The following is a 144,179-nucleotide window of genomic DNA, read 5'->3' as shown; positions in this document are numbered from 1 at the left end:
GAGCGGATATTATTTCGTTTAGCCTCAACAACTACTTGAAGGGCTTTTTCATACAGTCTGCAGCCATTTAAGCATGCCAGAAAGCGAATAAACTAAGTACAACCAAGTTTCACTCTGGCTTGTAATTGAAGACACATGGAAGGTGGCGAGGGTTGCCAGCTTTTGTACTACCCAGACATGTCGGACACGAGGAGGTGTTGCATTCGCCCAAGTTCCACCGCAGGAGCCCTGTCCCCAGTAGCTGTAGAACACCTGACCACGGCGGCGTTCAGGCAAGTGATACATTGGAGGGTGCTAACAATCCCTGGATCCGGACAGGCCGCCTATGGTACTTGAACTTTGCAACGTTCAACGCACGAACCATCCCTACTGAGGGTAGCTTAGCTGCACTACTAGAGGAACTCAAAGACGTTAATTGGGATATTTGTGGGCCCCGGTCGCTCGAATGGAACAAGGTCCGGTCAGCCGAATGCGCATTTCCATTGGCGGTGGCACTAGTTTCCTTTTCCGTCCTATCGTCGTCCCTGGCACTGGTCATCGGGGTAAGAACCACGGCGGCGGCCGGCCGCGGACCAATGTAGACGAATTACCGTCTTACAAGCATAGAACGTTGTGGGGCAACATAGGAGGAGGCAGAAGCGGAGGAGCGAGAGGAGTAAAAACCTCGCCTAACTGAAGAGTTGGTTGAAAGGCGTTTTGGTTACATCACCAATCAGTTTGAAGCAGTGACCTTAGTAGCTTTCTTAAGAACACCTTACATATTGTAACGCTACAAAACTTGTAGAATATTCTGTGGGGTGATGGAATTGACTATGCCACAGTCAAATCCCGCCAGCGGAAACACCGGGGCTAAGAAGAGAGACCGAGGTGCTGCTTTGGGTATCCAGGGCTCCAGCACCACGCTCAGTGAAAGTCCTCACCCAGGCTTTCTAAATAAACCCTCAGCTCACCCCAGAACACCTGAACGTCATCGTAACAGTTTTTCATGAGACGTGCTGGGTAAGACGCCGCGGAAAGCAGAGTCCCTGGATCTCAGCCGAAGCCGTCGCATTGCTGGCCTCCCGCTCGACCAAGAAACGATAGCTCCGCCTGAAGGAGGAGCCATCAGGGGGAGCCATTGGGCAGCTGACGGGCCGCTGGCGGGCCGCTGGCAGCCCAATCGGGAACCACAGTCATTTACAAGGAAGTCCGGAGAAGACGTGGATGAATGGCTCGCTCATTATAAAAAGTTAGTATATATAACCGCTGGGACGGTGTGTCCCGACGCGCGAACGAAGAAACCTACTTGGAAGAGACAGCACAGACGTGGTTTGAAAACCGCGAGGGAGCGTTGATTGATTGATTGATTGATTGATTGATTGATTGATTGATTGATTGATTGATTGATTGGTTGATTGATTGATTGAATGTTTATTAGCATTTGTCACATGAAGTTTACAAACACTGATTGGACCCATAGCCAGAGGCTAGTGCAGGGTCCAATAAGAAAAGTAATGGACAGAAGCGGGAACTATCAATTACACATAATACAGATGTAGCTATACAGACACTGTAAATATATACTTCCACGTAATTATGAGCATACTCATTTACAGAGTAAAGAAGTCTCTCTCTTTAAACAATCGGGTCACAAAAAACAAAACTACACGTGTGCATACAATCAAAAAGTTATGACAGATCACTTTGTGGACACACCAGCAACATCAGTTAAAATACAAAAACACTAACTATCACGGGTTTTAGGAAGAGGGAAAAAAAGGCTAGGTTTACAAGATTCACCAGTGTATAATTATACAAATATAAGCGTTTACCACAAGTAAAGAAGCAGTTACAGCCTGGTCAAGAATTCATTTTTTAGTTTTACCGCAGCATTGTGTGATGTCTTCAATTCAGTGGGCAAATTATTCCATATCTTTATCCCTGTGAATTGCAACAATCTCTCCCCGTAAACGTTATTTCTTGGTTGACCACATGTTAACGGTTTCTTGATGGAATTATGAAGGGATTTGGTGACCCGACAGCGAAGAAGAAGATGGCCGAGCAGACGCTTCTCCAGAGAGCGCAAGTGCCCGGGGAAATATGTACAACTTCCATTGAGGAAATCCTCAAGCGGTGCCGGAATGTTGATGCCATTATGCCAGAAGATGACAGAGTTGGGCATCTCCTTAAGGGGATCACCGAAGACGTATACAATTTCGTTATCGGTTAGGACAACTTGAATACGGTCACCGATGTGATTCGCTACTGCCGCACCTTTGAAACTAAGAAGGCGCGTCGGATTACGCCTAAATTTGGCCGACTGGCTAACGTCACAACGCTCGCCTGCATGGACGTCACCTCTTCTGCCTACCTCTCTGCCACTATCCGACAAATAGTTCACGATGAGCTCCTTCGGGATGGCCACGTCACTCGTTGCGGGAAACCCTCTCGCGACGGAAGCTTTCTCGGCGATGAGTCACCTACGTGTTGCCATCCCACGCCCCATTTTGGCTCCTCATGGCCGTCGGACGACGTTGCTGACGTGGACGACGACCAGCGAAGGGGCGTGTACACTATGGCACCTTACTACTAGCTACGGGATGATTTTCATCGTGATTTTCATCGTGCACTGGGCGCCTACTACCCGGAAGAGCACCATCGCTCGAGCTTTCCCAGTAGGGAATTTTCGCCTGCACAGGAGTAATCTCATCGCGAACCACCCACCTGCCATCGAACTGGAGTAGTCGGCCATATTTCGCGGTTTTGTCGCTGTCGGCCCAAGGGACCGAACGACGATCCCACATTCATATTTCCTGAGCTCAATGACCACAATCATGGCACTCGATGGGATCCACCACTGTCATCAACTTGTAACAACCAGCCGACCGGTCCACGCAATGTCTCCCCCGCTTCGGACAGAAGTCTAACTTCAAAGCCTCTATGCCAGCGCCAGTCTCCATCACCTCAGCGCCGCCCAATGTCGCCACTGCCGGGAAACTAGACGGCGCGGGCGATGGAGGTGAGGTCGCCGAACAGCCTTTACGAAATATACCTTCGCCTGTTTACTTGGTCAAAAATAGGATTGAAGTTTTAATCGATTGTGTACCAACGATGGCTTTGGTTGACACTGGAGCAACAATTTCTGTGATCTGCAAGACCTTTAAACACAGCCTTAGAACTGAAGTAAAGTTCAGCTGGGATCGGAGCGCCACATTTTGACGTGTTGGTGGTGAAGCATTGCGGCCCATTGGTACTTGTACAGTGGATCTATCTTTAGGGGGCAAAAGCTTCAAGGTACAGTTTGCGGTGCTTCAGAAGTCTACACACGACTTCATTCTCAGCATTGACTTCCTGCAAGAATGTGGTGCTAAATTGGATTGTGCGACTGGCGTGCTCTCTGTAAGCAGTGTTCTTTACCCTGCATTTGCCAAAGAATCTTCACGTCCTAGCGAACGCGCTTTGGTTGTTTTGAAGACTTGGTTCCACCTCTCCAATGAGCGTCCTTTTTACCTGTGATGGTCAAGGGTGCCATGGAGCCTTCCTTTTGTGCAATTGTTGAGACCATTACGGCGAATCGTGTCAAAAATGATGTTTTGTTGCTGCATTGTTGGATCTCCATACACGGTGGGCGGAGTTTCATATGCGCAGGTAACTTCTCAGCAGCTAGTACCGAACAAAGGTCTTCGGACGAGAGGGAGGCGTAAGCCCATGTACTTTGAAGGCATGCAACAGTGTTTGACTTTTCCACCATCCCCGGCACCAAGACAGAAACCCCGCTTTCTTACACGCGCCACAGCATAGATACCGGAACCGCGCGCCCTCTCCGGCAAAAGCCATATCCGGTTTCTCCTGGCGAGAGGAAGGTCATCGCAGACCAGGTCAACGAGATCCTACAGAAGGGAGTGGTACAGGAATCAGCTAGCCCGTGGGTAGCACAGTAATCCTGGTGAAGAAGAAGGATGGTTCCTGGCGATTCTGTGTAGACTATAGACGCCTGAACTCAATTACAAAGAAGGACATGTACCCTCTTCCTTGTATACACTATGTCATTCACTGTCCTCCCTCCGCCTCCTACTTTTCGTCACTTCACTTAAGATTTGGTTAATGGCAAATTCCGATGGATTCAGCCCACAAAGAGAAGACGGCTTTTGTTACTCCTGACTGGTTTTTTTAGTTTAACGTCATGCTGTTTGGACTTTGTAACGCCCCAGCTACAATATAACGGTTCATGGACACAATTTTGCGTGGTTCCCAGTGGGAGATTTGTCTGTGCTACCTTGACGACGTAGTAATTTTTGGAAGCACTTTCGGACACCCGCCTTAACACGGCCCTGAACTGTTTGGAAAAAGCCGGCCTTGTCTTATTTAAAAAAAAGCCGCTTCTGTGAGAGCCAGACCTTAGTGTTGGGGCATCTAGTCGACAAAGATGGTGTTATACCTGATCCACAAAAGATTGTAGCCGTCAGTCAGTTTAGGCAGCGAAAGTTGTGCGCGACCTACGAAGATTTCTGGGGCTATGGTCCTGCTTTCGTGGGTTTGTACCAAACTTTGCAGAGCTGGCTTCTCCTCTGTCCTCACTGTTACGCAAAAATGCACCTTTTCACTGCGCATCTGAGTGCGAGGCCTCCTTTTCTCAACTGAATTTTTTTGTCACGTATGGGCCAATACTACGTCATTTCGACCCGGCTGCTCCTACTGATGTGTATACGGACGCCAGCGGCTTCGGAATCGGAGCCGTCCTTGTGCAGAGACTTCACGGCACTGAGCTGGTAATTGCCTAAGCCAGTCGCACGCTAAGCAAACCCGAGAGAAATTATACAGTGACCGAGCAAGAATGTTTGGCTGTCATCTTTGCTGTGCATAAGTTTCGCCCTTATATCTATGCACGGCCTTTTGCAATTGTTGCGGACCACCACTCCTTATGTTGGTTCGTTGGGCTTCGTGATCCATCTGGACGGCTCGCCCACGGGGCCCTCCGGCTCCAAGAATACGATTTCGTTGTTTCTTAAAAAAGCGGCCGCCGACAAACTGACGCTGACTGCCTTTCCCGGCTCCCAGTTTCATCTACCGCTTGCGACGCTGACAATTTCGACGACTATCTTTCACCAGTCGTTGACACATTCCCTGACATAGAAGTCTTCCGTCGAGAACAGCAAGGAGACCCCAAGCTGGCATCCTTGTTCGCCACTACTCGTGAGTCAACGCCTACCAACCGCTTTTCTCTTCGGAATGGTCTGCGGTACAAAGCTAACCACAGTACGACTAAAGCGCGGTTCCTACTCGCTGCAGCCGAGTGGCGGCGCCCGTGCGTGCTTCGTGCTATGCATGAGGACTTGACGTCTGGGCAGCTTGGCTCCGTTCGCACATTCCACCACGCGCAAGAACGCTTTTACTGGCCCAACATGCGCCGCACGACTGAAAAATACGTCGCCAGTGGTGTGTAGTGGCAGCGCTACAAGCGTCCTGCAACCACACCATCCGGCCTCTTCCATCCGGTGAATCCACCCACTGCTCCATTTTAGAAAGTGTGGATTAATTTCGTTGGCCTACCTCCACGGACGTCTGATGGAAACCGCTGGGTTATCGTCTGAGTGGATCAACTCACGCGTTACGCAGAAACTCTTGCGGTACCAACAGCTTGAGCAGCCTCGCTTTCTATGTTCCGGCTGAATTTTATATTTCTTAGGCATGATGCTCCACGCGTGCTTATTAGCGATCGTGGCCGCCAGTTTATTGCTGATGTTGTAGAGAAGCTACTTCGCCTTCGCACCTCACAGTTTCAGTATGCTACACGATAACATCCGCAGACAAACGGACTTGTTAAAGGCACAAATCGATGACTTCTCGACATTATTTTAATGTACGTGGGCTCAGACCACAAAAACTAGGATGAAGTATTGCCTTTCATAACTTACGCGTACTACATGGCGAAGCACGAAACAACCGGCTACAGTCGCTTCTACCTTGTCTATGCGCGGTATCCTCGCACTCGCCTGGACACCATCCTGCCGTTCTCGTTGCACGAAGAGGAGTCAGTTGCCAAGACTCTGTGCCTGGCCGAAGAGTCCCGCCAATTAGTTTGCCTGCGCGCCCTTCCATCACAGTCCCGGTCTAAACTGAGACATTACGTTCGGCACCGCAGCGGATCATTCTGTAAATGTATTTGTCGTCGTGATGGGCTCCGTTTAGGAAACGCGCATTGTGTAGCATGTTTTTGTAGCGTCACACTGGCCAATTCGCTATTCTCGACCATGTGAGCGACGTGACCTACGTCATTTCGTGCCTGACAACACATGGTCGCCGGTCACGCAAGACCCAACTTGTGCACGTCGCCCGGTTAAAGACTTATCATCCTTGTGCTGCCGAGTAACTCACCCGGAGGGTTTCGTCTGCGGAGGGGGAAATGTAACGGTACAGAATTTGTTAAATGTTGTGCACAGTAGTTCGAATGGACTACACAGGCGAATCTCGCCAGCAGAAACACCGGGGCGACGAAGAGGTGAACGAGGTGCGTTTATGGGTATCCAGAGCTAGGACACCCCGCTTAGCGTCGGTACTCACCCAGTGTTTCTAAATAAACCCTCAGCTAACCCCACAACGTCTGAACGACATCGTAACAATATCCTAAGGCAGGGTTGTGTGGGTTCCTGCTTGTGGCACATTAATCTTCATGAATCTTCGTTAGTCTTCAAGGCGTAAAATTTGGCATCACAAAAAAGCTTGCTAATTTTCCGTCGCTGCGGTCTATGGGTGGATTTTAGAGATTTCTCCACAAATGTGCGGACTAGTTTGCGCAGCTCGAGAGCTAGGGCATGTGGCTAGCTAAGCCTGCCTTTGTGAAATACACAAAAACTGACACTCCCAGTCATGATATAAATATATATATGTATATATATATATATCGCCAATCAGAAAATGGGAAATAAGGGGCTCCGTGAAATAAGACAGAAAATAAGGGTTGGCATTCAAGAAAACCTCGGAAAGCAAAGGGGAGGTTGTGGTGGGTCATAGAAAGAGATGAAGAATTATTTGAGTCGAAAAGAAAGTGGTGAAAAAATGCCCGCCGGGTGGGATCCGCACCCACGACCGCCAGAATACCGGTCTGGTGCGATATATATATATATAAAATATATATATATATATATATATATATATATATATATATATATATATATATATATATATATATATATATATATATATATATATATATATATAGAGAGAGAGAGAGAGAGAGAGAGAGAGAGACTTAGACAGAGCGCGAAAAAATAAGGTTAGTACATCCAGAAACAAACGAGAAAGACGTAGAAAATAAAAATAAGTTTACTGACGTTTCAGGGAGAGGACTCCCTTTCTTCAGAGTACAAAATAAGTTCGTTTCGTTTCAGAGCTCTTTATATACAGAAAATGTAGCAAGGGCGAGGGCAAGGTAAGAGGAGGGAGAGTTTGTACAAATGGATCATGGTTGGTGGGTAGCAAAAGAATGAAGAGAGAGCGGGAAAATAAATTATAAAAAGGATATTAAGAACACACAGTCACGCGGTACGAACTTGGAAAAAGAGAGAGAGAGAGAACAACCAAACACAGAGAAAATAATTTTAAAAAATTAAATAACAAGGTAATTTTCCTCGCCCGTGGCAACGGGGGTGAAAGAGGGGTCAAAACAAGATATGCCCATGCCCGTGGGCAAAAAGATTAGTCAAAAAGATTAGTCAAACATTAGACACGCGGAACGTGTGTTAAAAGATTAGACATGGGCAAAAAGATTAGTCACGCGGAACGAAGACGTTCCAATGAAGAGATGCACACAAAGGGCGAACATCTGCCCATTCACACCCGTTCTACGAATCCAAGTAAGGACATTGAAACAAGAGACACGTGGCTTCTGTTGGTAAGAGGCAGGGTTCGCGCCCAAAAGCAGTAGGACAGGCAGTTTCGACAGAAAGAGTTTCGACATTGGTATACAAAGAGCGAAAAAAATAATAAAATAACCAGGTAATTTTCCCTCCCTCGGGGCAACTGGGGTGAAAGAGGGGTCAAAACAAGATATGCCCATGCACGTGTTTGACATGGGCAAAAAGATTAGTCACGCGGAACAAGGAAACCAAGATATGCAAATGCACACAAAGAATGAACATCTGCCCATGCACACCCGTTCTAAGAATCCTGGTAAGGTCATTGAAACGTGAGACACGTGGCTTCTGTTGGGGGGAGGCAAGGGCCACGCCAAAAAGCAGTAGGACAGGTAGTTACGACTCGAGATGAGTGTACATTGATGAAAAAAAAAGACGAGGTCAAACAAGTCATGACAACAAAGAAAATAGGCAGGTGCACGCGTATGACGCGGCAGCAAGTGGTATTCATCTGTCCGGCGCATGGCGCCAGTTCAGGGAATGCCGAGGCGGTAAGCAACGAATATTAGCAAACAACAATACAAAAAAGAAAGAGGACACGAAAACAATCACACACGCTCGCGTTCACAAATTAATTACAAGGTGAGAATATCAAAGCTAAAAATGGTACTGCAGCCTTCTACCCAGAACACAATGTCCAGACTTGTTCATAAAATTTGGTTCAGTGAAGCCATTGTGCTAAAAAACGTCGTGCTAGCACGAAACTATACCCAACTACGGGAGCTCGCCAACTAATGGGAGAATAATATTGAGGGAAAGAAATGAACAGGCGTACCACTAGCCTGAGAAATGCAGCCGAAATTTTAATCGGAGGAAAGACAGGTTAATTTCCCATAACTTTCATTTATGCCAAACGACGCTGATTTAAACTTATAGATAAGGTAAGACTCACGAACCTCGCGATCGTGATGCGTTTTAAAACTAGATTCAAGAATTGTGGCCTTCAGTTGTTCAAAAGAATGACCAGGAGTGTTAACATGCTTTGATAGAGGCAAAGAAGGGCAGGTTTTTGCATGGGAGAGGTGATTGTTAAACCTCAAACGAAAGGCTGTTTCAGTCTGGCCAATGTATTGTTTGGCGCAGAGGGTGCATTCCAGCAGGTATACGACGTTGGCGGAATCACAGTTAAAGTTCCCTTTTACATTAACATAATAGTTTGAAGCTGTGCTGGCGGCGCGCTGTGTGGTGGCCATTTGTGGGCATACCTTACACCTTCGTTTGTTACAGGGCATGCAACCAGTAGTCTGTGGTCGGCGGATGCTGGATTTAGTGAGAACGTCGCCCAAATTTTTGCTGCGTCTCTAAACAACACGTGGTGGCTCAGGAAATATTCTCTTTAGGCATTCACTTTGAGCGAGGATATTGTGATGTTTCCTTGGTATGGAAGCAACTTTCGGAGAAGAGGCCGAATGGGTCAAAACGAGGTTTTTTGTTGATTGGGTTTTGGAGCTTTTTTTCGGAGAATTTCGGTGCGGTTCAACTGGTTAGCTCGTGTAATCGCGTCATCGATCACCTGCTCTGGGTATTTTTGATTTAGGAGTGCGGTTTTAAGTTCTCTGCAGTTAGAATCGAAATCCGCCTGGCTTGTGCAGATTCGCCTAAAACGGTGAGATTGGCTGTAAGGTATTGCAGTCTTGCAGTGCCTGACAGGGCTGGTGTGGAAGTGCAAATACTGGCGCGTGTCCGTAGGTTTCCTGTGGAGATTAGTCTGCAGTCTTCCCTGAGAAACTGTGACCGTAACATCCAAGAAATTTATGCTGTGCGTAGAGTAGGAATGAGAGAGGAAAATGGTAGGATGCGCAAGGTTACAAGCCTCAATAAACGCAAGAAGTTCCATTTCACCGTGCTGCCAAATCATGAATATATCATCTATATACCTTTTGTAGTACAATGGCTTCAAACTTTGGGTTGCGAGGAAGTTTGTCTCTAGACATCCCATAAAGATGTTCGTGTAGTTGGGCCCGATTTTGGTTCCCATTGACGTTCTGCTGACTTGCACGTAATTGACACCATCAAACTCAAAATTGTTAAGTTCAAGGATAAGGTGAAGGAAAGTTTCAAGAGTGAGAGAATCGATAGGTTTGTCACCCGCGACCCCTCATACGCACATGATACAGCGGTGATCCCATGGGCATGCGGAATGTTAGTGTACAGCGACACGACATCTAGGGTAACAAGTAAACAGTTGTTGGGAATTTCCATCTTCATGATATCTGAGAGAAAATGAATTGTATCCTTAATGAAGAAAGGAAAGCTGGGGGAATGTCGCGAATGAGAGAGTCGACATACCGCGAGAGGTTCTCGGTGACAGTACCAAGGCCAGAGACAATGGGGCGACCTGGGTTTGTTATTTTTATAAATCTTAGGAAGAAGGTAGAATCTACCGGCTACTGGGCTTAAGGGAATAAGAGAACGAGCAGTTGTTTCAGTTATTTCCTGATTTTGAACAAGTTCAGTGAGTTTTTCTTTTACAATAAGCTTATAATCATTAGTGGGATCGATAGGGAGTACTTTGTAGAACGCAGATTCTGATAGTTGTCTATGAGCCTCGTTGACATAGTCAGCTTTGTCGAGGATCACGATGGCGCCTCCTTTATCGGCCGGTTTGATTACTATTTCGGGGCCACCTGCGAGTTCCTCCAGGGCTTTCTTTTCCTTGTTTGTGATGTTACAGCGGAAAGGGATTTGCTTTTGGTATGCTGCTCGTACATCGCGATGAACTGCTTCAATATACATATCGAGGCATGTATCCCGCTGCGTGGGAGGGGTCCAGTGCTTATGGCTAGGTAATGCGGTTCGGGCTTCGTTGGTTGGAGGACGGTCATGGAAGTACTCTCGCAGTCTCATATTTCTGGCGAAGTTGTCTAAGTCCTTAAAAAGTTGAAATTCGTTGAAACCGCCAGTTGCCGGGCAAAAATTTAGACCTTTTGACAAGGCGCTCATCTGATCTGGTGACAGGGTCATACTAGAGAGGTTCATCACACTTCCGGTGAGATTTTTGTTAGTTTCAGTAGCCTGGGCAGAGGTTACAGAAGGGGAATAAAAATTTGGGTTTGCGTTGGTAGACTCGCTAGTACTGGCACTAATGAGAGCTTGTGAATGGTTAGTATATGGCGCGTTTAAAGGGCGATTTTCATGTGCATTCCCATATAATGGACAGCCATTAGTAATGGGGCTAACTTTATTCTTGCGGATGTTGTCATTGCTAGGGATATTATCTCGGGAAAATTTACGGACTTTTGTTTTGGATATAGCGGTGGCCTTTTTGAATTCGTAGCTGCGTAGAAGGCCTGATTCTCTTTCGCTTAGATCCTTACTAAGAATTTCCTATTCCTGGCGGAGGGAATGGGATATAGTCTCGTAGTGATCTAGAATTATCTGCGTTAATTGCAACGATGCGTTGTCTAGTACTTGTTGGCACTTTTTTTGTTTTAACAAGTGTTTTGATACTGATACTACCCAGTATCAAAACAGTTCTTAAAATTAAGAAAGATTACTGAAAAACGCATACGCTCCCAAATGCATGTTTCCGCACTTTCACAGTATTTGTCTGCCGAGGTAGCTCCCATGGGTTTGAGGGTTAGACTGAGACCTGCAACTGTCGAACTGTCCCCTTCCAACAAAAAAAAGTGGCAACAAGTACTAGACAACGCATCGTTGCAATTAACGCAGATAATTCTAGATAACTACGAGACTACGTCCCATTCCCTCCACCAGGAAGAGGAAATGAATAGTGAGGATCTAAGCGAAAGAGAATCAGGCCTTCTACGCAGCTACGAATCCAAAAAGGCCACCGCTATATCCGAAACAAAAGTTCGTAAATTTTCCCGAGATAATATCCCTAGCAATGACAACATCCACAAGAATAAAGTTAGCCCCATTACTAATGGCTGTCCATTATCTGGGAATGCACCTGAAAATCGCCCTTTAAACGCGCAAAATACTAACCATTCACAAGCTCTCATTAGTGCCAGTACTAGCCAGGCTGCCAACGCAAACCCAAATTTTTATTCCCCTTCTGTAACCTCTCCCCAGGCTACTGAAACTAACAAAAATCTCACCGGAAATGTGATGAACCTCTCTAGTATTACCCTGTCACCAGATCAGATGAGCGCCTTGTCAAAAGGTCTGAATTTTTGCCCGGCAACTGGCGGTTTCAACGAATTTCAACTTTTTAAGGACTTAGACAACTTCGCCAGAAATATGAGACTGCGAGAGTACTTCCATGACCGTCCTCCAACCGACGAAGCCCGAACCGCATTACCTAGCCATAAGCACTGGACCCCTCCCACGCAGCGCCATACATGACTCGACATGTATATAAAAGCCGTTCATCGCGATGTACGAGCAGCATAGCAAAAGCAAATCCCTTTTCGCTGTAACATCACAAACAAGGAAAAGAAAGCCCTGGAGGAACTCGCAGGTTGCCCCGAAATAGTAATCAAACCGGCCGATAAAGGAGGCGCCATCGTGATCCTCGACAAAGCAGACTATGTCAACGAGGCTCATAGACAACTATCAGAATCTGCGTTCTACAAAGTACTCCCTAGCGATCCCACTAATGATTATAAGTAATTGTAAAAGAAAAACTCACTGAACTTGTTCAAAATCAGGAAATAACTGAAACAACTGCTCGTTCTCTTATCCCCTTAAGCACAGTAGCCGGTAGATTCTACCTTCTTCCTAAGATTCATAAAAATAAGTACGCAGGGCGCCCCATTGTCTCTGGCATTGGTACTGTCACCGAGAACCTCTCGCGGTATGTCGACTCTCTCATTCGCGACCTTCCCCCGAGCTTTCCATCCTTCATTAAGGATACAAATGATTTTCTCTCAGATATCACGAAGATGGAAATTCCCAACAACTGTTTACGTGTTACCCTAGATGTCGTGTTGCTGTACACTAACATTCCGCATGCCGATGGGATCACCACTGTATCATGTGCGTACGAGGGGTGGGTGGGTGACAAACCTATCGATTCTCTCAGCCTTGAAACTTTCCTTCACCTTATCCTTGAACAAAACAATTTTGAGTTCGATGGTGTCAATTACGTGCAAGTCAGCGGAACGTCAATGTGAACCAAAATGGGGCCCAACTACGCGAACATCTTTATAGGATGTCTAGAGACAAACTTCCTCGCAACCCAAAGTTTGAAGCCATTGTACTACAAAAGGTATATAGATGATATATTCATGATTTGGCAGCGCGGTGAAGAGGAACTTTTTGCGTTTATTGAGGCTTTTAACCTTGCGCATCCTACCATCTCCCTCTCTCATTCCTACTGTACGCACAGCATAAATATCCTGGATGTTACGGTCACAGTTTCTCAGGGCAGACTTCAGACTAATCTCTACAGGAAACCTACGGACACGCGCCAGTATTTGCACTACCACAGCAGCCATGTCAGGCACTGCAAGACTGCAATACCTTACAGCAAATCTCCCCGTTTTAGGCGAATCTGCACAAGCCAGGCGGATTTTGTTTCTAACTGCAAAAAACTTAAAACCGCACTCTTAAATCAAAAATACCCAGAGCAGGTGATCGATGACGCGATTACACGAGCTAACCAGTTGAACCGCACCGAAATTCTCCGAAAAAAAGCTCAAAAACCCAATCAACAAACAAACCTCGTTTTGACCCATTCGGCCTCTTCTCCGAAAGTTGCTTCCATACCAAGGAAACATCACAATATCCTCGCTCAATGTGAACGCCTAAAGAGAAAATTCCCCGAGCCACCACGTGTTGTTTGTAGACGTAGCAAAAATTTGGGCGACTTTCTCAATAAATCCAGCATCTGCCGACCACAGACTACTGGTTGCATGCCCTGTAACAAACCAAGGTGTAAGGTATGCCCACAAATGACCACCACACAGCGCGCCGCCAGCACAGCTTCAAACTATTTTGTTAATGTAAAACGGAACTTTAACTGTGATTCCGCCCACGTCGTATACCTGCTGGAATGCACCCTCTGCGGCAAACAATACATTGGCCAGACTGAAACAGCCTTTCGTTTGAGGTTTAACAATCACCGCTCCCATGCAAAAACCTGCCCTTCTTTGCCTCTATCAAAGCATGTTAACACTCCTGGTCATTCTTTTGAACAACTGAAGGCCACAATTCTTGAATCTACTTTTAAAACGCATCACGATCGCGAGGTTCGTGAGTCTTACCTTATCTATAAGTTTAAAGCAGCGTCATTTGGCATAAATGAAAGTTCTGGGAAATTAACCTGTCTTTCCTCCGATTGAAATTTCCGCTGCATTTCTCAGGCTAGTGGTATGCCTGTTCATTTCTTTCCCTCAATATTATTCTCCCATTAGTTGGCGAGCTCCCGTAGTTGGGTATAGTTTCGTGCTAGCACGACGTTTTTTAGCACAATGGCTTCACTGAACCAAATTTGATCAACAAGTCTGGACGTTGTGTTCTGGGTAGAAGGCTGCAGTACCATTTTTAGCTTTGATATTCTCACCTTGTAATTAATGTGTGAACGCGTGCGTGTGTGATTGTTTTCGTGTCCTCTTTCTTTTTTGTATTGTTGTTTTCTAATATACGTTGCTTACCGCCTCGGCATTCCCTGAACTGGCACCATGCGCCGGGCACATGAATACCACTTGCTGCCGCGTCATGCGCGTGCACCTGCCTGTTTTCCTTCTTGTCATGACTTGTTTGACCTCGTCTTCTTTTTTTTCATCAATGTACACTCATCTCGAGTCGAAACTACCTGTCCTACTGCTTTTTGGCGTGACCCTTGCCTCCCCCCAACAGAAGCCACGTGTCTCACGTTTCAATGACCTTACCAGGATTCTGAGAACGGGTGTGTATGGGCAGATGTTCATCCTTTGTGTGCATTTGCATATCTTCGTTTCCTTGTTCCGCGTCACAAATCTTTTTGCCCATGTCAAACACATGCATGGGCATATCTTGTTTTGACCCCTCTTTCACCCCCGTTGCCGCGAGGGAGGGAAAATTACCTGGTTATTTTTTTATTTTTTTTCGCTCTTTGTATACCAATGTCGAAACTCTTTCTGTCGAAACTGCCTGTCCTACTGCTTTTGGGCGCGACCCCTGCCTCCCACCAACAGAAGCCACGTGTCTCTTGTTTCAATGACCTAACTTGGATTCCTAGAACGGGTGTGAATGGGCAGATGTTCGCCTTTTGTGTGCATATCTTCATTGGAACGTCTTCGTTCCGCGTGACTAATCTTTTTGCCCATGTCAAACAGGGGCATGGGCATATTTTGTTTTGACCCCTCTTTCCACCCTGTTGCCACGGGGGGGAGAAAAATTACCTTGTGCTTTAATTTTTTAAAATTATTTTCTCTGTGTTTGGTTCTTCTCTCTCTCTTTGTTTTTCCAAGTTCGTACCGCGTGACTGTGTGTTCTTATTATCCTATTTATAATTTATTTTCCCGCTCTCTCTTCATTCTTTTGCTACCCACCAACCATGATACATTTGTACAAACTCTCCCTCCTGTTACCTTGCCCTCGCCCTTGCTACATTTTCTGTATATATATAGCTCTGAAACGAAACGAGCTTATTTTGTACTCTGAAGAAAGGGAGTCCCCTCCCTGAAACGTCAGTAAACTTTTTTTTTCTACGTCTTTCTCGTTTGTCTCTGTCTCTACTAACCTTATATAAATATATATATATATATATATATCTATATCTATATATATATATATATATATATATATATATATATATATATATATATGGTTAGTAGAGACAGAGCCACACGAGAAGGACATTAAAAAAAAGTTTACTGACGTTTCAGGGAGAGTACTCCCTTTCTTCAGGGTACTCTGAAGAAATGGACTCCTCTCCCTGACACGTCAGTAAACTTTTTTCTTATGTTTAATGTCCTTCTTGTGTGTCTCTGTCTCTACTAACCTTATTTTTTCGCGCTCTGTGGGAGTTTTTGATTCCAGACTATATATATATATATATATAAATATATATATATATATATATATATATATGTAGCGAATCAGAAAATGGCAAATGAGGGGCTCCGTGAAATAAGACAGAAATAAGGGTTGGCAGTCAAGAAAACCTCGGAAAGCAAAGGGGAGGTTGTGGTGGGTCATAGAAAGAGATGAAGAATTTTTTGAGTCGAAAAGAAAGTGGTGAAAAAATGCCCGCCGGGTGGGATTTCTTTTCGACTCAAAAAATTCTTCATCTCTTTCTATGACCCACCACAACCTCCCCTTTGCTTTCCGAGGTTTTCTTGACTGCCAACCCTTATTTCTGTCTATATATATATATATATATATATATATATATATATATAGATATATATATATATATATATATATATATAGCGAATCAGAATAGGAAATGAGGGGCTCGTTGAAAATAACACAGAAATACGGGTTGGCAGTCGAGAAAACCTCGGAAAGCAAAGGGGAGGATGTGGTAGATCATTGAAACAGATTAAGAATTTGGAAAGAAAGAAAGAAAGTGAAGAAAAAATGCCCGCCAGGTGGGATCCGAACCCACGACCTCCAGAATACCGGTCTGGTGCGATAACCACTACGCAACCGGCGGGGCGATTTTCCCATTCACTTTCTGGGGTATTTATGTTAGGTATGTTTGTTTCCTGTGCTTGGGGGTGGTAGCCAGCGCCATTCGGACTAATCGGGTGAAGGGGACCTTCTTTTTAACCCCCGGGTCGTGACTCGAGTGTCTACGACATGTCCAGAGTGGTCGACCAGCTTTGAACCCTCTTAAGCTCCCTTTGGCAACAAGACTGCCAGAACAGAGGCCCTCGCTATGCATGTAGCGAATCAGAATAGGAAATGAGGGGCTCGTTGAAAATAACACAGAAATACGGGTTGGCAGTCGAGAAAACCTCGGAAAGCAAAGGGGAGGATGTGGTAGATCATTGAAACAGATTAAGAATTTGGAAAGAAAGAAAGAAAATGAAGAAAAAATGCCCGCCAGGTGGGATCCGAACCCACGACCTCCAGAATACCGGTCTGGTGCGATAACCACTACGCACCAGACCGGTATTCTGGAGGTCGTGGGTTCGGATCCCACCTGGCGGGCATTTTTTCTTCACTTTCTTTCTTTCTTTCCAAATTCTTAATCTGTTTCAATGATCTACCACATCCTCCCCTTTGCTTTCCGAGGTTTTCTCGACTGCCAACCCGTATTTCTGTGTTATATATATATATATATATATATATATATATATATATATATATATATATATATATATATATATATATATATACATATTTACGCTTTAGACTTCCGCTGGCAATCAGCGCAAATAACCGCGAATTTTGGATAGAAAAGTACGTTTATTACCTCAATATCTTTCCTGCTAGTGATCATCACCTATTAGAGTAATTGGTTCAACTATTACACTGGCTAATCGGAGTCGACAAAAAGCGAAGCAGTCGCGAGTGGGGCGAAAAATAATACCCGCATTTAGTGACGTTCAACGATAGCTCAATACACCTGGAGAACACGTGGTATATTAGACCACCAGGTTTCAAGACGGAGTTCAGGCATACCTTAAGTGTTTTTACGAACCCTGAGCAATTTGGCGCCTTTGAATACTGCTGCTCTGTGGACAACACGCTCATTTCGGGCATTGAATACCGAAAACCGCTGAAGGCTAACTGCGTCGCATCTGCGTTGAGTCGTATAAATGTTCTTAAAACTCATAAATAAATGTCTATGAGGAACAGCAACTTCCGTTTTTGGATTAATTGTGACGTTTGAAGCACCGAAACTACACAGGCGATGAGGCACGCCGTATTGGAGGGCTCCGGTTTAATTTTTGCAGCGCGGTGATCTTGGAAGTGCGCCGAAATCTCAAACAGAGGCGTTTTCGCTTTTCGCCTCCACCAGAAAGGCGGCAGCCGTGGCCGCCGGGAATTCAACCCGCTTCCTTAGGTTCGGGAGCACAACGCCACCGTGACTAATCCACCGCGGAGGGTTAACCTGTGTAACTTCTATATTTCATTTGTGTGTGGTTGTGTGTGGGGGTGTAGCTGTGTAGGGGAGCAAATGAAATACGTTGTGGGAATAATATACTAGACTGACATTGCGGAGAATGTAAAATACAATAGTGACCATCGTCTTTATTGTCATGACGATGCTTTTTTGGTCGTTTTCCAGCTCAAAGAGTTGCTATCTTTCGTAAAGCGTGTGAGTGGCTCGGCAATGTGTGCGAAGTTTTGCTAAAAAGCGCTGTTAGTATGCGCACAGTACGAGAATTCTTCGCACGCCCTTGCTGTCTTTCGGCCCTGGGAAGTTCGCAATAGCTGAAGTTTTTGACGGGTCAGGTAGAACTCCCGCGGCTTTGACGACATGGCCCAAAATCTTCAGCTCCTCGTAAGCGAAACAGCACTTCTCAGGCTTCAGCGTTAACCCCGAAGTACGAATGAGCTCCAGTACAGGCTCCAACCTATCAAGGTGTTCGTCGAAGGTCCGGGCGAATACCACAACGTCATCGAGGTATACGAGGCAGGTGTACCACTTCAGACCAGTTAGCACAGTGTCTATGACTCTTTGAAACGGTGCTGGCGCCATGAACAGCCCAAAGGGCATCACCTTGAACTCGTATATTTCATTGGGGGTTATAAATTCGGTCTTCTTTTGGTTGCTCTCGTCCACTGCAATTTACCAGTAGCCGGTCTTCAGATCGATCGATGAGAAGTACTTCGCATGGCAGAGTTGGTCAAGGCGTCGTCGATTCGTGGCAGGGGTAGATTTCCTTTTTCGTGATTTTTTTCAGTCATTGGGAGTCAGCGCAAAACAATATTGTGCGCTCTTTTTTCTTGATGAGTACGACCGGCGCAGCCCAGGGGCTTTTCGATACCAGTATAATGTTGTCGCTGAGCATGTCGTCAACTTGAGTCCGGATGGCTTCCGGCTCGTGTGAAGAGACGCGGTGCGTTGACTGTCTGGGAGGTCGCTGCATCTTCAGTTATTATTCGGTGCTTCGCTGCAGGTGTCTGACGTAGGTTTGAGTTCCAAGGAAAACACTCGCTGTATCGACGCAGCAAAGCCAATATTTTTTTTTATTCTGCTTGCATTAACGCCGGAATCAAATTCGAAGGGATTCGGAAGCTTGGAGGTATCTTGCGCGCGTCCAATTGCGGCAACCGCGATCACGTCACTTGCTTCGTGCGTTTCTTCAAGAAACGCAATTGCAGCGCTCTTCTTTAAATGCTTGTACTCGGCAGTGAAATGTGTGACCAAACCGTGAGATTGGCGTTGCTTAAATCGCGCAACGCCTCTTGCGAGAAAGGCACCGCGGCCGAGAAGCAGCCTTTGGTCACTCTCTACGACAGCGTCGACGTCAGGAACCGCATCTTCACAGTAGAGGCTGATATCAGGCTTGCGCGGAATGGTAGGGTGACATGATCGTTGTCGATCCTTATAGCAGCACGGTGTTCGGGGTTTCGCCCGGTATCATCCAGTGGTCGGAGGAAAATGTTATAAACTTGGCCTGTAGGTCAATTATTTCACAATTGTCAGTCAAAAGTCCATTTCGAGAATTACGTCGCAGGAGGAGTTAGGCAAAACGCCGAACTCTGCAGGGTACGTTGTGCCGTCTATGGTGACGCGCGATGTGTACGTTCTACTTGGCGTCACGAGGTGGCCTCCTGCTGTGCGGTATGGAAGCAACGTTCTTCACCTTAGACAAGAATTATCCGCTCAATACTAAGTAGTCGGCTCCAGTGTCTATGAGGGTGGCGACATCAAAGCCATCGATAGACTTCTGAACGTCGGACGCCGCCTTTCTCGAGTTCCGTGTGCGTCATGGCGTGGTATCTCTGCTATGCGTCGTCGTCTTCGTCGTCGTCTTCGTGCGTCGTCGTCTTCGTCGTATTCCCAGTAGCAGGTGCGGTCCTATCGGTTACGCGTCGCGCCGTTTTGCCGTCATCGGGTAGTCGGGCTGTCGGGCTGATGCCATGCTCTTCCCCGAGTCGCTGCGTCGTTTGAGGGTTTTAATTTTTTCGCGGACTTGAATATACGCCTTTAAAAGTTGCTGCTTCTTGTTTCCCGCGCGTGGGCTGCGGGACCTTCCACGTTTGAAGTCAGCAGTGCTACGGTGCTTCGGCGACCTGTGGGGGTAGGTGGACGGAGAATGGCTTAAGCGGACTGGTTCTCGATTGGTGTTGGATGTATTCGTCGATCTCAATAGGGCGCTGGCCATGTCGGGGCGTGGTGCGTCGAGGGAGAATGCTCGCAAACCAAGCCTCATGTAAGGGCAGCGACGGTAGATGTGCTCGGCCTCTCCGCAGAGGTAGCACAGCGGGTGATTATCAGGCATTCGCCACACGTCGGTCTTCCTCGGCGTCTAGTTTTGGGCTGAAGGGGGTCGTGGAGGCGACAGTGGACGGCGGTACGGCGGGGTTTCTTGACGACGGGTTGGAGCAGGTCGGGGTCGACGAACAGCGGCGTAGTAGGTCATCGGTTGTGGTTCGCGGGGTGCTTCTGGTGGCGTAGAAGTCCCAAGTGCGAGTTGGACTTCTTTTCGGGTCACGCCCGTCATGGAGGCGATCTGGGATGCGGCGTGGTCTGGGAAAGCCCCCTCAGTGCTTCGCCAACAACTGCGCGGATCGTTTCCCGCAACTCTTCCTCCGTGAATCCAGGGGCTTTGACGGGGTTGGCCAAAAACGCGTTCAGTGGTCGATCGTATTGCCTCGAAGGCATGTCCAGGGTCCTGTCGATTATCCAAGCCTCTGCCACGAACTCAGCGACCGTTTTGGGATTGTTGCGAATGAGTCCAACGAAGAGCTCTTGTCTCCCCGCCTCAGAAACCGCATCTTCTTCTCTTCTGTCATTATTGGGGTCAGCTCGTTGGAACAGCATCTTTATCTCCTCAACGAACACCACAACACCTTCCTTAGTTTGTTGGTTTCGCGCCTGCAACAACACCTAAGCTCGTTCCTTTCATACTACAGTTGTGAATGTTTTCAAGAATTCCGCTTTGAACATGCTCCATGATGTTAGCGAGCTCTCGTGATTTTCAAACAAGACTTGAGCCGAGTCTCCGAGGTAGAAAAACACTTGCCTCAGAGTTTCTTCATCATCCCATTGGTTGACACTTCGGACGCGCTGCAGCTTCTCTAGCCACTCTTCAGGGTCTTCGCCAGGGGATCATCGGAATGATGGGGCCTCCCGAGATTGCTGCAGAACGACAGGAGGATTGAGTTGGTTGACCATGGTGCTGGTTGCGGCGTCTTTCTTCTTCGCCTTCTGCGGTAGTAGACCGAGCTCGGGTGGTAAACCTTGCAGGCGAAGGATGGCTCTTGTTGGACTGGCTTTGTGGCTTCCAGAGGTTGTAAGGAGCATGAAGGGTGCGTACCCCACACCTCAACCAGATGTCATGATGTCAAAGACGACGCAGTTGTCTTCAAAGAAAACAAGTTTATTAGAGTGAACTTGTGCTTACCTAACAACTCAAAGAATACACAGCGGCGAGACAGCAGTAAAAAAAAGTGACGTGCGTAGGCCAGCGTCGAGAGTCGAATGCCGCGGCGTCTGCTCTGTAGGCTTTTATCTTTCTGCGCCAGTGTCAACATCGAGAACATTGTAGATCAAAGAAGAATATTCTGGGCAAGAAATGTTGGGGCGAAACAGTCTGCGTTTATTAATGAGATAGCCCATGCGGCATAAAAATGAACAATGGAAGACGTGGTTCGCTTGGGACACTGATAACCAAACGGTGTGTGTCCGAGCAGTAAAAACAAACAATAAATATACAACCCATACATGGTTCGGGGCAATATCATAGTTGAGGCTAAGAAAAAGAAACGGACTTGGGCTGGCCATGTGGTACGACGGACGAAGAACTGGTGGACCACAAGGACAACAGAATGGAAACCGCAAGACGGGACTAGAAGAAGAGGAAGGCAATTAACTCGACGGAGAAATGAAATAAGAAAATTCAGAGGCAAGCAATTGACGCGCGCAGCATAGGACTGAGACGGGTGGAGGTCGATGGGGGAGGACGTTGTCCTGCAGTAGACCCAAATAGGCTCTTTATGATGACCATGAATCACCAATTAGCCCAGAAAAAAAGTTTTCAGCAAAAATCTTGTCTTACCAGGCTTTCAATCCGATGCTGCACGCACGGCAGAAACTAAAATTGTTCGCAAGCGCAACATGAGCCCCTATCACTCAACCTATCATAAATAATTCTTTGGAGCTGTGCAAGTGGCCACAGCCACTGCAAGGTAGCCACTCTAAACCTAGCCGTCGAGGTAAGAGTGCAGAATAGTGCTGCCACTACTCGTGCCACCATGCTTCTTACCTGCGAATAAATTAGGTTAGCAAAAACACCGGCTAGGATACCAACACTTCACGAAACAAACGGAATAAAATAGTGCAAGAACAGGTGGTGTTTGCATAGGGGTTGAACATCTGCCGTTAATATCTATACAACGGCCTAAATGAGTCACGGAAACGTGAGGGCTAACTGTTTACTGAAGTAATTGAAAAACTCTTCTTCGTGTAATGCATAAGACCAGCTGACGAGTTTAACCGCTTCCGTGCCGTTACTTCCCGGCAGCATTTCTTCGACCACGAGATAAATCCAGGGTCGTCACAGCAGCGAAGGATGCGAAGTTTAAGGTTCGAATGACACCTATGCGCTCCGGCTGCGCCGGCCAGTTGCGCGCACATCCCTACACGGTGCATGTAGGGCGTGTTACGGCGTTCGCGCGGTTTTGGCTCTCGTCTTCGTACGAAAGAAAAACTAGTTCATGCCTACCCGCACCCTCGTACGCGTACAGAGTTCAGGTACGCAAACCAGAAAAGTAAACGTACCCATGTACATGTAGTTTAGAGCCCTTTAGGTTGCACGTACACAAAGCCCTCCGCGTGCACGGCATTTGGATGCACGCGCTCTACGCCAACAGCCTCGCGTTCCTCCTAGCGCCACCCACCAGTAGACACAGATACTGCTCGTGATCTCGGGAGCCGGTTGATATGATGACGATGAACGCTAGTTCGTCAGGCTCAACATCAGAAAAATCGCTCTTGTATCTGCGAAACAAAAGGCGTTTGACGCTTTAAAATTTATGTGTAAGAACGGGCAATACGGAGGCAAAATCAGCAGCTAAGAACATGATATCGCACCCAGAGCTTCGCGAGGAAGCTGTTTTCGCTCCGAAGTGGGAGGGCATGGCACTGCCATGTTCGCCAACTGAACGTATAGAAGCAACGTTAGCACTGCAAAGTCAAATTTGGAATATTGCGTACGTCCTTGCCCCTATCCCCTCTTGTAATGCAGGAGATGAGGGTGTAATCATTAGTCAGAGTACTCACTCGTGAGTACACTCATTTGTACTCAAACCCAAGAGTGAGTACGACGATGGGTGAGTTCACTCCCAGAATAAAGTGAGTACGATGACGAGGGAGTACAGATGAAAGTGCAGTACTCGTGAGTACAGTACGTATGGGTACACTACTTAAGAGCTTGAGTACTAGAGAGTACAGTACTCATGAGTATGAGTATGCATGAGTACAATACTCGTGAGTACACGTGACTCATGAGTAGAGACTGGAACTTTAGGCACGAAAAATTCTGGTTTTAGGCGCCTATAATTGGCACTGAGAAGTGCCATTTAGGTATATACAGGCATCAAATACGTTCGATTAGGCATATATAGGCTGAAGTCCTATTTAATTGCGACGCATATTTTGGCAGAACTTTTTTACTTGCAGTGAAACCGCGGACAAATATTGCGCAGAGGGAAAGTATTTTTATTTTTCTCTAGTAAATAGGCAGCACAAGAGTTCATATTTCAAAATTTACGCACACTTTACGCTGATTCAACGCCAAAAGAAAACATTGAAAGCCATTAAAACCACACAAATTTCAATGATTTGCTGCTTGAAGTTGTATCCCCTTTCAGTCAGTATTTGTGTGCGAAAAAAAAACAACACTAAATGTCCATTGAAGTTGGCGGAGCATTCTTGTACTTCGGGACGCTCCATGATATAATTCGATCTGGAATATCACAATTCTGGCTTCTCAGAACATTGTGAAGTTATTTAGGCACTTGGAAGGCAAAACGTTTATGTGAGGTAGATTTATTCGACCGATCCTTCGGGGATGGTGACAGATCTGTCCTGGACCTGTCAAATGAACTCAGCATTCTTAGAGTGGCGCCATTTCTCTCTGCTACTGAAATGCTTTCCGCTAAGAGTGGGAAATAAGCACACAAATGTGCCATGTCACGTTCAAGTGTAGTGAGGGGCAAATACTTTGGGCGGCGACGCTTTTGCCGTTGAAAAGCTATTGATATAGACCGGAGTGTTTTTGGTGTAGTTTTGTGCCCTCAGCAAAGTTCCTGGAGGTGTAACAACGAGCTCTGGTGGAAGATTCACAATCGGTAACTGCCTCTTGAAGAGATAACTGTGCACGAAGAAAGATATTTACTGCAACGTGTTATTCATTAACGGAGCAGAACGACCTCCTAAGCTCTTCACAACACCGATTAATCCCATGGATAGTACAGGGAAGTGCAATAATTCTGTACACACTACTGAGCTATTCTGTTCTGAAGAAGCGGTTGACTAGCGAAGCTGCCGGCATAACACCATTCAATAACTATGCACTATACACCGATTATGAATATTAGACAGCGCGCAAGATACTTCAGAAATAATTCCCGTAATACTAAGTTTCCAAATGCCCTTAAAGATTACCCGGGCGCGGCAGATTACGGGTGTTAGGACTAGACTACTTGTACAATGCTGAGATCCCCCTTCCTAATATCCGTTTCTCATTCCTTCTTCGTCGTACGCGTACTGCATCTTCCCAGCCGACGGTTCATCCATTATCGACTGCTCACAGTGCACGGGTTCGTGGCATCACCATAAATCTTTGGTGTCTAAGATTTGCACGTGCTTTCTTCCAGCACGCGTCTTCGAGCTTGAGCAGCATGTACGGGGCTGTGTCGCGTTCATTTCATGTTTGCTGTCTTTTTATTCTGTTAAGTATAGATAGGGCACGTGGGCAGAAGTTTTCCCTGTTGGTCCGTGGACACAGCACGTCGGAAGGACATAAAACAAAAGAGTTTGTGCGGACCGTTGGGTAGTCGGTGAGCTTGGCTCCGGTGCCGCTGCGCACGGGTTTCTGGCGGCTCAGCCGAAGTGGCAAGTTCCAGGTGGTGGTGGCCAGGGCGCAGTTTGAGCTTTTTGCGTGTTTGACACGGCTCATGGATTTTTCTCGCAAATAGAGAGAATAAAACTACCCCTTTCAGGTTGCTACAGCGAGAACAGTCTCTGCCGAAGATCGAACAAAAAATCTAAGAAAGAGGTATATATAACACAAAAACTGGCACTTTTAGGCTCCAAAAAACCGATGTAGTCAAAATAGGCACTACAACGCCCATGTATCAAAATAGGCACTATAGGCATAATAAACAATTGCTTAAAATGCTCCCCTTCCTTTAGTTTGTTCCTATATGTTAAATAGGCTTGATACAGACTGAAGGAAAAAATGGGCATTTTGCCGAAAGTTACAGTCTCTACTAATGAGTACACAGTCCTCATGAATACAGTGCTCAAGAGTTCGTGTGAACACCATTCTCCAAACCCCGTTTCGTGTCGGGAAAAGCGCTGCCCATGCGGTTGCACTCTGCTGCATGGGCAGCGCGTTTCCAGACACGAAACGTGGTTTGGAGCATGGTGTTGGCAATAACGTTCGTCTGGACAGTGTTTTTTTCTGCTAATCCGTGGTCTTGCAAATGCCTTCTCGTAAGTGTAGCCAGCATTGTTCACACTTAAAAATTCCGGCCTGCGCTGTTCACGCCTTCAACAACAGCAGGCTCTAAGCAGGCCGCACAACAAAAACAAACAAGCCGTTTCTTTTCTCTTTTTTTTCTGTTTTGAAGTTAATGCTAGGGGGGTGCTTGAAGATAGTCTGATTTAATTTGACAAATTCTCAAAGAAGTTATTCAGCCCCAAATCTGTTCCACCCGTTTCATTTCAACTGATCCCCAGGATGATGGGCGTCTAAGCTTTCACCTCGCGCCTCGTCACGTGTTTGATTACATAGTGCTAAAATATTTATAAATTAAGGTAGCCGGTGTACTTCATGGGTGAGACGAACCCGAATGGACACGCAGCCTTAACATAGGCTACTTCAAGTGTTTTGAGGTGAACGCGCCTACATGCGTGCAATGCCACTTCTCAGGTAATTGTGGGCAATCTAACCCTTTTGTCGCATTTGCCTCTTTTCTAATGACCAAGGGTGTTTAGAGGTAACACACTACAGCTTGACGCTGGATGCACAGCTTGAATACTTCAAAAACAGCGCAGAAACGAAGATGTATGAAGTTATAAACTAGAGCGCTCTCCATTTTTTACTTGTCTCTGTGCTGTTTTTGAAGTCAAAGCGTGTCCCATGATCTTGTTCAGCTTATAACTTCCGCTTCATCTACACCGAAAAGAAAACACTTAAAATTCATTCATCAAACCTGTCGTCACTGCTGCAATTAATTTTATCACGTAGTTACCTCGCAATTGTGCACACCCAGACCCTATGCATAAAAATGCCCAGCTTTATTGGAAGCTCAGGAGAGGACATTCATGCGTGTGACGCACCAGAGCACTGTCGCCACAGCACCTCACCATCTTCCCTATTCAATATGCGTTCAGTATGCCTCGGTGGCTCATCTTACACGCCATCATCACATAAAATATCGTTGCAGCCATGGACAGAGAAATTTTCCTTACTCGAGCTACGGTTTGAAGCAAGGCAAGAAATAAGGAAAGCAGCACACGGTAATGATACCGAGATAGCACGAAACAGGTGCGCTCTCCGCGCCGCTGTGTCTGTCCAACCATTTGACGGTTGCATTCGCTGCGCAAAGTTATCAACCACCGCCCTAACATTCAGGTAGAAAACAGGAAGAAAAAAAATGGCACGCTTGTTTTTGTGGTGGGGCCTGCTTAGCATCTGCAGTTGTAGGAGGCGTGAACAATGCAGTCCGAAATTTCTAAGCGAAAACAATGCTGGCTACTCCTTACGACAAAGACTTCGTTAACCCACATCATGCAGAAAACACCATCCACACAAACGAACGTTCTTGCCAACACCCCGCCAGAAACAACGTTTCGCATTGTGCAATGTGCTGCCCGTGCGGCAGAGTGCAACCGCACTCATGGCGTTGGAGCCGCCATGCAGGTAGGGCCATTTTATGGTAAAAGCCCAGTGTATACACCGTTCAGCAGTGCAGGCAACAAGAGCTTGTATATTTGTGGAGAGATGTATTGCACACTGAAGGTATGCGATTTGGAAAAGGGCTTCTCATTCAAATGAGGCTACATATACATAGAAAACGATTTATGTGAGAGGTCTGTTCACATTATTCACTAAATGTGCATGTCATTGTAAGTGAGGAGCTGGTTTCTCACGACGAGCACATGGCATACAGCTGCATGTGGTACATTAACACCTACAGTGACATTTTTGAAGTAAGCATCCCATTAGCACTCCAATATTGGAACACCACGAGTCCTTAAAGAAGTCTCGTCCAATCTGCATTCGTGACCTCACAAAATGCAGCCCTCCTTTTAAACAACCATGTTCACTAAGCACAAAAAGACACAGAAAAAAAGACGGAGGTAAGCACAAACAGGGTGCCACTCACAACTACAATTTATTTTGAAAAGAAGAAACATATATACACACTCTTGGTGCATGTCACACATTGATACCATGAATTGCATCACATGTCCTCACCTAAATACATTAAGTCTTGCTGTGAGAGTGCTATGGACGGCGCATTTGTTGCCTTGTTTTCTGATTGTGCATATCGAGTATTTCCCCGGTTCTTTGATCTTTATGTTTGCAAGCAAGTGGTAGCGCCAAACTTTGCGGTGCATTTACACTCATCAAAATAGTTTGCCAACTGTAAGACGTTGCCTTTGTTTGTTATTGTCTTGTAGGAAGCAGGCGTGAAGCGGATGCGGCTTCCCACATTTATTTAGGTCGCGTAGGCCCGGCCAGCACATGGGGCCGCCCAGCTGCTCAGTCGACGTTCGACGTGTTCTGTGGCGCGTAGGACTGCCTACGCAGCCCGGGCAAGCGCCGCTGATGATGATGGTGGGATGATGGAGATGATGAAAGTGGCGCTGCTAGAAAATGAGGTGCACGCCACTACAGTCTGTTCGTATTTCTTTGGTCTTACATGGATGCATCTTCCCATTGGTTTTAGATAGCTCACTGAACCGATAAACCAATATCATAAACCACCCCTGTGGCCTATCTGATATGGTGGGACTGAGGTTTTATGCCACCGCCTTCGCTTCGTGTTGCGCCCATTGTTTGAGCTTTCTTTTTTATGGCTGCAATATGCCTCCCAACTTCTTTGGTGTCTTAAACACCACCCTTACCCATATCTTGACGCGACATTATTCAGCTCGTGTGAAAGCTTGTGTGCATTCGGAATCAACACGTATTCCCATTTCTTTTCTTTTTCCCGATGCAAGCTGGATGTTCATGCACCTGCTTTCACCTATCTGGCCATTTTTTTCGCAGGCTAGCATGAGTGCGCTTTTTGGATAACCATCACCCCTCAAACGCGCCATCAGTCCCAGCCAAGGGTGGTTTTTGATATTGGATTGCTGGTCGAGTGAGCTATGTAGGACAAATGGGAAGATGTGTGAATGTAAGACAAAAGGAACACGAGTGTGCCATCAATAACAAAGACAGCCTTTCACACCTGGCCGCCCATTGTGATGACAATATATACACGGCAAAGTTTGGCACTTCCACTTGCTTGCACAAACATAGAGATCAAAGAGCCAAGGAAATACTTGGAGGTCACACGATCAGAAAACGAGCTGACAAATGCATCATCCAGCCATCCGTAAGACTATCACAGCGAGATGTAGCACATTTAGATAAGAATATGTGGTGCAATTCGTGGCATCAATGTGTGACATGCGCCAGTGGCAGATCCAAGGGCGGGGAGGGGGGGCAATCGCCCACCCCAAAGCCACTAGCTACTCTACCCCACAACCTTTCACTCCCCTCGGAAGTGATCTTTCGGCACGTGTAATTTTTTAGGCCACGGTGTGGACCATTACCATCCACGGCGAGCAAAGCACCCCTTATCTGTTGTAACTAATGCAACCACTCCATGCTACTCACTTTCTCCCCACAAACAATTTTTCCCTTCAATTAGGTAGTTGAGTGCAGCAGCGAGGAGGGAACCTTTTTTAAACTCCTCACATGGTTGTCTGAAATATGTTGATCAACAAGCACCTCCTGAGCAAGTGAAAACGAATCACGGCTTTTGGTTGTGCCTCCCCCCCCCTCCAAAGTCCCCTGGATACGCCCCTGACATGCGCCAAGAATGTTTACATGTGTTTGTTCTTTTTAAAGTCAATCCCAGTCGTGAGTGGCGGCCTGTTTGTGTTTACCTCCGTCTTCTCATCTGTCTTTTTGTGCCAGTGAACGTGAATTTAAACCAACTCACCCAGTTATCTGTTTTGATGCATTTTAACACGCATTCAACGGTCCTCAATTGTACGCACCTGGTTACAAGCCCAACATGGTGTGTTTTGATGTGGCACATTGCAGCAGTCGAGGTTATTTCGCAGGGTGATCACTAAAACCGAGGAAAAAGACAGGCATGGCTTTACAAAAGGCATACGCCATCTCAGAAAATGCAGCATGAGAGACTTGTCAGCGTTCATGTGACGTAATATTCTGCAGTCAAGTCAAAGTGCTGTGGTTTTGAAGCCAAATTTGGGGCTATTGCACAGAAGCTGTAAACATGGGCAGTAAGATGCACTGCAGAGTGCTATGGATTTATTGATACCATGAGGTGTTCTTTAACATGGGCTAAAAGATGCGGTTTTGTATACTAATGATTGAGCTAGCACAAGTGGTAAGTAATAGAAAAAACTCTATTCACATGCTGGCAATAACTAGCAACAGACACCCAACTAACCCTTTCACTGCCACTCCCAAGATAATTAGGGCAAACACACGCCTAACTCCCTGCCACTTCTAGACAACTCGTTTAAAAATATTCAGGGTGTCCCGTCCCATCCGTTGATATGCCACAGAAATGCATAAACCGTGTCAGGTAAATTTCAGACAACAACTGCATCGGATGTTTCTTCTATCGGGTTATACCTGTGCTACATGAGCGTTTGGAAGGACATTTCAGTCGAATTACCTTCGAAATTTCAAATGTCATTCGAACTGGAAAGAGTTGTGTCAATCTACATGACCATTCTCAAAGGCAGTTGAAAGTTTCCGCGTTTGCCCGCCATGTTTTGGTGCCGCCACTGCTGCCATGTCTCGTTGGCGGAAATTTAATTGTAGAGTTAAAATGGAAAAAAAGCAATTATTCCTGATCAAATTGATAGCAATCTACAAGCACGCACAAAGCGTGCACAATGCAGCCAGTTTTTGTCTTTTTTCGCACTTCTGGTATTGAGAGTACTACGTTACCTCGTAATCGTAGAGCGAGTGACAATGAACGAAAACAAGTGAAAGATTGTGAAGATCTTGCACTTCAAACACCAAGTTTTACTCGTAAATAATTGGTTTTGTTATTACGGCTTGCAGATACTGAGCCCGAGGGTACGACCATTCGTGTTTCAAAGGCCTTTGAGGCTATCAAAGGTCAGTTGTTGTGCTCCTTTGACTCAAATGCCATTTTAACCAAATGACTAAAAAAACGTCGTGTAGCAGCTCAAGGGTGGCGTTTGTGACAAATGACATTCGACTCAAAGGCCTTCGAAACGCTCGTGTAGCACGGGTATTACTTTGTCTTTTCTCAGTGGCATGGCCGCGCTGGCCATGGCGACTCAGATACGACCAAAACACCAAAGGAAGCTATCTGTATGTTAGCTGGTAGCTCCTGCTTAGTGTGGTGCATCATTTTAAACATTACACTAAAAAGGTTTCCAAATATCTTGACATCCTAATTAACGGGATATTATTCGGTAACTAGTTGAGTGCAACCTTGAATAGATTGTTCACGTTTTGCAAAGAATCATACTGCATTACTGTAAAATTTCTCATTACTGACCAGCTATAAGAAAACCATGGCAGTGAAAGGGTTAAGTGTCTTTTCGAATATGCGGAACTGTTGACAAAATTTTGCATTCCACGAAATCCTGTGGTGAGCAACGTCGATGCAGCACTCGCCGATTGCTTGACACATAAGAGGTGCCTTCGTTATCAGATATCTGCCAAACCGTTGGCTTCAGCTACGCACACTGCCGCATTGATGGATCCGTGCTGGGTAGCGCTTTATGGACGACACACCAAGAAGCACACTGCAATTGGAGAGAAACAGCTGCGCTGAACTCGTGCACAGTTGAGTGAAGCGAGCGTGTCACAGCAGGAAGTGCTTGAGCATCACTTAGTATTTTTTCTTTACACAGCCAAAATTTGAGCACTTCATAGCTGACAGCCTTGACTAGGTGGGCCTTTTTCACCCAATAGTGCACGAGCCCACCTGACACATGCAGTCCATCGGTATCACTAGCCTTCGTGCTGGTAGAGGCTCCTTTATTGCATTCCTTGTCTTCTTAAGTCCGATTATTAACAATAAATTTAAAGTTGAGTAAGCGCCTACAGTATTCCTTGTTAGTTTCTGTGTGGCCTGCGGTTTTAGGATAATGGTACCTTGCAAACTCGCTTAACTTTCTGCAGTAGTTTACAACAATACAGGTGCCTCTAAAAACAAACCCCACACTCCCCGCAAGCTACTTCAGACGGAATCAAGAGTAGCTTTTTCGCAAATATTTGTGGGGTACCTCCTGTCTAAGTTATGTTTTTAATCTACCGCGGCTGTCCACCCGGGTATAGTGACCACGGCGTTGCGCAGCCCACGCTAAATTTAGACTTCGATCCGCAGCCGTGGTCAATCCTAGATAGACAGGCTTTACACACATGCCCCGGTATTAAAAAGCATCGCGTGATGTCAAATAAAGTGAAGACCTGTACTACAGCGCCATTTTCGTAACCAAGGGCCAGCTTCAGCATGATTGGATGCTGCCTGTCGCGGTAACTGAACCGGTAAATCCAGCAGGCTCAGCAGGGTCACCTAAGCCTTCGGAGCAAATGAGGTGGGGGGTCTAGTGAACTGTGATGGTAGGGTTTAACGCGCCGACGCAACGCAGGCGATGAGGCCCGCTGTAGTGGAGAGCTCCGGATTAATTTTGACCACCTGGGGATCTTTAACGTGCGCCGAAATCTCGTACACACGGGCGTTTTTTGCTTGTCGCCTCCATCAGAAAAGCGCCCGCCGCGGCCAGAATAGAACCCGCGACCTCGTGCTCAGCAGCGCAACGCCTTAGCCAGTGAGCCACCGCGGCGGGTCAGGGTCTAGTAAACTCTGATCCACAAATAACCAACGGAACTTCCAAACAAGTACTCATTGCAAAAAAAAACGCGTAGTACTTACCCTACTACAAACAGCGTTTCCAACGGAAAATCCTTCTTTACTGCAGTCTTCAGCTTGCGAACAGCACACTTGGTTCGGATGCAACGTTATCCATCACTTATGACGCGTGAAGCAAGCGGCGATGATCGTAATACCTGCGTTCTATCCGTCCCCGTGTGTCCAACACGCGCGTGTGTCGGAAGAGCAGACATAACCTTGTGAAAAGTCTACAAAGATGACTTCACATAAAAATCGAGAAATAAAAATATAAAACTGAACAAAACGAGCTAGCACCAGGCAGCGCACATACATACTATATACATACAAACAAACATAGACAAAGTGAGAGGTAGTTGCCAGACTGCAGTAATAACAGCTCTCTTTTTAACGAACGTCATGTTCGTACGCTAATATTGCTAATAATCGTTCTGTTTTTAACATATATAATAAGTTTAAATCTCACAGTTAAGATTTTTAGATGCAAAAGTAAATACGCATGAAATTACCCTGAGAAATTTTCGCTGATGGAAATAAAAACGTTGACTTTCTTTGTTTAATTAGTTCACGGTAGTTTCTTGAGGGAGAGAACTTTTCCACTGTGGGATTAGCCATGGGGATTAGGTAGGGGGGTGGCAAGCGCTTGCTGTGGTAAAAGATGGGGGGAGAAATAATAAAACTCAGTGCAAAAAAAAAGCGCTTCGCGGTGATTCGAACTGCAGACTCTCTGGGCGAAATGGGGAAGGTCGAGCGTTTACCCACTGAGCTACCGCGCAGATTACGCTTCAAGGCGAGAAGTTTGTACAGTTACTTTCGTCCTCAGTGATTGTTGTCGCTTGTGTTTAGTTTCGCCCGCATTTGAGAAATTATGGCAATTATCGCGCTTGTTTGTCACGCACCGATCTTGCACCCGAGGCCAAATATACTTGTGCTTCAAGTGATTTCACGAAAACTACCGTATGTACTCAAGAAATGCTTTCGCAGATCATCTCCGACTTCTCTTCAAGCCACGGTAGCCACGTTTTAAATGGAATATGCGTCGCTGGCTTTGATAACGCTTGTTTGTCACGCACCCATCTTACAGACAAGCCGCATCATGCTAATTATTACTACAAGCGATGTCACTCCTGGCACGTCAAGCGCAGCAAACCCGTTGTGCAAGACGACCGCTGACAGCAGTGCAGACCTGTGATATCGTGCGAGATGTGTGATGATGTTGCAAAGGCCACCAAAGCCGCCTTCCGCTTTTACGGAGATGAAATTCTCGTTGGTTCAACTCCAACAAGGGTAGCCGCAAGTGCCACAATTCTTGCTTTTGTTTCTGGCTTCTGCCAATTTGTTGCCGTGGGACTTGACTTCTGCACCTGATTCACACGCCGCCTAACAAATTACTAGCTGTACAGCCTCCAAACAAGCAGCTACTTTTAACAATACCGTTGTTGCATTTGGCAGCTATGTGAAGAAGTGTGATCTGAACAACGTGCAGACCGAAAAAATTGAAAGTGCCTTCTACTGCCGTGACTGAAGCAATTACTGCTTAGTTATAATGACGAAATCGAAATGGAAAATACACGAGGTGACCGACTGATGTTACCAGGAACCATTTGACCACATGGAAAAAAATAAATATACAAGTATATTGTCACGGAGCATAGTGGACAGTGCTCCGTGACAGTGCTCCACCACTATGCTCCGTGACATTATTGACTATGTGACCATGACTATGCTCCCCGTAACAATATTGACCACCATCACAGCAGGAGCCCTGTACGAAAAACATAGACATGCTAGCAACATAAAAAAAACAAAAACAAATGGCCTCGTTGAAAAAAGTCCTGTCCGCTTAAAGCTTGCCCTCTAAGACATCTGTATCGTCAAATCAGTTTGTCATCAACAAAGAGCATCAACGGCTACAGCAATGAACAACCGTGCTTGCTGTGGTATGAGCCAAAACATATCTTGAAATGGCGGTGTGAATACTCAGAACCCAAGCGTCTACGTCCAGCCTCTTGTTATACGTTGTTGGATATGCCACCGTATGCTGTGGTATGCAGTCAAATATTTCACAGGGAACATCTAGGGCGCGCTGCAAGCTGTTGTCGATGTGATAGAACACCAGCTGGAAGGTATCGTACTGAGATGTTCGCCGAGCAATTCGGAGCTCCTAATACTCCCACCCACCAATAGCAGAGGCAAGGCCGGGCAATGCAAATATGAAAGATCCGAATTGTGACCAAATCCGGCAACGTAATCCCAGAGGTCAACAAAATCAGGATCCTAGGCATGGTCATGAAGAAGCACAGAAGAAACGGCGTAACCATTGCCCGTCTCACAGCAAAAGCGGCCAACGCGATGTGACTTCTGAAACGAGTCTCGTCCCCAAGGCAGGCATGAAAGAGGAGAGCCTAGCAGGCTCGTAAAATCCTTCATCATCAGCCACATCACGTACATTGCAGCCTACCACAGATGGCTGCGACACGAACGCCTTCGCGGCAGTCATTATCGAGGTGTCGACTGGTGCTTTGACGATGGCAACGAGCGTGATAAGCACCGGAGCAGAACAAGTGGGGAGGTGGCCATCGCCAACACAGACAGCCACACGGTGCTGAGTGACTGGAGACAGGCAGTGCGAAACTTCACTAAAGGCCGAATCTGCAGGGACGCCGAGCGCATATTGACAGCGTCCAAACTGCAAGACAGAAAAGTGCGTATAAAGTGATTCCCGGCGCACGCGGCGAATGTGTCAAATTGCAACGCACAACGAGATGGCACACGCAACGGCATGAGCGCTAAAAAACCGCGCCCCGGCGACCGACCGTCCGACGCGGTTTGAAGCCAAGGACCACATAACGATCTACAATGACATCACGAAGGCCTACCGCATGGCTTGCAGGACTCTCCCATCCCCCCACCCAAGGCTCAGTCGAGCGGAGGCGGTACTACTGAGACAGCTCCAGACCAGATCGCTATCGAGCCCAGGACTGATGCATCGCGTGTACCTCGAGGCATACCTGACCGACCAGTGCGAGGTCTGTCAGAGGGAGCCAGCAGACCACAGGCACATCTTGTGGGACTGCATCACATACCCAGAGGAAGCAAGATCAAGAACGATCTGCCGCGGCTTCAGGCAGCTGCGAAGAGCCACGACCAAGACCAACAACTTTGAGCCATCCAGCAGGTCAACGAACGCTCGAAAAGCAGGGGCCCGTGCCGAGCGGCGGTAACCCTGAAAATGACGTAGGCCCTCATCGGGGCGCCGAGGGCTATATGTGTACGTCTCCAAGTGTGTTTAAGGTTTCAGAATGGTTGACTGAATAGTCGACGAGATTGTCCAAGTGACAGCACGCGTAATTTGTCATGCCCTAGGGTGGGGACTGGTGTGCTTCCAAGTGTGGTAAGGTGAGGAGAGGGGGAAACTGACTGAGGAAGTAGAGGACTCAAAACACAAATGTTGACTAGTAGCATCCTTGATAAACATGCATCGGAGTTGCCCCTAGAACCGGCGTGCTGAACAGTACCACATGATGGTGTGCACTGGCACGGAGCATTGATCGAAAACAAACTGACTGGTACTACCCTAGCTACAGCTCTAGGGCTGTTAGAGCAACTCATAAAAGCATTAGTAAAACAATGTAAAATGACGCCAGATGACAACAGCCAACAATGATATATACATACAACTTATATTCCTCACTCATATGCAACAAGGTAATTCCACTCTTCTACTGAACAGCTGCCTACAAGCTGCTTCTCGTCTTCTTTCTGCGAGCCAGAACGTGAGTGGCTGTTATTACACGTTCCCCCTTCCGCTACAGAAAAGCATGTAGCATGTGGGCCATTCATGGTCAAGGCACTACAGTTACTGTTCGTGATAATTCAATCGAACAAAACAGATGTAAAGCTGCAAAATTACTTTTGCTGGCTGGTCATGCAGGCTTCTTTGCCGTACAAAAAGTTCCTACATGGCACAGTATGTTGGCGTGCTCATTTGCAATCTCTGGCTGTTATTAGCATCTCGTACTGAGTACATTGCATCATTGTCTGATGAATTCATAGGCAACTCATCCGTGTCAGCAATATACAGCTGATTCCGCCTTCACACAATTGTGCTGATGTACTGTCGGTGCAGCAGACGGTGGACGAGGCCACTTTGCCAATGTCGTTTGTGATGCCTGTTGGGATTGCACCCTGACACTCCGTCGCCCCTCTCGGTGCACGACGGGACAACCAAAAATTGCCCCAAAGCGGTGCACCCCGGTTTATAGTGGACAGATGATGCACATTGGTGCGGTTTGTCGAGGGTAAAAAGATGCACCAGTGCACCCAGGTGAGCACCGGTGTGGTTTATCGAGGATGCTATAAAAAACAAAAAGATGTCTTAAACTCAGCAATTTCCAAGCAATAGTTGCATGCAGAGTGCATTAAGCACAGTAACACTAATGTAAGATGATGTACACAGAAGTACACAGAAGATACATTCTAGAGATACGACTGGAAGAAATTCAGGGGAACACACGCACACATGCAGCTTTTTACAAGCCGTTCGCTTGCAGCTGTCAGCTGACAATTACAGCAACACCCCAAAAGAAGACGTACCCAATAACCATATTAAAAAAGATGTAGGGGACTTGCACATTGCAGTTTAATACCAAGCACTTGCTGCGAATAGCCGATGAGGCTACTGTTGAAGGTAACTAACAAATGCAGCTCCTCAGTTTCCTTAACGTTTGCTCATGGAAAAAAAATGCTCTACTTGTCGATTCTGCCTTGCACGTACAGTCTACTCACATTATTTACAACTTGAGGGAACCTGGAGAGTATGCTTGAATGACAAGAAGTTCTGATTTATATGACTCCAGGCAAGAAGACAATGCACGTTATGGTTGTGCATGGATGTGAATCACATTTTTAAACACTTTTACACTTCAACTACACAAAATAGACGGAGCAGAGGTGAAAAGTCCACAACTAGTTTATTGGTATAGTCTACTGCTGATCCAAAACCAGCAAGCAAGTGCCGGTATGACATGACTGGTCATTTTCAACCTATGAAGTGACGTCAAAAATGAATTTTTTAAAAATGGCCAAACTCTGAATACGGTCTCCTCTGAATACTAATTATGGTTCAGACAGTTGATTTACACTGAGCTTTTTCTTGATTTGTAATGTGTGTTTACCACCCGCAAATCATTTCTTTTTTGAATACTAAGTTTTGCTACTCTCATAATGATAAATGGACCGAAATTTTTATCTGGTGGTGCGAAAGCAGCAGATATTTTCCAATTTGGACGAGTGAAAAGTATGAATCATCTGAATGACTGAGTTCAAATTATGTAGCCTTTCAATACATTGAATGAGTAGAAGCAGGCTAAAAATGAAAATTTTGAATTTTTTGAATAAATAAGACTACACATTATAAGTTTTTACTGTATGGCATCTTGAAAAAGTTGCCAGTCAAGACTTGTTCTCCTGTAGTAACCACTTCCTTCTAACATTTAAAAACTTTTCTAGGAACTTCTGCGCTACAGGTGTCCACAACCTAGAGGCATCAAAAGCTTGTCCCCACCTTTGAAGAAGCAGCAGACAGGTGTTTGCAAGGCACGTTTCCAGTTTTGTGAAGCAAATGGAGTGCCTGCACTACATCCACATACCTGTGTTGCACACTGCAATTAAGAGCAACACGTATGGTAGCCCGTACCTTTAATGTTTTGTCCCAAAAACAAAAGAAATGCTTCACATTTTTACTGTGTCTTGCACGATCTTGAATGTGTTGACATGGATGATTTCAAGAATGCCATAATAAAGTTCATTACCCGGAAAGTTTGTATGATATAAATCCAGTACGATCAATCACGTGGAGTAGGCAGGTATTAATAGCAAGTAATATGTTCAAGGCTTACTTGTTGCATGCCTAAATAATTCAGACTGCTGTTTCGATCGTTCAAAAAATCTGCCGTGCTCTATGTTGCGTTTTCTTTTTCCTGACATCATGTATTCTACAATATCTATATATTTCTTGTGGTATGCATTGCATGGTGCGTGCTACATGGTACAGTGGCTTCATCGGTATGTTGTGTGATGCTATACAATACACATTACATAACTTTTCAACTATGTAGGACATTGTTACGTTTGTCGTGACATATATTCAGCAGGTGGGTTCTCCAAACAAGGACATAATTCTTGTTCAAACCTTCAGAACATTCCGTTAAGCAATAAAATTGTAAGTTTTCATCATTCTGATCCATTTTTTCTCTCTGGCTCTCTGGCTTCTCGTGTTCGCCGTGCACTCACAGGCCAGTAGTCCCCACTGGCGCTTGACTGGCAACCAGACTTCGTGTGATGTGGATACGATGGAGTAAATGCTGAATCTGAGTGATTGTGATATGCAACAACTTTGTTTAAAACACGTAGCACGAACAAGACAGGAGGGGAAACGCCGCTTCCTAGCGCGGCCAGACAACGTGACAAGTGCTTGGCGAATAATTGTGCGGCCGCCGCGTTCGGCACTTCACTGCGCAGCCCAGTAATGAATTGTGGCAGCTATCAGTTCGTCCATCAGGGTGCCGCTACCCCCTGGGGACCTTAAGCTTCGCCGTCGCAGCTACGGCTTCAGTTTTGAAGTCCGCTTTTCATTGTGGCAATATCTGGTCGCTCGCCTACGCTTGCCCAGTTCCCCTCTTCCTAGTAATTAGGTTTAATCGTGGCTATCGTAAACAACGGTTTTGGCTGTTGCACGAAAAATTACAAGTGACGACAGCGGTCACTGGTTGTGAGCGTAACAAAAATAAATTGACCAACTTTTAATCTCACGATGAAAAACAACAAAGAAGCAGTGTAGACAAAAGAAAATATCGTTAAGACAGTTGTTTCAGACCCAAACGCGACACACTCGCGCGCGGCGAGGAGAGGGGCCTCCCCAACAGCTCGCTACCGGCTTGGTTTGCTCGGGTCTGATCGGTGCACACTTTAGGCTTAGCATCGTTGTGGATATTTGATCGCCGCTATCTCTGCAACTGTGAATTACAATCCATAGCACAATTTTTCACCCCACTAACATCCACTTTCTCGCATGTGGAAGTTCTTTTCCCCGATCAGATTGATATCGAAGAGCGGCGACAAGCTGTTACTGCCGTGGTATCGGCCGGTTCGAACCGCTTGAAGTGCCGTGCGGGCAGGCGGGCCGGCGTATTTGCAGGCACGGCCGACGTGCGCGCCGACCGTTTCCGAGTGCTGAAAACGCTTTACGATTGCCTGCTTCATCCATTGTTTTGGCGGACGACGCGCCGAATTTACAAATTTAGCACGGCTTTTGTCGTAGTTAATCGGGTGGATGATGGATCGGAAAACGAGCCGCTGCTGACGGGCAGTCGCGCTGATTGCGAGAGCGAGGCAAAGAACGCAAGCACCTCTTGGGGGCAGCTGTGGGGCGCCGGTTATTTGAAGGCCTTCGTCTCCTAGGCTCCGAACGCCAGATGATTTTTTTTTCGCCTCCTCTGATGCGTGCCGCCACTTGCGTCCGAACTGACTTGTGCGATTTCGAACACTGCGGCTGCGGAAACTGCGGTTAGTGTGACCAAACTGAATTGGACAAGCTCAGTTTGCGCTAACCATGGTTAGCGGGGTAACCGCAGTTTCGTCTGTCGTGTAACGTAGCAAACTGCGGTTTTGTGTAACCGCGGTTTGCTTAACTGTGGTTAAACAGTGCCCGTGTAACTAGGGTCATCGCTCGTATGGCGGCGGACGCGCTCTCATTTGATTGCAGCGAATAATTTTAGTTCTAGCAATATCAAATGTATGGATAGGGGTACAACCATACGAAGTGCCTCAAACCCCGGTGTCTCGATCGTAATCACGCACCTACGCACGCGTTAATATGGTAAGTGGTTGCTGCTTCTGCGACAGCAAAAAGGGCAGAGTTGAAAATTTTGGTCAGTTAGGCGCCTTGATTTTGTAATAACGCATTTTTTCAAAGTTTGCGCAGCTAGGCCAGGGTATCCCGGCCTAGATAAAACCCCCCACCAGGCGGGTGCCCAGACATCAGCACCTAAGGCTCGCATAAATAAAGTTTATTCCTCTTCCTCTGTACGCAAAGATTTTCTTTGCTTCACCGCACAGCACGCGCGCGCACACTGCAGTGGCAGCACCGCTTGGGTCCAGCGTACCGCCCGCCAGCGACACGTCAATTGCAGCACGAAAGCGCTGTTCACAAGTGAGGTTCGAGCGCCTGCAGCACATTTCAGCACATTTACGCCACTCCGGCGCGCGTGACGCATCTTGACAGCGGGGCTGAAACGCTGCTAAGCAGCACAAGCGGCTTTCAGCGGGGCCAGCAGCGCAAACCATCGCTTTCAGCGGATTTCAGCACAAAAATGGCGCTGAAATACACTGCCTTTTCGGATAGGGATGTCTTTTTACATGCTGCTGTTTGTGGTGTAGAAGCAAAGGAAGTCCCGCACGCGGTTTCTTTCCTTCGGACCTCCTGTTTTATACTTGTTATACTTCGGACCTCCTGTTTTATAAACTTTGAAACATTGATAGAGTAGAACTGGGATTGGACTACGCTCACACGAGAATACGCAGTAAGTTTTACTCCGCATCCTCATGTGGAGCATACTTCACACGGTATTCCCAGAAGAGTTTGAAGAGAGTGTGCCTGGGCCCACAAGAGTAAAATAACTGTTGAACTCTTCAACTACTACCCCGACTTCTTAGAGTGTAGGGTCACGACAAAACCATCCGCTCGAGTCGAGAGCTCCTTCTGCTGCTGACGGTCCGAGCGGCATAAAGCTGAGTAATTTTTAGATAGCATGGGTCCTCTGCACAAGCCCACATTTAGTGTTGGGACATCTCCCTTTCACCGGAGCGGGGACAGAGTGAGGATGGGAAGTTGGAGGGGTGGCAACCATAGAGGAAGGCTCTGTAGGTAGACATTCAGTTTCGAGTTGACAACAGATGCGTTACTTTTCTAGAGTGGGGAAGAGCGCGCATAGGGAACCTTGTGCCCGTAGAGGCGGTGATGATGTGTGACATATCTGCACATGAAGAATGTGTCCCTGGTCAATGTGGCCTCGTGTAGGGCAGAACCCACACCGTTCCCCTGGGCGAGAGGGTCTCGGGATCAGGTGTGGGCTGTCCCTATCTTTCCAATGCCTTTGTGATCCTGGAACCATTTTAATTCGTCCGTGTGGGCAGTCTCATTAAGACAGAGAACTTTGCATGCGTGTGGGGGGGGGGGGGCAGAAATGAGCCCTTTGGCAAAGCACTGTACGGCCATGTCCAAATCCGAAAATGCAATTTCAGAGGTGGGCCTTTCGGGTAATGCCGGTGTGAGTGCCGCCTCTTCCACGACGTGCGGACCCGGTTATTACGGTTGAAGGAGGCAAGAGGAGAATATGATGTGAATTGAATTACAGCAAACGCGAATTCCGCTTTAAAAAATCCGCTGAAGCATCCACATAGAGGTTCGCTCGGGGAGAGAAGTTATTAAAATATCCTGCCTCGATGATTCCGCCTTTCATAATAAGATGTTCGGTTTTGGCAATCGGTCGGGCGATGATGTAATTTCTGATTGACGAAAAGACGCTGCCTGCGGAGTATGCCCGCGGAGCAGCGCGCTATGAGCTTGACATGGCCAGTACAGTAGCCTTTGATTACTTCTGCTTGATTATTGTATGTCACTGTTGTCCGTTGTCTGGCAGTGTACGTGTTCAGTGTTAACGGCAAGGCGGTTGCGTATGCTTTGCGTATGAGACCATCTACTTTCCTCATTTTTTTGCGTTGCGGTGAAGATAAGGAAGAGCATATGTTAGTCGGCAGGTAACAAATGCTCAGTAGCCGAGACTTGTACAGCTGAGCTTTATACCTTCACCTCCCTCCTAATGGTTTCATCTCAGTGGGAAAAAATGCTAAATCCCCAAGAGTCCACATATACACTACATGCTTCGACCATCGCCACGTTTCACGTTATTTGATTTTTTCATAGCTAAAAACCACAAACGTTTTTTTATCCCACGACACAAAAAATAAACTCGTCTAAACATAACCGTGTCGCCGTCTCGCTAAAACTGAGCACCACCCCACCGCCACAAGCCAGCACTTCCACAGTTTAACCGCACAACTATGGATAAGGTGTGTTATTTCTTGTGGCGCATCCAATAAACTCTGCTGCCCATGGTCTTGCTCTCCAAGTTATGCATTAGTGCTTGAAAAGGACGAGTTGTAACTGCAAAACATTAAGACGCTCTCTAAAAAAGTTGTGACGTCAGGACGTTTTGGCAGAATTACTATAGAACTCGGTTTCAAAAAATTATTTGTATATACGTTGTAGGCGGCTGATGACGCGGCGGCCTCGTCCCCACCCCTGCAGCAGTCGGTCTACCACCGCAGCTGCGCTGCCTCCACTCCCTGCTGAACATCTAGGGGGGCGTTTGCGTCAACCGCATTTACCACCTTTTGTGCAAGCGGCTCCTGTTGACCCAAGTGCAATTTCGGCAACCACTGCTGCATTTTCGCCCAAATAGCTGGAGGCATCAGTCGAAGACGCCTTTTCACGACGCATGTAGACCATTTGTGAGGTGGCGGACGCGTCTGCTCCAGCCCCACTACAGTCGCTGCATATTAAGCTCGAGAAGCACCCTGTGGTACTCGTTACCGACGACGATCAAAGCCCATCCCCCGGCGAACTGCTGCCCCAGTCCCGTGTGACCTGCTGTTACAACAAAGCCGACATCAATGTCTGTGTCACCGACAACCCTCTGGCCCACACTACACACCCCGGCCACACGACTTTGAGGATTAGTTCTAACGGGTCCAGCATGGCTGAGCGGACGCAAAGTTCACGAGACACAACCCCTATACCTCCAACGGTCCAATCACATAGCCAACCTGACAACAACGAACACTCTCCGCCGTTGAAGGGTCGTCAACCAGCAGTCACGAGCGCCGTCAAGCTTAAACGTCGCCGCCGACGTTGCAAGCACCGACCACTACGACAGCCTCCTCCGAGGGCGAAATGCCAAGTTAACCGTTTGCTCCAGCTACGCCGACGCCCATGGTGCCTGCGATGGAGCCGTCATCAGCCGTGCTCGAGTCGTCGCCTACTTCGGGTGACATCCCCACCACGCGCATGCAGAGGAAATCCTCGGCGTCACCTCCAGATTCCGCGTCATGCACACGCATCGTTCCTGCGGCCAGCTCTATCCCCTGAACGTCCACTTGAACAGCTCAGGCGTGCTGCTAATAGACGGGCACACTCACGACGTGGAACGCTACACTCACTGCGCCCGCACTTCCAGACCTGTCCCATTATCTGCATTAATGCGGACATTCGCTGCAGCCTGACAGCGGACCAGCCGATCTGTGCTGAAGTTCGTCCGCTGCTCCACTCCCAGCCCACGCCACCGGAGGTTTGAAAGCGCACCGGAAGCCATTATGACAACAACTTGGACCACAACCAGACGTCATTACGAAACTGACCTGCACCAACCTTAGCATCTGGATACGTTTTGTCTTGGACTCCTTAAGGTCCTCTAACCGCGGACACACTTTGTACATATAGTTATGTAGCCTTCATCACGTCCGGGTCACCAAATTGTAGGCGGCCAATGAGGCGGTGCGGCCGAGCCCACGTTTATTCAAGTTGCGCTGGCCATTCCATGGTCGGAACGAGGCAAGTAAACAGGGGCGCCACTCCAGACCGGGTGCCGAGTGCTGCTTGTCCTGTGTGCCAGCTGGTCAATATTCTGATGATGATGGTGGCGCTGAAGAAGATGATAGTGGCGCTACCAAAACGTTAGGAAGCAGAAAGCTACGCAATGGCAAAGCGCACCACATAAAGTCTTTATTCCAAACATTTTAAATGCGTGACTTTTTACAAATTCTTGGCTGCCAATTCAGTTTGCTGAAAATTTTTGTCAGGTTTATTAAGATAATTCTAATCTTTGTTTACTATTACAATTCAACTCGATCTTTTTTATATTTGCAGTTGCTAAAACCTTTTTCTACGCCACGCGTTCATTAAAATATAGGCTGTATTTTCGTCGTCGTCGTTGTGATTGCACCTAATATCACTGGAAAGAAACTCTACCGGGGTAATATACGGGTGCAATTTCAGCTGCAAACAAAAGCAGAAAAATGCCTGTTGAGTTGTTTTGTAAATAAGCCCTTTTACTAAACATGCATACCAACTACCACTTTTTGCAGTGCTCAGCAATCAAAGTCAATAACACTTCCAACGAATGGATTGGTACAACAGAAAATGCATAGAACAAAATCTTTAAAACGTAATACCGAATTTGGACTTTAAGACTAGGCACATTATCCCTGGTCGTTCTAAAGCTTGCACGCCCATGTGTGTTACAACTGCAAGTGTTATGGGTTGCGCCTGGTACATCAAAGTTGGGGGCTTACGCGTTGATTCTAACGAGCTTTGGATGATTATTATCGGCTTTCAGCGTGACTACACCTCATTTGTCAGAACGAAGAAGTTCACGCCTGACTCGCGTACAACAGTGATTTTTAATAGTCGGAAGGAAATGCTGTTCTAAAGCAACGATGGCAGTTGGAAGCCGCTTCCAAAGGCCAATTGCTCTTCCCCCTAAAGTAATAGATTTTGTTTACTTATTTTTACCCTAAGGGCATAGAACAAGCGTTATATGGGCTAGGGGTGGCTCAGAGAACACAAGCTGCTAAAAGAAAACAGAGAAAACCGAAACCAAAAGCAGAGGTCATCGAACTCACGTGAAGGTAAAATGAAAACTATAGAGGGAACATTGGAGCAGTGGGCATGCAGGCAGTTAAGCATAAATGCAAAATGTTTACGGTGCGCGAATTTTACATCAGTAGAATGAAAGAAAACATTCAGTGCGTACTGCGCGTTTGTGTCTGTATGATATGATTCTTGAAAGTGCATCGTGAGAATGTCGAGGGTCTTAGATAGTGGCCATTCATTCAATAGTTTATTCCAATTCAAGCAAATCTTGTTACCATATCAGTTGCTGTGTGCTGTTGTAATAAATGCCAGCCTTTTGATGGTGGTTTATTCTTGCAGGCGCATAAGAGGGGGATGTGGTGAAAAATAAACACAGCACATGCTTCAATATAAAATCATTAAAAAAACGCCTAATCGCGAAAGCTTCGCGCATAAGGTAAAAACGGGTATGTTGAAAAATGCTAATGAAATTAGTCGATTGCAAACAGAAAGTTTTTATTTAAAGTAAGATTACACGTTAGAGTCGCGGGTTTTTTTAGTCAGTGTGGTGCAATATGTATTTTACGTTCCAGGTATGCAGGCATCGTGCTTTGACTTTAAATGTAAATTCTTTATAATCTGTTTTTACGATGTAAGATGAGATATATGTACTCCAATGTAACTACTTAGGGCTTCTAATTGAGGTGAAATATTGCAATGAAATATTCAGGACAGGACCACTGGCTGCGCTAAATTCCGGGTGATTGTACATTTAAAAACTTTCGATTCAATGCGTAAAGTGTTCAGCAAGCAGCAATATTATTGAGATCACGCTGAAGGGCTGCAACATCTGAGTTATTGTTGTGGCACGCAGTAGAATCATCGGCAAGTAGACTGGTAGAATAGGATACATTACTGTGCAGGTCGTTCGATACAGTAGGCAGAGAAAAGGAACTGTTAGAGAAGCTTGGTGAACAACCCTCCAAATAATCAAGCACCCTCAAATAGGCTGATCGTAAGCAACTGTTATTTCTGTCACAAATCGGAGGAGACAGCGAATAACTTTGAATATGGCATACATGAAAGATCCGCAACGGCAACATTCGCTGTGTGCGCGTGTCAGATAAGGCACACTCAGCGATGATTACTGATAATTACTCCCCTTCATTTCATTCTGGATAACTACGAGGCAGCTTGCTCGAGGGAACTTTTTTATGATACGAAATAAAGGTTTGTCACGTGGTACTGTTATATTTCGCGAGTTTTTTTTTTAGTCAGCATGATCGGGTACGCATTAGTTCATCGCTGAAAACACCACCCTTAGATGCCTTTTGTGGGTACCTACAAGTGCCTCGCTGGCACTTTAATTATTAGTACAGTACTTCTTAACTTGGATAATTGATCACAAATATTTATCCATAGCCAAATAATTAAAAAATATATGGCCGCTACTCCACTTACTCGAAACATTCTGCACTCCGTTTTCTTCTAGTAACCCATTTTCTAGTAATCCCACTGCTTTTTTTTTTAATCTTGGGGCATGAAGGCTTGAGCACCCTGTATGTACGTAACGTATACATGACTCCCCAGTAAATGCGGGTTTTTCTTTGCACACGGCAGGTTGTCCCGTACTTCGTGGAGCCTCGTTTCGGCGATTTGTAGAGACACACCATTGGAACCTCTTGTTTTGCCGTTTTTGATGACTTCTTGTGAAGATATAGCTTTTAAGCAATTGGGCTAAACGGATAGCAATATATACCTGCCGGCTCAGTAGGAGGGGCTTAGGTTATTTTAGGTTGAAGATAGTAATGTGGTTATTCGTACACTTAGCGTGTTTGTATGCATTTCCTGGGGTTGATCGAAGCGCACCCACTTTATTTTGGTCTCGTAACACCACGGCAAACAAGAAAACTCCACAGCATCCCCGAAGGTGAAGAAGGTGATTTTTATTTGTCACCTTTTCTGGAACCTCCAGATATACCTCTATTGAAGCTGAATTCGTAGAAGTGCAATACACCAACGGGTGCCATAAATTCTTGACTTCTAAAATATACGCTTGTTGGGAACGGAAATTTTGTTGTGCTACTTTTCATGCTTCATAATTTTTTTGAAGGGGTCATTCAATCAATCTTTTTTATGATGATGAGTCGTCTGCACTTTCAATTCTTTTACGTTTATGATAACCTTTTATTTTTCAGGAGTTTTTTATGATGTCATTAATATGTTGCATTTAAACCGCGGGAAACAATCGGCGCATTCTAAATTTGGTGAACAAGACACCAGGCTTGGATTGATTTTCGTTGACGAATTGCTTCAAAAAGGCAAACAGGTCTCCCGAAAAAGCTCATATCCTTCCCTTAGCGCAGTACGCAATACATATAAGAAAAGCTGACCGAGAGCTGATATATATGATTTTTGCCAATGCCCGAGGCTGATTCAAAATGACACCACCGCACTGATTGAAGACAACGAATGAGAGATGAATGCCGAGTTCCTATTAATAGGTAAACAAATTTCATCCAGAATAAGTTTACTAAAATACATGTAATACTGGGGAAGCTCGAAAGCAAAATTGAAGAGATGTTGACCTCGATATGTTAAGCAAAGATTTTCAGAATACAAATGACGGAAAAAAAGTTGAAATCAAGGGCACTACCAGTCGAGAACAAAATGGCTTCAATCCACTCTTTGAAAGTGGTTGTAAAACAAAGCTTTAAGCGACATCCACAACCACACCGGGCACAGCCGGGCTACAGCGGCGGACACTGCCGCTGTAGCTTGGCCGTGAGTCCGCGGAAAGAAAGTGGAGAGAAGGGTATTTCGCAGGGTGATAGAGCGGAATCTAGCCATCCTGATGTGCTAGCTCGGGGCTCCACAAGCGCGGAACGCGAGCGCCGACGCCGAAACAGTTTGGAATACGATTTTAGTGAATTTCCTTTATGCCGATTTAAATCAGTTAGTTTAGTCGTTTCGAGCATTGCGAGAAAGCTCGGGGAACCTAAGCATTCGCTATTCATCAGATGCATTTTCTACTTTTGCATTTTGTAATACCTGTAAAACACAAGCGAAAAACACAAACTACGAGACTTTCGTCACAGTAGCCAAACACAGGTAGCAGTCTTCAGCGAAAAGCATATCGGCCGGAAGTGGAGCTGCCGGCAGGATACAGCTGCTGTAGACTGTTAGAAGCCGAACTCAGGTTATTCCACGTCCATGCCGCCATTCGCAAATTCAAGCCTCCGCTTCTTAAACAAGAATAGGTATATTGGCTCTTGTAAAAGCTTGACGTTTCATGAGTAGATATATCTGGAGGAGGGTATGTCTGCACCGCGACCCTTAGATAAGCAGTAACCCTTGCTGTTGGTGCATTGACGGATGCAGGTTTGATGCCATTCATCTGCTCCATTTCATCTAGATGAAATGAGACGCGTCCTAATACCGAAACGAAACCCAGAAACACGAGACCCCTCTCTTGTCTTAGCGAGATGCTCACTTCATGCTCCAGCGCTTCTTATTGCGGCATCCTCCTAGAAGAGGCGCATGTTTGCAGAAGCTATACATTTATAAAAGCCGACCTCAGCTTTTCGCTCGTCGAGGCAGAAGCTGCAGATATAATGGGCTGAAAAGCAAAATCTCTTTTATGGCAGACTAGGAGGCGTTCTGATTAGCCAAAAATTTACGAGGGTTTTAGGCTAAGTCTGGCCACTACGTGTCCCAATTCGAGGGTGTGATATTGTGTGGTATCATGTATTTCAGCTATTATGTTAACTTGCTTTCAAGAATACCCAAACACTCGCTCACTATTCTTATGCGTGAAAGCTGTCAATACCCTCTTGCCCCAGTAGCGTTAGCTGCGGCCCAAATCCCAGTCCTTGTACCTTGAATATAAATATATACTTTTCTTGGTGATTAGTATTGGCTGCTGTCCAGTTATTTTATGATGATTCCAACGTATAACCGTGAAATTTCTAAGACTGCTGATATCCCCCGTTGCAGGCTTATATTGAATATATCACTGAATTTACATCACTTGCAAGATGAACCTTTATGTGAACAAATATGAAGCGATTTGCTTATCCTATACAAATTCTGCCGCCGCTTATTGCCTTCTTATATTACCGGTGGCACTAAACTAACAATCATAATTATCTGGGTCTACACATCATGCCACCAAAATGGCTATGTCCCATAATATAGATATGTAACAACGGTAATAGCTCTCTCAGGGGATCCTATGGAAAAACGTTTCTAAAGCCCTTCTCGCTACCAAATAAATCTCGAGAAGTCTTTGCTTCACTCTAAGTTGGAATATACATCGTCGGACTTGGATTTAGGACTTTGGATTTAGGAAAAACGTTCAGGCACCGTTTCATCAGGCACCACTTCCACGTTTCGTATGCAGCAATCATTCCTGCAAAGTCAGTCATCTTTCGAAATGATAATTCTTTTTTAACACGAAATTCTTTTATGCCCGAGTACACCAAGATTTCACCGCATCATTTCCATCGCGGGAGTGACGTCGCCAGAAAAATTTCATTTATGCGGATCCACCCGGATTCGAGCCACGAAGTTCTACCAGCAATGGGAGAAACACAGCACTTAGCCTATTGGGCAATAAGAATGCGCCTGATATCGTTCCCACTAGTTTATTCATTCTAATGGTACTGCTGTCTAGGAGACGCGAAGCGAAGTTCGTCATGACGCTAATAACCCCAGAAATTTGGCCCTTCAATTACAGCGTGTACGCGGGACGCGGTTTAATTGGGCACTCTCGACCACCTACTGCTTTCGGCTTCGGTTTCGGTACGGTTTCGTTCGCATGGTTATGAAGGGGACGTTGTTTCAGTCGGATTTGCGGAACATTCCGTCATGTGCCATCCATCGTGTCACGTTGATGCGCCTAACGGTGTCATACCGACGTCCTGTAAATACCGATGTAAAGTTCATATGGATGCACAAAAACATGGAAATGCTCCTGTGAAAGCCCATTTCACTTTTTTGTTTTACCGATTCTTATGACGGAGGCATCAACCACAATTTTTCATCAATTTATAACGCGCGCTACTTGTAGTGGAACTTCCTTTTCACAAACATAATAAAAAATAAGTTAAAATGAACTATTTTGAATGTAGTCTTTTATCTAGGTGCGTGTACTGTTCGTAGGCTCCTTTTTCTCTGTTTTATTTGTTTTTCACCAAGATTTGATGAATGAAAATTGACGCAGCTTGTTTTTTTGTGTGTGTTTTAAATGACTTTATTATTTTCAGCACTGTCTATTATTGTTTTGCGCTAACCTGTGGCGGGAGTAAGAAACCATTGGTTTTATGTTTTAGTATCCTGTTCTTCATTTTTGCATTTAGTCATTTGCGCTCATCTTTTTAAGACGGCATCACCGGGTGGTGGAAGAAACCAAATGAGTACATTGTGGTGGTGCCTTTGAACAGCCGCGCAATAGGCAGTTAAACTACGAGCACAACACGAAATGTTTCTTGACAGTATTGTGCGTATATATGCTAACAGGAAAATACTAGCAATCGTGTAATTGTTCCGCATTAAGGCCGGCAATCTGTTTTTTTGGTACAAGAATGGCTAAACGAGAAAACATACAATAACATAAATACCTTATGTACAATAAATCGTAATCGGAAAGAAATGACGCCCAGTCAACTTTGCAGGAGCGCGTCAACAAAAAACTGATCGTTTTGTACATTTGTCACCGGATCGTGTGCCGATCAGTCAAGTTTGTTGAGTACGCTCTGCAATGATGGGCGGTCGCAGTTGAGGGTTCCAAGCTTTTCCCAATATTTCGGGACAATTTGAAAAATTGTTACTTGAACGAAAGGAGAGATTTGAACAAAGATGGGGATTTCGTAAAAATAGACACACGAAAATGTTTTTTAACTAGCACAAAAATTACGCACAAATCACAAAATGTATGTTTTTCAAACGCTTTTCGCAAAGGAGGCTGTGCTTTTTGGCAGATTTATACTCATTAAAGCCAAAAGAATCGTCCAATATTAAGAACTTGAACTTACGCATGCAGTAGTCTCGACATTCACTCTCGTTGTTGAATAGGTTGTCGTTATGTTTCACCATAAATCCTAGTCGTTTTTTCCAAGTAGCTTTGCACGTGTTGTCTTTACTGTGGTAGAAGTAGTATTTATTGAATTGGAGGATGCCCCTTGTTGCTTCCGTTTTCTTCAAACACCTTGATTTTTCTACGAGAAGGTCTTCAATTAGGAACCGAAAATGCGGCTGAATAAAAATATTTGCAGCCTTGTGTAAGGGTACAAAATGTCTTTTCCCATGTTGCGCAAAATGGCTATTCATAATATGCACATGGAGTTTTTACTATCATGCGTTTCCTGACATGCAACCCATTTAATAACAAAAATACTGTCTCACGCGAGTTTTAAACACAGCAGAAAAGCATTATTGAGACAAAAAGTGCACAATCTAAAACTCTATACAGCTTTTATGTCGATATGGCATTTGGTTTTTGATAGTAGCAGAAAACGTATAAGGTTATATAAAATTACAAACCCCTTTAGCCCCCGCACGCAGACACGCACTCATTAACACACAGAAAATTGCTCCTCCACGCGAAGCCGTATGAAATGTAGTTATTGACTAGGACGCTATGTACAGTTTTGAATTATTCAGGAATCCTTCAATGTTTTTGTGTAGGCTCAGAGCTCATAGTGGCTCTTCCGCTCCCCCGATTTGTGTGCGCAATGACTTGTTTTCGTGCAAGATAGTTCGTTTTCGTGTTTGTCGAAGCTGTGGCGACTTTAAACCTGAGTCATTCAGGAAATGCCTCTCTTGGTTTTTTTACTTAACATCTACAAAGTGGTATAATTGGTGCGGCGCAACGCCATTACCTTCGGCTTTCTTGGCTTTTCTCATGCTAAACTTGTCGCCTTACTCGTGGTTACGCCAAATTGCTGTTTTTGTACATCAGCGGCCGCTGAGCTGTTTTGTGTGACATTGTCGCAGGCTTTCAATCCTGCATACAAAATGCTTGTGAAATTTAACAATGTATTTCATGTCAGTGTATTAGCACTTGCATGCTTAAGTGGCTGCCCTTTATTTTGGTTCACACCTATTTTTCTTAGTCTTTTCTGCTGTTGCCTACACTAACTCGTCTTGTATTGATTTACAATTATTTATTTGCTGATGCTCGCAGTATATAATAAAATGCAATGTATGGAACGCTCGGCTAGATAATTTTCCCCGTTACAGATTAAGGCACAATTTTTTGCACATCTCAAGCAGGTTCCTAAATATTTTGGAGAGTTCCAATTTTTGTGTCATTATCTTGTAGATTTTGTGGATTCACTGACAATGTAGGTGAAATGCTCATTGATGACGCAATGTTTTAATCTTCTTTGATCAAGAAGGCAAGTTTCTAAACAAAAGCAGCTCTCCAAGTTCTTCAGGCAACAGGAAAGGCTCGAATCAACATCGTGATTCGCCAAGCTTACAAAACTGCGCTTCGTCTGCCCACTGCTGCTGCGACCCAAGAACTACTTTCTTTGGGAGTTCAAAACGCGTGGGAAGAGCTGCAAGAAGACCATCAGCAAGAATCCCACAGGTCTACAAGTTCTTACAGCATTAGGACACCTCCCGATACCTCTGAGGAAAAAAACGCATCCGTCTAGCCCTGTTAGATTGGAGCCGGGTGGCCCCAATTCCTCGACATATACAGGTCGACTACCGCATCGGCAGCCGGGCTTCTCGCGCCCCTGCTCTTACTGCGTGATACGGGCTTGACAGCAGCGCCGTGTACAGTGTACAAACATGCTACGGCCTACCCTGGGCGCCTGGGCCATGTATCCCGTCTAGAGACACATACTGGTCAACACATCAATATCGCCACTACTACCACAACCTCAATCGATATCGCTGAAGAAATAGCCATTTCCCAGGCTGCCACTTCCTGCCCAGAACCAGTTACTATCCTCACTGATTCGCGACAGCCTGCCGAAACTACCAGATTGGCCGTATTTCCATACCAGCCCTCCACTTCCTCCAAAACAGCTCGACACCCCTGATTTCGGCATTCTCTGGGCTCCTGGACACGCCACCCCACGGGCAATGAAGCGACTCATGCCGTCGCTCGCGATGTGATACACCCAGCCATAGCCGACAGTGCCCAATGTCTACCCCCTAAAATCAACCCTACCCACTTAGCTGTTACCCTGAGACTCTTTGCCATAACAAGCAAACTCGCTACAGCCTCCCACCACCTTATGGCGCCACTCCAAAGGGTAATCTACAACTTGCGGCGTCTCCAGACGAATACCTACGCACATCGCACGCGCTTCCATCTCATCCTCCCAACTCAACTACGTTCTCTCTGCGCTTAAGGTCCGAGCCTGGCACCCTCTACCACATCTTAAGGGAGTGCTAACGAACTTCAGAACTGCTCCACCCTTACCAACCCCACCTTCCAGAGTGGAGGTATTCCCTGGCCAGCACAGACCCGGATATACAGCCCGAACTGGTTTCCCGAGCACGGGCAGCCAGATGAATTCACGACATCCAGGGCAAGGGACGCCTTTCATGGGGTGGGGCCCTCACATCAGCCTCTGCTCGATAAATAACAAAAATATTTATTCTCTCTATGCCAGCCTTGTTCAGTTGAGCGCGATCAATTTACTCCGCGCCAACTGAGCCACAGGATAAAGAGGTCCAAAATTATAGAGATGGTGAAAGTTACATTGTGGTGCTTTAGCATACATTAGACAAACGCAAGGGAACTGTAGTGTTTCTTTGGAGACTTCGATGTTTCTGATAAAGAATGGTTCAGGATCATAAATGTAATCTTTCCGAATTGTTATTTACCAGTGACAAAGGAGTAAACAGACTGGTAATTCGCAGAAATGTTTGTACTTGTGAAATACTGAGAGTAAGTGAACCCCTAGATTTTCCAGAAAACAGTGCTATGCTCTGTCAGAACAGCAGAAATTTTTATGGAAATGTTTCGACCATTTTAGTTGGAAACGTTTGTTTTATAATGAAAACAGACCGCCTATTTATAACGTTACATTTATAACCCTGTGAATTAGCTAGACTTCATAGTACCTAAAATATCAGATAAGCAATTTAATACTTCGGCAAAAACACTGCGCTAAATTGAAATTACGAATAAGAAGGACGGCGGAACACACGATGCACACTTACGAGTGTTCCGCCGTCGTTCATCTTCGTAATTTCAATTTACGCAGTGTTTTTGCAAGAAATAATGTACCAACTAGCCCAGAAGCGAGCTCTCATTGACTATATTAATACTTCTGATTTGACCCAGGAGATTCCACCAAATCTAAGTCATGCAAACGGATGTATAAAACCCGCAAATGCACAGTTACTACGACATTCCTGGAGAGTTTTGATGTCAATGGCTACAAGCTACCATTATAAGCAAAAAAGGCACCCATGAAACCAATCTGCCGTTCAAGAATTTACGTACTACTCGGGGTCCCATTAAAGCGAGGAAATTAGTAATGCAAGATATGTAAAGACGTTTTGTGTGAGGTCGTTAATAAAGATAAAAAAACATGTTATACAATAATGAAGAAAGTGATCTGGAACATATTGCCGCGAATTTATTATTGCCGGCGAAATTCTCCGATCGGCCTACGGGGATGTTTTTCGGCCTATGGGTATCGGCCTACGGGGATAGGTGTGTGCCAATTAGTAATCAGACGAAGTTTTAGGATGGGCCTTGGAGTCGGAAGAGAAAAAGTGTGACACAAGAGACTCAAGTTCGCTTGTTCTAGCCGTGGTATGGTCAGTGATTGCGGGAACAAGTCCATCCTGCAATAAACTTTTTCTTTCCTTAGTTGAGTTCCTAGGTATTGGAGTCATGGCGGACAGGATGCCGTTTTCGTCAAAGATGCGCTGTTCAATTTGGCCAGTCGCACTCGGGGTGTCGCCCATTCACGAGCGAAAAAGCCGTCATCCACTCGCACCACCAACGGTCTGCGGAAGCCCATCTAATCCCGCAATCAGGGTGACTGAATGGGGCGCTGCCACTGAGAACAAGACTTTGCTGGGCAGCCCTTTCCTGTGCGGGGTTAAGGAACAGCGCTCATCAAAAGTTTTCCCGGAAAATCATATAAAGATGTGGAAGGTTATCGCCACCATTTCGAACGTTTCTTCACAATATCGGCTGGGACCAGGAACGTAGGCTGCGAAATATGTACTTTGCACTAGAAAAAAATGTGGGTAGTTGGTTTTAAAGTTTGAAATCGGCGAAGCCTTCTCGGGAGCAGTTTGGGCCGCTGTTACTTCCGGCATACACAAAGAGCTGTCCCAAAGAACAGGCTGGGACTGCCCTTCTTAGCCCAAACCACCGTCCGTATGAGAGTGTCGATATGTACGCCGAAGACATCGGTCCTATTTTTACGCCCTCTGAAGCCCCCATGACCCACGACACGAGAGGTGGACATCTTGTGCGCGGCGTTGAGCAAGCCATTTTCGCAGGAATAATACGGAGTCTCCTGGGAACGCTTTGCGAGTTCGTCTAGAAGGATACAACGATTGAAAGGGCACTTTACCAAAGGGTTCGGTAGTACAGTCGTAATGCACCCCTCGTACCCAGCGTATCTCAGATAGAGAGCCTTGGTGTTGGGGAGCTTGTGAAAGATATTGTCTGGGAAGAGCTCCAAAGGATGCAGGATGGAGAGCTGCCACCGGCTGCGGTGTCAATTGCAAAATTAACTAGGGAGGAAGTAAGGGCCAATGGGCTGGTGCCAGATCAAGTCGATTTGTTCCGACAGGGTGAACGGCGCTCCTCATATGCAGCAGCTTTGCGGCAGCCCGTCAATGGTGCTTCTCCCAATGTTGCCTCGGTTGCACCGCAACCTGACACTACGCACACCCTACTCTTCGGAAACGGGCCGATGGAAGAGCGATCTGTGGCGCACCTCTGACAACACACCTCTCTGCGTCTAGTGCGGTGAAGCATGAACTATTTACTAGACCTGCACCTATCGCCGAGCTGTTCTGCGTGAATTCCCGGATAATTCACGGGGACGTAAAGCGGACAGCGACTGCCAGAGTACCTCGCTGGACGCCGTAGGTTTTGTCTCCGCTCCTTACGCGACACAGGTTCTATCTCTCACGGTTCGCCTCAAGCACTGCCAATTCTCCCTCCAGTAGCACTGAAGGACAGGAAAGCTGAGGCCAGCAAATGCAGTCGTGACGCTGCTGATGTCACAAACTGCCGAGGTCCTCCACCGTTACGACTACTATGAAGAGAGGGTGAGCAGCCATAACTTGAAACTTCTTTCACCCAACCGATTACTTGCCACGTTCTAGTAAATACCATTTGCTGTATAATGACTGCCGATATTGGTACTGACCGTTAGGTCATCAGCGACACTCTGACTCCTAGGGTAAAAAAAGTGATCACACCCTGGACGGGCCTGCACGATCGCAGTGCTGCAAACGATTTAATTACCGTGGTGGGTAGGTGCACTTTGCAGATAAAAATACATTTTCGCCTAAGTAATGACATCATTGTGTTCCCTGATTGCTCGAAAGAGTCTCTTCTTGGCATGAACTTCCTGCAGTCAAGCGTGACAGTCATAGATGTACAAAAATCGACAATTAACTTCTCGACACCAGAAGTGTTAGAAACTAACATCGGAGGCAAGGGCGACAATGCGCTACGAATTGGGGACGACAAAGTCACGCTGCCTGGACGTTCTAGCCCATTGCTATTGTTAGAAACGGCCCATACGAGGATTGTGAAGGCATCACGGAATGCAACATTCAGTTATTACTGGAGAAGTGTATTCTAGTAGCTAGGGAATTTCTCAACTTGAACAATCGATACAATTCAATCTTGATCACCAATTTTAACAACGAACGTCAGCATCGTGCAAAAGGGACTACAATCGCTCTGATTGAGGGAGTCGCCACCGTACGTACGTGGGTACACCAGACCTTCGGCAGCAACCCCACCATGTCTCCCCCATAGATAGGGAGGACATCAAAAGAAAGGTGAAAAAGATGCTCGAGGACGACGTCATCCAACTACCAAACATTCTGTGGCCCTCACGTACTTTACTGGTATAAAAATCTACAGTGTCACCATAGCGCTGTTTATCCGCCTCTTCGAAAAAAGGACACGCCGAAATGTGTGTGTAACGCTTAAGTTTTCTCGTTCCAGGACCTATAATCTGGTTATTGGAAAACCAAAATATATTAAAGAGACGGCACAAAAACAACATTCGTAACACGCGATGTCCCTTAAAAGTTAAAGCTCTCCCACCTTGACTTTTTTGTGCCCCTGCTAGGCTCTAGGGTGTAATGGACACCGTGCTCACTGGATCGAAGATGCAGACTTCCCTTGTTTATTTGTACCATGTATTAGGGTTTTCTAGGCCTTTTCAAGAACATCGAACACGACTGTTGAGCGTTCTGGAAGCGATCCGCTCGATAGAGCTGAATATTAAGACTGAAAAATACCACCCTGTGTTCAAGAAGCTAAAATGTCTTGAACACATTGTTAGTGTTCAACGCGTCTGTGAAGACCCAGGCAAAACGGCAGCGGCTACTTCTTTTCCAATACCGGCCCCATAGGCGGTATAAGACGCTTCTTAAGCTCAGCCCCTTAGAGACGCTTTATTGAAGGTTTCTGCCGAATTTCGCAGCAACTCACGTGCCTTACAAGAGAGTGCGTGCCCTTCGTTTGGAGAGCGGACCCAAAAGTGGCATTTCAGTAATTGCGCAGCCGGCTACAAAAGGCCCCAATCTTGACACACTTAGATTACGGTAGTGACACAAAAATTAGAAATATTTCCAAGTACCGTCGGCATAGGTGCAATATTGGTTCTTTGGCACGAGGTTCCTATAAAATTACAGCCTACTTAAGTTCCGCAGTGTATATAGTGAAAAAAAAAAATATTTGCGCCATATTTGACTGGAAAACCCATCCGAGCCCTAAGCGACCGTCATTTATTGTGCTGCCTTGACAATTTCAAGGACCCCTCCTGTTGACTTCCTCTATGGAGCCTATGGCTGCGGGAGTACGGCGTAATGGTTGCGTATCAATCTGAAAAAGAAGCTCAGTGATGGTGACTGTATGTCGTTGGCGCCACATTTGAATGGCGCACATTAAATGGTAGATGATTCCCCGCACCTCAGGGTCGTGTCTAATATGCGGACATCGCCCTTTATCAGCGACAGGACGCGGAACTACAGCCATTGATCGAAAACCGAAACAACGGCCAATATTAGAACACTATGACACCACTGCGAAGTCACTTATATATTTGTTCACTCCCCTTAGGATCTTGCCATTCCAGGTTTTTTTCTGTCCGAACAACACAACATTTACTCGTGCGATCCGAGTGAGATCATAAAGTCCATCTTACACGAGCCACAACTAAGGCTGCCTCAAACCTTCCTGATCGTGGGTTTGCGCTGGAGCATAATGTTGGTAGAAACAAGGTCAAATACCTATAGCAAAATACCTATAACAACCCGTTAACCCAGCAACTGTATTTACTTAAAATGTGTTGAAAAACTTTGCGCACATATTTCAGCAAGAAATTATGGGTAAGCAGAGAAGAAATGGCTCAGGATTACTATACTCCCCAATGTCAACTAAAAAGGTACGCAGTGTCAAGAGATTGGAATGTAAGACAAGGTAGCGGAGCCGTTACAGTTACAAAGGTTCTTTATAACCCCTGCGTCTCACGTGTAGGTATTGCAATACAGGGGAAGATCACGCACTCTCCTTCCCTTCCAGGCGTCATGGCGGAGGTTGACAGCCGAGACAGCACAGAAAGTGTGCCCCAAGACTGGCACGTCTGCGGCCACTTTCTTGCATGTCCGCCCACCATCGAAGTTCTGCAGCCACTGATCGCCCGTTGTACAGCCAATACACAGCCTCCAGCACTTCGGTATTTCACCGGCCGCCCGCGTTCAGACGCACGACGGTGGGTAACCGTCTGCGAAATATTTAGTTTACTGTCGGTGGCTGATGTTCAGAAAAAGAATAATTGACATACGGCTTTAGGGCAACGGTTGTTTTTTCGGGAAGCGGTGTTCAGCCGAAGCACGACAAGCGACCGGCTGCAGAATATTCGTATTCTTTTGGCAGTTGGTGGTCGGAACGGAGACCGGCCGCAGAGCGACTGCCGGACCTTCGCTCTTTCTACGGTGAACCCAGGAAGCACAGAAAGTGTGTCCGAAGACGTGACAGTCTACAGCCGCTTTCTGGCATGCCCAGCCAGCATACAGGTTTTTGCAGCCACTGATCGTATGTTGAACAGCCAATATTCGGCCTCCAGCACTTCAGCACTTCGATATTTCTCTGGTGGCCCATGTTCAGACACACAACGGCATGTACCCGCTGCCAAACGTTTAGTCTACTGTCGGTGGCCGATGATCAGAAAAAAAAAACAGCCGAAACACAGCTTTAGTGCCTCCGTTTTTGCTTCGGGAAGCGGTGTTCAGCCACACCACGGCAAGCAACCGGCCACAGAATGTTCGTATTCTTATGGCAGTCGGTGTTCCGAAGGAGACCGGACGGAGTGCAGTTCCCGTTACTTTGCACTTTCTACGGTTAACCGCGCGTCCGGTGGCAGATTATTCCTTTTTTTCTAGACAACCGATGTTAATAAGGAGACTAAACAGAATATACGTTTTGCTTTTTGTTGGCGATGTTCCACCGAATTAGAGCAAGCAAGCGGCCACAGAATATTTGGCAACCGGTGTTCCAGAGGAGCGCAGCGGAAGTAAAGGCTCAGGTTATCCTCTCTTTTTGGTAAGCGGTGTATACAGCCGAACAACGGCACGCCTGCGGGCGCCAAGAACCCATGCACAACTGTTGTTTAGAAGCGGACCGGCCGGCGTATGTCGGGGTTTTTGATACAGCGATAGAAAAGCCGTTAGGTAGCCGAAAGAGGAAGACGTATTTTTGATCCGCTGGGTGTTTACGACTTTAAATCAATGAATTTTGTTTGTCAGGTAGTAGTAAGTAGTGCTATTAGGCGAACCGAGAAGAAGCAAAGACCCATTAGACTTCCCAGATACCCTTTCAGGCCACCGGAATGCCATTTACTGCAACAACAAGACTGTGCCGCACCGACGGGGGAGCTAAGCCTCTTCAGTCATAGCGCTACCGCCCTTGCCCGCCCGCCTCATTGACGCATCAGCTCCAGGCTATCGGCCCCCTTGAGAATTGGATAGTATTGGACACGTGGAACCGGCAGAGATGAATATTAGAGTTTGGGTTTGGGCTAGTTGGTAGCGGTAATCCGTGACTTCGTGTAGCCCCAAAAACGATAGAGTACACAGGGAGGCGATGCGAGGGGCACAAGCGCCTGTTCCCGCCGCCTCCCTGTGTCCTCTGTCGCAACACAAAGTCACGGCATAGATGTCCGATCCGAAATGGCCGTTGTTGACTAACTGGCCTACAAGGGCATCGAGGAAGCGGCTACCACGCAGATCTGAACCAGCGCAATGTCATAAACTCAACACCAAAAAAGTAAACTGTGGGAAAAAGCGCAAGTGTCCGGCCATTATTTGAACAATAATACGGACAAAAACAATGTGGCAATATTTTTTCGTGCTAAGCATAGAGGAGTCTATGCTCATGCATTTGTAGCCTTAACTTGGTGCTCTGCATTATGTTTCTTGACATGATTATTTGACCGCCTGTGTAAAACCAAGTGTTATTTTCAGTCTGTGATAACAAGAGAACTAGGTCAATGAGGAACCTAGATTTTAATTTAGTTGCGGTGTTTGAAGGTGCGCTAACCTAACTTTGTATATGGCACATTTGGTTAAACTTGATCTCAGGGATTCTATCCAACAGAGATTTCGTCTGGCTTTTCTTGGTCAAGTTGTTGGGTTCACGAATAAGTTGGCTCTAGCAATAGATAAGCCTAAACTAGTACACTGTATTTTCGTGGGCTGCAAAAAAGCATCGGACCACGTTCAATTTTACATTATTAGTACATTGCGGGGCTATAAATTGCATGAATCGGTTACTTCATAGATAACCCAGTATCTCCCTCTAATACGGCATTTGGTCATTCTCAACGGCTTTTCTTCAAGATTTCTTGCCATGACCTCAGGAATTCCTCAGGGCTCAGTTGTGGGCCTTCTTTTGTTGCTTTTATATATATGTGTTATAGGTAATGGCTGCAAATCTTCATTCAAATTATTTGCGAATGACTGGGTAGTTAACAGGACTGGAGCAAAAACACATGATTTTGAATAACTGCAGCTTGATTTGAATCCTATAGAATCATGGTTTGCCGATTAGGAAATATCGTAAACATTAGAAAGTACGTTAATGTCACCATTAAAAGGAAACATTCATACAAAATGAATGCCTACAGTGTAAAAGCCCCCTCTTTAAAAACGGCCAGCATATATAAATAACTAGCAGTTTATTTAACAGATGTTTGCGGTGGACGTGTGTCACATACTCGAGCTTACAGCGTCTAAAAGTACCGTATATTTCTTTCATTTCTATGCAGCGCTTAATTCGTGTTAAATGTAGTCCGATGGATTCGGTTCGGTTGTATTCGCCCGGACAAAATGCTGAAACTCTCTCGAACAAAGAGGTGGTAACGCCATCCCTCGGAGGCTCGCCGCAAGAAAATACTAAAATAAAAGCTCCGCCACTCAGCTTTCACGGAAGCTTCGTGTTCTTCGGAGGGGACCCGCGTATCCTTTCTAGTGCTAAAGCGCGCCGATGAATCCAGAAGGGAGAAAGAAGGAAGTTGTTTGGTCAATGGCGGCGGGCGCGTTGTGTGTTGTGTCCTCTCTTTCCGCGCCGCCGCAGTTTTAAAAAGAGAAGCCGCGCCTAAGCAAAACAGCTACGTTTGGACGTCGTGATTCGACAGCGGCTTATGCCAGTTTATGCACTACACCATCGGCGGCCCGCGCCTTGGAGGACTCCAACGTACTCCCGGGCCTCGAATCACCGTGATCGTCTCGGACAGCCTGGCCTACGACGACGCCACGCTGCACAGGCAGCCGTGTCACCTCCGACAGCGGTTCATCCTCCAGCCCAGTCGGTGAATATTGGACTCTGTCTCTCATATGCATTGAACTCTTCGTTTTCTTTTTAGTTGCCTGCTCTATTTCATAATATCTGTTTGTTAACGCTTCGGATTGTATAACTTTGCCTAATTTTGAACTATTTCTCGCATTTGTATTTCTTTTAAGTTACCTCTCGGTTACGTTATATGTCCTCGTGCTTGTATAGAGTTTTGCCGGTCTAAATATAAGTCTTTGTGCTCATTTCGTTCAAGTCTCTGACTCATTCTTGCCGCTCTGGACGGCGAAAGCCGCACATCAGACGGCCACTCCTTTCGTCACCTGTGCCCTGTAGATTCAGTGGGGTTGTTGGCTCGCTTGAGTCGACTCCAACCTTCTAGCAGCACACCCATTTAAGAAAACGGTGAAAGCTCACAGCATAAAATTTAATGCTGCACGTGTGCTGGTCTTTCTGAGACAAAATTTCAGCGAAACTTCATTTAACACAAAAGAACAACCATATTTCTAATTCATGTACAATGGTGGATACGCATGTGTTTGCTGCGATCCGTAAACCAAATAGCTAGTCGATACGCTCGAAAACATACAGTATAGGGCATTAGGATACGATTTATGTAATTGGGGTCGTAAACTGAGCATGAGAAAAACGAAAAGGAAACCTAAATGGTAAGACGTGAAAGTTGGCAGACGAAATCTCAGATTGAAATAATAGGGGCAAAGCCATTAGGGGTTGGGGCTCTTCGCTTCTCCGGTCGACATACTCATAATCGGCGTTTGTCACACATGGCCGTGGTACTCACACTCGGAGAAATTCGTTTATACGTCGCGCTCGAACGTAACGCGTACTGAAAAACACCGAGAAACTTGTTTACGTCTCGCGCTAGCGCGATTCATGACGCGTACTACAAAAACACCAGCACACTCGTTTGTGACTCCCGCTATAGAGCTTCGTGCTTGAAAGGCACGAAACTTTTGCAGTAAATCTGTACACCTGTACCCCAGAACAGTTACAATTTTGTTGCCAAAACGCCAAGGCGCCAAGGATACACTTATGCACTGCATTCTTCGCCCCTCACCAGTTTAGTTCAGTTTAGTGGAAATGGCCTGGAATTTTCTCATGATATCCATAATTAAAACGTGGAACTGATGAGGAGAAGTATTTCCAAACGCCATTCCACATATTCAAAAGTTCGTAAGGTGATTTATCTTTCTTTAACTGGTGGCGCCTCGAAAAATTCATTTTTTAGATCAATACAAGAGTGGAATATCTTCCACCTAGGATTGTATCCATTGTTTATAATATCAATCTTTCCCACGCTTGGTAGAATTATTTTATATTTTGGTTTCAAATTGATCCTTACTTTTATGTATCCCCCTCATATAATGCCTGCAAAAAGGAACCTGGTATGAAATAAATAAATAAACAGGGACCCAGTACAAAGTGACTATTTGGGGGGCATCGTTTCGAAAATGCGAACAGCAGGGTGCAAAAATTTTCTTCATTTTGCACAAATTGCCGTAAGAAAAGATAGGTACTAACCCGCAGCCATTCACGCTGCTGAAAGTGCGAAAACAACAGGGCCAATGATAGAGATAGAGCGCATGGCATGGCTGCCGCTCTTTTCCAGGGGCATGCGAGAAACGCCATGTTAGACTCTAAGTCTGGAGGGAGGTGTGTATACGTAGGGCCGAGCTGCAAGTATGCCTCCAAGGAGTTGAGAACCTTACGGATTCGCGCTCGACGAATGAAATATTGATTTTGTTTTATTCGTTGAAGTGCGGAAGGTTTGCGGTATGTGTCCTACCATTGCTATTTTACTGGTTTTAAACCAATTATTAAGCTCCGGTCTTACGCGTTTCGTTGTGTAAACTCAAAGGTGGACATAACTGCAGCCAGCAGAAAAGCAGGGAATCATTCGCAACAGGTCTATATTTTTCTTTCACGAAGTACGATATTCGAGGAAAATTGAGTTATTTTGAACGGTGAACTAGAATTCACGTAACCATGAAAAAATATAAAAAATAGACTGAAAATGAAGATACTTGTTTGGCCTCTTCTTGAATCAGCGATGTGAAAGCTCATCAGAAAAGGTGATGGACTATAAAATTTCTAAGAAAACTGGTCAAAAACTGGACACACTTTCTGTGTGAAGGAAATTATTTGGATGTTCCTGAGCGGTTTGTGGAGTACCAAAACGCTTCGTAATAGGCAATCATGCCTGTTTTATATACGAATAAACTGTTCCTCTAAATGTTGTACAAATATTTGGTTTAGTAAGAGCATCTAAGGGTTCAGAAAGATTGTCCTACAAGAAATTGTCTTAAACCGGCAATTTCATCTTTGTGAAATTCAACCGACTAAATAATGATGCCTCGGCCACCTTCTCCTGTTTATTAGAGCTGGGCCACCGCACAGAAGATATCAGGGCCTGGACATTACAACTATACCAGGTATAGAAAAAAATATTTTCGGCTTCTGACAGTAAAATACGCACAGTGATTATAGCAGCGACAAGATTCGAGCAGGGGTTATATAATGAATTTTGCTGACAACTGAAGCTAATTAATAAGCAAGGGTGCACTGAAAGCTGGACGGCCTGAAGGTGCTGCGCGGGCACAATTTGATTTCGATGCACAGTTCCGAATATTGCGGGGATGTGCTGCTGCACAATACGACAGAGTCATGTGACTGCGCTTCATGCAGTGGTCGTCCACCGGCGTCAGTATAGGTAATGTACTGCGGCTGAACTCCCAGTCCTGTAGCGTGGCCGAACTTCCGGCAGCTTTAGTTCGCCCGCAGTCCGATGACCGCGTCTTGGCTGACCTGCGGTGCCGCCGTACTGCGCCGTACTTCGGCACTGACGGGTGGCTTTCGAATGGCCCGAGCACTCCGGCGTGAATCTGGCCGTATAAGAGCAAGCCGGTTGACTAGCCGACGGAGACTCGCCGTTGATTAGCCAAAGGAGTACGGCTGTGTACGAGCAAAAAGCCCACAGTTGGTCACGAGTCATGCACGTCTGCCGGGAAAAGGCTGGATAGAAAATCACTGTGCAAAGTACAACGGCTTGAGTTAGTCGGAACGGTACTGCGCTGCCTGAGAGTATCTCCTTTAAAATTGAATCTTTGAAGAGACCAAACGTGTGGTCACATAAAAGGAAGCTTGACATTTGAACCGTGCTCTGTGTGTGTCAGGATTTCCTGCCCTCATGACCATCCAAAAATTGTTTGGGTGTTCTCTGAACTTGATGCATCTTTGATGCATCGGTCTGACAGGCCATGTAAGAATGACCACAGTACACAAGCACCTTGAAGACGACGGCTGTGCACAATTAACAATATTACGCATTTTGCTCGCCTTGCAGGTACGCTTGGATTTCCGTTTTCTACAGCTTTACATAGACGACTGAACTTTAGGTTCTTCGAAAACAAAAACTGTCGTGATGATTCTAGCTCACTTTTGCTATTTTCTGTTATGCGCAGCAAATGTATTGCAAAGCGCTGGTTAGCCCCATTTTTTGGACCGCCGGGGTGGCTCAGTGGTTATGGCGTTGCACTCCTGAGCACGAGGTCGCGAGGTTCGATTTCTGGCCACGGCGGCCGCTTTTCTGATGGAGGCGAAAACCAAAAACTTCCGTGTGTACGAGATTTCGGTTCACGTAAAGAATCGCCAAGTGGTCAAAATTATTCCGGAACCCTCCGCTACGGCGCGCCTCATCGCCTGCGCTGCGTCGGCGCATTAAACCCTACAATCAATCGGCCCCATTGAAGACATAAGGATGACCAAAGCAACATGCCCCCTTTAGTCTTTGCCGCTGTAGCCTACTGGATCACTGCGGCGTTGAGGTCATTGAGAGAGCATAGCACTGTAAGAATCTCTGGGTCGGTAAAGATACCTTAGTATCTTTGTAACATCATTCAACAGAGACTCTTTCCTTACTTCAACCTCTTCTCGTTCGACGCGTGAGACCTCTCTAATGAGAGGAGCTAAACTGTAGGAATAAAGAAGCTATCCTAGATAAGGTGAGATAATATAGCGATTATCAATTTTAGAAGAACAGGAGAAAGCTTTACGGCGCTTACAAGCATGCATATTCGGTGGTACTGGACAACCCAAACAAAAACAGCGAATGAGGAAATTCTCGATTACAGTAAAATAGCAAGGGACGCGGACGAATTCTGTAAAAATGATGAAATAGCGGAGTATTTGTAATAACGCACAACAAACGACACAGGTTAAAGCTAGCCCAAGCCTATTCCCCAAAAGGTAGGTACAACAATGAAGTCTTACGCAATAGTTACTATGACATTAAATCAGCAGCGAAGGAGCAAGACACACAGTTCACAATTGTATTTGGAGAAAAATGGAAAATAATGTCAGAAAGAGCTGAGAATACCATCAGTGGGAAATTTGGGATTAGGCATTTGCAACGTTCCCAGAAATACACGGGTTGGCTTCGCGGAGACGGATAACCCAAGGTTATTAGAGTAGAATTAAACTAATGAAATAGAAAATGAACATATATATATCTTAAACATTCTAATAAGGCAAACTCGCTTCATTTTATATGACAAATCAGGCATTTTAATAAACGAAAGGGTGCTAAGCAAAAATTCGTGCATCGATCTTAGGATGGTGAAGTGCAAGTAGGGTGGAATCTCGAAAAACAATGTAGGATACTTGTGAAAAGAAAGGCCATCGTGAAGTCTATCTGAGGCCCGACGCAGTATTTTAAAGAAACCATTTGAAAAACTTGGCGCTTTAAATGAGGAGAGCGAGATTACTGCACATAGGCAAAACGACCACCTTACAATTGCCAACAGAATCACAAACAGCTGTGGGAGAAGCAGCAAATAATAAAAAAACAGGAAAGTGTGCACAGAAATGAGAGAACTAACTGCGGAGCGTACGAAAAAACAACTTCAAATTCCGGGGGAATAAATTGAGTCAGCACATCTGTCGCAATTGTTTAGGATGTATAAAACCAATGACATTCGTGCCTGAAAAGCGGAAGTTGTCTGAAAAATTCTGCAAATTGCAGGAAGCTAAAAACCACTAGGAACAATCCAGCCATCTGCAAAGACAGAAGGTACGCTCTGAGAGGGGAGCAGGCTCACATTAGGCCTGGAATAAAAAAGAAATTAGAAGAATGATTCTACACCAGGCTTTACGACAGCTACGTGAGATTAGGGAACGCAACTGTGCGTGAAACGTTATGTTCTATATTTTAACTATGTAATAAATACAGCGTATAAAAGCTTTCAATGTCAAGAAGACAGGAAAGGCTGCGGGTAACGTCGGCATAGCCGTGGGTCTTTTAATTGCGAGAGGGTGTGTTGTAGTGAAAATAAGTGCGGCATTAAATTAGGAAGGCTCAAAACGCCTAATGTCTTCATAGCATAAAAAAAAACAGCATAATATTTCTGATTCAGAAAAAGGATGACAATAAGGACCTAATCAATTACAGGCCGCGAGCCTATTGTCACTTGTATACAAGCCGTTCATTAAAATAATAGTTTGCTGCATAAGTAAGAGCATAGACTAGAAGGGAGCACTAGTAGGCTGGGTTTAGGAAAAATAACCGACAAATTATCACATCCATGCGGTAAATCAACTAATAGAAAAATGGACATTGCGGACTAACCCTGTTTATTTGCTATTGATAGGCTATAGAAAGAAGTTTGATTAAGTACCCACCGCCGCTGTGCTGACAGCATTAAAATCTTTCGGAATAGGAAAGATCTTCATAAGACTTCTATCATCATCATCACCAGCCTATCTACGCCCACTGCAGGGCAAAGGCCTCTCCCATTATTCTCCAATTACCTCGGTCCTGTGCCAACTGTGACCAATTTATCCCCGCAAACTTCTTGAGCTCATCTGCCCATCTAACTTTCTGGCGCCCCCTGCAGCGCTTGCTTTCTCTAGGGATCCACTCTGTTACCCTTAATGACCAGCGGTTATCTTGCCTTCGCATTACATGCAATGCCCACGTTAATTTCTTCTTCTTAATTTCTACTAATGTGTCTTTAACACCAGTTTGCTCCCTGACCCACTCCGCTCTCTTCTTGTCCCTTAATGTTACACCTATCATTTTCCGCTCCATTGCCCGCTGAGTTGTTCTCAATTTAAGTTGAAAACTCTTAGTGAGCCTTCAAGTTTCTTCCCCGTAGGTGAGTACCGGTAAGATGCAGCTGTCATACACTTTCTTCTTCAGCGACAATGGTAGGCTGCTATTCATTATCTGAGAATGTCTGCCATATGCACACCACCCCATTCTGATCCTTCTCATTATCTCTGCCGCATGGTTGGACTCTGGGGTCACAACTTGGCCTAAATAGATATATTCGCTTACCACTTCCACTGCCTCGCCACCTATCTCAAACTGCTGTGCTGTCCTGAGGTTGTTGATCATTTTTTTAGTTTTCTGCATAATAATTTTCAGGCCCACGGTTCTACTCTGTTCGCCCAATGCGGAAAGCATGCATTGTAATTCGTCCCCCGAGTTACTTAGCAAGGCAACGTCATCAGCAAATCTGAGGTTACTGAGGTATTTTTCATTACCCTTACCTCCACCTGTTCCCAATCCAACGTTCTGAATACTTCTTGTAAGCATGCTGTGAATAACATTGGAGAGATTGTGTCTCCTTCTCTGACACCCTTCCTTATAGGCATTTTACTGCTCTCCCTATGGAGCGTGATGGCAGCTGTAGACCCATTGCAGATATCCTCTAGTATTCTTACATATAGCACATTTACCCCCTGGTTCCGTAATGCCTGAATGACTTCTGGGGTTTCGACCGAGTCAAATGCGTTCTCATAATCTATGAAGGCTATATATAAGAGTTCAGTATACTCAGCGCACTTCTCTTTCACCTGATTGATCGTGTGAATATGGTCCATTGTTGAATAACCTTTACGGAACCCTGCTTGTTCTTTAGGTTGAATGAAATCTAAGGTTGGAGAGATTCGGTTAGCGATTACCTTGGTAAATACCTTGTAGAGACTGACAGTAAGCTGATCGGCCTGTAATTTTTCAAGTCCTTCATGTCGCCTGTCCCTTGGATTAGGATGATGTTCGCGTTCTTCCAAGATTCCGGTACCATTGCGGTCATTAGGCATTGCGTATACAGGTTTGCAAGTTTTTCAAGTACAATTTCTCCGCCATCCTTCAAGAGGTCTGCTGTAATCTGATTCTCACCAGGAGCGTTGCCCCTTTCATTACCTTCAAAGCCTTCCTTACTTCTTCGGTCGTTACTGGTGGGATGTCTATCTCCTCTCAACTACTGTCTCGTTCGGCATTATCCTGTATGTCCCGGCTACTGTACAGATCGCTATAAATCTCCTCGGCCACTGTGACTATTTCATCCCTATTTGTGATGACATTGCCTCGCTTATCCTTAAGTGCATGCATCTGATTTTTCCCCACGCCAAGACGTCTCTTCACTGCTTTCAAGCTACTTCCGTTTTTTTACAGCGTATTCGATCCTCTCCATATTATACTTCCGTATGTCAGCTGTCTTACGCCTTTTGATTAACTTCGAGAGCTCGGCTAGTTCTATTTTGTCAGCTGCGGTAGAGATCCTCATGGTTTGCCATTTCCTGATTAGATCTTTCGTCTCCTGGGAAAGTTTACCAGTATCCTGTTTAGCCATAGTGCCCCCGACCTCTACTGCACACTCCGTGATAATGCGTGTTAGGTTGTCGCTGGCTTCCTTTGTCGTAAGCTCGCTTCTTCGTTAAGGGCAGAATATAGGTTCTGCAGCGCGATCATGAATTCTTCTACTACGTCTCACTGTTAGCTCATTTATCGGCTTCTTTTGTACTAGCTTGTTGCGGTCCCTCCTCAAATCTAGCCTAATTCGAGATCTTACCATACGGTGGTCACTACACCTTACCCTTCCGAGCACTTCCACATCCTGCACGACGCCAGGGTCGCATAATATGAAGTCTATTTCATTTTTGTGCTCCCCATTCGGGCTCCTCCAGGTCCACTTCCGACTCTCCCGTTTACAGAAGAAGGTATTCAATATGCGTAGGTTATTCCGTTCTGCAAACTCAACTAGTAGGTCCCCCATGCTATTTCTACAGCGCAGACCATAGTTCCCAACTGTCTTGTACCCAGCCTGATTCTTGTCTACTTTAGCATTGAAGCCCCGCATAACTACGGTATACTGTGTTTTTACTTTAGCCATTGCCGATTCCACATCTTCACAGAAGCGTTCCACTACTTGGTCGTCGTGGCTGGATGAGGGCGCGAATCCCTGCACCACCTTGAGCTTGTATCTCTTATTGAGCCTAATTACGACACCTGCTGCCCTTTCGTTAATGCTATAGTATTCGTCTATGTTGCCAGCTATGCTTTTATTGACTAGAAGTCCCACTCCCAGTTCTCTTCTTTCCTCTAGACCACGGTAACATAGTGCCTGCCCATTCTTCAACACCGTAACGGCTTCGCCTGCCCTCCTAACCTCGCTAAGCCCTATTACATCCCATTTAATGCCCTCTAATTCCTCGAACAACACCTCCAGACTTGCGTCGCTAGATAAGGTTCGCGCGTTAAACGTTTCCAGGTTCAGATTCCATTGGCGGCCTGTCCGGATCCAGGGATTCTTAGCACCCTCTGCTGCGTCGCAGGCCTGACCGCCGCCGTGGTCAGTTGCTTCGCAGCCGCTGGGGACTGAGGGCCGAGGGCTAATTGGCGTATTCATGGGAGGTTGCGGCCGTTACTGCACCAGGGTGGCCAATCCTGCTCTGGTGAGGGAGTGCATTACCGGCAATGGTCGCCGGGGTCAGGCCGCACCTCAAGCCCCTTTGTGCAATTCGAATAATACGCGGATTTTTTTTTAAATCCGGTGGGAATTGTCCGGCACCGGTATTCGAACCACGGTCCTTCTGCACGCGAGGCGGGTGTTCTACCTCTACGCCATCGCTGCTCCGCTTCTATACGACCCCTTCTACACGTCCCCTCTATCTATAAGACTTCTATACGACCCCTAACAAGTGTTTACGGATAGAATATTCCTTCACCAACAATGCGACAATTCTACGATACCAAGGGCATACGAAACACAGATTACATATCGTCAAAACTCTTCACAGCATATCTGTAGGAGGCAAAAAAGAGGATTACAAAGAAACAGAGAATATGTAAGAGATATTAGGTTTGGAGACTACACACTCTTAGCGAGCGGGCAGAAGATCTGCGAGAAATTCTCGAAGAACTACAATTAGAAAGCTTGGCCGTGGTGCTTAAAACACTTATTATTGAATCGAAAGTCAATATTATTAAACTACTAGCATGCCCCTCTTCAGCTTAAAAAGTGCAACGCGGGAACAGTAAAATATAAGTACCTCGGGAATGTTGTGGGCGCTGACCGCCATTACGAAAGAGAAACCGGCGCATAATAATTATGGGCAGGAGCTAACTCGGCAAGCACTCAACATTAAAGAAAAGTAAGCTACCTGTATCTCTGGAAAGAATATAGCACCATTGCATCCGCACGGTAATGACATACAAAGCGGAAAGCTGGCGCCTCAATAAACAACTGCAAAACACAATTAGGCCGGCTCAAGGGAGCACGGATGGAATAATAAAAACGCGTCCCTTCAGGACTGACCCAAGAAGCTTCCAGGATCACGGAAGAAAGTCTAGTAACATATAATTTCCGCCATGGAGTAAGACAAAATAATTCATGTCTGACCACCCGGAAAACAATAGGTATACAGGGAGGTATACAGGGCCGAGAAGAAAGGTAAGGCACCTAACCCGATGGAGAAAACAATGAGGAGGTTGGGACGCAAAGAATGTACTAGGGTAGTGCAAGTCATTTGCGGTTACAGGTATGCCTTCGTACTTCAGAGGACCCAATTATGCTTTTGATGTTAAAAATAGACATTTATCACAAATCCCGTCTTAGAGACACAAACGGATCACGGTACCTAATTTTTTTATATCTGTTAGTTTGGTGGTTCATGTTTTTTTTTATACAATGACTTCCCAAGTGTTTTAAGGTGTATAGCTGCAAGCCTTTAGCCTGCTCTCCTATGCCCTTCTCCACATGGCTTCGATGAAATGTGCGCGTTTTTCTGAATAGCCACAGGTAGCTACATAACTGCAAAGCCGCGCAACTACACCGATTTGGGCGTAATATCACCGCAAGTTAAATTACGTAGCGACTTCGCTTCAATGGCCCTCGTGGAAAACGCGCCTGTTTTTAGCCTTAACACTTCCGTTCAGAAAGTATGAACCTTGACACACGATTACGAAAAAAATATCCCTATGTCATCAGCTACATACTTGCGTGACGTGACCTTCATCGCATGGCACAGTGTTCTGTTTTCTAGACACCTCGGCAGAGCATCAATAGTGAAAAAAACTCAAGGCAAACTACTACTATTCCCCCGTCCCACATCTCCAAACGTCACTGGAACTCTTGTTACTGCCAGTGACGCAAACGCAGCAAGGAGTTGTTTCGGACTTCAATAATCAGGTTCGTGTGACCGATGCCTCAAACTGAAACATATAAGAATTGAACTTTTAGGCGCGTTCTCTACGTGCAAGCCGACTATAAAAGGATTGTTGTAGAAAAAAATACATGATCTGATAAGCAGAAACCACTGGTATTGTCAAGGGGGCTACACAAGTGTTCGCTAAATTCTGCATGAAATAACTGGGGCCCTACATAGCCTTCTGACCTGATATTAGAGACGACGGTAAGACCCTGAGACGACGGTAAGGGCCCTGTAGAATCTATCATCATCAGCGTTGCACCGACGACATCACCATCATCGACGCCTGTCGGCATTGCACGATCGGCGTGCGCTCGCGCTACGTCTTCTTTAAAGTCACCATTAGACCTTCCGACCGCTTAGTCGCTCTCTCCCTGGTCTGAAGGCCTCTCTCCTGCTCAGTGGCTAAAGAATCCCACAGGCCCCTTTTATGGCAAGCGAGGCGAGGATAAAAAGGGAGCCCAATATTTATTATTGATGCTAACGAACACGAATAGAATGTTTATTAGAAAGTTGATACCTAACATCATACGAGTATATTAAGCGAGATCGAACACGATATTTTACTCAAAACCAATTCCATGCGATAAGAAGTCCAAGCGGCAATTTCCGGAGTAGTACATTTCGATGTTCCCGAAAACAGCCAAAAAAACCACACGAACACGTGGACAATAGGTACCCGTGCTAAATTAAAATGCGTTAACTTCCTGCATTATAATCGATTTTTTATATATAAAGATAGCAATGTTGCGATCATGTACACTTGGACAGCATAAAAGATGACATTTTAAATTTGAGAAAAAGTGGTGGCTGATGCGCTTGTTCACACGGCATGATGAAAAATTCAACTATGACTGCACTTTTACCTTGAGACACTTTGTAAAAAGGTTTTTATTTCGAGAGAAAATATTAACAAAATTCAAAAATAAACACACCAAGATAATAAGTTGTATAGAGAGCCTTTCATTCGGGAAAGTATTAAGAGAAGTACACCAATGGCTGGGAATACAATACCGTCAAATCTCGTTACTACGATCCCCAGATTAACGAATTTCTCGCATTTACGATTTTTCTCAAGATCACCGACTGATGGCCTGTGTTGTTAGGGCGCGAATGTGTCAGGAATGCGAATTCTATTCTAGCGCATATTTGAGAATAACTCGCGTATAGATTTCCTCCTTTACAGTCGAGGAACTTCAGTATTACGAATTGGGCTACAGTAACAATGCCGCTACTCTCGCGTAGAACAGAAACCGCCGTTTCTCCGACTGGAGTAGCTATCGTAATCACCATGTTCAGTTGAAGGGCTGGTCGAGCAACAAAGCTGGAGTTTATTGTGCAGTTCCCTAGCCACCCTAGCCCCATTTACTCCTTTTCTATTTCGTTGCTTGTTCTGTCACTCGGTGACCGGTGGGTCGTTCGGTTTTCTCACGCTATACACATCTGCGGGCAGGTATTTCTTTGTTGTGAGCGATTTTTCAGTCAGATTTGTGCAAGACAAAACGATTCACGCACCTTGCGACACAGCCACGAAGAATCTACAGCGGTCATCTACCCGACCTGGACAAAGAGGTCGTTTGGTCACAGAGCACAGAAAATCAGAAACTGTCAAAAAATGATGTTTTGCGGTACATAAACCAAGCCCACACTTTCAGCGCTTGTTGGAAAAATGCACCCTGTGAGTTATTCCGGTAAATGAAATCCGTCGTGCGTGCTTCACTCGCCAGAAAAAAAAAACTGGTTTCTGCAAATGACGCTCCTTTCAAGTGACTGCAACGTTTTGATTTGAGTGTTTGCTTGTCTGCACATGCGTATACCTCAAATGTATGTCTCTAGGCACTCGTTCGTCACAACAATAGATCGAAATAACTAATAATTTTAAGCTTCCCTGCGTCATTCGTTATACCGGAACGTGACTGTATATATTATCCGATATATCAACTCGATTGCAAAAGGGTCATATTTCAGGCGTCTGTTTACGACGTGATCTTTGTTATGAGAAACGTATAAAGAATACCATCTTTTCTATATCTTACTGCACATAGTAGTGTTTTGAAACAAAATGTAAAGCGTAATAGTGTCAATTAAAAAAAAGAAAAAGTCAATTTCGTTTTATAGGGCCATATTTCTTCTAGGTATTATGAGGTGGGTTACAAAGGCAGGAAAAGTGAAGCACAGTCACAATGCAGCATGGGCGTGAAAAGCCGTGAAACTACGGTGCGGACAGTGCGTATATCCCAGTAGTGACAGTGGCCACCCGCGGGGTTATAGCGCAGCAGTACAGAAGCGTAAAAACAAAGCCCACGAGTGGAAGAAGTTAACGAAGCCAGACCTAAATAAATTTTCGGAGTGAAATTTTAATTTTAAAAATTGTTACGATGGACTGTGAGCGAAATCATTTTACCCGCCATTATTATGAAGCCCTTGAACACTGGGAGGCGAAATAAAAGAATTGCACGAGTTGGGTCTGAAATAAACATAAACGGCGCAGAAAAGCGCTTCTACCTTTAAAAAGGACATGGGTTGTTTCAACTATAACTTTGAAACCTAATTTCAAAATACGGAAACTAATTACCTACAATTGTTGAAATATAATTTATTTCTGATAATATCTAAAGGATATATACTTGCCATTGCACGTTTGTAGGCATAACTCCCTCGTTGGAAAGACGTTTGCTTTTCCCATGCATGTTGAGTAAGGATACTCCACACACTGTTTGGTGGTACTGTTATATCCGTACAGCCGTGCGACTAGAGATTTTGAACAGGTGCCGGTGGCAGGTCTAATATCCAGGTTGCAGATAGCTTTGGTGGCTGATAAATAAAAAAGTGATGCATAAGGCAATATTCACAATATGAAAAACAGAGCACAGCTAATGTAGGCGAAAATAATGAAGATGTAAATGCAATACTGTTGGCAGTACACATTTGAATATCTGCCTCGTTATTATACCTGCTTACATCACTGGGAGGCTTGTAGTATTTAGGCTGTAAAAACGAAGGCTTGTAGTATTTAGGCCTCCATTGATTTTATGATGAATTGCATAACATCAGTACTCATTGATCACTCAAAGCGTAATAATGCGTATTAGTGAACATGGACACGTTTTGAAATTTTCTATTTCGAAAACGTTTTTAAAAAAGTGAGTTCATTTGGTAGTTACGGAAGGATTATTTTTCTTGCATCACTGTACAGTGAATGTGGAGGAGCGATTTACTATCGAAGAGCATCTAGGGTTGTAAAATATACAGTCACCTGGGCGGGCGGATGATGTTACACAGGAGGTGCAAGAAAATCGATCAGTAGGGCGTGATGCTACAAAAAGAATAATTGGCAACTAATGATATGAGTGTGAAATGTTGTGGAGAGCAGATTTCCTGGGCTGACTTATAGCGGCGCTGCGCCTGAAGAAAACAACATTTTTAACGTCGGGCCTCACCAGTATAGTCCATTTTTTAATAAAAATCTCTGTATTCTAAACGGACAGCGTTGGCTGGTAATAAGTGGCCCTAGCACTTAGCAAGTGACTTGTACAAGAGGGTTGTTCTTGTACTCTATCGACTACATAATAACCAAGGAGGCCCCTTTGCAACGCCTCGAATTTACAGCAACGTCACACCGGGAAATATTTCGCTGCAGTAAGCCGCAAGGAAGAAACATGGATTGTATCACGAAGAATCGAGGAAAGTTGTCCGGGCTGTTAAATTTCATGTTGGACAGAGTTTTAATATTACATCGGGCGCACCCCTTTTCGGGCCCGATCATTTGGAAGAGAGGGTTTCGAAATTATCATGCGACATAGTGTAAAGCAGGAAACTGAGGTACACTCTTAGGAAAAAGGACGAAAATAGGGAATAAAATACAGCCGTTAGTCTTCGCGGGCGACCGTTCATCTTCAAGGGGAGTATCTGCAGCAAAGAACGTGCCGTGTGCATAAATGCGGATAACTGTTCGTCCCCGCCGATCTATAAGGAGTAACACGAAGACGAAACGCATGCAGTTAGTCTCTTTACTGCGTAGTTAATCCCCTAATGGCGTCATCGTTGCCCTTTTGCGTATATGTCTGCGAACAGTTTTACATTTCCAAAACACAGGCCATTGCAGTCAGTGGGTGCTTTAGATGGTGCCACGGGAGAAAATATTGGTGTTAATTATAAGAAGATCGCCAAGGGTTAGTAGAGCGGCGGGTAATGGCAAGGAGCAGCGAAGCGAGATTGCCAGACGCTTCTCAGTGAGGTTATGTTGATACGCTGTGTTTCATACGATTCATGCGAGGCAGTAGCGTCCAATGAAAGATTTCAAGCGCGTCAACAGTCACAAAAATTATTGACAATAGCGAACGCTGATTCCTAAGCGTAATGAATATGTAGATGTTTAACAGACGAGAAAAAACGCAGTAGGTTCTGATGAAAACTGCAAAATAAAAATGCTCGCTACAAGTAAGTGTCTCGAAGTAATCTTTGGCACTCGGTACATAATTGCCTTGTGCACCAAAGCCATGACAATGCGGCAACTGCTGTAAAACCCGGTTGCATTTCCCAGTCGCAATCGTCTAGCGACGCGAACTCGAAGAATTCAGGCTAAGGAACACCGAATTTGGTTTCGCCGATGCAGGAAAATATGGTCCGTTTACCTATTCTGACAATCACACAGGCGACCGCTTTCTCACCCGATACCTACAGTACTTAACATATGCATCGAACACTAAGAAAACACTTAGCGTGCGCTAATTTGTGCGGAAACACATGAGTCGTTTGATCACCCAGCTACCTATGTCAACTAGGCGACGACGATTTGATTGTTATTTACGAGAAAAAACAATGGTTGTGAGGCTCTACTTCCAATCGAACTGAGCAATGGTCCCGAAACCTAGCAAAGCGCTAAGCGCGAGGCGCAAAATGCGGTCACGTTCGCTTGCACGGATAGAAATTCGGGCACCAGTTGCAACGGATCTGTTGCGTTATGCACAGAACTGCACGCTGTACACACCGCAGCTACTACGGGGCGGCGTGGCCCATCGGATACCGCGGCGGGTTCCTTGTGTATATTTCCGGGCGTGGGGGGTTCGATCCCTGCCGGTGCTTTTTTCTTTTTTCTGCACTCTCAGCAGTTCGTCTCTTGGGGGTATCGGAACAGACCATTCGGGGTGGGGGACTAACCGTTCGTCCCCTCGCAGTTAGTCCCCAGAGGGACTAATCATTGTGGCAGAGGCTGTTAGTCCCCCAAAGGACGAACTGTTAGTCCTTCTTGCCTAAGAGTGTACTTTCTGTTTTGACGTTACCTTGATGGTCAAGTGGCCCCCGAGCTCCCAGCCTGATAGACAGACAGGGAACCCATCGGCCGGAGCCTTACCTGGGCTCCGGCGGCCACCGTTCACGGCCTCTAACCCTTCACCTTTTAACTTCTGGCCACGGTAGGTGACAGCTTAAGTATGGGGGCACGTGGTACGCGGTGTCGCCACTCACCGTCACCGAGATTACTCAAGGTTCTCCGTGCGGAGGCACAATTTATGAAAGTTCAATTTGCGCCTAAAGCAAACGCACAAAAAAAAGAGCACATAAGATCCACAATGTTTTTATCCAGAATTTGCGATGTAAACACTCTAATCAAGTTCCGCTCTTTATTCTAATTTTGGGCTTGAAAGGTGCAGAAGGGTGTATGATAAAATAAAAAGAAGTGCTATCATGCCAAAAATATATTCCTTTGGTTAAACAATGAGAGCCTTTTCTCCAGGATTGCTTTTTGTATGAGTTTCTCGCTATCTATATATTTTTCGGTATGGAGAATGTTACGTTAGAAAACGGAGAGTTGTAACATTTTGCGGTCTTTCTTCTTATTAAAGGCCAGCGTTAGGGGGCGGTGTCTAACGGTTGTTAGATAAATAGTACGTTTGTTTGTAATTCACCAAGAAGCATATTCTCAAACTGATTACCTCATGGAAAGTTGGAAAGACGAGAGTTTCACCCCGGAAAAAAAAACCTGCAGTGCAGTTCTCATCCGCGTTTATACAAACTGAAACTGCCGGATGCTGGCAACAGTGATGAGGTCGCATGAGACACTGAGGTGTCAACGTCAAAATTTTCCACCAACACTACGGTCATATCACAAGCTACACCCGAAGCCTGCCTGCGCACGTATGTCTCCCCCGCCGGTGCCCGTATTTAGTGCGTAACCGGTGCTTTGCCCGTGCTTCGACGAACAAAATTGACCTCGAAACCCTTCAATCTACACAAACAAAACCGCCATAATATCGCTACAGAAGCCCTGGCATAGATAAACGATACTAACCAAAAGCCAGAATCACCCTCCAGAAGCCCTCGCACAAAGAAACACAACAAACCAGTTGTTGACTACAACAAATCTGCCTACAATGTGTGTTTCATATAAACGTGGTATGTGGAAATAGAGAAACGAGCAGATTCCGTCAAATGTGAACGGTATTATAGCCTCCGAAAATGAAACATTTATCGCTCTGACAAAAACTTTCCGCGCCAAGGCTTAGGTTCATTCGAATATAACAATCCCGTCAAAGCTGATGCTTAAAACACACTACAGCAAATGTTTTTACGTTAGATCCCGGATTACGGCCTTTTTAAACATGCCGCAGAACTTACAGAATAGGTGCGCTCCTGTGTTGCAATTAACCTGGATTTAAATATTGGACCACTAACATTAGGCTCAGCATTAGACTTCACATTAGACACAGCATTAGACAACTAACATTAGACTTCACACACGTGTTTTTTAGTATTCTGCAGGAGTTGAGAACCATGGTAAGCGAAGAATTTAAGAGCGTGCTTCTATATATATATCATCCAGTTTGTAAGAGAAGAGAAACCATCTACTAGAGGTTCCCGTAAATGTATTTTTCCAACTTCCCTATACATTGCATAGTTTCATTGCTATTATTCTCAAATATTGCGCGTGCAAAAAAATACTGAACAGCGAAAACACCTCCTCATTTAAAGGTATCACCACTGGTGTCGTACACAACCAGTGGTAATTTCTCGGTCAAACACACGTGATGTAACCGTGCAGTGATAATAAAAACAGTATTTTGTTTAAGTGGGGATACGTAATTATTTGTACTTAATGAGGCACGTTAAATATACAGTATTACATTAGGAATATTTAAAATCTCCGTACCTTTGTAACGGCTCCCAAGAATGGTGCCCTGAGCTCCACAGCAATAAAAAAGCAGAGTGATCAGAGTTAAATGCATGGCTGAAACTTCCGGACGTGCCTCCGTGACTGGCTTTTCATGTGTTAGCGAGGGTATTTATACATACTTTTTTCACACAAACTTGGACGTCTTTTAAAAATTTATTTTGATCTTGAACAGTCGGGTTTAATGGTCGCTACACACTTGTCTACCCTTTCCGTGACCGCCTCCGACCTCTATAACGTTTACGTCTACCCAATTGTATTAAAAGAAGCTACCTGCGACAACACTCGACACGTATAAAAATCTCAAAATAACTTGATATATATTTGCAAATAAATAAAGGTTTTGAGTGGAATTGTCTTTTTGTCGCTTTTTTCTGTCGAAAAACTTCTAGTCTAATGTTTTCTGTTTATAACTAACACGTGTTGGCGCCCATCTACATTTTCTGGCGTAAGTTAGGTTTAGTTATGCGGGCGAAACAAACTATAGAAATAAATAAATCCAAAGGATTTCTCGTCCCTTACGTCACATGGGCATTTGTTCGTGACACGAACATTTATTGTCGGAACCATCAAAATTAAGAGAAACTAAAAGACTGCATCGTACTCTTCTTTCGCAATATATCCTTTTCGATAAACCCATCTTTCTTTATTTAACAATAGTTCAACGCATCATCATTATTACCATCATCATCAGTCGTTGCGGGACAACTCTGGGTTGAAGGAATCTCCCATTGACATCAAACTCTCCTCACCAAAGCGCCCCTATTCGAGATTTGCTCTCAAATTTGCAGTTTTAGGTTTGTTATCAGCTTGTTTCTTCTTCAACGGCTTCTTATAATTCTGTAACTGCCGTTGTGAGCTCATCATTTAGCCTCTCTAGATTATCCTGGTACTATTCGTTCAGAAGCGAAAATTTCTTCTGAAGGGTTATTTCATTTTCCGCCGTCTTTTCTTTACCTCACCCCATGTTAGGTTTTCTACATTTTGCTCGTATCTTTCTTCCTCTTTTTAGAACCACCTTCAATTTGCAACGTCAGACGTAGATGTAACTTTTTAGAATGCCGGCTTTGCACACAGAGTTTTGTTTATCATAAGGCATAGTTCAAGGTCTAGGTGTAATTGAATTCGGCGTGAGGTGTACTTGCAAGACTCACAACTCTGCAAATACACAAGTACAGCTTTCGTTGCAAAGCAATATCCTCGGACAGTATAGCAGCAACGACATCGGTTCCCTGCTGAGAATTTCAACAAAATCGCTACACTTGCACTGAGCAGGTACACAATACTATGTTTTCGGTGGTACAGCGCACACGGGTAGATCGCAGGCTTTACAGGCAACTTTTTTCGAAACGGACTACATTTTCATCACCCAATTGAATGCCCTGCGGTATATAAAATAAGTCAAGGAGTGTTGCGATACCCACTACCAAGCCCGATTTGCTAGCATCGAGTTTCCATGTTGCCACAGATAACGTATAACGTTGGCTTCCCTCAAGGCTGCAGATACTACACCAAAATCCTGAAATCGTGCGTCTCTAAAAATATGTGAACTTTTCAGGACAGTGTTTTTGTGTTTCCATACAAACTAAAGGAAATGAAACTATTCTCAAGGGTTGCGCGCCGCCTGACACTTTGAACATTGTTTTTGCCCTAGAGCCAAGTCTTGTGTGCTTTTCAACAAGTGAATCATTGATATTGTACTGATGTTTATTCTGACCAGTGTTTTAACCAACAATTACTGTTTCTGGGTCAGTGCTGTTTACTGTAACTGTTGTCCATCCTCAATGACATCTATATGTACAACTTCGCAACGTCAACATGCTAACAGAGCAAACAACAATCACATTAAAAAACCGTGGTAGGAAACCCCCCATTTATGACAAAGTACCCCTACCTGACATTGCGTGGCTATATTTACACTTTCCTTGCAGGCAACAGTGAATGAAAAAGACAAGAAAATGCAATTTGTCGGAATAAAGTGTTTTTCGTTTCGGTTTCTGTTTTGTTTTATCGCTAAACGTTCCTTTCCAGTTCAGCTCCGAAATAAAAAATAAATATTGGTTTGTAACGGTTTTCAACGGTTCGTGCTTGCGCAAGAGAAAAATTGTGAGTCAGTAAATAAAATGTAAAATATTGAGAGGAATAAAATATCCAGAAAACTTTTAGTGTTGAATATTTTCAAAGGGTAAGTATTTCCGTTAAATAGATCATCTTCACACACAAATAAACCCACAGAACCCACTCTGAACAAGTATAATTAGAGGACACCTCCGCGCTGCTTGTCCTGCACCTTTTGGATTGGCATCCACAAATGCACGCCAAATTTCCACTCTTTGTCCCCCAATACCACCTGCCGGCAGTCGTCAACCAGGCTGGATTGAGACGCAGTGCTTGTTCGAAAATCCGCGAGCACTTTTCTTTTGCGGGAGCCCTTTCAGGATGAAGTATTCAATTGTTATGTGCGAACACCCGAGCCTTTCAAACAGAGGCTCGCTTCGCTCATACACTCACTTCTTGGGCAGGCCGCCTGGTGTGGTATCCCAACAATAAACTCGCCTTCAATTCGAACCAATTCATCTCGTTCTGAGCTCTGTAAGTAACTCGTTTAGTTGTGATACTGTAGTTACAATTTTAAAACGCTCGGTCTAATGGGGCACATAAAACATCAGCGAAGACTTACCTCTGTGTGTTTTCATAAAATGAATGGTATAAGACACCGAGGCTGAAAAATATAAACTTCAGTTTATCGTTGGGACAGAAGCAAGGAACGAAAAGAACGTTTATTCAAGGAACACACAGAGTATATATATAGTCGTCGGCATTAACGGGCACGTGTTGCCATAATCTTAACTCAGTCATGGCAAGCAGATACGTGCGACACATGCGTAGTCTGTACGATACATCTGCATCTGTTCAATAGTTTCTAAAGCACACCTACACGATGGACTTGACTGAAGTTTTGGTTGTACTGTAGCCGCCTTGGTTGTCGAGTCACCCGCTTAGACCTTCTTGGGAGCGGTGCTGAAAGTTCAGTCGGGTGTGTATGTGTCACAGCTGGTGACGTTGTTTCTGGCTGATCATTCTCGCTTTCCGGCTCATTACTGTCAAGGTCGTTGCGTCGAAATGACTCACGCGTTGGCATCAGGTGTCTCCGGTTCCGAAGAAACACTTCGTCGTCTTCAGTACCCACGCGATATGATCTCGATGCTGCCATTCCTGCGACCTGTGCCTTGCGATTCCATGCTCTACCGCGTATCCTCACTACTTCCCCTTCGTTGAGTACTGGTGGGGCGTTCTTGTGGACATCGAGTTGTCTATGCCTGTGCACCAAACTTGTGGGTTGCTGACTGAAGTCTGGAAGCCGGGTTCGTAGCCTCCTGCCTTGCAAAAGCTCGCCCGGGGAACGACCGTCTTCAAGTGGCGTAGATCGATAGCTGAGTAGGCCCAGCCAGAAATGCTCGCGAGCTTCTTGAGTTTTTTTTCATGATCCGTTTTGCTATCTGAACACCTTTTTCCACAAGTCCTTCGGACTAGGGAAAGCCAGGACTCGACGTAACGTGCTTGAACTAGTACCTAGACGCAAAGATGGCAAACTCGTGAGACGCGAACTGTGGCCCGTTGTCAGTACATGCTTAAACTGGGATTCCATAACGCACAAAAATGCTACTCAATTCGACAATAACCGTGCTCGACGTGGTGTCCCTCAGCTTTTGCACTTCAGGAAAGTTTGAGTGCGCATCGAACACGCACAAGTACGAGCTTCCGCCGTGCTGAAAGATATCAACGCCGACTCGGTACCAAGCGTGGTCGGGTGTTGGTGTGAGCATCAAATTCTCGCTTTGGTTGTTTGTATGCGTACTTTTGGCATACCACGCAACTCTTGACGACATTTTCAATATCACCATTACGTCCGGGCCAAAACACCAATCGTCGAGCTTTTGCTTTGCATTTGTTGATGCCCAAATGCCCTTCGTGTATGCGGTGAAGAATTTCGCCCCTCATGCACCTTGGAATGACTACTTTTGTTCTTTTTACCACCACTCCCTCTAATAATGACAGCTCAGCAGCAGGAGGTTTCATGCAGCCATCAAGATTGCCACTGCCGTTATTGTAAGCTATCACTTTTTGCAACTCGGGGTCACTTGCAGTTGCGGCATCTAAGCGATCCAAAGTTCTATTGGTTACCAAGTCCGAGACTGCACCAACTGCGTGAACCTCTATTTCTTCTGTCGAGCCACTTGTGTCCCCTGGGTGGTTGATGGGTGACGACCTTGAGAGCATGTCGGTCAGCAGTTGTTTTCCTGGTTCAAGCAAATAGTCGTATTTCAGTAAGCGCAGCAAGAAACGCTGAAGACGCGGTGGCAATAGCCGATGCAATAGCTAACAGGGGTCGGTGGTCTGTCCCAATGGCTATCTTGCGGTCGTATACAAAGTGGTGAAATTTTTCACAACCGAAACTTATGCCCATGACTTCTTTTTTGAATTGCAAATACCTTTGCTCAGCCTCATTCATCACCCGTTATGCATACGCAACAGGCTGCCAGCTGTCACCATAAAACTGTACAAGTGCAGCACCGAGTCCACTTTTAGAAGCGTCAGAAAACAATTTATTTTGCCTCCTAGCATCAAAGACAGTGAGCAAAGGCGCGCTGCTGAGCCATGTCTTTTCCTTCGCGCGGTTGTCAGACCATTCATACTTTGGGTCTTTCATGATTAGGTTGCGCAAAAGTTTGGTCTTTTCAGCGATATTCGGAATGTATTTGCCAAAGTAATTGGCCACGCCCAGCATTCTGTGCACCGCGGCTTTGTCCACTGGCTGGGACATTTCAGTAAGGGACATGCTCAGTGCGGCATTTGGCCTTATTCCGTCTCGGCTGATGACGTCACCCAAAAAATCAACTTCAGTTAGCCCGAACATGCATTTGCTTGCATTGAAAGTCAAGCCAGCGTTTTTTGAAGTTGCAGTGCATTTTGCAGGCGGGCGTGATGTTCTTTATTTGTACTGCCCCAGACAAGGACTTCATCGACGTAGACACACACACCCGGAGCCTTGTGAAATATCTCGCTCAAAGTTTTTTGAAATACTTCCGGAGCTGAAGCTATACCGAACGGCCGTCTCAAAAAGCGGTAGCGACCAAAGGGGGTGCCAAACGTGCATATTTTATACGTGGCCTCATCCGAAAGAATTTGGTGAAATCCCGAATTAGTGTCGAGGCGGGAAAAATACTTATCGCCAGCGAGCTCAGCTTCAATCTCTTCACGCTTAGGCATCTGATAGTGCTCAAGTTTTAGGCATTCATTGATAGGAATAGGATGAATGCATACAGGTATTGTGCCGTCCTTTTTGCGAACAATGACAACGGGGCTCAACCAGTCCGTCGGTTCTGTAACTATTGTGATGATGCCGCCCCGTTCTATGGGGTCCACCTGTTCCCGCGGTGGTTCTTGTAGTGCCAAGGGTACGCGCTTCGCTGGCTGCACTACCGGTATGGAAGCGGTGCGTAATACCATCCGATACTGACGGGCTACACAACCTGTTTCTTGGAACAGTTCAGCAAATTCCTGCAGCACTCGGAACGAAGTGCAGTCATTGACAGTATCTACTCACCTAGCAACCAGTCCGAGCGCCTCACTTGCACATAGTCCGAGTATTGCTTGGCGGCCTTTTTTCACTATGAAGAAGTCGAAATCGCCCGACTGGTCCTTCATGGTCACTCGTAAAATTGCAACACCGAAGTGTTTGATGGCATCAACACTGTAAGACCGCAGAGTGGGGCTGCTCGTCTTCAGACGTTGCACTCTCTTACACTTCCGGTAGCTCGAGTAAGGCAGCAAGTTTGCTTGGAAACCTGTGTCCACTTTCAAGACAGCGTCCTGGCCGGCCGCTTTTGCGCTGACGATCCAGTCGTTCGATTTTCCGTAGTGCAAGTGTTAACATTAGCTATTTGGAAAGTATCTTGCTCGTCGACAACTTCGCCTGCTGTAGGCCCTTTCTTGCAACACGCCGCAAAGTGATTGGAGCCATTACATACAAAAGACGTCTTCCCAAACACCGGACACCTGTTTCGTGCGTGCGACCGCTTGCACTTCTCGGACCTAAACGGACGCTTGTTTACTGACGCGACTTGTTTCTCCGCCTGAGACCATAACTCGTTCTTCTGTCCGGCCAGTTCTGACGCCTTGCAGGTTGGCTCTGTCTTGACAAGCGTGAGGTACTTTACTTTGAGGAGCTTTTCTTGCAACTTTGGGTTGTGTATACCGAACACGACCTGGTCCCGGACCATGGACTCGGTTAATCCAGTGAAGTTGCAGCTTCGGGATAGCTTTCGTAGTACGCGCAAGAAATGCTCAAACGGCTCAGCTCCGTCCTGGGTTCTTGACCGGAAAATGTACCTCTCGTACACTTCGTTTTGTTGTTCTTGGCAGTAAACCTTGAACTTCCTCACTACTGTCGCGTAATCCTCCTTGCGTTGGGCCTCCGCGAAGGTAAAGTTTTTGAACCTCAAGCGCGTCGTCGCCAGCAACACTAAGTAAAAGCGCAGTCTTGACAGCTTCTGACCTGGGCTCTTTCGTCGGTGCTGTCGCTTGTAGGAACATGTCGAACTTCTGAATGAACAGGTCTCAGTTCTTGGTCGTGTTGCCAGAAAGTAGCAGGTGCTCCGGTAGCTTGACTAGTTTCATTGCGAGAAGTTGCTTTGAAAACAACGACAGCCTTCCGCACCCGCATCAAGATACCATACTTGTTAAAAAAATCCCATTTCTGACACCATGTATCGTTGGACAGAAGCAAGGAACGAAAAGAACGTTTATTCAAGGAACACACAGAGCATATATAGTCGCCGGCATTAACAGGCACGTGTTGCCATAATTTTAACTCAGTCATAGCAGGCGGATACGTGCGACGCATGCGTAGTCTGTACGATAAAGAACTTCTACCTCGCACGTCTATATTTCAATAAAGGCATAACAGCGTTTCATTTAGAAAAAAAAACTATTAGAGATAACAATGCCCTGCCCGATGCTGTTCTTTGAGCCTCTTATGAACGGTTTCCAGCTGCGGGTTGGCATCGCTTGCGAACAAGTGCGACAAGCTGTGCAGCTGTTTTACTTGAGCATGAGGCTGCAATCGGCTGTTTATTTTTTTTTTATTTATAAAGAACCTTACAGACTTCAGGTGAAGCATGTGGTAACGCGGGCTACACAAAGAAAAGGCACTTGAGGTCATATAGCCAACATAGGGGAAAATGAAATATACACAAGAATATTAGAACATCATTACACATTCATTAGGAAAAAAATACCGTGAAAAATTTAAGCATTCTACATAGAGCGAAATATAAGAAAGGTACAAACAAAGATGCGAAGACATCGTAATGAAGTATGTTGGAAGCACAAATATGAAACAAAGATATTAGAAAAATGTGCATTTAGTTGTTCATGGAATCTGTCAAGGTTTGATATAGAAGCGATAGCGTCAGGAAGATCATTCCAAAGGGATATTGCACGAGGTAGAGCTGATGAATTGAATGAAAGTGTGTTTCCATAGATACGCCTAAAGCTGAATTGATTGTGTAAGCGTTACGACATGCGGGAAGGGGGTTCGAGGGGCAGTGGGGATGGGTTATCACTATGAACGTATTTGTGAAACAGACAAAGAAGAGCGACCACGCGACGAATTTGTAATGGTTGTAATGGAATGTCACGTTTTATCTGTGTGATACTTGAATTGCGATTATAGTTGCGAGAAATAAAACGAGCGAATCTGTTTTGGACAGATTCGAGCAGATTAACTAAGTAATTTTGATGAGGTGACCATACAGATGATGCGAATTCTAGCTGCGGGCTGAAGAATGTGCAGTAGGACAATTTCCGCATGGTTGTTGGTGCCATTTCAGATTACGCCGCAGGTATCCTAAGGTTTACTTGCTTTTGCGCAGATTGAAGTAATGTGAGTGGACAATAAAAGAGTGGAAGTGAAATTCACACCTAAATATTTGTAGGTAGTGGCTCGAGATATTGCTGCGTTATTTACTCTGTAAGTGAAATGCATGCTTACGCGAAAAAGAGATTGTTTTGCACTTTGTTGAATGTAAGATCTTTTGCCAAGTTCTGCACCACGAATAAATGCGGTGAAGGTCTTTTTGTAACATAATGTGATCCTCGGCAGTGTTGATGACGCGATAAATGATCCAGTCATCCGCGAAAAGCCGAACGCATGATGAAATAATATTTGGCAAATCGTTAATAATTATTAAAAACAGTAATGGCCCAAGAACACTCCCTTGAGGTACCCCAGATGTGACGTCAGTTATGGTTGAAGAAGAATCGTTAAAGATGGTAAACTGTTCGCGAAGCGACAAGAAGTTGCGCAAACACGATAAAGTTAAAGAATCTATGCTGAGAGCTGATAATTTTGAAACGAGGCGACAATAAGCTACACGATCAAATATCTAGGAAAAGTCGAGGAATATGCAGTCGATTTGTTGGTTATTATTTAAGTTTAATTGTAACTCGGAGGAAAATTCAAGCAACTGTGTGTCACACGACAAACCTTTTCTGAAGGATGGTGATTTTTGCAAACGTACTTATTTTTTTCGAGGTGTCTGAAAATATGGGATGCGATGATGGGCTCAAGTAACTTGCAGCAAATGCATGTTAATGAAATGGGTCAATAGTTCTCTCGTGAGGATCTATTACCATCTTTGAATATGGGAATGACTTTAGCTATTTTCCAATCTGTTGGTACATGGCCTGAAATAAAAGACTGCTTGAAAATATGGAATAATATTTGACTAGAGACGTGTACTGTGTTTTTTAACTCTTATTGTTGATATTATCAATGCCACTAGAAGTGGACACTTTTAGATTATTAATGAGAGAAGCGATGCCTTCAGGGGTGATTTCTATTTCTTCCATATAAGGGTAATCAAGGTCAGTTACCACGGGCACAGTGGAATGATCTTCCTTGGTGAAAATAGATATGAAAAACGAATTGAATGCGGATGCGGACTGTTCTTTAGAGAGGGGAATGTTGTCGTCAAACAAGCAGATTTTGTAGTCATCAGGACGAGGAGAAATTGTTCGCCAAAATTTTCTAGGGTTGTGTTTCAAAATTGATGGAAGATCCTGTGTAAAGTATTTGTTTTTTGCCCTGTCAAATTCAAGCCTATATACTTTCAGGAATTCGGTCGATTTTCTTCATGAGGATGTGCAAGGTGCTTTTTTTGCGTTTTTGTACAATCGTTTCTTTTTACTTTTCAATGTTCGAAGATTTCATGAAACCATGGGTTAGTTTTATTGTTACTAATAGTAAATAAAGGTACGTATTTATCAACTAACGTTTGCAATATATTCTTAAGAAGGAGCCAGTTTGATTCCAGAGAGGGGGCATTAAATGTGGGCAAAAATCCTTTGTTGAGAAAGATATCCAAATCAGCATTCAAGCCATCGTAATTGCCTCTGCTGTAATCGCGAATTTTTTTATGATTTAATCCTGCTACTGGAGTAGGAATTTCGACGGTGAATTTAAATAGTTTGTGGTCACTGAATCCACTAAGGAAAGAGACCGGGCCTATGGTTTCAGGTGCAGTAGTTAAAACTAAATCTAGAACACTAGGGCCTCTGGTTGGTTGGTTTACAATTTGAAAAAAAATTGAAGTCTAGAGGTAAATTTAATAAATCGGTTGAGTTGCAGCAGGTAGATGACAACAAGGACCAATCAATTTAGCGGGTAATTAAAGTCTCCATGTAGGTAAACTTCATGTCCCCTGTATTTCTTCAAAGCGAGGTTAATACTGTTATACAAGTCGTCAATAGATGAAGGGGAAGCATCGGGGGGACGGTAGCAAACTCCAATTAGAATGTTGCTAGTTGAGGTCATGCAAGAGGCCCAGAAATATTTGATAGGCGACTCAGTTTGAATGATGAAGGATGAAAGTGTTTTTTTTTTGTCTGCAAGAAGGACACCACCACCCCTTTTTTGGTGCCGGTCCCGTCGGTATATATTATATCTATCTGGAAGGATCTTACTATTGCTTATTTGGTCATGTAACCACGTCTCAGTTAACGCCAAAATATTGGTGTCGCTGTCCTCAAGAAAAGAAGTGATATAATCTATGCTGTACTTCAATTGCGCAAAAACTAACGAAGACTGGAGAAAGATGACACGAGACAAAGCGCACTTTCAGCAAACTTTATTAAGAAGAAATCACAGATTTATACTGCCCAGAGTCTCTCCTACACACTCATCCCAAAAAACCATTGAACAAACACCTTCTCCCCTCTGTGCCTTATCACACTCTTAGGGCACGTTCCGCTGCTATTGCGGTTTCACGATAAATCGTTGTCTTGCCCAAGGAAGTACATCTCTTTTTTCATAGGTGCGAGGGAGGGAGTGCTTACACAGCTCTTCCCAGCACGTGCTATGTCATTGGCCTCAATGATCTCGCGGGTAGTTCGGTTCTTGTTCATTGCTACGATATAACACTCATCAAACAGGGGGTTACAATTGAAATCCCGACAATGGGTAGCCAAAAGACCTGAGTTGGCATTTTTTACATTGTTGGCATGTTCCCGCAGGCGATCGTTGATGCACCTCCCCGTTTGCCCCTCGTATATCTTTTTGCAGTCTAACGGCATGACATACACTACACACGTAGCGCAGTCAACAAACCTAACCCTGTGCTTGACTTCACAAGGTGGTTTTATGTATGGGGAGGAGGAGTTGCTGTCATATTAAAAAGATGGTTCTCACTCACTATGCTTCCGCAGATTGATGCTCACGAAAGCCTCTTTTCGAAAGTAACTTTCTGGGGTCATGTGTTTACAGTTTGCGTGGTATCCAGGCCACCGTCTTCCCCACCCGAGTTTCTAACAATGCTTTTGGATTATATGACAGCAACAAACCTCGGCAAGATTATTATGGCGGGTGATTTTAACATGCCACCTATAAACTAGACAAGTGACCACCTTTCCCAAACAGTGGATAATCCACTTCTTGACATAATGATGGCATGTGACTTGGACCAAGTGGTCAAGGAGGTCACCCGTCCGTCCGGTGATGGTGGCACAATTTTGGATCTGGTTTTTATCAGCAAAGCTACGTTACAGCATGATGTTTGCATAGAAAAGGGTATATCGGACCATAAGCTCGTTTTTATTACTTGTTTCATTAATAACTGTGCTAAAAACGCTAAGCCCAAGGCAAAAGTTGTTAGTAACTTTGCCCGTGCTGACGACCAGGGAATCTTAGACGAGCTTTGGGCGTTTGCCGACAACGTATCAAATGAAAATCCCCTCTCACTATGGCTTGCATTTAAGAGGATGGTCCTCGATTGTATTCGTACCTATGTCCCTCGTAAAAAAATCAAAACAAACCGAGCTAGTCCCAGGGTAGACAGGAATATCATTCATTTAAAGCGGAAACTGAAACGGGCCAAGAAAACAAAACCACCTAGAGCTGAACTCATTCAGAGTCTTAAAACACAGCTTTCAGCAAGTTTATCTACAGCCAGAAAGAAATACTTTTTGACCTCGTTGCCAAATTTTATAAAAACACAACCACAAAAGCTCTGGCGCTATCTGGGCGGCAGCAAAAAACGCTTGGAGCAAATTGAACATAACACCGTCCTTATAACTCAACCGAAGACCATTGCTAATACAATGAACGAGTATTCCCATTCGGTCTTCTCTCCCCAGACTGAAATCAACCGGCTGTTTACGAATGTGACTGATATTGATCCTGACTTTATATCTTGCGAAGGCGTCCTCGCACTTCTGCTAGATATAAATGAAAAGTCGTCCGAAGGGCCAGACCTTATTCCAAATGCTGTTTTGCGCCGTTATTCCGAGCCGATATCGACATTTTGACCGCCATCTTTTGTTTATGCTTGCGCCACTCAGTCTTGCCTGATGATTGGCGCCTAGCCCACGTTGTGGCTGTTTTTAAAAAAAGCATATAGCTTGAAAATGGAAAATTATCGACCCATCTCACTAACATCAACCTGCTGCAAAATTGTGGAACACATATTCGCCTCTTTCATTAACAAATTTCTGGAAACAAACAGCGTCCTTTCCGAGTTCCAACATGGGTTCTGCAAAAACCTTTCTACCACTACTCAACTTGTTACAACCACTCAAGAAATCGCACAAGCTTTAGATTCATCTAGCCAAAAAGATTTAGTCTTTCTTGACTTCAGTAAAGCCTTCGATCGCGTACCCCATGATAAACTACTCACTAAGCTTTCTTCTTTCGGTCTTCCTGCGTTTATAATTAACTGGATCAAATCATATTTAACAAACAGAACACAGTTTGCGGAAGTCGACGGGTGCGCATATGAGAGACTTGGTGTAACATCTGGCGTTCCACAAGGCAGTGTTTTGGGACCGGTTCTTTTTTTATTTACATCAATGACATAGCATCTGCTATTGACCCGAGAGTTTCTATTAAATTGTTTGCAGACGACTGTCTTATTTTCAAGGAAATCACTGGCACCGATGACCAAGTTTTGTTAAACAGCAGTTTGACGGGAATCGGTCAGTGGTGCGCTACCTGGGGTATGAGCTTGAACGCCGACAAAGCAGTTCTACTTCGTGTAACGAACAAAAAACAACCCTTTCAGTTTTCTTATTCAATAAATGGTGCACCAGTGCTAGAAAAAAGCCAGTACAAATACCTCGGGATAACATTCACCAATATTCTGTCGTGGTCAAAGCACATAGAAAACATCTGCGCATCTGCCACACGCAAGTTAGGCTTTTTACGGCATAAACTCAAAGCGTCACCAACGCTTGTCAATTTACTGGCCTTCAAAATGCCTTCAAGATACTTCCTAAACTGCAATACGCTTCGTTTGTATGGGACCCCTTCCTTAAAAAAGATAAATACCGGCTTGAAATGGTGTAAAGACGCGCTATACGGTTCATTTTCAACAAATACAGGACCACTGACTCACCAACTTCTCTAATGCTGGCGAACAACATTCCAACCCTGGAAGATAGACGAAAAATTGATAGGCTGAAACTGTTATTTGCCCTTTATACTGGTTCCACAAAGGTAAATGCTTCGGTATACATTCAGCCATTTCAATCGCACCCCACGAGACATCGGCACACGCACAATTTGCTTCCGTATCGAGCCCGTACAAACATGTTCAAGAATTCGTTTTTTCCACGTACAGTATCGGAATGGAATAAACTGCCTGAAGTGGTTTTCACATCTCAGTCCATTTTCCATTTTGAGCGTGCCATATTGTCTGTACTGTAGTCTGTGCTCGGCTTGCTTTACTGTTTATCGCAATTGTGATTGTATAATAGGGAGATATACTCATCTCCGTTGTTCTGAAGGTCGTGTTAACCTGTGTTTAAGCTGATCTATACATCTCTGTATAATGTACTTATCTTCTTGTATTTTGTGTACGCTTGTTTTTATCATTCATCTATCACGCTTACGTGTGTTTTCCACTTAATTTTTGTGCCCCTCCTGCTTGGTCTTTTTCAAGACCGGAGTATATTGTAAATAAATAAATCAAATTTGCAGTAGCTCTTTTTGCACAAATATCCAAGCTTCAGGGGTGCGGAAAACACGACATTGACATTAGTTGTGGCTCCAATCTTTTTTAACCGGTGCGATAACCCATGCTTGTACGGAATGACTGCATATTCTTGTTTTTGCTGTTCATTTTCACAGACCCGCTCACGCAGACCCTTGTTTGATTCCTTGAGGACATCATGCGCAACAGCCGTCAAAATGTGCTCGGGAAAACCTGCTCGCTCAAGGCGGCCAACTTACATGGTTAGGCTTTCGTGCATTTTGTGAACACATGATTTTTAAGACTGTTTCTGAAGCACAGCTTGGCTACGCCCCGCTTCACCACTTTTGAATACCCCGAAGAATAAGGAAGTAAAGGTTTTTCAGCCCGAGACTCATACTGCCAGCACGTTCTGCTCGCGAGGAAATGAAGCTTTAAATCTAGGAACTTTATGGTGCAATTGTCCAAAAGTTCGGTGTCACACATAGCGGTTCCAAACATTGAATAAAAGCATTTAGTACGGCGCGCACGCTAGGTTCATAATGCACTCTGCCATCAAGAACAACAAGGTAATCATCAACATAGCGGAAGATCTTCACTATGTTCAAGCTTTGCGGCAATGGCTCCAACCGCCTATTCATACCGGCCAAAAACAGGTCGCTCAAAACTGGTGCAACGCAAGAACCTAGACACACCCCCTTTCTTTTGAAGGTAAGTGTCGTCATTTCACTGTGCATAGGTCGACTTCAGATAGCACGACAGAAGTTCGATAAATCCTCTCGAGGTTACACCAGCGGAGTTTTGGAATTTTACATTACCAAACCTGGCAATGCTTTTTTCCACACACTGCAACAATTGTTCACGAGGAAGGCTATAGTAAAAATCTTTTATATCAACTGACAAGGCCCTGTATGGAACGTCATGATTGCTCTGAAGAAACGTGGCTACTTCGTCTGATCCCCTTATGAGAAACGGGTCATCCAGGTAAAGTGTTTCTAGCTTGCATTGAAGAAAACGGGCAACTGCTTTTTGCCATGTACCCTGCTCTGTAATTATGACCCGAAGAGGCTTATCCTCTTTGTGGGTTTTGGCCCAAAAGAACAGCGTCAAACTGCTGGCTTTACTGCTTTCAACGAATTTTGCCAGGCTGTCTAAGTTGAGTTCCACGCAGAGCCTTTTAGCAGTAGATTTCACCCTAGGTAGTGACACATCTTGATGAAGATTGAACACACTATTCAAAGCCTCCAAAGCCTTCTTTTGGAATGCGTCATCCGGAAGCACCATGAAGCCTCCCTCCTTATCAGCGGGCAACAAGCAAAGATTATTCTCTTTTAAAAAACTGGAGACACGTCTAACGGGTACACGGCTCTCGGCTGGCTTATTGCGCAAGAGAATATCCACACCTGCTGAAACACATCGGGAACTTTCTGCCTCAGGGCATCTCCCTGCTACCGTGCGGACCATGGTCAAATAGTTCAGGCCGCGACATTTTTGTTTCTACAGCAAACTTTGAACCAAGTTTAAGAGTGCTTCTAACATAGTCCGGATGCGAACATTACCTTCTGTGTGGACTTCGTTCCGGCGTAGCGGACGTTTTCGTCGTTTCAAGGACCTGAGTTGGCCCAAGAGGGGCTTCCATAGCATTTCCACGGTACTGTCCACCAGACGACACCATTCAGTCCACTTTTTCTTCTTACTGTAGGGGCTGCCGATTTCGTACTGCCGATTTCATACGTACATTTTGGGGCCCTACGTCGGCCGGTATCCCACCGGTTTTCATTATAACGCCGGTTGCCCGAACAAAACGAATATCACGCCTCCGGAAGCGCAGTTCACCGTGGAAAGTGTGAATGCGCGGCAGCTGAACTCCGGCCGGTATCCTTATGTACACTAGCTGCCACAAGAATAAGAATATTCTGTGGCCGGTGGCTTGCCGTGATACGACTTAACACCGCTTCCCAAAGGAAGCACATGTGCCCTAAGGCCGTACTTCAGCCGTTCTCTTAGGCAACATAGGCAACCGAAAATGAAGTGAATATCTGGCAGCCGGGTACCTGCCGTTGTGTGTCTGACCACGGGCGGCCGGAGAGATACCGAAGCGCTGGTTGCCAAGCGTTGGTTGTTCAACGTATGATCAGTGGCTGCCAGAACCTGGATGCTGGCCGGACATGCCAGAAAGCGGCCCTAGACGGGCTGGTTTTGGGACACTTTCTGTGCCGCTTGGGAGGGCTGTTTGTTGCTGAGGACGAGGAAAATTGGCTACATCACAAATTTTGTCCGGGTCGGGGAGTATGCCATCGTTACCGACGCCGCGACCGAGAACCTTTATGAATTTGCTAGCAAAACGGCATTTTTTGTGTTTCGAGTAGGACCAGCGTTTGCAAGGCAAGTCAACACCTTGTTCAGATGCAGAAGATGTTCCACAAATCTTAACGAAAAGATGATATGTCGTCAAGGTAACACATACATGTTTTCCATTTAAGGCGGCGAAGGACCGCGTCTATCATGCGCTCGAAAGTGTCTGTCGCGTTGCATAAGGCAAAAAGCATTATGTTAAACACCTATATGCCGTCGGGAGTCGCAAACACCGTCTTCTCTTTGTCAAATTCGCGCATGGGGATCTGCCAGTAGCCATATCGCAGGCCTAGACAAGAGAAATATACAGCCCTTGTAGACGGTCCAGCCTATCATATGCGCGGCATCCTATATATACCCTTCCGGGTAATCCTGTTGAATGCCCGATAAAAGCGTACGGAACCGTCCTTGGTCTTACCAGAAGAACAGAAAAATACCACGGTTTCGATGACGGTCGAGTAATGTTTCGCTGAAGCAAGTCCGCGACGTTTTCTTCGATGACTTTCCATTCCGATGACGACACACGGTACGGGCGACGGCGAACAATGTGGGTCCCATCGTTCTCAATACGATGTTCTGCAACAGACGTCTGTGCGAGGTTGGTGGAGATGCAGTCGAATGAGTTCGTCTGTTTTTCGAGCAGCTAAGTAGGAGTTTTGTTTCGAACGCCATGAGGTTTTCGCTTATCGCGGCTGCCAGGGTGGGACGTGGGGGGTCGCAATCTAAAGACAGCGGAATGGAAGACTCAGAGAAGAGGGGAACCAGAGACAGACTGTCTTCAGCCACAGCGGAAGCGAGCGTGGTGCCTTCAGGGAGGAGTAGCGTCTCAGAAGTGGTATTTGTAGCGACGAGGGGTGCAGACCCACGTGCGAAACAAATAAAGCAGGTCGCGATAGTGAGTTCTTGGGGAATAAGACGATCAGACGGTACTTATACCACATCACCATCATGAATCTGGGTTGAGTGTATTGAAAGCATTCTATCGTGGCCAGGGTTTAAAACGTAATCGGCATATGCTGTCCAATTGAGTTGTTGGCTTTTCTTCCGGAAAGTTGGTATCCTCCGTATCTGCGAGTTAAATTTGGGGTTGCTGGCACAAAGTGACAGCGGATGCATGAGATAAGAACTCCCAGCCCAAGATAAGGTGTTCCGCACAGGGTGACAGCACTGCACACTGAACAGGATGACGAAGTTGGCCGATTAACATTCGTACCGTGCATTGTCCGGATGTTTTGATCGTGCTGCTATTGGCGCCATGCAAACAAGGTCCGCTGTAGGGTGTTCGAACCTTGCGTCGTCGTGCACACGATTTCATACATACTACCGAAATACTTGTACCAGTGTCAATAAGGGCATCTCCACAAACACCTTCAACCAAAACTGACAACAGGTTCGCAGGACGCTCCCGAGGCATTCTAAGTTTTTGACGTGGTGCAGTTTCCCCTCTCAAAACTGCATTAACTAGTTTTCCTTGTTATGATTGGTGACGTGGGTCGCAGGCCGAAGGGGCGACAGCACCAGACGGCTTGGGTATGGTGAATGGCATAGCGTATAGCGTGGCCTACTATGAAGTTCGGTTGGTGGTTCGGGTGGCGATGGTGAATTGCCTGAGAAAGACGGATGCATACCCTGCATGTAGTCGAAGTAATTCGGGCGTAAAAAATCGTGTTTACAGGCTGCGTAACCGCGTCGTTCGTCACGTTGGCGCCTTCGACCAAATCGAGAGATGTGGTCCTGATGCTACAGTAATAGCAGTCTGTCTGGGCAACATTGAGGTCGAGCTCCTCTTTAACGATATCCTGTAGGGCAGGCACAGAAGGAGTTTCACAGATACAGTGTGTTCACCGGAAAACATTAGGGTGCATTTCCCTTCGAATTATAGGGCGTTTCAACGCACGGACGTCTTCATATCCTAGATGATGGCTGGGAGTCGAGCCTTGACAAATGCGGATGGACTGTAGTTCGTCGGGACGGTTGCAAGTATAGATCACCTCCGAGATGGTTGTGGAATTCTGCGTTGATAGTGTGATGAAGGAGAACTCATCGATTTTTTTCACAATGTGGCGTACTCAGTCAGCTTCCGGCATGTTATTGTCGGCACGCCAAAGCGCCTGGGTATACGAGGTGTACTTTTCATGCTTATGTTGCACACGGGTCTCGAGTTCCTTGTTGGAGCTGTCGCTCCGCGATTTAGAAGAGCAGAAAATCTGGCGGAACTGAGCAATTAAATCGGCACAGGCGGTGATGGTGTGCTGGTTATTTAGGTACCACGTCTCGGCAGCCTTGGTTCAGGGACAAGGAAATATTTCACCGCTTGAGGTCATCGTCCCAGCGTTGAATGCGTCACCCTGTCGGACTTGTCCAGCAACCCGTCGGCATCATCGTCACTAAGGCCAGCGAAAAAAGGAGGGTCACGCTGGGGGCTCGTTATGACGCATTGGGGGCTTGGTTGAGCCGTGGCGTTCGCCGATTCCAGCGTCATCGCTCTAGATTCCGGCATTATGATTGCGACCCGAGCGTAGCTCAAGTGGGGCAGCTGGAGTGGTAATATAGGGGAAAAAAACTCAACTTCCACCACTTGTAGACCAATGGTAGGCGATGGCAGACCAGTACACGTAAACCGCTTTATTCGCACGCCGAGCTGGAAGGCAGCAAGATGGCGCCCGAACCAGGCTACCGATGATGATAGTTTAAAAGGAGATAAAACAGTGATGACTGCATTCCACTGGGACATTGCATTCAGAAGTCCGAACTTTCAGAAACGAGGCTACCATTAATCTCTCAATATATATATATATATATATATATATATATATATATATATATATATATATATACATATATATTTATAAGCAGTAAACGAAACTTCTCGAGGAGCCAGAAGAAATACTTGGGAAAATGGTAGACGCACGATTAAAAACAAAACCAGTGGTTTACTGACATTTCGACTGGAGGACCAGTCTTTGTTTTTAATCGTTCGTCTACCATTTTCTCAAGTATATATATATATATATATATTTATATAAGGTAAACGATTAGGCTAGTGAAGGTTAAATAGTAAAAAGGGGCGCCATAAAAAACATAACAAGTTTACTTCGAAAACATAACTTTACATCGACGTTTCGGACGGGGACCGTCCTTTATCAAGCGTAATATTTTACAGAATGGAAGCGGTTTATATACAGTTCAAGCACTTGAGGTTCCGGGGCGGTGACATACGTTTAAGATTGGAAGCGAGGAGGAAGAGAGAAAAGCACATTGAAACATGAGAGAAAGAGCCAGCAATAAAGAAGCACAAACTTGAAAAGCATAAATATGTGAGAGAGGGGGATGGAAAGGCAGAGGTGGGGACGGGCAAACTAAAAAGAACCGAGAGGACACGACAAACAGAAGCTTAGTAGCGATGGGAGACACGTAATTGCGTGGTCGACAGGGATGACCCACAGGGGCGGCGAGTTGTACCTGGCCGCGGCCATCGCAGGCGAACAATATGCAAGGGTTGTTGTACCCGCGCCGCTTCCAAGACTCCCGTGCCAGAAGCGCGTGTTTTTCGTCGGCCCTCAAAGACGCACCGCCATCCACCTCCCCCCACCCCTCCTGCTCAGTTCGCGGAAGCCGTAATGTGTCGCCGTGTCGAAGAAAACCGGGAAGAAACGGGCCGCCCCAGTCGCGCCGGCGTGAAGATGAGCAATCGAAAGTCCGAATGAGAGTGATTGAGGAGACATGAATCACGTTGCCTGCAGAGACAGCGACGTGAGCGATAGGGGGCACATAATTGCGTGGTTGACAGGGGTGACGAGTTGTAAGCGCCCGCGGTCAGCGCCCGTGAACAATATGCGAGGGGTGTCCTACGTATGCGTGCCCTGAAGACTCCCGAGCGAGGGGCGCGGGGTTTCGTCGGCTCCCGAAGATAATCCCCCATTCAGTTCCCTCCACCTCCTCCTCCCAGTCAGTGTCGGCGCCAAAGTCGTAAAGTGCCCACGTGTTCGAGAAACCTGGGAAGAAAGGAGGCGCCCCCCGTCGCGATGGCGATAAGAGGGCTAAGCTGTCGAGTGATAGTAATTATGTCTGAGTGGAGAGACAGTGAAAGTAGTAAGCCAACGGGGGAGAAAAAGAGAGGGATACCGGCGCCACAAATCAAAACAGAAACAGGGCGAAGGTCAGAGGCGATACCGCGCACATGCGCACACAAGTAACAAACACGCATAAACGACCAAGTGGCCATGGAAAGAAGGAAAGACGCCAATGGCTTGACCGATTGACCCAAACAACGAAATCAACCGAGTGGCCGATAAAGCAAGCAAAATAAACAGTGACAAGACAGTTTCTTTTGATACGCGGGTACACTGGGTGAGACAAAACATTATCAATGGTGTCAAGAAGAATGACGTATAGAAACAATTCTCTAGAAATTAGGTATAGAAACAATCTTGTATAGAAACAAGAAGAATGACGTGTAGAGACATTCTTACATCATGCTGTGCTTATAGATACACACGCGTACACGGTCAACTCCTAAATAACACAATGTTTATACATAATTACAATGAGCAGATTTTTCACATCACCACAACATACCGATCAAAAAAAAAAAAAAAAAAAGCAGCAGAGGTGTGCGTTACGGGGACAAAAACGAAAAACTCCCCTCTTGTTCATTTATTCCACCTGCAACTGTGTTGAATTTGTGGATTAGAAATGATTCAAACGTCTCTCTTTCGTGGTGTGTTCTAAACTTCGATTTTAGCACGGTCACCGTAAATTTGTCAAAAGAGTGACCAAGGCAAGTAACGTGTTTTGAGACAGGGAGGTGAGGCAGCGTTTTGGTGTGTGATCTGTGGTTATTAATTCGTACTCGCAGTGGTGTTTCCGTCTGACCGATGTACTGTGCGCTGCATACAGTGCACTGAAGAAGGTACACAACATTAGCACTATCACAATCGAAGGTTCCGCGTATTTGAAAGGAGAAGCTAGTGGCAGTGCTTTCAGCAACAAGAGTTTTTGGCATCATGGGGCAAAGCTTACAGCGGGGTTTGTTGCATGGTCCAGAGCCTTGAAATTGGGAAGTTTCAGTTTTTGAAGAAGTTATGATATCTTTCAGGTTTTTTGCTCGCCTATATACGACGCGGGGCGGTTCAGGGAGGACACGTCGCATTCGATCACTTTCCAGAAGGATGTTGTGATGTTTTCGCAAAATTGTTTTTACGTTCGGAGCGGAGGCCGAGTATGTTAGAACCAAGTTGGTTCGAGGTTTGTCAGTTTGGACGTTACTGCTGCTGTTTATTAGTTCAAGTCTGTCCAGTGTTTTCGATTTTTCAATGGCATCATTTATTACGGGAAGAGGGTATTGTTGGCGGGTTAAATCTTTGCGTAGTTGGTCACAGTTGGCGGCAAAGTCTTGAGGGTTGGAACATATTCTTTTGAATCGGATGGACTGGCTGTAAGGAATTCCGGTTTTGCAATGGCGAACATGGCTGCTGTGAAAGTTTAGATACTGGTGTCGGTCAGTGGGTTTTCTGAAAAGTGATGTTGTCAGTTTACCGCCAGATATTTGCACGGTTACGTCCAAAAAGTTTATGCTACAGGCAGAGTACGAGTGGGAGAACCTGATGTCGCTGTGGACATTGTTGAATGCTTCAATAAACGTAAGGAGAGCATCCTCTCCGTGAGGCCAGATCAGAAATATGTCGTCAATGAATCTCTTATAGAAGAGCGGCTTTAACGGGTAGTCGCCTAGGAACTTGTTTTCCAAATTTCCCATGAAGATGTTGGCATAATTGGGACCAATCTTTGTGCCCATAGAGGTACCATTGATTTGCACATAATGGTTATTGTTGAACTCAAAGTTATTCATTTCCAGAATTATTTTCAAGAGTTCCCCAAGCGTCTGACTATCGATTGATCTGTTAAGCGGCTCCATTTCCTCATAAGCAAGTATTACTGAGTTTATGCCATCTTCGTGAGGGATGTTTGTGTATAGCGAGGCCACATCCAGGGTCACTAAAAGGCTATTTTCAGGTATACTGAGGTTAATTGTTTGGGCAAGGAAATGGGTGGTGTCTCTAATGTAGGAGGGAAGAGAGCATGGTATGTTCCGTATCAAACCGTCCACAAAACTGGATATGTATTCGGACACTGTGCCTATGCCAGACACGATCGGCCGTCCTGGATTGTTTTCCTTGTGGATTTTAGGCAGAGTATAGAACCTCCCAGCTACTGGGCTTAGTGGTAAAAGAGACCGCGCCACCGATTCAGTTATTTTTTGTCCTTTCACAAGGTGCTCCAGATTTTCCTTTATCTTATCTTTAAAGTGAGGGGTTGGATCGTTCGGCAATAATTTGTAAAAAGAAGTATTATTCAGTTGTCCCTGGGCTTCGGCTATGTAGTCTGATCGGTTCATGACCACTATCGCTCCTCCCTTGTCTGCTGGCTTTATTATTATGTCGGTACGGGTGCTTAAAGCCTCCAGTGCCTTTTCTTCCCCGCGGGAAAGGTTTTTGCGGTAGGGTGTCTGATTCCTATATGATGACACGATGTCACGTTGGACTGCCCTAATATAGATATCAAGGCATTTGTCTCTTTGCGCCGGAGGTGTCCATTGACGACTAGATGGGAGTTTTGCCTCGCCATCCGTGTTTTGCGGCTTGTCCAGGAAATATTCGCTGAGTCTTAACGATCTTGCAAAGTTATTTACGTCTCTGTAGAGCTGAAATTCATTGACGGAGCCTGTAGCAGGGCAAAAGTTGAGGCCTTTGGAGAGAACTTTATGTTCTTCTTCCGATAGTTCTACATCTGAAAGGTTAACAATCGGGTCTTCACTTTTGTCAATAGTTTGGGGTATGATCGAATGGGCAGCGCACGAAGATGTAAGGGCTGCTTCTGATCGACTGTCAGTAGTGGAGTGTACGCCGTCACGGCGAAGCTTTTTACGTTTTGTTTCCTGCAGCTCGCGCTCTTTGTTTCGTATAAAGAGTTCCAAGCGGCGGAGTTCATTTTCTGTTAGGGGATTCTCTCTGATGAGTTTCTCTTCCTGAATTTGGAGCGAAAGTAAGTAGGATCGGTTATGTTGGATCACATAGTGCAATAGCTTTTTAGACGCCTCATGCAGGGTATCTTTCCATTTTTGTTTCAGTTCAGGTGAAAATTCGGATGTAGCCGGCTCTAAATGGAGCCGGAGACCCTTTGGAACAATATCAGATTCTTCATAGATGATTAAAGTGTTGACATGACATTCACATCTAACTCTTTTTTCAACAACCTTCCGTATTCTCAAAACGTTCCTGGAAACTACGTTAACAGAGAGTTCACCTGGGGTGGTAGATAGTCAGTTGGACTGGTCGGCCTGGACGACGTCCTTGGATGCCCTTCGGAGGTTGTAGCGTGGTATCGCGCCAGTCTGCACAGCACCGACGAGCGGAGGGGGGGGTGGTAAGGGCGGAAACTGCTCTGGGTCGAGTACAGTCGTGGAGGTGGGGTTGGTCTGGGGCTTTTCATGCTGTCGTTCGCGTGCTCCGTCTGTCTGGGTGGTCCCGATGCTCGTCAAAAGCGGGGGTGTCGGTGGTCGCCGTGCTGCCGGCTGCAGTTGTCCTGCTGATGAAGTGACCGGTTCGTTCAGCCAAGTTGGTGGTGCCCTCCTCAGTTCCCGTCGCAGGAGCTGTTGAAGATGGCTTGCCATTATGGCTACACCCTCAAAACTGGGGTGCAGACCATCAGCTGCTAACGCACGTACTGGGGGAATCCACTGCAGCTCGTGGTCCAAGTAGAAGAGGCCCTTCACCTGGCGGCAGTGGTTCCGCAGGAGGTTGTTGAACTTTCCAGCCTCCAAATTACAGCGGGTGACGAATGGTTGGTTCAGGTGGCGTCGGCGCCGGTTTTGGCTCCGTGGGAGCACGAGCGTCGCGTAGATGGCTCTCACATTCGGCAGCGCTTGTCGAATGGCCACCAACAATTTTTTGTATCTTTCAAACGCAGCATCAGCTGGGCCCTTGGCGATGTCGTTCGTCCCAACGTGCAGGATCAGGGTGGTCACCGTGTGGGGGACGAACTCGAGCAGCCGAGACATACCTTCGATGGTTGCGCCTGACTTGGAGACGAACGCTGGCGTTCCCTTGCGTCCAGGGTCGAAATGGTTGAATAGGTGCTTGCACTGAGAATCACCAACCACCATAGTGGTTGTCACATATTTGGGGTACTTCTTCGTTACATTTTCCATTGCGGGAACTTCAAAAGCCATAGTTGAAGATATAAGGTAAACGATTAGGCTAGTGAAGGTTAAATAGTAAAAAGGGGCGCAATAAAAAACATAACAAGTTTACTTCGAAAACATAACTTTACATCGACGTTTCGGACGGGGACCGTCCTTTATCAAGCGTAATATTTTACAGAATGGAAGCGGTTTATATACAGTTCAAGCACTTGAGGTTCCGGGGCGGTGACATACGTTTAAGATTGGAAGCGAGGAGGAAGAGAGAAAAGCACATTGAAACATGAGAGAAAGAGCCAGCAATAAAGAAGCACAAACTTGAAAAGCATAAATATGTGAGAGAGGGGGATGGAAAGGCAGAGGTGGGGACGGCCAAACTAAAAAGAACCGAGAGGACACGACAAACAGAAGCTTAGTAGCGATGGGAGACACGTAATTGCGTGGTCGACAGGGATGACCCACAGGGGCGGCGAGTTGTACCTGGCCGCGGCCATCGCAGGCGAACAATATGCAAGGGTTGTTGTACGCGCGCCGCTTCCAAGACTCCCGTGCCAGAAGCGCGTGTTTTTCGTCGGCCCTCAAAGACGCACCGCCATCCACCTCCCCCCACCCCTCCTGCTCAGTTCGCGGAAGCCGTAATGTGTCGCCGTGTCGGAGAAAACCGGGAAGAAACGGGCCGCCCCAGTCGCGCCGGCGTGAAGATGAGCAATCGAAAGTCCGAATGAGAGTGATTGAGGAGACATGAATCACGTTGCCTGCAGAGACAGCGACGTGAGCGATAGGGGGCACATAATTGCGTGGTTGACAGGGGTGACGAGTTGTAAGCGCCCGCGGTCAGCGCCCGTGAACAATATGCGAGGGGTGTCCTACGTATGCGTGCCCTGAAGACTCCCGAGCGAGGAGCGCGGGGTTTCGTCGGCTCCCGAAGATAATCCCCCATTCAGTTCCCTCCACCTCCTCCTCCCAGTCAGTGTCGGCGCCAAAGTCGTAAAGTGCCCACGTGTTCGAGAAACCTGGGAAGAAAGGAGGCCAAAGTTCCAAAGGGTCCAAAGGGTCTCCAAAGGGTCTCCAAAGTTCCAAAGGGTCTCCGGCTCCATTTAGAGCCGGCTACATCCGAATTTTCACCTGAACTGAAACAAAAATGGAAAGATACCCTGCATGAGGCGTCTAAAAAGCTATTGCACTATGTGATCCAACATAACCGATCCTACTTACTTTCGCTCCAAATTCAGGAAGAGAAACTCATCAGAGAGAATCCCCTAACAGAAAATGAACTCCGCCGCTTGGAACTCTTTATACGAAACAAAGAGCGCGAGCTGCAGGAAACAAAACGTAAAAAGCTTCGCCGTGACGGCGTACACTCCACTACTGACAGTCGATCAGAAGCAGCCCTTACATCTTCGTGCGCTGCCCATTCGATCATACCCCAAACTATTGACAAAAGTGAAGACCCGATTGTTAACCTTTCAGATGTAGAACTATCGGAAGAAGAACATAAAGTTCTCTCCAAAGGCCTCAACTTTTGCCCTGCTACAGGCTCCGTCAATGAATTTCAGCTCTACAGAGACGTAAATAACTTTGCAAGATCGTTAAGACTCAGCGAATATTTCCTGGACAAGCCGCAAAACACGGATGGCGAGGCAAAACTACCATCTAGTCGTCAATGGACACCTCCGGCGCAAAGAGACAAATGCCTTGATATCTATATTAGGGCAGTCCAACGTGACATCGTGTCATCATATAGGAATCAGACACCCTACCGCAAAAACCTTTCCCGCGGGGAAGAAAAGGCACTGGAGGCTTTAAGCACCCGTACCGACATAATAATAAAGCCAGCAGACAAGGGAGGAGCGATAGTGGTCATGAACCGATCAGACTACATAGCCGAAGCCCAGGGACAACTGAATAATACTTCTTTTTACAAATTATTGCCGAACGATCCAACCCCTCACTTTAAAGATAAGATAAAGGAAAATCTGGAGCACCTTGTGAAAGGACAAAAAATAACTGAATCGGTGGCGCGGTCTCTTTTACCACTAAGCCCAGTAGCTGGGAGGTTCTATACTCTGCCTAAAATCCACAAGGAAAACAATCCAGGACGGCCGATCGTGTCTGGCATAGGCACAGTGTCCGAATACATATCCAGTTTTGTGGACGGTTTGATACGGAACATACCATGCTCTCTTCCCTCCTACATTAGAGACACCACCCATTTCCTTGCCCAAACAATTAACCTCAGTATACCTGAAAATAGCCTTTTAGTGACCCTGGATGTGGCCTCGCTATACACAAACATCCCTCACGAAGATGGCATAAACTCAGTAATACTTGCTTATGAGGAAATGGAGCCGCTTAACAGATCAATCGATAGTCATACGCTTGGGGAACTCTTGAAAATAATTCTGGAAATGAATAACTTTGAGTTCAACAATAACCATTATGTGCAAATCAATGGTACCTCTATGGGCACAAAGATTGGTCCCAATTATGCCAACATCTTCATGGGAAATTTGGAAAACAAGTTCCTAGGCGACTACCCGTTAAAGCCGCTCTTCTATAAGAGATTCATTGACGACATATTTCTGATCTGGCCTCACGGAGAGGATGCTCTCCTTACGTTTATTGAAGCATTCAACAATGTCCACAGCGACATCAGGTTCTCCCACTCGTACTCTGCCTGTAGCATAAACTTTTTGGACGTAACCGTGCAAATATCTGGCGGTAAACTGACAACATCACTTTTCAGAAAACCCACTGACCGACACCAGTATCTAAACTTTCACAGCAGCCATGTTCGCCATTGCAAAACCGGAATTCCTTACAGCCAGTCCATCCGATTCAAAAGAATATGTTCCAACCCTCAAGACTTTGCCGCCAACTGTGACCAACTACGCAAAGATTTAACCCGCCAACAATACCCTCTTCCCGTAATAAATGATGCCATTGAAAAATCGAAAACACTGGACAGACTTGAACTAATAAACAGCAGCAGTAACGTCCAAACTGACAAACCTCGAACCAACTTGGTTCTAACATACTCGGCCTCCGCTCCGAACGTAAAAACAATTTTGCGAAAACATCACAACATCCTTCTGGAAAGTGATCGAATGCGACGTGTCCTCCCTGAACCGCCCCGCGTCGTATATAGGCGAGCAAAAAACCTGAAAGATATCATAACTTCTTCAAAAACTGAAACTTCCCAATTTCAAGGCTCTGGACCATGCAACAAACCCCGCTGTAAGCTTTGCCCCATGATGCCAAAAACTCTTGTTGCTGAAAGCACTGCCACTAGCTTCTCCTTTCAAATACGCGGAACCTTCGATTGTGATAGTGCTAATGTTGTGTACCTTCTTCAGTGCACTGTATGCAGCGCACAGTACATCGGTCAGACGGAAACACCACTGCGAGTACGAATTAATAACCACAGATCACACACCAAAACGCTGCCTCACCTCCCTGTCTCAAAACACGTTACTTGCCTTGGTCACTCTTTTGACAAATTCACGGTGACCGTGCTAAAATCGAAGTTTAGAACACACCACGAAAGAGAGATGTTTGAATCATTTCTAATCCACAAATTCAACACAGTTGCAGGTGGAATAAATGAACAAGACGGGAGTTTTTCGTTTTTGTCCCCGTAACGCACACCTCTGCTGCTTTTTTTTTTTTTTTTTTTTGATCGGTATGTTGTGGTGATGTGAAAAATCTGCTCATTGTAATTATGTATAAACATTGTGTTATTTAGGAGTTGACCGTGTACGCGTGTGTATCTATAAGCACAGCATGATGTAAGAATGTCTCTACACGTCATTCTTCTTGTTTCTATACAAGATTGTTTCTATACCTAATTTCTAAAGAATTGTTTCTATACGTCATTCTTCTTGACACCATTGATAATGTTTTGTCTCACCCAGTGTACCCGCGTATCAAAAGAAACTGTCTTGTCACTGTTTATTTTGCTTGCTTTATCGGCCACTCGGGTGATTTCGTTGTTTGGGTCAATCGGTCAAGCCATTGGCGTCTTTCCTTCTTTCCATGGCCACTTGGTCGTTTATGCGTGTTTGTTACTTGTGTGCGCATGTGCGCGGTATCGCCTCTGACCTTCGCCCTGTTTCTGTTTTGATTTGTGGCGCCGGTATCCCTCTCTTTTTCTCCCCCGTTGGCTTACTACTTTCACTGTCTCTCCACTCAGACATAATTACTATCACTCGACAGCTTAGCCCTCTTATCGCCATCGCGACGGGGGGCGCCTCCTTTCTTCCCAGGTTTCTCGAACACGAGGGCACTTTACGACTTTGGCGCCGACACTGACTGGGAGGAGGAGGTGGAGGGAACTGAATGGGGGATTATCTTCGGGAGCCGACGAAACCCCGCGCCCCTCGCTCGGGAGTCTTCAGGGCACGCATACGTAGGACACCCCTCGCATATTGTTCACGGGCGCTGACCGCGGGCGCTTACAACTCGTCACCCCTGTCAACCACGCAATTATGTGCCCCCTATCGCTCACGTCGCTGTCTCTGCAGGCAACGTGATTCATGTCTCCTCAATCACTCTCATTCGGACTTTCGATTGCTCATCTTCACGCCGGCGCGACTGGGGCGGCCCGTTTCTTCCCGGTTTTCTCCGACACGGCGACACATTACGGCTTCCGCGAACTGAGCAGGAGGGGTGGGGGGAGGTGGATGGCGGTGCGTCTTTGAGGGCCGACGAAAAACACGCGCTTCTGGCATGGGAGTCTTGGAAGCGGCGCGCGTACAACAACCCTTGCATATTGTTCGCCTGCGATGGCCGCGGCCAGGTACAACTCGCCGCCCCTGTGGGTCATCCCTGTCGACCACGCAATTACGTGTCTCCCATCGCTACTAAGCTTCTGTTTGTCGTGTCCTCTCGGTTCTTTTTAGTTTGCCCGTCCCCACCTCTGCCTTTCCATCCCCCTCTCTCACATATTTATGCTTTTCAAGTTTGTGCTTCTTTATTGCTGGCTCTTTCTCTCATGTTTCAATGTGCTTTTCTCTCTTCCTCCTCGCTTCCAATCTTAAACGTATGTCACCGCCCCGGAACCTCAAGTGCTTGAACTGTATATAAACCGCTTCCATTCTGTAAAATATTACGCTTGATAAAGGACGGTCCCCGTCCGAAACGTCGATGTAAAGTTATGTTTTCGAAGTAAACTTGTTATGTTTTTTATTGCGCCCCTTTTTACTATTTAACCTTCACTAGCCTAATCGTTTACCTTATATCTTCAACTATGGCTTTTGAAGTTCCCGCAATGGAAAATGTAACGAAGAAGTACCCCAAATATGTGACAACCACTATGGTGGTTGGTGATTCTCAGTGCAAGCACCTATTCAACCATTTCGACCCTGGACGCAAGGGAACGCCAGCGTTCGTCTCCAAGTCAGGCGCAACCATCGAAGGTATGTCTCGGCTGCTCGAGTTCGTCCCCCACACGGTGACCACCCTGATCCTGCACGTTGGGACGAACGACATCGCCAAGGGCCCAGCTGATGCTGCGTTTGAAAGATACAAAAAATTGTTGGTGGCCATTCGACAAGCGCTGCCGAATGTGAGAGCCATCTACGCGACGCTCGTGCTCCCACGGAGCCAAAACCGGCGCCGACGCCACCTGAACCAACCATTCGTCACCCGCTGTAATTTGGAGGCTGGCAAGTTCAACAACCTCCTGCGGAACCACTGCCCCCAGGTGAAGGGCCTCTTCTACTTGGACCACGAGCTGCAGTGGATTCCCCCAGTACGTGCGTTAGCAGCTGATGGTCTGCACCCCAGTTTTGAGGGTGTAGCCATAATGGCAAGCCATCTTCAACAGCTCCTGCGACGGGAACTGAGGAGGGCACCACCAACTTGGCTGAACGAACCGGTCACTTCATCAGCAGGACAACTGGGCCGGCAGCACGGCGACCACCGACACCCCCGCTTTTGACGAGCATCGGGACCACCCAGACAGACGGAGCACGCGAACGACAGCATGAAAAGCCCCAGACCAACCCCACCTCCACGACTGTACTCGACCCAGAGCAGTTTCCGCCCTTACCACCCCCCCCTCCGCTCGTCGGTGCTGTGCAGACTGGCGCGATACCACGCTACAACCTCCGAAGGGCATCCAAGGACGTCGTCCAGGCCGACCAGTCCAACTGACTATCTACCACCCCAGGTGAACTCTCTGTTAACGTAGTTTCCAGGAACTTTTTGAGAATACGGAAGGTTGTTGAAAAAAGAGTTAGATGTGAATGTCATGTCAACACTTTAATCATCTATGAAGAATCTGATATTGTTCCAAAGGGTCTCCGGCTCCATTTAGAGCCGGCTACATCCGAATTTTCACCTGAACTGAAACAAAAATGGAAAGATACCCTGCATGAGGCGTCTAAAAAGCTATTGCACTATGTGATCCAACATAACCGATCCTACTTACTTTCGCTCCAAATTCAGGAAGAGAAACTCATCAGAGAGAATCCCCTAACAGAAAATGAACTCCGCCGCTTGGAACTCTTTATACGAAACAAAGAGCGCGAGCTGCAGGAAACAAAACGTAAAAAGCTTCGCCGTGACGGCGTACACTCCACTACTGACAGTCGATCAGAAGCAGCCCTTACATCTTCGTGCGCTGCCCATTCGATCATACCCCAAACTATTGACAAAAGTGAAGACCCGATTGTTAACCTTTCAGATGTAGAACTATCGGAAGAAGAACATAAAGTTCTCTCCAAAGGCCTCAACTTTTGCCCTGCTACAGGCTCCGTCAATGAATTTCAGCTCTACAGAGACGTAAATAACTTTGCAAGATCGTTAAGACTCAGCGAATATTTCCTGGACAAGCCGCAAAACACGGATGGCGAGGCAAAACTCCCATCTAGTCGTCAATGGACACCTCCGGCGCAAAGAGACAAATGCCTTGATATCTATATTAGGGCAGTCCAACGTGACATCGTGTCATCATATAGGAATCAGACACCCTACCGCAAAAACCTTTCCCGCGGGGAAGAAAAGGCACTGGAGGCTTTAAGCACCCGTACCGACATAATAATAAAGCCAGCAGACAAGGGAGGAGCGATAGTGGTCATGAACCGATCAGACTACATAGCCGAAGCCCAGGGACAACTGAATAATACTTCTTTTTACAAATTATTGCCGAACGATCCAACCCCTCACTTTAAAGATAAGATAAAGGAAAATCTGGAGCACCTTGTGAAAGGACAAAAAATAACTGAATCGGTGGCGCGGTCTCTTTTACCACTAAGCCCAGTAGCTGGGAGGTTCTATACTCTGCCTAAAATCCACAAGGAAAACAATCCAGGACGGCCGATCGTGTCTGGCATAGGCACAGTGTCCGAATACATATCCAGTTTTGTGGACGGTTTGATACGGAACATACCATGCTCTCTTCCCTCCTACATTAGAGACACCACCCATTTCCTTGCCCAAACAATTAACCTCAGTATACCTGAAAATAGCCTTTTAGTGACCCTGGATGTGGCCTCGCTATACACAAACATCCCTCACGAAGATGGCATAAACTCAGTAATACTTGCTTATGAGGAAATGGAGCCGCTTAACAGATCAATCGATAGTCAGACGCTTGGGGAACTCTTGAAAATAATTCTGGAAATGAATAACTTTGAGTTCAACAATAACCATTATGTGCAAATCAATGGTACCTCTATGGGCACAAAGATTGGTCCCAATTATGCCAACATCTTCATGGGAAATTTGGAAAACAAGTTCCTAGGCGACTACCCGTTAAAGCCGCTCTTCTATAAGAGATTCATTGACGACATATTTCTGATCTGGCCTCACGGAGAGGATGCTCTCCTTACGTTTATTGAAGCATTCAACAATGTCCACAGCGACATCAGGTTCTCCCACTCGTACTCTGCCTGTAGCATAAACTTTTTGGACGTAACCGTGCAAATATCTGGCGGTAAACTGACAACATCACTTTTCAGAAAACCCACTGACCGACACCAGTATCTAAACTTTCACAGCAGCCATGTTCGCCATTGCAAAACCGGAATTCCTTACAGCCAGTCCATCCGATTCAAAAGAATATGTTCCAACCCTCAAGACTTTGCCGCCAACTGTGACCAACTACGCAAAGATTTAACCCGCCAACAATACCCTCTTCCCGTAATAAATGATGCCATTGAAAAATCGAAAACACTGGACAGACTTGAACTAATAAACAGCAGCAGTAACGTCCAAACTGACAAACCTCGAACCAACTTGGTTCTAACATACTCGGCCTCCGCTCCGAACGTAAAAACAATTTTGCGAAAACATCACAACATCCTTCTGGAAAGTGATCGAATGCGACGTGTCCTCCCTGAACCGCCCCGCGTCGTATATAGGCGAGCAAAAAACCTGAAAGATATCATAACTTCTTCAAAAACTGAAACTTCCCAATTTCAAGGCTCTGGACCATGCAACAAACCCCGCTGTAAGCTTTGCCCCATGATGCCAAAAACTCTTGTTGCTGAAAGCACTGCCACTAGCTTCTCCTTTCAAATACGCGGAACCTTCGATTGTGATAGTGCTAATGTTGTGTACCTTCTTCAGTGCACTGTATGCAGCGCACAGTACATCGGTCAGACGGAAACACCACTGCGAGTACGAATTAATAACCACAGATCACACACCAAAACGCTGCCTCACCTCCCTGTCTCAAAACACGTTACTTGCCTTGGTCACTCTTTTGACAAATTCACGGTGACCGTGCTAAAATCGAAGTTTAGAACACACCACGAAAGAGAGATGTTTGAATCATTTCTAATCCACAAATTCAACACAGTTGCAGGTGGAATAAATGAACAAGAGGGGAGTTTTTCGTTTTTGTCCCCGTAACGCACACCTCTGCTGCTTTTTTTTTTTTTTTTTTTTTTTTTTTTGATCGGTATGTTGTGGTGATGTGAAAAATCTGCTCATTGTAATTATGTATAAACATTGTGTTATTTAGGAGTTGACCGTGTACGCGTGTGTATCTATAAGCACAGCATGATGCAAGAATGTCTCTACACGTCATTCTTCTTGTTTCTATACAAGATTGTTTCTATACCTAATTTCTAGAGAATTGTTTCTATACGTCATTCTTCTTGACACCATTGATAATGTTTTGTCTCACCCAGTGTACCCGCGTATCAAAAGAAACTGTCTTGTCACTGTTTATTTTGCTTGCTTTATCGGCCACTCGGTTGATTTCGTTGTTTGGGTCAATCGGTCAAGCCATTGGCGTCTTTCCTTCTTTCCATGGCCACTTGGTCGTTTATGCGTGTTTGTTACTTGTGTGCGCATGTGCGCGGTATCGCCTCTGACCTTCGCCCTGTTTCTGTTTTGATTTGTGGCGCCGGTATCCCTCTCTTTTTCTCCCCCGTTGGCTTACTACTTTCACTGTCTCTCCACTCAGACATAATTACTATCACTCGACAGCTTAGCCCTCTTATCGCCATCGCGACGGGGGGCGCCTCCTTTCTTCCCAGGTTTCTCGAACACGTGGGCACTTTACGACTTTGGCGCCGACACTGACTGGGAGGAGGAGGTGGAGGGAACTGAATGGGGGATTATCTTCGGGAGCCGACGAAACCCCGCGCCCCTCGCTCGGGAGTCTTCAGGGCACGCATACGTAGGACACCCCTCGCATATTGTTCACGGGCGCTGACCGCGGGCGCTTACAACTCGTCACCCCTGTCAACCACGCAATTATGTGCCCCCTATCGCTCACGTCGCTGTCTCTGCAGGCAACGTGATTCATGTCTCCTCATTCACTCTCATTCGGACTTTCGATTGCTCATCTTCACGCCGGCGCGACTGGGGCGGCCCGTTTCTTCCCGGTTTTCTCCGACACGGCGACACATTACGGCTTCCGCGAACTGAGCAGGAGGGGTGGGGGGAGGTGGATGGCGGTGCGTCTTTGAGGGCCGACGAAAAACACGCGCTTCTGGCACGGGAGTCTTGGAAGCGGCGCGCGTACAACAACCCTTGCATATTGTTCGCCTGCGATGGCCGCGGCCAGGTACAACTCGCCGCCCCTGTGGGTCATCCCTGTCGACCACGCAATTACGTGTCTCGCATCGCTACTAAGCTTCTGTTTGTCGTGTCCTCTGGGTTCTTTTTAGTTTGCCCGTCCCCACCTCTGCCTTTCCATCCCCCTCTCTAACATATTTATGCTTTTCAAGTTTGTGCTTCTTTATTGCTGGCTCTTTCTCTCATGTTTCAATGTGCTTTTCTCTCTTCCTCCTCGCTTCCAATCTTAAACGTATGTCACCGCCCCGGAACCTCAAGTGCTTGAACTGTATATAAACCACTTCCATTCTGTAAAATATTACGCTTGATAAAGGACGGTCCCCGTCCGAAACGTCGATGTAAAGTTATGTTTTCGAAGTAAACTTGTTATGTTTTTTATTGCGCCCTTTTTACTATATATATATATATATATATATATATATATATATATATATATATATATATATATATATATATATATATATATATATATATATACACATATATATATATATATATATATATATATATATATATATATATATATATATATATATATATATATATATATATATATATATATATATATATATATATATATATATATATATATATATATATATATATATAAGTGTGTGTGTGTGTGTGTGTGTGTACATACAGTTCTCCCTCGTTATAATGAAGTCAGCGGTACGGCGAAAAATTTTTTTATAAGCGGTATATCAATATAAGCAACCACTCCAGAAAGTTTAAGCCGTTGAGATACAACTGCGCCACTAGTGCGAAGAATAAATGCCGATGTATTCAGTGAAGCAAAGCTTTACTATGATGCAAAAAAGGCGGTGAGCTTCGGCTGTTTCATGTTTCTGCCAGGTGCGAGCAACCCTTATTGGACCAAGCAATCACTGGCATTCGAACGCCTCGCATACTGCTAAGTGCATGAGGAGAGGAAGGCCGTCACCACTTTTATAGGGGGAGGGGCGGGCGTCACAAAACGCTACGAGCGTTTCGTGCTGGAAAGCACCGCCGATGCCGTGGCTGGAGTAAGACGTTGTGTTTGTTGAGCTCAAAAACCGATTAACTACTCATTGTGAGTACACAACGCAATCATGAAAACTGACCGGGTTGCACTAGGCATTGGATAATCACTGGGCATTTTTTTCCGAGGTGTCTGCAAATTAAGGGTTTGCAAAACAGGAGTTTTTCCTCACCCTGCTGTTGACGAAACTTCTAATTCTGCGCTTCGAGTGTCAGTGATCGCGCAGCGTCACGTCCACGAAGGTCACCAATGTCGAGGAATAAAATTCAAACCCTACCAAGCTTTTGGACAGTCTCTGTAGTCGCGGGCGAATAGAGCGTAACTGGCTCGAGAAAATCGTCAGGAAAACGCCAGCTTGTTAACCCACCATGTTGACCCTCTGACTCGCCACTGGTTCGCGGCCGCTGGGCGACGCCTCCGCTCGCCACTTCGCTCTAAGCCGGTCTAGCTCTTTGTGCGCTTCGAGTGATGCAGTCTAAAATGCATCATTTTGGGTTGGGACCAGTACACCTTACCAATTAGGCGGTATTTCGATTAAAATGAGTTCGTTATACCGAGGAAATACATTGTTGATTTTATTGATTGTGGGGTTTAACGCGCCGACGCAACGCAGGCGATGAGGCGCGCCGTAGTGGAGGGCTCAGGATTAATTTTGACCACCTGGGGATCTTTATCGTGCGCCGAAATCTCGTACACACGGGCGTTTTTGCTTTTCGCCTCCATCAGAAAAGCGGCCGCCGCGGCCGGGAAACGAACCCGCGACCTTGTGCTCAGCAGCGACAGAAGAAATACAGTGTATATATAGATATATATATACATACATACATACATATACATATATATATATATATATATATATATATATATATTTATATATCTATTACAGAAATAAGACTTGGCAGTCAAGAAAACCTCGGAAACCAAAGGGGAGAATGTGGTAGTTCATTGACACAGATAAACAGTTTGGAAAGAAAGAAAGTGGAGAAAAATTGCCCGCCAGGTGGGACGCGAACCCCCGACCTCCCGAATACCAGTCTGGTACGATAACCTCTACGCTAGGGGCGGGGCGATTTTCCCCTCCACTTTGTAGGGTATTTATGTTAAGGCCTTTTTTGTCCTATGCTTGGGGGGGTGGCCAGCGCCACTCGAACTACACGGGGTGAAGGGGACCTTCTTTTTAACCCCCGGGACGTGACTCGAGCGTCTACGACATGTCAAAAGTGGTCGAACAGCGTTGGACCCTCTTAAGCTTCCTATGGCGCCAAGACTGCCAGTACAGAGGCTCTTGGTATGGATGTCTCGAATCAGAACGGGAAATGAGGGGCTCGTTGAAAATAACACAGAAATAAGTGTTGGCAGTCCAGAAAACCTCGGAAAGCAAAGGGAAGAATGTGGTAGGTCATTGAAACAGATGAAGAATTTGGAAAGAAAAAAAGAAAGTGGAGAAAAAAAGGATTTTTTAGGGGTCCTGGGTTCGGATCCCACCTGGCGGGCGTTTTTTCTCCGCTTTCTTTTTTTCTTTCCCAATTCTTTATCTGTTTAAATTGCCTACCACATCCACCCCTTTGCTTTCCGAGGTTTTCTTGACTGCCAACTCTTATTTCTGTGTTATTTTCAACGAGCCCCTCATTTCCCATTCTGATTCGCTACATGCATAGCGAGGGCCTCTGTTCTACCAGTCTTGGTGCCATAGGAATCTTAAGAGGGTTCAACGCTGCTCGACCACTCTTGACATGTCGCAGACGCTCGAGTAACGGCCCGAGGGTTAAAAAGAAGGTCCCCTTCACCCGAAGTAGTCCGAGTGGTGCTGGCTTCCACCCCCTAGCTTAGGAAACAAAACTACCTTAACAAAAATACCCTAGAAAGTGGAGGGGAAAATCGCCCCGCCGGTAGCGTAGTGGTTATCGCCCCAGACCAGTATTCTGGAGGTCGTGGGTTGGGATCCCACATGGCGGGCATTTTTTCTCCACTTTCTTTCTTTCTTTCCAAATTCTTTATCTGTTTTAATGACCTACCACATCCTTCCATTTGCTTTCCGAGGTTTTCTTGACGGCCAATTCTTATTTCTGTGTTAATTTCATCGAACCCCTCATTTCCCGTTTTGATTCGCTATATATATATATATATATATATATATATATATATATATATATATATATATATATATATATATATATTCATATATGTGTATGTATGTATATTCTTAAATATATATACATATAGATAAATATATACATAAATATCACTGGCCCCTTCTCTTTGACTTTTTCTAATCATATAGCTTTTTGTTTCGTTTTCAGTTACGATTTTTGTTCCGTTTCTAAATCTGAACAAATGCTACACGACGTCGTTCTAGGAATTTATAAGACATTTTTTGCTCTTAACCCTATACCCCACGAACAAATGCGATGCTCTGGAGCCTGATATCCTTTTTTTAATGTACATTCCTAAAATCTCCGTGTTGGTATTTATACCATATTTATTTATTGTAGGGTTTAATGCTCCGACGGAGTGCAGGTGGTGAGGCGCAAAGACAAACGTATTCAATGACCACTGACGCGTCGCACAAGCCTTACAAAATGCGTAATATCACCACAAATTGCAGTGACACAGATATATATATAGTGCGCGGTATTGCGAAGATTTGCGCAGCAACCTAGCAGAGAAAGGCTACTTAACATAAAAAGGATTTAGTTGAAGTGGTTCAAATGTGTAGTGTCAATCACAAATAAACCAGCGCAATTTCGTGATTGCTTCCAGTCCTTGCTAAGTAGGAATCGTCTATTGAAAGAAATAGGTATATGGAGCTATTTCAATATTACAGCGTTGATTGCAGTTTATTCCAGGGTAGTTATGCAATTTAAATTATCGTTACTTATCATAGTTTCATTGTTTCTTCGAAGACCTCTATTGCTAAGCAATATATTGACCTTTCTTCTTCATGTTGTGTAAGAATGTCTACCCCAGGCACAAAATTTAACTTTGGTGTTTGCGCAATGACATTTAAGGATGCCAAGAAGTTTAAATCACCTCCTTCATCTACGGAATTAAATATTCGTGTTTGATCGTACAAAAGGGGAACGTTGTGCTAAAGTGGTGCCCCTCGCACCAACTAATGACATTTTTTATTATATCAATCCTAGCAGAAATATTGGCGTAGACATTTAAGACACTGATAACCCTGATGCTTTGCGTGTCGCTGACCAGAGGGTGTCATCCGTAAGTGCCCGTTTGCACCTTCTCTTTGTCGATTTCTCTGGTTCGACTTGAGCACCTGATGGCCACCGTTTGCTGACACGCTTTATGTCCAATTCTTGTTTAGAGTTCAGGCTATCGATCCTACAAGAAACCTAAATGAATCTGAGAAAAATTTGTTACCATGAATTTAAGTTTAAGAAGACGATCACTGCAATTACATATACCCTATATTTAATTTTTTCTACGAATTCTCCTAGCGTACATGTACACCTAGTACAAATGCGCTTTTCTAACAGTTGCCTTGCTGCGGTTTATAAGTTACAATGCATATACGAATGTGTATTCTCTCGAATACCATCCCTGCTTCCCGACTTCCCAGATATATTTCTGCATAGTTTTAATATTTCTCTGTTATAGTTTAACATTTCTCTGTCTGTTACCGACCTCATTGCTGAAAACAAGCAATTCCTAAGTGTTCTGTCTCGCTGTGAATCAATTGTAGCCAGACATAAATGTTGGAGGTCAGTCCGCAGGCATTGTATTGCACACAATCAGTCTGTATAGATACGTCAAGAATTTGCCACAAGCGGTAACAATAAAAAGAACTATGTGCCGGTCACCCCGCGTGCCTGGGTTATCTGTGAGACTTCCGTCGCTCATAAGTACCACATGTGACCCACGTACTCCTACTGAAGAACCTTTTTTTGGCCAGTGTGTTAACAATTGGGAAAGAGTAGAGGATATCCAGCTAATGAATGCAGCGCATAGTTATAGTGCTAAAATTAACCATTAACTGCTAAAGCTAACCGTATTTACACATGATGCATACTCATTAAAACAACGCCAATTAAAACAAATTAAATGAGTTTACCAAATCTTACTGTTTCTTTGGACTTTTCAATTGTGCATCCCGACAATCGTGGTGCAAACGTGCTTCATTTCAAGCAAAATATATTCATTACCAATAATCCCTGGGATGGCTTTTCCCAAATTATATGTTCTGTTTTCGGCTAGGATTAACATACAACCATAACCGTGTTTGTTCGCCTGCCTCACGGGTGGATGAGGGAACGAGTGAATGCACGATAACACGATGGCTCTGGGGAAGAGAATTTGAAGTAGAACGCGTACGTTACGGGACTCAACCAATAAGACAAAATGACCGCGATAAGTAAGACACTGAAGTAATTGAAAGAGCTCGGTATCAAGACCCGAGTGGTCTGTGCGTGTTTGTCTGAAAAAGGCAACGAAAGCGTGCGATGTGCTCTGAAAGGAGAAGAGTCCAAAAGGAAGAAAAGGGAGTACCGATAGCATGGGCAGTGCAATACGCACCACGCAGTAGATGAACGGTATTGCCTTGCGCTGTCTCTACTAAACTGTGGTTCTTATTTACAAGAACGGCGTGGTAGGCTACAGCATGCAAAGAACGCAACTTCGTCAATAAAGTACCAAAGAGTACAATATGCGGCAGTTGCATGGACATGGCGGTAGAAGGGTTTGCAACGAATTGTACAGCAACCCAAATTTTTAAGAACACACCGGGAGCGACGACTGACCGGCAAGTCAGCGCCTTATCTCGGTGCTCAGCAGCTAAATAGCCGAGAGTACGCGCACACGCACAGAGCTATCTGCTGTATGAGTCGTCTGCTGCGATGTTTCCCTGAGAGTGGTACACCCCCCTCCACTGCATCTGAATGACTTTGTGCCCCACACTGCATATTTACCTTTGGTGGTAGCAAAATGGCCTTGCGAGATATGAAAACCGGGGGGTGTGTTGCACTCCGAAGGAAAGTGGTGCAGACGACGCTCCCACAACAGATAGTTCTATGCGCGTGTGTTTACCCTCGCCTATTTTGCCAGTGAACAACGTAATAGGGCGCTGACATGCCGATCGGTCGTCGTTCCCAATATATTAAAAACATTTGGAAGGCTGTATGGAATCGAGGTTCCCCGGTTTGCGTGTTGTTTCTTCAGTGATTTCTGTAAAGTATCACTGGATTTCTTTGTGTTCGCAAACCTGACGACGGTCAAGAAGGGGATGCAACACGCCCAGAAGTGTTGACAAACAGCCACCTTTTATTTTTTACACAAATAATATGTACGCTCCGTCAATAAGAGAATAAGCGGTAGTACTGCGCGCTGATGATGATGACGGTAGGGTTTTTTGGCGCAAGGTAAAATAAGGGCAAAGGTCGCCAATGAAAAAAGTGTACATTTTGCTGTGTTTTATTATTTGTACAGTGAGCCTATTAGTCTCTCTGCACAGCGAGGACCACGGGGAGGAAAGAGCAATGCCATCTTGAACCGTGTCTTCTAAAAAGGCCATTTTCCAGGGGCTTTTTCCTTTGAAGGGTTCATCGACAGAAAAATATTTCAGGAAATGTTTTGTGACGTTCAGAAACCGCACTTGTGCAAAAATGCCAGCGAGAAATCAGGGTCAATATTTTTGTAAAATTACTTGCTCTAGGCTACGATTTCAGACTCTTCCAATGTCAAACTGAAATTCATATATAGAAAGAATTTAGATGCTGTTAAAGGCGATCTAAATGTGGAGGAGAAAATACTTGTATACCGAACGGCTAGGTTCCTTTGGCGGCATCCAGAAGTACATCGCAGCATTTAACACGAAAATTGTAGTACCTAATCTTTCAGGCATAAATGTAGTTCCCTCTGGGATGTTGTAACTGCGGTATTATTTACCAAACGGACAGATGTTTTTGAATTCAAACGGTTTCTGGCGTTCTCGAATACATAAGAAGCAAGGAGATGTTGCCTTCATTAGTACTTTTTAGTAAAATCTACAAAGTAGTTTGGTGCAAAACAAACGCTATTCATTCTACTAGCGTGACCCTTGTTTGGCTATTCCCTGTATAATATTTAAGGATCCTATACAAGACGCACCTTTTCAACTGAGGGCAACGGAATTGGCAGTGATGTACCAAAAAGTGAGCTATGGACAATACGTTGTCTCTGCACATCCGTTTACCTTGTAAACATTCTGGAAAGATGTGAATAGCGGGAATAACCAGAGAGGCTGCTAGTACACCGCACGCTACACGCGTGTTATATATATATATATATATATATATATATATATATACATATATTGCGAATCAGAAAACGGGAAATAAGGGACTCGGTGAATTAAGACAGAATAAGCGTTGGCAGGCAGGAAAACCTCGGACAGCAAAGGGGGCAATGCGGTTGGGTCATGGAAACAAGAATTTTTTTCAGACAGAACGCAACTGGTGAAAAAATGCCCAACAGTTGGGATTCGAACCCACGACCTCCAGAATACCAGTATGTCGCGATGACCACTACGCTACGGGGGGGGGGGGGGGGCGTTTCCCCGCCACCTTCTCGGGTATTTATGTTAAAGTAATTTTTGTTTTCTGCTCTTTGGATTCGTAGCGGGCGGCACTAGGACTACTCGGTGTGAAGGGGACCTTTTTTTTAACCCCCGGGCTGTGACTCGAGTGTCTACGATGTCGAGAGTGGTCGACCATGTCGGCCAGCTGCTGGTACGTTATACGAACTCGAGCGAGCTAGCGGACTTCCTCCGCACGTTCAAGGTATCTTTGGACGTCGCGTTGAGGTGGTCGGGAGGGATTTGCACGGGCGGGTTTTCCAGGCGTTTTCGCAGCTGGCGTAATGCTTTTTCTTGGTCATTTGCGCAGCTAAAAGGGGTGCTATTTTTGGCCAAGTGTGTGAGTGGCTCTGCCATGCGTGCGAAGTTTCCATCGATGCGCCGGTAGTATGCGCACAATCCGAGAAATCTTCGCACGCCTTATTTGTCTTTTGGCCTTGGGAAGTTCTCAATGGCTGAAGTTTTTGCTGAATCAGGTACGACTCCCGCGGCATTCATGGCGTGGCCCAAGAACTTTATTTCCTCGTACGCGAAATGGCGCATTTCAGGCTTCGCCATTAACCCGGACGTACTAATGACCTCGGCTACAGACTATAACCTTGCAAGATGTTCGTCGAATTTCTGGCCGAATACCACAACGTCGTGCGAGGTACACGAGGTAAGTGTGCCACTTCAGGCCAGCTAGCACAGTGTTCATGACTGAAACGTTGCTGGCGCTGTGCAGAGCCCAACAGGCATCACCTTGAACTCGTATAGGCCGTCGAGGGTGACACACACACACACACGCACACGCACATGCATAGGCACACGCACACACACACACGCACACGCACACGCACACGCACACGCACGCACACACACACACACACATATATATATATATATATATATATATATATATATATATATATATATGTACAAGAAAGAAAACTTTAAACAAGGTAAGAACACGATTGTTGTTTAAAGTTTTCTTTCTTGTGTTTTCTACCTTTTCAAAAGCTGTACTGCTCCCTACATATACACATACCTTGTTATTATGGAGAAAAGTTATGTTATAAAAATAATTTATAAGCAGTGGCTCGATAGAGGCGACTACTATCATAAGATAAATCATTTAAGCTTCCACTGCGCCACAACTACAACGAATCAAAACAAAATATATTCAGAGAAGCAAAACACTATTCAGGTGCAAAAATTCCCGTGACATTTCGGTGTCTCAAGTTCTTGACAATCGCGTGCAACACCTTCTCCGATATGACCAAGCATTGCATGAGGGTGTGGTCGCCGCCAATAAAAGTCGCAGTGACTGCGGCAAATTTATAGGAGGCGTGCGGGCGTGACAAAACGCTACGAGAGTTTTGCGCTCGAAAGCGACGCAAATTCAGTGGCTCGCGTCTGAGGTTGTGTTTGTTGTGCTCAAAACATTTTTTAAGCGCTCATTCTGGGTACATCCCGCAGTCATGAAAAACTTACCCCTTTTTGCACTAGGGGCTTTGCGTGATCACTGGGCAACTTTTTCTCGGGATGTGTCACGGTAAGCTTGGCCCGCAGCATCGCGTCCACGCCATTGACCATAGCCAAAAAGCAATCTTCTATGACCCTGCCATGCGAGTCTACCCTTTGTCTTAAGTCGGATGGTGCGGATCGGCCTTGTCCGGCTTGAGAAAATCACGGGGAGAGACCCTGCCATAGTGACAACCTGACTCAACAGCTGGGTAGGCGACGCTCGGCGATGCCTCTCCTCGCTACTTCGCTCTAAGCGGGTCAAGCTCTTCATGCACATCGAGTTATGCGGCCTAAAATGCATCTGTTTCGGCTAGACGACAACAAATTTTGAATAAACCGATATTTAGAGTAAAGCCATTTGTTATAGCTTGAGAGAACTGCATATATACATATATATATATATATAAATACATAACTGCAAGAATAAATGTTTTTTGGACACCGGCAAATATCAAGAAAAAGAAAGGCACACGTCGAAAGAGGAATGGTATAATGTTTCGGCCGAGGGACCGGCCTTCGTCAGAATAACAGTGGCGGTCGTTGCCACGAATCATAAAAGGCGTTTGTTGCAAGATCACGTGAGGGCAGAAAGGATCAATATCAAGTAACATATTAAAAAAAATAAAAATATCTGTGCGGCACTCTGTTTCATAAAATACAACTTCATGGTGGGTCTGATAAGCAACAATAAGCAACTAATAATCAACAATACCTTCATTTCACTAGTGACCTTGTGAAGCACTGCAAAATTAGCTATACCATATAGTCAGGCTCTTCGATTTAAAAGAATGTGTTCCGAACGATCAGATTTTAGTGCCAATTGTTCCCCGCTTCGAAGCGCTTTAGTTAAGCAGAAATACCCACCTCAGATATTTAACGATGCCATTAGGCGTGCTGACAGATATGACCGCAAAGCACTTTTATTGAGCAAAACAAGGCAACCTGTTTACTCCCATACTAACATAGCGTTGCCTTTTCCGCGCATGCACAGAATGGAAACGCAATACTAAAAAAGCACCATAACATACCACTACAGAGCGAGCGATTGAAACCGATATTCCGATAACCACCGCGTGTCCCCTACGGAAGATCTCAAAATTTACGTGACCTAATTACATAATCTAAAAGCAAATTTAAAGCGTCTACTGGATGCCACCCATGCAACAAACCGCGCTGCAAGGTCTGCAGCCCAATGACAACCACAATAAGAGCTAGCAGCAGCACGTCTGATTTAAGCGTGAAGATAATTGGGAATTATTCTTGCGACACGAGCAACGCGGTGTATCTCCTTCATTGCTATATTTCCAATATGCAGTACGTTGGCGAAACCCAAACACCCTTCAGGAAAAGGTCCGACAACTGCAAAGCCCACATATCAACACTCCCTCACCTTCCAATGTCAAAGCATGACAACATCACAGGCCACTCATTTGACCATATAAAAGCCACGATACTCGAGTCTGGCTTTCGAACCCATCATGATAGGGAAGTTCGCGAGTCGTTTATGATATTCAAATTCAATACTATTGCACGTGGTCTAAACGAAAGTGAAGGAAAGCTAAGTTGCCTGCATCAGTGACTGCATTCTGTGATACTGACTGTTCATCATGCCTTCATTTTTCCGCGTATTTGTGCGTGTATTGCTGGCTTTTTATACTGCACGGGTCAGACCCACCATTATGTTGTATTGTATCAAATGGAGTGCCGCACAATTATTTTTATTTTTTTTATTGTGTTACTTGATTTCCATCGTTTCTGCCCTCACTTGATCTTGCAACAGACGCCTTTTATGATTCGTGAGAACGACAGCCACTGTTATTCTGACGAAGGCCGGTACCTCGGCGGAAACGTTATACCATTCCTCTTTTGACGTGTCTCTTACTTTTTCTTTTTTTTAAGTAATTTTATATAAATAAATAAATAAGTATATATATATATATATATATATATATATAGACTGAAAAGATAAAAACTCACACAGAGCGCGAAAAAAATAAGGTTAGTAGAGACATAGACAAACCAGAAAGACGTAGAAAATAAAAATAAGTTTACTGACGTTTCAGGGAGAGGGCTCCCTTTCTTCAGAAGAAAGGGAGCCCTCTCCCTGAAACGTCAGTAAACTTATTTTTATTTTCTACGTCTTTCTGGTTTGTCTATGTCTCTACTAACCTTATATATATATATATATATATATATATATATATATATATATATATATATATACATATATATTTAAGACCTTCTCTGATTCTACCAATTGTGGTCCCCAATGGTTATCGCTGCCCTTCACGACGGCGCTCGCGACCCGAAGTCGTCCACCTGGTTCGCCTCAAACCTTACTGAGCAAGATGACGGATTTTTTTGTTATTCTTGTTTGTTCGAACTGTAGTTTTATTTTAGTTACCGGTGGATGCACTCTTAGAGGGGGAGTAATGCTCCAAGCCTTGCATTGGGTTTATGTTTTGCTTTTACTGCACGGCCGCGCCCGGCTGTTTTGACTTTGTCCCAAACGAAGCGCGTGTGCCATTCTTTTTTTTTTCCTGCCGCACTGGTTATCTCATTCTGATAAGGAGAGCGTTTCGTCCTAACGTCACTTGCATTGTCACAATGTTCTGCATGTAAACCAACGGTTGGAGAAACGTTGGAGCCGAACAATAAAAGCCTGCAGAGCAGATGTTGAGGTATTCGATTCGCCGACACCAGTAATCACACGCCACTTTGTATTCGCCGCCTGTGTATTCTTTGAGTTGTTATGGGAGCGCAAGATCGCTCCGATATACTTGTTTTTCTTGACGACCACTGCGTCGTCTTTGGCTTCGTGACAATATCTATACATATATATATATATATATATATATATATATATATATATATATATATATATATATATATATGGACCATGTGTTGACTTGGCGGGCCGTGCATGCATGCGACCTTGCAGTTTGACCGAATCGAAGATCTATGCCTGTGCCGCCATCTTATGTCCGTCTCCCTTCATTCCCCCCCCCCCCTTTTTTTCTTTTTTTTTTTTTTTTTTTCTGCTCTTCTTCCTTTCCTGCTGACTACTGTTACACCATTTGCGGAGCGCGCAGGACTCACTCTTGTTTTTGATCTTGTATTTGCTTGTGTGCCTCTTGTTACGTTTTTCGTGCTGCCTTTTCGTCCGTGTTCTTTCCCCTTCCCTCACCTTCCACCTTTCTAGCCAATCGGAATGCCTCACTTGCTCAAACTGTTTGAAACACCCCTCACCCGCGACCTCTCCTGTAGGGATGAGGGAAGTAACCCTCCCTCACAGAAGTTTTTGTATAAAGGCGCAATGTGAGAAATTAAAATACAGCCCTGAAGAAGGAGTTTCTAACTCCGAAACTGTTGGCAACAAAAACGGGAAACGTGTCAGTCGACTTCTTTCACTATATATATATATATATATATATATATATATATATATATATATATATATATATATATATATATATATATATATATATATATATATATATATATATATATATATATATATATATATATATATATATATATATATATAGATATGATAGCATGCTTTCCTTCCGTTCGGTTCAATTGTTTAATTCCCAAGAGTTTTGACAGCAGAACTTTCTTCGTTAGGGGATCTGGATTAAGGTGTATGTGGGAGCAGACTACCGTCTTAAACAAGCAACTGCTGGCAAATTGTCAGTGACATCACAGATGTGACAGGGCAATTTTCATCTTTCAATGACTATGTGGTGATGCTATAAGCATATGGGGAATAAGTAAGCCTAGTGGCGCTCTTTTTAGGGGTTTCGAACACAGCAATGAGTACGCGTGTTGTGGGTTTCAAATTGACGAAGCGCGTACGATATGTCTTCGTAGAAGCGATTGGTTAGCTAGTAATTGTTCTTGGCGTGTGCGATGGGCCGATGGTTTCTTATGAAACCGAAAGAATGGTTTGCGGTGGTCTTGATATTTTGGATTTTGTCAATGTAACGTCAAAGCACAAAATCGCGCATGGTATCTGCAAAGTCGCAACCATTCAATATCAATGTCCAAACCTTCGAGGACTATTTAGGACGCTGCACTGTTCAGTTCAGCGGCTTATGGCACCCATGAAAGAACCTAGGTTTAGATTTGTTAAATTAAAGTTCTATTTGCAAGTGTACGAAGGAAACTGCACTTTATTAAGCTCATATTTGAAGCTGATTTTATCGGAAATGTAAGTTATTGTGCCATATCATCTACAGCCATCTGCAAATAAGCCACATTGCAAGTTAGGTTCATTGCTGGGCGTTAATGTGTGTGTCAACTAACTTATACCCGGCACTATGAACCGGAAGAAGTTCTGTCGGACGTCTTAAGATTTCTACTCACCGTAACGGTGTCTATAGCTATCAGTGACGCCAGATTGTGCGCACCGGCATGCGTATTTCTAATCGCTTTGCTGCACAGCGGCCCATTTTACTTTTGTCCTTGCATGATACAGAACATTAATTTAGCGTGTTCATAGTCTGCGCCCTTAACCAAACTGAACCTATACCATTACAAATCATCATTAGAGAGAAAAACCACATAAAGAAGCGAGTTCTTTTACATTAAAATAGAATTGGGCTAAAAAAGTATCATTAATAAATTTAGTAAATCCCGTGATGCTTGAACCAAGGCCGTCAGCGCAAACACCCCGAGAAATCAACCTCAAGGCCACACATCCTGAAGGGTGGGTTCTTAGCTGCAGCACATTACAATAGTATGTGCAGTAACATCACATATGTCCCGTGGGGCGCTGTGGATCAAAGCGTTTGGAAACAAGCGACTAGGAGCTTCGTCGCTTAGGCTAGAAAACATCCAAGTTCGAAAGTTTGAATGTCATTACGATTCCTCATCAGCAACTGTGCAAACGAGGTGTCGCCTAACCGCGATCTTTGGATGGCAGCTAAGTAACCACCGGCGCTTTTTTGAGTGCGCGGTGCCCAGTTTACGTCGACTAGGGAGGCGTGAAGTTCGACACCGGTCAGATCAACGCTTCAGCAGCAGTTGGTTTTGAGTGGCGTATAATGTTCATCTAAGACATCTTCCATGTGCTTAAGATTATAAATTGTCCACAATTCATCAGCTTTACCGCAGCGTACAATTTATGGTTGCTAATTGCCACAATAAAACAAATTCAACGACACCTAAAAAAGCAATCACTGCAGGACGAAATAATTTCATATTTTACAAGGAACACGTACGGTGGTGGAATGTACGCCGAAATCTGAATTTTATGCGCGGATACTAAAGGTTATGGTTAAGCTGGTTGACCTCCAGGCTTTGATGGTTCATCGTCAGCTGACAGCGAGGCTTCATGCTCCCTTCTCAATTTTTCTAGCCCACATACGTCCTGCCTCTGGAGAAATGGCTGAAAAGTGTGTGGCTCGGCCACGGAATGCGAAATGTGCGGGCGGAGCTTTGCAATCTAGGATTCCTTCGTTGCGATCAAACTGAAGTGGTGAACACACCCAGACGCCACCTGTTTCATGCTTTAAAGGCTGTTCCGGAGTTTTTTTTTTCACTTCATATTTGTCAAATTTTTTACCGTCACCACGTCGGACGCAGTTGTCTTCAAGAAAAACACGTTTATTGGAGCTGTTGGAAATTTGATGGAAGACGAAGAAGCTCGCACCCAGCTCAGCAAGCACGCAGACGAAGAAGACGAAGACTACTGGCACCGGTGACGAGATGGCTGAGCGGTTCCCTGTACATAATGTAAATATATGTGCTCTTCTTTGACGACGGCCTCCTACGTTGCCTCTGTGAACGTTTCCTGCATGGTGCCCAAACTCTGGACGCCTAGCGACACGACGAACTGAGCCATGCAGCGGAATTCAATTCTTAGACCTCCATGCTCAACCCGAAGCGAGGAGGAGGCGTCGAGACAGCGGAACCGGCTCCAGATTGTTCAGAAAAGCCTTCTCGACTTAAACCGAAAGCTCATCACCGAAATAACGGAAACTCGGGAGCAAACCAAGGACTCAGAGGCCACCGTTTCGTCTGCCAGGCTCCAGCATAGCGCCGACCGACTTGCTGGAATCAGTGAGAAGCTGGAAGCCCTGGCTTAAGGAACCACTATTGACGGCCAACACAACGAGGGTCTGGAGTCTGTCGAACAAGCTCACCAAATAATTGACTCACTTTAATGGAGACCTAATGGACGAAACGGAGGCCCCCCACAGGAATCATATCCATAAAATCAAGACAGAAAGCAACGCCGACCAACAGATGAATAGCAAGGGACACTGTAGTTAGGGACGCTGGGAGAATAACGAAACTCTTTCCCCACAAAAATATTTCGTCGTCGATGGGAATTCAAATAACAATTGTTAGACTCCAAGGATCTCCAAACATGATTGCATCACTTGCATCAGCGACCTCATGCGCCTTTCTGAACAACTTGTTTGAGTACTCGCAAGAAATACGCCAGACAAGTTTGCCCCCTTCGCCCAGACCTGGATATGCCAAGGTACTGAATTCAATATATCCGCAACGATGAGTAAGTCATAATGTCATCTAGCTACCGAAATAGGTTTCATCAGAACCGAAAGAGGATGTCGTGAAAGAAGAGGACGGTCCGGATTCGGAATGTATTAACGGCGAATCGAACGCGCCAGATGTTCTTGTGACCCTCCCAGTGGACACAAGGTATGGTGCAGACTGTGTGCAGAAGGACATTCACAAAAGAGAACACGAGAATCTAAATGCTGGCGGACCACTTACTAAGGTAGAGACAAATACAGTGGACAATTATGCACAGTCATCACTAAGGGACAGGCGCCACCAGAATTCGGAAGTGTGTGGCTGGGAAAAGAGTGGACACTGTGGGAGCCCTACAACCGAGACAAAAGTGCAGCAGCTACAACCACACAATGGAAGTGCCACCAAATACGAACTGCCTAAACGCGCTCTTCGTGATAACTCGGACAACTCAACGGCGATCAAGCACCTTCGCATCGGCCAAAGGGCTACTGTAAAATGCCGCACATCTCCAGGAAAGATATCAAAGAAGGACGCTGCCATAGTCATGATGAAGTCGATGATAACCCAGGCCTCTAAACCATTTAGGAGATTAAACAAACCTGGCAGACGTTGCGGTACGTCGTGGAAGAAAGTTGGAGGACATTGTTTTAGGTGCACAGGCCAGACGTCACTGAAACTACACGTGAAGCCAGTGCGCATTCTTGATTACCGGAAACGTTACGCATCTAACTCATCCCTTGACGTAGCCATGATGGAAAAACAAAGATCAAAGAGTAGAAGAAAGGCAATGTGCAGAAGAAAGCGAAGACCTATGATACGGAAAAAGAACGAAATCGGACATCGGCTAGACACGAACTGTAAATTGACAAACAACATCACCGCCCAAACAAACTCTTGTGGGTCGGGAAGATGTTGGAACTTTCATGCAAGACGAAGATGCTCGCACCCCGCCCAGCAAACACGCAGACGAAGAAGGGGAAGACTACTGGGAGAGGCGACGAAATGGCTGCATCAATGAACGGTTCTTTGTATATAATGCAAATATATTTGCTTTTCTTTGACGACGGCCTCCTCCCTTGCTTCTACGAACGTTTCCCAGAGGAGCTAACTTGTGGTGCTCTAACAACAGAAGAATACCCATGCGGCGAAGCAGCAGTCAACGAAGTGAAGTACGCAAGCGAGCCTCGGTGATTCAAAATCTCGCAGCGTCAGCTCTGCAGGCTTTCATCATTTGGCGCGAGTGTGTCTAGAACCGGCGATTTACATACAGAACATTGTAGATGAAAGAAGAATATTCCACGCCAGTGGCGTTATTGCAAAACGCTCTTCTTATCCGATGGAGATAACCCGTCCGGCATAAAAGCATAGAATGGAACATGCGCTTCGCTTGGGACACAGGTAACACAGCCAGGCGCAGCCAAGCAGTAAAAACAAACCATCAATAAAACAAACCCAGTGCATGGTTCGCAGGATCATCCCCCGCATAAAAGTGAATCGACCCGATGCTAAAATAAAATGACAGCCCGAACAAACACGAACGACAAAAAACTCCATCATCTTGCGCTGTAAGGTTTGAAGCGAAACACGTCGACTATTTCGGGCCGCGTGCGTCGTCGTGATGTACCGGAAGCACCATACGGGATCACCTCGTAGGTAAGTTGGCCAACGCGTCGTAGAATCCCGTAGGGTCTGGAATAAGGTCGCAGAAGCTTCTCACTGAGTCCGCGCCGTCGAATGGGAGTCCAAACCCACGCACAATCCCCAGGGTTGTATTCGGCGTCTCGGCGTCGGAGATTGTATCGTCCGGCATCCAAGAGCTGCTGGTTAGTTATACGAACTCGAGTGAGTTGGCGGGCCTCCTCCGCACGTTGCAGGTGTCTTTGAATGTCGACGCTGAGGTCGTTCGTCGTTTTCTACGTGCGGAAACATGGCTTCGAGCAGCGTAGTCGGCCGTCTTCCGTAGACAAGCTCCACCAGTCTCATCTGCATAGTTTCCTGGGTCGCTGTGTTGTACACAAACGTGATATACGGGAGGACTTCGTCCCAAGTCTTATGTTTTACGTCAACGTACATAGAAAGAACATCCGTGATCATCTTGTTCAGATGTTCAATACGTCCGTTGGTTTAGGGTGCTACGCCTTCGTTCTTAGGTGAGCAGTGTTGCTGTAACGTAAGATTCCGTGGTCGGTGATTAGACTTTAGGTGTTCAATCTCGCTGAACATCTTGCTCTATGAAGAACTTCGCGCCTGCTTCTGCGGTCCCGCTGGGAAGAGCGTCTGTCTCTGCGTAGCGCGCCATGAATTCTGTCACTACGACAATCCACTTGCTTTCGGATTGTGACGTAGGGAACGGGTCCAGAAGGTTTATTCCAATCTGTTGAAAGCAGATCGATGGGATGGCGATTTTCTGCAGCAGGATGGCGATTTCCTGCGAAGCATCTCTTCCTCGGGGCTATGTTCATCGGCGTCCGTCCGCACCTCTCCCCCTATCCCCACCAGCTGTGCGATAACGTCGCTCTCCTCCTGTCCCTCTCTCCATGCCAGCTGTGTGATAGCGGGCGCGCTGCTCCTCCTCTCCCTCTCTCCACAACGCCTGTGCTATTGGCCTCGAGGACATACGGTGGCGCCACCTATGGGTGACGTCACTTGTAGGACGCCGGGTCGTGTTGTCGTCTGCTACAACACAGTTCCTGTGCGCATGCGACCGTGTGCTTTTTGTTGCGGCCACGGTCTCCCCCCCTCCCGGTGAATTCGATGCAAATTACCCAAAAAAGGGGTCTGCAGACCGAAGAATAAAGGCAAGCAATTAGCGACTCGCTTGGCCCCGGCGACACTGCCGCGTTTAACTAGTTGCTACCATCGCGACCCACAGCTCGTATGCAGCCAGCTAACGCCAAGGGCGATGAAACTGATGCCGAGAAAATTACGCTGTAAATTTATTATGAAATACTCGTGACGAGACATGTACGAGACTGTGTGTTCAAGGAAATACCTTGTAACAGCGACGGAAACGCGTCGCTCACTTGTGATCTCACCGCGCGTACTGCTCGCATTGCCTGGTAAATGAATGATACGGGAGAACGGTTATCGGATTGCTTCGCCGCACATGCCTAAACGTGCTGGTATGATCTGCAGTTTGCCATAACCAGTGCCTATTTCCCCTACAATGTTTTTATAGTTCTGCCCGGAATTGATTAACGATCACTGCCGTAACCAGTACTCTGCACGCCTATGTTTACTTTCCGCGACAACTTGTCCGCAATGTATGGATGGTATAAACGCGAGTTTTGAACGACTTCGAATGGGTTCGGACATGGCTATATTTAGTTTTCATTAGGATCTCGGCGTGGGAATTCAACCTGCCTTATCTCTAGCATCAATTTCGAAACTCACGACTGCCCACAAAAAGCGAGGCTGTGTACGAGGCAAAACACGTCGTTAATGATTTTGGGTAATGTGGAGTTTTATATCAGGGGAACCGAGCATTGGGGCCCCCAAGAAGTTAGGGGAATCCAAACGCAACACGCGCGCGCGCGACGACAGGGTCTTCTCCAACAGCTCACCGCCGGCTTCATATGCACGTAATCGAATGTTGGGAACTTTAGGCTTAGCGTGGCGGCAGATATTTCAACGCCGCTATCGTTACAGTTGCGAATGACAGTCCATACATAACTTATCACCGCACTGTCACCCCCTTCTCGTACGTGGGGCTCTGTATCCGTGGTAATTGCATTTTAAGCGATCGATGATCAAGATGCATGCCTGCCACGGCCTCGGCCGATTCTTACGCGCAGTATCGCCAACCTTCGCCCACTCGCCACACCGCGCGTGAACGGGCCGGCGGTGCCGGACCGACCTCCTCGGCCGGTCGGCGTAAAGCGCGACAGATATTTGAGCGTCGCTTTGAAAACCACAGCTGATGACACTAACTAGCACAATTTTTCACCACACTAACCCACACTTTCACCAATCTGTAACTTCTTTTTCAGGAGTTTTGTGATTTAAAAAGCGGCGACAAGTTTTGCTGTCGCGACCTGCGTCGGTTCGAGCCGCTCCGTCGGCCGTGCGGGCAGGCACGGCGGGTGCGTGTGCGGAGCGTTTCTGCAAGCAATACACGCTTCATGATTTCCTGCTTTATACATTTCTCACAAAGAAGGTAAATCTAGAAACTTAACTCGGCGATCGTCGTAGTCTACAATGTTGACGGTGGAAACGAGCCGCAGCTTACGCTTACACCGGGTTCGGCCGCATACACCATCACGCAGCACGCTCGCGTTGTTTGCGGATAATGTATCGCAGTTGCTACGGTTATGAAGTCCCGATGAGGTCAAACTGCGCTTGATGCACTGAGAATTAACTTCCAACGATGGAAATTAACACGAACATATTTTTGGAACGCGCGTCCTAAACGAAGTACGTGCTCCAAGCCAACCACGCAGCAAGATAGGAACGGTGATCCTACAAGTGACGTCAAAACGATCGCAGCGCCGGCCTCTCCAGTGGTGGGTCTCACGGCCAATTGCACGCGCGCTGCTTGTTGCTGCTTGTCCGATGAACTGAATGGACGGGCCGCTTCAAAACGTCGACGTCGAGCAGTGGATGCCAAACTTCGACAAAGTGAAGCCGCCTCGAAACGCCAGCGGCGAGCACCGGGTCCTACACTGCGAAAAAGCGAAGCCGCTTCGGCACGCCAACGTCGCCAAGCGGATCCGCATGCCGCTCGTCACCGCGACCGCGCCGCGAAAGCGGCCGCGCGCGCGACGGTCGGCCCCGACGAACGCTTCAAGTGCGAGTTCCTCAACCGGAGCTTCGGACAGAGCTGCAAGGTGTGCGACAGGCTCTGGTTCGACAACAATCTGACGCGCATCGCAGCATCCAGAACGATCGTCAACACACTAACGCCATCGAGGTTCTTTCGCGAGAGTTCGGCGAGGGCAACGACTACGGCGAGTACGCGGTGTGAGTGACGTGCAAGGAGTCGTTGACGTCGGGCAAGATTCAGCACATGAGTGTCAGTTACGATGCTTTGCATCACCACAAAGTTTCCTTCGGGGAGATGGTGTAATTGCTTTCCTCGCTGGCAGTGACGGCAGCTCCGAATGTAGTGGGTGACGTCGGATGTACGGTGAAGCCAGTGGTACATCGCCTCAATTTTTGCAATGGTGCGAGTGTGCCGAGATGTCCTGAAGACGGGTGGTCCTGGCACGCTTCCTATATTTCGGCACGAATGCCCGCGGGGATGACAAGAAGATAATTTATTCTCGTTCAGGTGCTGAAATTCTTCATCACGAGGTGGGATTTTCTTCAGGATGAATGCTGGTAAGTTTTTTGAACGGTTTAGGCATAGTGACGTTGCCTTCTTTCAAGTAGTCCATCATGACGCGTAACTCGGGGTCGGCACGCAGTTGGGCGGCTAGGTCTGCAACGACTCCGAAGAACGTGCTGTCTTCATCTGAGTCTTGTGGTAGTGATCTAAGTGTGTGTGGGACAGGCAATCGGCGTCAGAGTGCTTTGTGACAATTGTAACGTCGAACTCTTGCAGGCGCAAGCTCCATCGTCCAAGACGGCCAGAGGTGTGCTTCAAATTGCCGAGCCAACACAGTGCATGGTTGTCTCTTACAACCTTGAACAGTGCACCATACACGTATAGGCGAAAGTTTGAAATGGCCCTTATAATTTCGATGCACTCTTTCTCGGAGGCTGAGTAGTTTTTCTCCTCTTTCGAGAGACCACGGCTGGCGAAAGCGATTGCTGTTTCGCAACCGCGTTGCTTTTGGACGAGGACGGCACCGTACCCTACGGCACTGGCATCCGTGTGCATCTCCGTTTCGGCGTTTGCATCGAAAATGAGCGAGCACGGCAACGTTGGCAGACGTTGTTGTAGCTCGTAGAAAGTTTTTTCTTGGGCGTTTTCACATCGGAAAGGGGTGCTATCTTTTCCTAAACGCATTATAAATCTGCAATGCGTGCTAAATGTGACTCGATCCGCCGGTAGTATTTTTGAGAAATCTTCGCACGCTCTTCCTGCCTGTCGGTCTTCCGAAGTTTGCTATGGCTCAAGTCTTCGCTGGGTCAGGCATGACTCCCGCGGCGTTGATGACGTGGCCCAAAAACTTGACTTCCTCGTACGAAAAGCGGCACTTCTCAGGCTTCAGCGTTAACCCCGACCTAAGAATAGTCTTGAGTCCAGACTCCAATCTTGCAAGGTGTTCGTTGAAATTTCGGGTGAATACTACAACGTCGTGGAGGTCAGCTAACACTTTAGGTCAGCTACCATGGTGTCCGTGACTCTTTGAAACGTTGCTGGTGCCGTGCAGAGCCCGAACAGCATTACCGTGAACATGTAGAGGCCGTCCGGGGTTATGAATGGAGTTTTCTATCGGTCTCTTTCATCCACTTCTATTTGCTAGTAGGCTGTCTTTAGATCCACCGATAAGAAGTACCTCGAGTGGGAGAGGTGCTTGAGTGCATCGTAGATTCGTGGAAGGGGGTACACGTCCGTTTTGGTGATTTTGTTCAGTCGCCGGAAGTTGACGCAACACCTGATGTACCGTCTGTTTTCTTAAACAGTACGACCGGCCAAGCCCAGGGGCTTTTTGATGGCTGTATAATGTCGTCGCTGAGCATGTCTTGCACTTTTGTCCGAATGGCCTCCCGCTCGTGCGATGGCACGCTGTAAGGTGCTGTCGGGTATGTGGGGCTCCATCTCGGGTATTATTCGGTGTTTCGCTAGCGGTGTCTGACGCAATTTGGCAGGGTGACTTGCGCGGGTTGGCAGGGTGACATAATAATCAGCAATCCTTACAGCAGCACGACGTTCGTGGTGCTGTTCCGGCGTCATGGATTGATGGGAGGAAAAAGTATTGACTTGGTCTGCAGTTGGATTGTTGCACCGTTGTACATCAGAAAATCCATTCCAAGAATTACGTCGCGGGAGCAGTTAGGCAGAACGACGAACGCCGCAGGGTACGTTGTGCCGTTTATGGTGACGCGTTATGTGCAAGTTCCACTTGGCGTTACGAGATGGCCTCCTGCTGCGCAGATGTGCGGACCGAGCCTTCTCGTCGGAACTTTCTTCAGCTTAGACGCGAATGATTCCCTCATCATCGAGTAGTCCGATCCCGTGTCTATGAGGGCGACTACATCGAAGCCGTCGATGGAAGTCTGAACACCGGACGCAGCCTTCCTGTAGTTCCGGGTTCGTTGGTTTGGCGTATCTCGGCTTGTGCGGCTTGGCGCTTGAGCACTACGCGTAGTTGTTATCGTCGTCTTCTCAGCGCAAGGCTTGATCATGTCGGGTACACGTCGCGCCATGTTGCTGTCATCATGTACGTGATTGATGTCAGTGTCTGATCTGATCATCGAGCTGAGGGCATGTCTTGTATCACAGCGTTTGGTGGGTCCTTGTGTTTTTGTTTTTCCGCCGTTGTGCCACTTCACCTCCAGAAGCTGCTGCTTTTATTCTCTCCCGTGTGGGCGGGGTGTTCTTCAACGTGTGAACTCAGCGTTGCTACGGCGGTTCGCAGCAGGAATGGGTAGGGCGACGGCGAAGGTTTGAACCGACCTCGTCCAAGGCTGGTAAAGCCCGATGCCCGATTGGCGCTGGCCGTGTCTTGGGCGGGGTGCGTAGACGGAGATACCTCGCAAATCGAGCCTCTTGTAGGGCCAGCGACGGCAGCTGTGGTCCGCCTCTCCGCAGTGGTAACACAGTGGACGACTATCGGGGGTTCGCCATATCTTCGTGTTCCTTGGCGTCTGGATTTGGGTGGCAGGGGGTCATGCGGGCGATAGTGGACATCGGTACGGCGGCACTTCTTGGCGACAGGTTGGCGATGGGCGGAGTCGACGAACCGCCACGCAGTAGGTCATGGCTTGTGATTCGCGGGGGGCTTCTAATGGCGCCGAAGTTCCCAGAGCATTTTGAACTTCTCGGATTACGTCGGCCAGGGTGGCGACATGGGGTTGCACCGTGATTGGGAAAAATGTCCCGATCTCTTCGCGAACGATGGCGCTAATTGTTTCCCGTGAGTCTGCCGACGCGAATTCTGGGGCGTTGAGGGGTTTCGCCGAAAACACGTTGAGTGGTCGATCGTACTGCCTCGAACGCGTGTCTGGGGTTCTCTCGATCATCGAAGCCTCACGCACGAATTAAGCGACGGTTATTGGCGTGTTGCGAATGCGTCCAGAAAAGAGCTCGTATTTAACCCCCTGTATCAGGAAGCAAACCTTCTACTCTTCCATGGCTGGTTCAGCTCGTCGGATCAGAATTTTCAGCTTCTCGGCCTACACTACGACGGTTTCGTTGGGGTATTAGATTCGCGTCTGGAGGGATAGCTAAGCATGTTCTTTACGCCCGACAGTTGTGAACGCTTTCTAATATTCTGTTATGAACATCCTCCATGACGTTAGTGAGGTCTCATTGTTCTCGAATCCGACTCGAGCGGAGTCTTCCAGGTAAAAACCACTTGCCTCCGGGATTTTTTATTATCCCACCGGTTGAAAATATAAACACTCTCTAGCTTCACTAGCAACTTTTCGGGGTCTTCACCAGGAAATCTTAGTTATGATTGGGGCTCCAGAGGTTGCAGCAGAACGATCGGTGGATCGGCTTGGTTGACCATGGTACTGATCGTAACGGCTTCATTCTTCACTTTTTCCGGGAGTACACCAGCTCGGGAGGGAGGCCCTGCTGTCGGCGGCTGGTACGAGTGGAGCTTGCTTAGCGACTTGCAGATGTTTTAGCCGTTCGATGCCCAGTGTTGCTCAGGGGCAACAACTGAAACAAAAAATTTTTTTTCGCTCGCACACTGTTTTTTTTGCATTTGACACAATCTATCGACAGACAAAGAATCTTGGAGCGTCAAAAATTAGAGGGCACCAAATACTGCCATAGGAAAAAAAGAAATATTGTTTACGCGTGTTACTTGCATCGAGCCCGGGTGGCTCAATGGGCTAGCGGTAGGTAACCAAACTTGTGCAATTTCGTCGTTATTACAAATTATCGTAATACAAACTTCATCTTATTGTCTTCACTTGAACCATAAATCATGCCCATTGAGGTAGCTTTCTTGTTTAGGTGATACATGGGCAGCCAGTGTACAGTGTTTTACAGTGCCCAGTGTATCCTTGTCTCCGTGCTGATGATTAATTTTGTTTTCTGACTTCACATTTGTGGTGTCAGAAATAATTTTAGTTCACAAAAAACCTTTCACACTCTTAAGCAGAATTATAAAGTTTGGGCATCAAAGTGTTAGTTTGCAGGTACACAGCAGCGAACCAGATGTCACGAAGCCAAAGACCACGCCGTTGTCTTCACGGAAAACAAGTTAATTAGAGCGAACTTGTGCTCCCATATCAACACAAAGAATACACAGGCTGCGAAGCAGCTGTCAACAAAGTGACGTGCGCAAGCTAGCGTGAGTGTGTTTAAATCCCGCGGCGTGTGCTCTGCAGACTTTTATCTTTCGGCGCCAGGGTTTCTCGAGTTCTCGATTTACATCCACAACATTGTAGATCAAATAAGATTATTCCAGGCCGGTGACGTTAGAACGAAATTCACTTAATTGATTGAGACAACCCGTGCCGCATAAAAATAAACAATAGAACTTGCGCTCGCCCTGGCCCACAGACACAGCCGGGCAGTAAAAACAAACCATAAATAACGAAACCCAATGGATGGTTCGCGCCAATATCTGGACGCAGTTTTATTGTGTGGCATAGGAACGTCCTACGTGCATCAAATTACCGTCGTTATAACCAATCGATCTTTATATGTGGGATCGCTAGAGGTGGGTTCTACTGACCAGAAATGACAAATTATCAAGTGCGTATCGCCAAGGAGCCCCTGATGAAACCGAAATATAATTAGAGATCTTATCATACCAAACATATTGGGAACGGTATTTAAAAATTTCTCGAATTGGGTAATGCATCTGTGGGTAAGTGCAAGATGGAAAGTGGTAGTAGAAGGCGTTTATTTTGTACATTAACGATGTTTTGGTGAAATGTAGAAATATGACTATCGTTTGGAGGTTTTCATCCAGACTGCAATGAACGTAGAGAACCACACGGCACGCTTTAACTGGAACAATACCTTTTAGATGGTTCACTTTGGTCACCTTTCCTTTTAGTTCAAAAAAACTATCATGTTCGTTGTGCCAGGTTCCTAGCTTCAGAATTTCCGGCGACCGAGTCGGAAAAAAAGGAAGTGTACAATTCCTAAAGAGTATATTTTGCAAATTAGACCATACATACCTTAAAATATTTACCATGGGAGTAACATTTAATTGTGTTCTTTTCCACAAACGATTTTTTTGTTTCGTGTACATGCGCTAGCAGAAATATTTTTTTAGTTACTAGGTATACCGAAATTGCAGAATCATGGGTTTCACCAAGCATCGTTTTTTTACAGATGGCAAGTACACGTACTTGCGTGTTTAACGAGAACTTTTGAAATGAATAAACGTGTCTGACCTAACCAGTGTGAGATAGGAGCATTCGTTGTCAAGTTTGTGGAGCATGTTTTCTTTTGCGCATGGAGGTCGTATACAAATCCAGCTCATCATAACTTAAAACACAACTTCCGAGAAGACCAGTGCCGTGAATGTCAGGGTTTCATTGGCTTTTTTTAAAACTGATTGTTCTGATTTGGGTGCTGTGAAGCCTTTGTTTGCCCAGTATGCCATCATACGCTCAATTACATTTTGGTGTAAAGACTACACGTCGCAATTTATAAAGAAAAATTTCTAAGCAAATTTCTAAGAGCACGGAGTACGTCGTTTTATTCTTCAGTGTGGTAATATTAATAATAAATATTATATATAATTATATAATTAATATTAATTATATAATTATATAAATAATAAATAAATAATAATATTTATTTATTATTTACAGATACTGCAGGTCAAAACTTTGACCCGAGCAGGAAGGGCTTATACAAAACACAGGAATAAAACGAGAACGAAAAGGAACACACGCAGTAAACATATCAGAAACAATTCATGGTATCCTGCATCTTATACACATGTATTACAATAGCAACGCGACAGAACACATTATTTAAAAAAAATATGACGCTCTAACGCTTATGCAAAATCTTTTCCTTTCAAAACATCAACAGGTAAAGAATTCTGGTCTGCACCAGTCCTGGGGAAAAATCTGTTTCAGAAGGCATCTGTTCGAGCGAAAATAGGAGTGTCTCGTAGACCTAGTTACGCGTGGTTTAAAGATGCAGAAAAGAGGTATTGTTATTTTTCTGAAAAGCAATCATGCAGAAATATCAGCTGACTGACTCGTCTGTGATCATCAAACTTTCAATTTTATTTTCTTTCATCAGAAGAGATGGTGAATCATGCCTGCGGTATTTCCGGTAAATAGATCGGACGGCTTTTCTCTCCACCTTCTCTAACTGAGAAATGTGTTTTTTAGTAGAGGGACCCGAAACCACTGAAGCATAATCTAATTTCGCTCAAACACGTGCATTGTAGGCCATTACTTAGTTTTTCCTAAAGCATTTTTGAGCTTCCGCATCAGATACCGGAGCTTACGAATAGACGGCATACAGATATCGGGTACATGATCGAACCAATTGAGTTTAGAAGATAGGGTAACACCAAGGTACTTGTATTTTCGAATTGCTGCGATGACATTGTGTTGAAGAGTATAAGAATATGTACTTGGATGCATCTTACGTGTTACGCGCAGCAATACTGTTTTTTCATTGTTGAGCAACATGCCCCTTCAATCACAGCAATTAATAATTCCCAAAAAATTTTGTTATAATACGTCGCGATCTTCCTTGGTCGATATTTCTTTAAAGACTACACAATCGTCAGCAAATAATTTTATTGAATCATCACTCACAACTTCTGGTAAATCATTGCCATAAATCATAAACAGGAGGGAATTGAACACACTACCTTTGGGCACCCCCGAGGACACAGGAAGCATAACAGAGGCCCAACTGTTAATGTCGACTAACTGTTTCCTGTTTTTTTTAACTATGAATTCTTTCAATGAACAATGCTTGGAGGTACCCTAGTTGTTTTAACTTATACAACAATTTCAAATCAGGTACTTTCTCGAAATCATTGCATAGGTCCAGAAAGAGCATGTCCACCTGCCCTACCTATCCAGAATTTCAGAAACGTCATGCACTGTTAAAACCTACTAGATGGTGGTGGATATGACCCTTCCGGAACAACATCTGGCAGTGTGACAGCGAACTTATTTCCAATAAAAATGTTTCAATATAATTTGCGACGACATGCTCTAACATTTTACAACACGTGCTAGTAATAGAAAATGGTCGGTAGTTGCTGTAATGTAATCTGTCTCCTTTTTTGAATACCGGGACTACCCGTGCCATAAGCCAGTCATCAGGTATATCACCTGTCCGTATTGATAAATTGAACAAATGTGTCACAAACGCTGCAATTGGGTCCACATATCCAGTTCCGCATTGGTTCCGCATATCCGGTCCTGTAGAGCTTTTTAAATTCAGTTTGAGCAACATATCAACAACTCCCTCAATAAGTTACCACTGGACCCTCAAATGAGCCAGTGCAGAACTCCGAAATATCGCCCAGATCCCTATTAAAGAAGAGCGCATAAAAATACGCATTGAATTGTGCAGCGATTTGTTTAAGGTCAGTGATAATTTTTTTGTTTCCCTTTATCTTTCTAATTTGCTGTTTAGCGGGACTGAGATAGCTCCAAAACTTTGGGCGTTGGTTTTATTAATTCTGCTAGTGTTTTTGAAATACTGGTTTCTAGAGTCCTTGACTTTACTCAGTAAACTATTTTTCTTTACGCCGTACTATTTTTTTTCGGCTAACTGGTTGGAACCACTTTAAGAAGCGACACGAAGGTTCAACAACGATGCATACATCAGGTTGAGTGTGTATTCAACGAAGAGAAATCTGCAGCAGATGTTTTTGTTTCTGTTGTGGTTGTTTGAATAAAAGGCAGGTTGCAAAGAAAAGAGTAGGGCACAAAAAAAAGTGTCGCACGAAAAGAAGCGACAAAAGATTCAACCTTCGATCTTGGCATCTCAATACAGTATTCGAAAAATTTTCCCACCCCAAACCACCCCAACAAAAAGATCACAAGGGCAAACTTCTTGGTAAAAACCTTTTGGCCGAATGCTCTGGTACTCACTGATTGATAAATGAGTGGACTAGCAAAAAAATGAGTGAATAAATATTTCACAATAAATGAACCGTAACTATAGACAGCCAATGGTGTCCAAAGAACATTCCTTATTTTCTTGTCTTCTTCTCTTCTCCCCTCCATAGAATCCCGAATCATGTCGTCTTTTTCATCTCGGTTACTTTACCATGTGTAACAAAATAAAATGTAACATCCTCTCTGCCACGCAAAAAAATGGAGGTAGCTGCCCCACAAACCAATGGAGTTAGCAAGCTTCGTGCGTTGACAGTACAGAGTTTGGCCAAAGTACGACTGTCCCGGTACACCTACAGCACTTTGCACATCGAGATCTTCTCGTTGAGAAACTTGTTGTCTGTCATACCTACACCTCTATCCGACAATTGCACGGTTGTTGAACTTCCTTCCATCACTTGTGTTCTCCAACCTGTCTCAATTTCAGTGGGATTGCTTTTAACGGTGGAAAGCACATATACTGTTCCATGTATTGATGTATGCCCCTGTGATCGAACATACCCGCGAAGGGCAGTGACGCCACATTCTACGCGGAAAAAAGCCGAAGCTCAAGGCCAAGCGCCTGCTGACGAGTTGGAAGAAGAAGAGGTGAACGAGGCACGGGCGCAGGGAGCGAGACGGAGCCAGGGAACAAGGCGGACTGAACGGGGCACGGCTCTCTGCGACCTCAGAGCAAGACGTCTGGTCTACGTGCCACAGTGAGGCAAGGCCGTCGCCAGTCTCCGCTACGGTTCCGGGCGTCGCCGCCAAGGCCCGGGACATCGTCGCCAGCACGGGCCACCGTCGACCGGGCTCCGGCGTTCCGAACAGCGCGTGACCGGGCTCGAGGCGGGAGCAAGGCCGTCAGCGGACCCGGCGGAAAGTCTTCTGGCTTCGGAACCTGGGTAGCCAACCTCAACGACGCGGACAACGCTACGAGGGCGACGTCGGCACCCGCGTCCCATACAACCGACTGTGAGCGTTTCCTGCCCTCGGGACGTTTACGCTTGGACGGTGCGCGGACTTTGTAGTTGCGGGCGCTGGAGCGGGCCGCGTGGGCTGTTTTTATTATCTGAGTTTCTCGATAACGCTTTGTGAATCCCCTTTTGTCATTGCTTAAACCATCTGTGCTGTCCAGTCTGTAAATATATTGCCATTTCCTCATCCGCACCAAGAGCGTTCCCTCCGTTTCGTGTGATCCGGCCCATTTCATTACAGCCCCCTCCTGTTCTTCTCGCGACTCTTCAACCACTCTAAAACCTGCCTAATTTAGGTTCATTTGGACTTCTCCGCTTGAAAATAAAATCATTCAAACGATAGAGCTAATATCCCCTGTGACGTGATGGATCCTTATCTCGCTTCTTGGTATCCTGTTACGTTTCACTTTTCCCCATGTGCGGTGAATTTCTCCGCTGACACATTGCAGTGCTCAAATCACGGCCTGCATTTTGTGGAGGCCGTTTACGCTTGGAAGCTTGTTGATTCAACCTGTATAGGTGTCTAACTTTGGAACTGATTATTTCTCTCATGTTGGCCAGGTTTTGACAGTCTCCGGTACCGTGGATGATCACTACGGGCACTGCTTTTCATTAGAATTTTTCCAGCGTGT

General features: G+C 45.7%; 1 long non-coding RNA gene across 1 annotated transcript; it reads right to left on the bottom strand.

The window, feature by feature from the left end:
* Positions 1–44,133: 44,133 nt before the first annotated feature.
* Positions 44,134–79,770, bottom strand: LOC144149722 (uncharacterized). The gene is made up of 4 exons (XR_013318351.1): positions 79,671–79,770; positions 75,155–75,337; positions 51,015–51,197; positions 44,134–44,403 (listed from the first exon to the last, which is right to left on the bottom strand). It is a non-coding gene; the product is annotated as an uncharacterized LOC144149722 (long non-coding RNA).
* Between the last annotated feature and the right edge of the window lie 64,409 nt (positions 79,771–144,179).

This window comes from Haemaphysalis longicornis, unplaced genomic scaffold (assembly GCF_048455015.1).
Source record: "Haemaphysalis longicornis isolate Haplotype H1 unplaced genomic scaffold, Haemaphysalis longicornis Haplotype H1 scaffold_8, whole genome shotgun sequence".
NCBI lineage: Eukaryota > Metazoa > Arthropoda > Arachnida > Ixodida > Ixodidae > Haemaphysalis > Haemaphysalis longicornis.
The sequence above is the reverse complement of the archived record's forward strand: the minus strand, read 5'-3'. Positions and strand labels throughout refer to the sequence as shown.